Raw genomic sequence first — 144,179 nt, forward strand, 5'->3', positions numbered from 1 at the left:
GGGCTGTTTCTGACCATTTATAGCCATGTAAGCATTCTGCCCCCATTACAGTTTTGCTGGAGATAATAGTGAAGGATTTTTAAATGAGGTTAATACAGAATTTGATCAGAAAAATTCATCAGAACTGAAGAGCCAACTCAGGGAATATTTGTGCAAGACTGAGATGGAGTTAGGCCTGATTAGTCCTTGAGAGATTTGTTCAAAGATCTCCGCAAGTGGTGCAGTGGGTAGTGGCTGGAATAGAAATGATTTACCCTTGAGAGCTTCTGTGTTGTTAAATTCTGGGCATGGAATAAGAAGCTAAACTGATTTCTTCCTCTTAGGACCAAGTTAACTCAGCTCATAAAAATTCTTCAAGGACACCGTGCCCCCAACTCTTAAAGAAGGGAGGAAATAAATCTAGGCATCATTTAAATATTTTACTGAATCATATACCTTGAAACATGGCTTGAAACACTTGTCAACTAGTGCTGGGACAACACCAGTCAAAGTACTTATTCTACCTGTGGATGATGATTTGGCAACAGTCCAGCAAAACTACCACCACCATCACCATCGCCCCTGACACCATCACTACCACCACCGCCACCATCATCACCATTGCCATAAACATCACCATCACCCCTGACACCGCCATCACACCGTCACCATTATCACGGATGCCATCCATAGCACCATCCATGCCATCACCTCTGACATCACTATCACCATCATCACTGTTGCCACTGGCATTACCTTCACCATAACAACTGCCACTACCACCATCGTCATTGCTGATGAGAGCTGAGTTTTAACCTGGATTTTGGAAAAAAAAAATTAAGTCATCAAACAATGACTACAAGTATAAATTACTGAACTTGATATCAGGTTGCTTATGATCAAGAAATGTTTTGGCTGTATCCACAATAGGGTCAAGATAACAAGGGAATCTGTGCGACCTAAAAAGGAGTTATTGGTGTAAGCAAATCTAGGCTGATTTCAAAAATGATAATTACATTTATTATAATCATTTGGCTTTTAGAATTTCTTTGCCCCCATTTCTTTATTGTTTTGGTCACTGTGAGGAAAAAATAAGCTTGATGAGAGCAAAGACAGCCAAATACTGCAGATTTTGATTCAGCCTAGCAATTAGATACATTTTTATAAGTGCTACTAATTGTCCCTTAAAATAAACTGGAAGGCTATGGAAATGGATGCCGCAGTCTAAAATTACTCATCTTTTTGAAATCTAATTCATAGCTTCCACTTAAATGTTTACAGATTATAGTAAAAAAAAAAGAACTATTAAAATTATAAAATGTTTAAGTATAATTTATGAGGAATTTATCATTCATGATTTAATTAAGTAGTTCATTGCAGCTGCTCAAGTTCATTCCTGAATAAAAATATACTCAGTGATACTATTGAAAACTAAAAGTTTTACCACAACAGAGTTAGATTTTCTCTCTTCTTTCCCCTAACCATGTGAGAAAATAGAAATCTTGGAAATTGGAAAAGAATGCTTTAGAACAACATCTCTTTGTTCTCTTTTCTTTTTATGGTAGCGGGGGTGAGGGGCGGGGGTTGGAGTCATCTGAATATGCTCAGAGCTTCTAGCAAAAACCTTTACTCCCAACAAAGCTCAAGGGTGGTAGGGATTGAACCTGGGTCAGTGGCAGGTGCCTTATCTACTAACCTATATCTTCAGTCTTCTCAATCTTATTGAGACCATAGCTCTCTTCTGACCTTGTTTCCTTCCTCTGTCCCTACTATGTTTCTAGCTGGCACCCTAGTTTTGTGCCTGACCAACGTTTGTGTGATTTTTCCTCTTTGGTCCCCTTGGAATTTCCTGGGGGTCCACAGGAGCCCAGTGGCCCTCAGGTGAGCAACACTGCTTTATTTAATTTATTTATTTATTAATTTTTGTGAGCTTGTTTGAAGGTTCTAGCAGGGGAGCACAGCTACTCATATACCCAGGACTGAAGACCGGTCCATCTCTATTCCGGGAAGCCCGTCCTCTTGACCAAGCGCGCAGCTTCGGGAGGGATGCACATGGAGTGGTGAGCCAGCCAGATCAGCACAATCAACCCTGGCGATCAATGAGGTGACAGATGTCGCAGCCAGATTGCCCTCACATCCGTAGCACAATGGGTAGGGCATTTGCCTTGCACGCGGCCAACCCGGGTTTGATTCCTCTGTCCCTCTCGGAGAGCCAGGCAAGCTACCGAGAGTATCCCACCCACGCGGCAAAGCCTGACAAGCTCCCCGTAGAGTATTCGATATGCCAAAAGCAGTAACAACAGGTCTCACAATGGAGACATTACTGGTGCCCACTTGAGCAAATTGATGAATGACGGGACGACAGTGCTACGACAGTGCTACAGTGCTAATTTTTACGTGAATCATTGTGATGTACAGTTACAGACTTACGAACTTTCGTGCTTATGTTTCTAGTCATACACTGATCGAGTACCTATCCCTCCACCGGTGCTCATTCTCCAGTATCAATGACCCCAGTATCCCTCCCACCACCTCCACCCCACTCCCCCACCCCACCCCACTTCTGTGGCAGGGCATTGCCTTTTGTTCTCTCTCCTCTTGAGTGTTGTGGTTTGCAATATAGGTATTGAGTGGCCATCATGTTCAGTCTATAGTCTACTTTCAGCTCACATCTCCCATCCTGAGCATGCCCTCCAAGCACCCTTTACTTGGTGGTCCTTTCTCTATCTGAGATGCCTTTTCCCCCAGCATATGAAGCCGGCTTCCAGGCCCTGGAGCAATCCTCCTCGTACACATTTCTACTATTCTGGGGTGTGAGTCTTGCATTTGCAACACTGCTTTAAAACACCGGTGAAAAAAGAGTGGAAGCTAGTTGCCTAAACCCATGGGATTAAGCACCATCCTTTTGGATTGGGGTCAATCTGAAGTGCTAAGTCTGGCCCTCACTGATTACCAGTTTAAAGTAGTAGATATAAAAGTCATTGAGTTTCTCAAATCAAAGGTATGCACCATATCAATTGATAATAAACATTGGGCACTGGATTCCAGACCAGAGGGAGCCAGGTTGGGGGTTAGGGGAATCAGCTGACTGGAAGTTACATGGGAACAGAGAAGGAGGATCTCAAGTACATGGGTGGTGCTAAGGGAGGTATCAGTATACTCCAAATCCATAACTGTCAATCAACAAATAATGGAAGAATGGAGTAGGAGGGAAGATAGGGCCAGAGGTCACAGGGATGGGGTAGAGGGTCATAGGCACTTTGGTGCAATGACTTTGTACATCAATACTGTAAACTTATGGAGCATTGTAACCTTATAAACGAAACTAAAAAAAATTTAAATGAAAATTTTCTAGAATTAAAAAATGCTCATAAAATGATTGCGTTTCTTTGTGAAGTATGCTTGCTCTGGTGTTTAAGATTATTTAGTTCTCGGGAGCAAACTGGAAATCAGTCATCTGGAAGATAGCTCAGGTACATCTGATGCTTAGCCATCTGAGCAAAGAGGTGGCTGGTCCATTTCCCAGACGCTGGAAAAACCTGAATGGATCTACTTGCTGTTGTCCATCTAACTCATTTGGGCCAGGAAGCAGGCAGAGCCCTCCAGGCTGATTTGTTCCTTCTATTCATTGACTCTGATTCAAATGTCTGCTCCATGGTGAAGGATTTTAAGAGGGTTAGCAATGATTGATCTGGGTTCTAGCCATCTTTTTGCTTCCAACCATGGATGAACTCGATGGCATCTGCAACCTCACAGCTGCAGAAATGAAGGAGGTGAGCTAAACGGTCTCGAAGGGCTGTAAACTAGGACAGGAAAGGTCTCCAGGCCACATCCAACCTGCAGGTTGGCTTTATTTGGACTTAGGTATTGGCTGAGAAGACGTCCAAAAGTGTGAACCCTTCAAAAAATATTCCCCATCGTATTCTCTGTTTACAGTTTCTCTTGAAAAATTGGAAATTTGAGTCAACAAGGGATGTCTCATTCTTCTCTAGCAAATGCCTAAGAACTGGGTAAACACACTGTTCCTTTTTATTTTATTCATCAATTCATAGTTTGTGAGCCAGACCCAGCAGTACTTAGGGATTACTCTGGGCAGTGCTCAGGGACCCCTGTGAAACCAGAAATGAACCCGATCTCCCAGATGCAACGTATATGCTCAACCCATTGAGCTCTCTCTGTCCTGTGTATTAGTCTCCTTTAAATGGCCACTGACTCTCATATTTTTAACAGTAGCTGCTCTTTTCCCTGCTAGCCTATTCTTACATTTGTTTCTGCTTGGTGCCTAGAGCTTTTGTAGCTACTGACTCTTGCCTCAAAGATGTTGGGAACCAGATATATAAAGGAATTGGACAGGTTGGGCAATTTATGAAACCTTTCCATTCAGAATGCTGGTGCCAGAGGCAGAATGCTGCCCTGGTAGGGTCCCAAAACTGCTCTATCTCTGCTGCCTCTTCTGGAAGAACCTAGAGAAACCCCATTACAAAGATGTTTATCCCAATAAACTAACCCCCTCGGATGTGAAAAAGTCTAGCCCAGATAAAGGTAGTTAGGCATTTGCCCAAAGAATGTTCTTCTCCTGATGATTACTGATTCTAAGCAATAAATATTGTGTGTGGAGGACAGTCATGGCTCTCAGTCCAGGAGGCCATTAGCCCTCTGCTTTTTCTCTTGTGTCTGACTCTTTTCTTTCTATATTCTTTTTTTTTAAATTTCTTTTGGGTCACACCTGGCCATACACAGGGGTTACTCCTGGATTTGCACTCAGGAATTACTCCTGGCAGTGCTCAGGGGACCATGCGGTGGGAATCGAACCCGGGTTGGCCACGTGCAAGGCAAACACTCTACCCGCTGTGCTATTGCTCCAGCCCTTGTCTGACTCTTTTCTTAATCCTCATGCGTAGTACCTTTACTTCAGGCCTGTTTTGGTCCCCAGCACAAAGTCATTTTTCAGTGCTATCATCTCAGATGGCATCTTCAGGGTGAGTCTCTTAACCAGGTCTGAGCCTCAGTGGTACCTCCATATATGCTCCATCTTTCCTCAGTGTTTGTACCAGAAAAGCAATTTGTGCTTTTCCTTTCCCAGGGCAGAAGGAGCCTTAAGGGATGAATCCAGAGAATAGGAGTCTGCAGGAAGAATCCAAAGGCTAAAATTTCTATGTTCACAAATGCCCAAGCACAATATAGCCACATGCTACCTATTTAGGCTGAACGTTTGTCCCACTGGTTATGTGCCTTTGCATCAAGAATCAAGAATCTTTCTAAATTGGCAGGTTTTGGGTTTTTTGTTTGTTTGTTTGTTTTACAAATTGTAATGAGAATTGCATGACACTGGGTCTAAAATCCTTGTATCAATAGTATAGTAACTGTATACTGTATAACTGGAAGGACTGAAAGGAAACGACTTTTCTGGGAAAATAACAAGTGAAAATAATTTTTACAGAGGCATCCTCAGTCGAAAGGTGGAGGCATTCGGGGCTGGGGAGCTTCTGTTTGGGATATATTGAATCTGTCTGAATGCTGCAGATTTCACAGTTCTTAAGAGACTGGCCTTATTTTTGGTCCGTTTTGCACACCACTTCTACTAAAATGCCTTCGAAATTTGCCGAACTCAAAGAGTGGCTGGTGTAAGTACTACACTTAGCCTCCCAGGGTAATCTACTCTTAAAAACATACTCCCTCTGGTCACTGAACTCTATTCTAATCAAACACTCCTCGGCTCCCAGTTAGGGGCATGAATCTATATTACAAAAGGCGGATAAGATTTGAAGCCAGAAACCGGTGAGCGTTAGAGATCTATGCAAGTGACAGAAATACCTGTTGGAAGGTTTGTTGTCACTACTGTTTGTAGTAGTGGGCATTCCCTACAGAGCTCAGCCCTGCGTGTGTCAGTGGCACTCCTGGTGCTGCTATAGGAGGAGACTGGACTTAGGGTCTTTCGCATACTGGGCATGTGTTCTGACACTTCATCCATCTCCCAAGCCTGGCAATGGATGTTGGACAACATGGTATGGATGTGGCAGGAGGTTTCAATTGGGTCTAGAGAAATGGGTTGAATTGGGTGTAGTAATAAGGAGCATTGACATAAAGGATTCAACAATGGTAACACATGTTTGGAAATCCTAGGTGGTCTCCCATGACTGTAGCTGAAGCTTCTCAAATGATAATGATAGGAATGACAATTGTCAAGAAATAAGGCTAGAAATCTATATTATAGTCAAATCAAGAAGGGTCTTTTTAAATGCCATGCTAAGGCATTTGAACCATTATTTTCAAGGTAATATTGAAAGCTATTGAAGCTTTTAGAAATCAGCCTGAGAATTATATTTTTATTTTAGAAAACTATCCTTGCAGGTTAAAGTATGGATTAGAGGGCGTAGGCTAGACTCAGAATCATTTTGAGATTTCTATCTTAAGGGCTTATCATCTCTTGCTTTCAGTATAAAATAAAGGAGATCTATTCATTTGTATTTTGTCTGATGGCATAGTTTAATGTTAGTGTTTGAATAGAGTAGCAGTCCTTCTTAGTCAATTGAATTATTTGTTTACTAAAGCACATCGTTATTTTATTCTAACATTATTTTATTAAAAATTAGTAGAAGTGGGGGGGCTGGAGCAATAGCACAGCGGGTAGGGCGTTTGCCTTGCACGCGGCCGACCCGGGTTCGATTCCCAGCATCCCATATGGTCCCCTGAGCACCGCCAGGAGTAATTCCTGAGTGCAGAGCCAGGAGTAACCCCTGTGCATCGCCAGGTGTGACCCAAAAAGCAAAAAAAAAAAAAAAAAAAAAAAAATTAGTAGAAGTGGGGTGGAGCGATAGTATAGAGGGTAGTGCTTTTCCCTTGCCTGCGGCCGAACTGGGTTTGATTCCCAGCATCCCATATGGTCCTCCGAGCACCACCAGGAGTAATTCCTGAGTGCATGAGCCAGGAGTAACTCCTGTATATTACTGGGTGTGACCAAAAAAAAAATTAGTAGAAGTTTGACCAAAAAAATAATAACCATGGTTAAACTACATAAGGACTTTCTCTCACTATTTCTGAATTTCCTGAATCCTTTTCTTCATCCTTCCTCCAAGTCCAACAAGGTGGTAGGGGTGGCCACAAAGTTGGGACATTGAGGCAAGGGTAGTGCTGTGACAGATACTATTTGGGGGTCCCGCAACATCCTTGTTCTCTTTGCTACAATGAGCTGCGAGTATTGTTCAGACATATGATCTGGAAGGTCTCAAGACAAACATGGTAATAAGTCAATACACAAGAAATCTCATTATGACACGAAGGAGGGATGAAGCAAGCATACCCTCACAGAGAAGGGGAAAACATAATACACCGAGTAATATTTCCAGTCTGTTTCATATTGCTCCATTCTGCATGGAACTTGTTTTGACTTCATGGAAAAGGTGATTTTCAATCGAGTCTGTCAGTGACAGGCCTTTGGGGACTGGGAGAGAGGGGAAAGGAGCCCTTTTGTATAAAATAAAATTACAACCATGTGAAATAGGTTATTGCCGGGTCTGGTACTATTGCCCTGCACTGGGACAGACCTACTTAAATGCTCGATTCTCTTAAAATGTTCAATTTAAAATGGGGAGAATGAGAGCTGATAAGGAATAGAAGGCTGTTTCATGAATTTCTCATACCTTGAGACACCTCCTGCCCACTGATATGCATGGCTGACAGAAAATTCTATGGGCCGGGGAAAGGCTGCTTGTCCTCGTTGACGGCTTTGCTCATACTGTTATTATTTTGGACAACTAGTCACTCACCAACTGCTTTGTAAATATTTTTATAAAATTGTACTACGAAGAACACTACATCAATGTTATGTTAACAATCCCACTGTTTTAGCTGGGAAAGAGACAAAGAGTTGCAGAAAGAGTGCACCCGGAGTCCACAATTTTCACAAAGAGTAAAGTGGTCCCTTGCACCCCCGGGTTCCTAAAAGGTTCAGGTGCTGGACTTGAGGTCCTGACGGTAGCAATTCTCAGGCACGTAAAGATGAAACCCACATGTACTCCAGGTTTTTCTGTTCCTTTTCCACCAATACTCCAGTCAAGGATAAGACTTCCAGATTCAGAGACATGCTTGTAGCTCCGTGGTAGAGCTCTCGCCTCATGGGTGCCAGGCCCTCAGTTTGATCCCCAGCATCACATAGCAAACAAATGAAGAGATTTGGGCGCTGGGTCTTCTGCACTACATAATATCCTCAGCACCGCCAGGAGTGACTCTTGAGCATGGTGTGTCCTCCCTGTCCCCCAAATAAAGAACCAGATAGTCTTGGACTGGAAAGCTGCTCTGTAACGTTCTAGCTAAAGCCAGCAGTTAGAGCAAGCTTCCGAATCTCCCTTTGTCTGACCTGTAAACAGGGACACAATTCTTGGGTTGCTCTGATTTATAATGGTGGTGGTAGCAGTGTTTTTTGCGTAAGGTATTGGGGTTCAAACCCAGAGCCTCATATATGCAAGGCAGGTATAGGCCTTATCTCTGGTCCCTGCTTTGAGTTTTCAAAGACACAGTTTATTTAAAACAAGGCTTACATCAACCTTGGTGTTGACATGTGGGACCAGAAGAGATTTTTTTTTTTTACTGGGAAGAAGTTTATCCCTTGTGCCTGGGATAGGGGCCCTGGCCTCAGCCCCTCTTCCTTAGTTGTGACTATGAAAACTCTCTACAGGCATTGTCATTATGCCCTGGGGGGGGACCCTTTAAGGTCCTTGGCACACAGTAAGAACTTGAGAAAAATCAACTGGCCCCATTATTTTTTGCACGGCCGTGCAGGAACAGCAACTGGGTGCTTACAAAACTCCCTTTGTTTCTTTCCTTGGCCTTTGTGAGAATGTGCAGACAAACGGTCAGATGCAAAGTGGAGGAAGGAATGAACCACAAACTTATAATCAACTGACAATTTGTTCAATGTGGTGATTTTCTTTCATTCTTCTTCTTCTTAAAAATTCCACTCAGAGATGACCCAACCCTGGAAGCCTTCTGATATTTTCCAGAGTTACAAGGCTCTACAGGGACCTGAATAAAGAGAAGGCTGTCACTTGATCAAGCCCACTAGATGAGACAAGGGAGAGAAGATGGTTAAATCACGTGCACGCCATTATACCAGTTGCGCTCTGGTGAGTCAAGCCGTCTCCGATTGTAATTTCCGTGTATTTCTTCACCTCTCACCTTCCCACCAGCGCTATTACTTAACCCAGTGACCCAGAGAGCTGCTTATTAACATTTAATACATGCTGAAGAGTTAGCAAGCTTTGAACACAATGGGAAGAAGTTGGGGCTGATTTTCAGCTCTCTGCCCTTGAACTGGTTTGTGAGTGATTCTTTCAAGCTCTGCTCTGCCATCGCATGCATTTTCTTTAAGATAAAAATGAACTTTATGAAAAGAGTTTGCCTTCCCTGACTCACACCAGCTTTCATTCAGTTAACGAATGTGGATGTGCCGCAATTATGCCAGACAGTCTGTGCGTGGTTGGGGGGTCTCAGTGGGCAGACCTGGGAGGATCTTTCTGGTTGATTGGGCTGGGGGATGGTGTGAGTGTGGAGAGACATGGAAGCAGGTCAGCAGGGGACTATGGTCCAGTGTGAGAGATGTGTTACACATGTGTGTTGAAGAGTCACACTCATGACACATAGGGAGCCCCTAACTTTGTTTATAGGTGTTAGACATATTGCTTCCATTATAAAAATGCTGTCTTCATGTAAAATGAAACAAAAGTCATCCTTGCTATCATTCAGCCCCCTCCCCAAATGAATACTTAGATACCACATGCTTAGTTGTTTACATCATATGCACAAAAACATCACACTGGGAAAAAATAGTGAAATGAATCAACAGAAAACTGGGATTTGTGATATCTGAAGTGTGTAACCCTAATACATGCAAAATGCGAACATATTGGAGGCTAAGAATGTTAATTTGACATAAATATTTATTAATGCCTAAGTTCATTCCAGAAAATATTTGACAGAGCTAAATTTGGCAGCTTATTTGGTTGCTTAGCTTTTTAATTGTAAAAGTAATACATGAGCGTTGTAAAATAAAAATTCAAAGAGCACAGAAAGAAACAGAGAAAGCAGTGAACCCCCGAGTTGCCTTACCCCCCACCGGTTCCTACCCACCTTCCCCCACCCTACCCCATTCCATAAGTCAACTGTTTTCACCAGAGATGAACTCAGATGACAATTTGCTGCATGTCTTTTCCAGGATATGGACCTATGAAATCGCTGTTTTTGTTAGTCAAAATGGTCAAACCATCAGCAACTTTGTCTGATCTGGCGTAACATTAACACGATTTCAATCATCCTACACCTATTATTCTGAACTCTTTTTGTTTTTTAGTCGCCTACTTTTAAAGAGGACTGGAGCGATAGCACAACAGGTAGGGTATTTGCCTTGCATGCGGCCAACCCAGGTTTGATTCCTCCGTCCCTCTTGGAGAGCCCGGCAAGCTACGGAGAGTATCCCGCCCGCACAGCAGAGCCTGGCAAGCTACCTGTGGCGTATTCGATATGCCTCAAGTCTCACAGTAGAGACGTTACTGGTGCCTGTCGAGCAAATTGATGAAACGGGACGACAGCGCTACAGTGCTACCTTTAAAGACTGTGTGGACATGCAGTGATGCATTGTACTGCTTTCATCCATGACATCTCTGAAGATATTAGTAAAATGTAATGCAACAATAAGCCTGAGATGACAGATGAATGCTACAGAGAAGAGTTGCTGAGGAGGATGGAGGAGCATCTGCAAAAAAAATTGCAGCATCTGCCCTTTGGAAAAGAACTGGGTTGCCTGAGGTCAGCCTGCCCAGAAGGTTGGTTCTTTGCTAGGGCCCCAGCATACATGGCTCCAAGCTTCCCAGTTTGCAAACAGAAGTGGGGCCCATGCCCTTTTCTGTGTTGTGCTGGCTCTTGCTGCCTCATGTAATTTACCTTTTCCAGCCACCCCAAGCTCCCGGGCTGCACTGTGCGGGCTCCAGGCTGTCTGGGAGAAAGGCTGGCTGGCTCCAAGACTCGGAGGCCACAGTCTCCAGGCTGCTGAAGTTTTCGCGTTAACAACCAATGTTAACTTAGTTTGTGGTGACTGCCCAAGTTTGTGGATTCTACCTGGTCCCCCTCGATTATCATCTCGTATACTTTTTCATAATTGCTCTTTATCATACTAATGCTCTCCGAGGGCAATTTGAAGGGAAGTAATACTGAATTGATGGTCAGAACAATTGCCTTTAACTGCCGGCTCCATTGTTTATTAAAGCAGACGGGCTAAAGCACTTATCACTGCACTACAACTCATTTTAATAGCTATAAAACAAAGATAGTAACAGACAGCTATTTTTATGGGGTGTATACTACAAGCCAGGTTCTGTTTTTAGCTCTTGGCAGTCATGAACTCAGGTGGCTGCCATCCCTGCCCTTTGTGGGGCATTTGAGATTTTTCTCCCTCTATTTTACAGAGGAGAAAACTGAGGTGCCCAGAATAAAGAACTTGCTCAAGGTTGTCAAGATAGAATGAGAAGTAAAATACAAAAGTGTGTGCCCGAGGAAGGTTAAGAAGGAACTGTGAGTGATGTTGCTTTTTCCTCCTGGGTCTAGTACTTCTTCAAATATCTCTCCTAACTCAGAGAATACCAAAACGTTGGAGCCTAGATGGAACCTCAAGGACAAATTCTTCATTTGAAAGGAGGAAGTCACTTAGGTATCACAGTTCAACCCATGGTCTCAACCACTCCCAAGGCCTTCAGCACTTGGTCAAATGCCATAAACAAATTTTTCTGAAACTGTTGCTTGCAGAGAAAGTTAAACTTCTACAGTAGTTTTGGGGCCACACTGGCTGTGTTCAGGGTTTACTTCTGGCTCTGTGCAGGGCTCAGAGTGCCATATGCAGTGCCGAAATCAAACTGGAGTTGGCCACTTGCAAGCCTTAATCCCCGTAATCTGTGACCCTGCTCCGTTTTTCTTTTTTTAATGTTCAAGTGATCAAAATTATTGACTTGCACTCTCAGTTACAATGGACTGTGCAAATGTTTTTATTCTCATCTCTCCCTCCCTCTCCAATCTTCCATCATCCTTCACTCACCCTTTTTTTCTCTCCTATGTTCACAAGCTTATCTAAATTTAAGTCAGAAAGACAATTCCTGTATTGTCCTGTATTGTATTCCTTGGAGAACTGCATTCTCCAAGGCAATTCTTTTCCAAGGGGATCTAATTCCTAATGGAAATTGAGTAGTTGTTGCAGAGAAGTTCCTTTATTCTCTCTGATCAGGATAAAAGTTTATCCTGAATTGCCTTTAATCCTCTTTACTCCCGCAAATATTTGAATGATAAATTATATGCTCCTGCTGCCTATACCTGGATATGTTTGTGTTTTGTTTTGTTTTGTCCGGGGGGGGGGGAGGGGGAGGCAGGGCACACCTGGCTGTGCTCAGGGCTTACACCTAGGTGGTTCTGTACTCAGTAATTACTCCTGGCATGGCACAGGGGAGCCTATAGGGGGCCAGGGATAGAATTCAGTTCCACTGTGAGCAAGGCAAGTGCCTTACCCACTGTACTATCTCTCCAGCCCCTCAAATATGTTTTTAACAATAGCATCAGGCATCCGGAGCCATAGCACAGTGGGTAGGGTGTTTGCCTTCCATGCGGCCAACCCAAGTATGATCCCCAGCATCCCATATGATCCCCTGAGCACTGCCAGGAGTAATTCCTGAGTGCAGAGCAGGAGTAACCCCTGAGTACTGCCTGGTGTGACCCAAAAAGATATCCTCCCCAAAAGCAAGAAGTATCCTTTTATAAGCATCTATACTGCCACCAACTCCCTCCTCTCCCACTCTCCTTGCCCTATATGTCCACAGTCACTTGAACTGCTGGTGTTCTGTAGACTAGCTCCTCTGTCCCGTCATTGGGGGATAGTTTGTGTTACAGCGTTGGTGTAACAGGTCCATGGTTATATTGCTATTGTTTCTACTATGGAAATAATTTCTAGCAATTAAGAATAAAGACTAGGTCTCTAATCTGAAATCATCTCTTCCCATTTTCTTTTTGTCCCCCAATGCTGGGGATCAAACCCGGGGTTTCACGCACACAAGGCAAGCACTCTACTGCTAAGCAACAAGTCTGCTCCTTTATCTGCAGTCTTATTTGGGGAGAGGTTGTTGGGCCACATCTGGAGGTGCTGGGAGAATACTACTCCAAGCTCAGTGCTCAGGGGTGACTCTTGGAGATGGTCAAGGGACCATGTGGTATGAGGGATTGAACCTAGACTTCCTACATGTAAAGCATGCACACAGTCCTTGGACCTATTTCTCTTCTTGTCAGCAAAGTTTACTGATTGCATGTCCATGACACAAAATTCTGCTCCTTCCCACCTCCCCCAGTCAGAAGATTGATCTTTTTGTTTGTTTTTGTTTGGGGGCCACACCAGGAAATGCCCAGGGCTTACTCCTGGCTCTGTCACTCCTGACATTGCTTGGGGGGCCATATGGGATGCTGGCGATTGAATCAGGAATCAGGGTTGGCTGTGTAAGGCCAGCCTGTACTATCTCTGGGCCCTAATCAGGAGACTGATTTATCTGAGTTTTTTGTGTGTCTGTTAAGTACACTTTACCCTTTGTATTTACTCAATCATTTAATGCTTTTGAACTCAGGGTAAGTTTTTCTTTCTCACTTCTACAATGTGACTTCTTTGTCAGAGCTAAAAGGAATGTGTCGGAAAGTCATGACATTCGCTAGGAGATTAAAACAGATCTGTGGGGGCTGGCACCAGAGTGCAGTGGGCCGGGGGTTCAGGCTTTGTATGCAGCAGGCCCAGGTTTCATCTCTGGCACCACTTGGTCCCCGAAGCACTGCCAGGAGCAAACCCTGAGCACAGAGCCAGGAGTGGCCACAAAACAATGCAAAAGATTTGGATGATACAAATTCATGACAAGAACAAGGAAGGAAAGAAGTTGGATTTTCTTCACGAGCACCGCCAGGAGTGATTTCTGAGTGCATAGCCAGGAAAACCCCCTGAGCACCAAAGCATGTAACCCACTCCCCTCTTCCAATCCCCCAAAAGAAGTTGAGTTTCTTCAAACAAATAAATTGTGATACTATTAAAATCATAGAAAAAAAGGCAGTCAAGGGCACAATGTGTCAGTAATTCCACGTGTACCAGGCAGTGCCTACTGTGTGCAGGGCTTGATTCGGGAGAAGCCCTGCTCTGAGTTCCTTCCTCAGTGGCTCTATAGCAATCCCCTCCAAGGATGTATTATTTGGTGGTGAGACTAGGAAAAGAAAATAATTTTAAATAAAAGACCATGAAACATAGGTGACTTAAAGAGACATCTGAAACTTGTACTGGGAGGATTTTTGACACAGCCATAGGACAGACATTTATAGAAGGACTCAATTCTGGGAAGAAAGCAAGGATTTAGATAAGAGACTCGGTATGGTCCCCAGAGCCTTGCCAGGAGGGATTCCTGAGTACAGAGCCCAGAGCACTGCAGGGTGGGGCCAGAAAACAAACAAACAACAAAAAAAGAGAGAGACTTTATCACTTGTTTATTTATTTATTGAGTACAGTGCTCCGGGGCAGGAAGTTCTCAGGTATAGGGAAGTTATCTTTCTAGTGGCATATTTCAAGTACTAAAAACAAAACAAAGCTAGGTATGAAGCTAGGGTTTTAAATTTGACTTAGTTCTCTGACTTCTCACTGGACGTGTGCTAAGGATTTTCTAAGGTTCCTGTCTCTATCTTTGGGTGTATATTGTTTCCACTTCCCCTTTTCCATCATGTTCCCCCCCTCCCAAGACTCGCTGCACCTTCCAAATTTCCCCCTTTCATCTCCACAAACGGCTCAGAGCTCCTGGTCTCCCTTGATCTCCCATCCACCTTTTCCTTAGATCACTACATTTCCTGAAAACTTATCAAGGAATAATCTATTGCTTCTCTGCATGTCTAAGTATTGCTCAACCCACTTGCAGCCTGAATTCTGGCTCCCTGCCTCCTTCCCCCGCCCCCCCCCCCCCATACACACACTGTGTGTGCGTGTCTGAGTCTAGAGGTCACCGTAGGCTTGAGACTCGGATGATCTCTAGGTTAATCCAGGAAGTGAGTTATCACAAAATTGGGTGCAAACCTTGGACAAATGACTTACCTTCCTCCTCTGTGAAACAGGGAATGTACCAAGTGGATAGATTTGGTGTGACGATTAAAAGTATTCTTGTATATAAAGAATTCAGAACAGCTGGGCTTGGTTCGTCCCTACCTACTATCACAAACGGCAATTGTAAACTTTTCAGTCCTTATCTACTCTGACTTCTAAAGAGATAGGATACAGTCAAATATGCCTACTCCTTGGCCACTGCCCTACTCTTCTGGGTTGTTCCTTATTTATCAAAATCCCTCCTGGGATCTGCTTTCTAGTAGGTGTTTCCCAAAGCCCTCCAGCCAGCCCCTCGCTTTCCTTGTGCTGTCCCTCCCATCTGCCGTGATCCCATTCCCACCCCGGCTGGAGCTGGGTCTGCGGTGAACTCCAGACTGGCTGGCTAACATTTGAGAGGCTCATGAGCACCTCAATCCCGGCAGGCTCTATTCCAGATGTTCGACTTGACACCTGCCGTCCTGTCTTGCAAGGCAGCCCACTGTGGCTCAGAGCAGACGTTGGCCGGAGAGATAGTACAGGGGGTGGAGCACTTGCCTCAAACATAGACATCCCTGGTTCCATGCCTGGCACTGCAAGAGATCCTCTGAGCAATGCTGAGAGTGATCCCTGAGCACGGAGGCAGTGTAAGCCTGGAGTACTGCCAGGTGTGGCTTAAGACCCCAGGCCCCAAAAGAAGTTGGGGAATCCTCTGAGTTCCCACCCAGCTTCCAAGGCCAAATGAGTCCCCAGAACATCCCTCACACCCATCTCTTTTCACCACTCTCACCAACACGTGCTCTGTTCTCTCGGGGATGACCATGTCAGGCTCCTTATGCTTCATTTCTGGCTTCAAGTTTTGACCATTTTTTTAATTCATCCTTCAGAGCCTCCCGGTCTCCTTCCAGAATTTCCGTCTTATCACATCTAGCCCCGGCATCAAGTCCTTGAGTGACTCTTCAAGGCCCAGAGCATGAAGTTCACATTTCTTGGCCTGCCCAGTTCTTGTTTATCTCTGTGGTCTCAACTCTCCCCCTCCTCCCTGGGCCCCATTTCCCTAACTGTGAGACTACGTGTGGTTCTTCATCAGCCGTTTCCTGCCTCCAGCCCTTGGCGTGTGCCTGCGAGTGCGTGCACATTCACCTCCCCGTTTGACCTGCTTCTCTTGATCGCCTGGAATCAAAGGGCCTCCTTGTTAGGGGAACCTGGCTCGGTTATTTATAGTATGATTTAGGTGTACCGCTACCTGGTGCTCCTAATCGTCACCCTGCTCGTAACTCTATCTGGGCACCTGTTTCTGAGTTCGTTGTGAGCCTTGTGCTCTAAGGTCTAGGAAGACAGGGCAGTGTCTGTATCTTATCTAGCTTTGCATTCTTGGAACCCATTGTAGCCCAACTGGCACATGAAAGGTATCCAATAAATGTCAAATGAAGGCTTAACCCAAGGTATGCATTATCTTCTTTCACAAGCTGTGAGGTGGCTGTTGGTTTAGAATCCATGAATAACCATTCATTTCATGGAGAGAGGAATGGAGAGATACTACAGAGGGTTGAGCACTTGTCTTTTACGTGCCGACCCAGGTTCGATGCCTGGCGCCCTATATGGTACCCCGGCCCAAGCTCTCCAGGAGTGATCCCAGAGCACAGAGCCAGGAGTAGCCTCTGAGCACTTCTGGGTGAGGCCCAAAATAAACATAACAAAAACAAAAGAAAAAATGCATTTATCATGCTGGAAAGCTAGTCTGGGGATAAGTTACTTGCTTTGCGTGCTGTGGACGCCAATCCTTCCAACCCAGTACTTCTGGGAGTGAACCCCCAAGTACAGAGCCAGAAGTGGCCCCAAGCACTGCTAGGCATGGCCCATTTCTCCTGCTTTGTGGACAAAAGACTTTCAAATGGTTACTGGATAAACAGAGCTATGTAGTCGCAAACTTGAAAAGGATTATACCCTGGTGTAGTTCTGCAACCTCTAGGAATCTTCCTAAACAAATCGTTAGAAGCATGGAAGTGTTTTTCACCAAGATGCTCACCACCAGTGATTTATGTAAAGGTAGGGTGGGGAACTAATAAATAATTAAAATCCAGAGTTAAAGCACATCCATATATTATATTCTCATTATATATGTTCCCAAAGAATTTTTGATGATCTGAGATCACGATAATGTTATGATTACTGAAAAAGTGGGATAGAAAACTAGCAAGTGTGATAAAATCTGACAGAGGAAAGAAAACCTTACCATACGTAAAGGAAAAAGAGGATCATACAAAATAAACTTCGCTACGTAGAATATTTTTAAAGTTCTTTTCCTCAATGGTGTACAGTAAGTATTTTTACTTTTACAATCAGAGACAAAATGTTTAAGTTAGATTGGGTGTGCAAGAGTCTGGGAAAAACCTCTGTTCTATGTGTGCGGTATCATGATTTCTTTTGGTGAGACTCCATCAGCTTTGCTTGGGGGACACATCCCTCCCCATCTTTGGGTCTAGTAGTTTGGATGGAGGAGTGCAGGGGCAGGCATGTGACCCAGAGCTGGCCAATCACCACATGCCACTTATCTGGCTTCTCTGATTGGTTCTGGATGGGCATGTGACTTTTCCCAGTGCTGCTCTCGGCGTTAGAAAGCTCTGCTGACATTGATACTGTGGAACTATAAGCCTGGAGCTTCCTGCACACATGACAAACAGCAGACAATACAGGAATCTATTGCCAAAGACTGGATCAGGAGAGAAATGCATGTACAGAACCAAGCCATCACCAACACTGTCAAATCCTAATCATGTTGTGTCCAGAGATCTAGAAAAGTCTGGAATCCTACATCACTGCACTTCTCACTCACAAAGTCAGTAGCAGTTGAGTATCTTTGCTAAAGTTCAGACTTCTACACATTGTTATCCACAGTGGTCACCAATCCCATAATGAAAATAATAAGATATATCAATGATAACTCAGGAAAGGGTCCAGGGTTCTCAAAACACAAACTGTCCTACGTATGCTATCTGAGAGAGAAAATATTTTCATCATTATGTTTCTACTGGACATCATCTATGATATAGATCATTATCAGTATATCTTCTGCAGATGTGGCTATCATTAGGAACAGATAATGGCCTCAAAGACACAGGCTGCAGACACCAATATTCCTAGCATTAAATCTTTAATTGCTGGATTTGTGATTAGGGATCTCAAAAAGGATTTGGGAATAGGGGGCAAGTAAGTGTCAAGGGGAATGGCCTTTACCCAGTCAGTACAGGATTTTAATAGTCTATTAACCACCGGTGTGTTCTTCAGAACATAAGCCAGTTAGTAGATATCATAGATTCTGATTTGGGCATCTGTCTTCCTACCCACAGTGTGAATTTCCTCAAGCAGAAACTTGGTCTTAGTGATTTTTATAGGTCTCATCCCTACCTATGTGCTCAATAAATTTTCGCTAAATGGTGACCATGAATGAGCCTGGCTCAGCATTGTATAATTCTCCATCTTGGATTTTCTCTCCCTGATAGAAGTTTCCTGCCTTGAATTAAATTGCAATATGGTCTCTTTTCACCCTCTCTTCTGGAGACTTGTTATCCTCTCCAGTATCAGTTGATTGAAGAAGAAAATTGTAAATTTTCTCTCTGAGACATAATGTTGATATTTTAACTCATAGTGATTTCTTTTCTTACCACAAAATAGATTTTATAAATAGATCAAGATCCTAGAAACTTAGGATTGCTCTGAGTGGTATCGTTTATCTCTGAAATTCTAAGAATAAGATGTGGCCCAATAGATCAGAGCATAGAGATCTTTGAATTTCAGTTCTCCCACAATTGTGGGACTTGAAGCATTTGCAGGAGCTTTGGGATGGGCATACTCTTGCTTGACTGTAAGGATTGCAGCTGATTTGTTTAAGAACAATGTGCTTCTGGGCCTAAGAGCTCCTTTTTGCTTCATAGTAGATACTTAGATGCTGGCTGGCTGGAGTAATAAAGGTAAAGAGTGGCAATCATATATATTGATCTAGGAGTGGTAGCTGCTAAGTGATCAGCTTCAAAAGTCTTCAGACCAAGAGAAAAACCAAAGGGCTAAAATTAGAGACCTGGTTTGAGTCAAGCAAGACCTGGTTCCCCAAGCACCACCATGAGGTATGGCCCCAGTTCCTCCTCCCCCCAAGAAAACTCATTCCTTCTTTCTTTCTTTCTCTCCGTGCTGGGGATTGAACCCAGGGCCTCACACATGCTCTACTTCGGAGCTACATTCCAAATCATTGAGCTTAAACCAGCTGAAGTTCTACCAACATCCAATAGGAGAGCTTTCAAAATTCAATGAAGAGGCAAAGAACAGCTGGTCAATTACAAATGGTGGGTGATAGTATAGGAAAGAGTCTGGGCGTGTCTAAATCATCCCAGGGTGTTTACCTTGAGGTGTGGCTCATCTATTCTCGAGCCCTCTGGAAGTGTGTGTGTGTGTGTTTGTGTGGTGGGGGTGGGGGTGAGGGTGTCTGCAGATTTATTAGATGCACAGGGAAAATGCATCCTTCTTGGAGACAGTTTCAAAATAACTGGGTCTCCCAGCCATGAGCCCTGTGAACAGGGGCCACTGTGAGGACTAGACTCCCTAATCCCGCTCTACATTGCCCAGCTCACAAAGCTGGTCGTGTGAGCACGAAATTCTATCAGCACAGACAGAAACTGTAAAGCCCTCCGACTTGGGGTAAAGCACTTTCTAGGCAGTGGAGTCTGGTTTAAGAGAATCATTTTGCTATTATTTTGGCTCCTGGTCCAGACTAGGGCGGCTAATAGGAAGGCGAGGATCCCCACTAGCGTAACTGTCCTGTCGTAAGGGGGATCCTACAGGGAAAAAAGGAAAATAATAATAATAATAATAAAGCGCCCGGAGGGCTTAGCTTTAGGACTTCAGCATAAATGGGTTTCAAAACGCTGGCTCCCAGAGCAAACTTCGCAAGGCTTCCCTCCCCCCTCCCGGGCAAAACCCCAGATTGCATTAAAGTCTCGGCAGGAGCTGGTTACGCGGACCAATAGAAACCATCTGTGCGCTTCCAGGTTAAGGAGCAGGTGGAGAAACTGAGCATAAAGAATCCCGGACCCCGGGCTCAGCCTTTTCTCCGCGGTGTTCGGCGCCGCGCTTGGTCCCCCTCCACTCCTCGCAATGGAGAAGACTGTCGGGGCCCAATCCCCCCCGCACCGCCTCCCAGTCCCCGCACCACCACCACCACCACCACCACCACCACCGCCCTCCACCCCTGCCCCACACCAGCGACGTCTGGGGGTGGGGGGGCGTGCTCGAGGGGCGGGCGGCGGACCTTTATTGTCTGGGGAGCACCTGGCAGGTGGCGGGCCCGTGCCCTCACGTGCGCGCGGTGCCCGGCTTCACAAAGCGCGCGGGCAGCACCCGCCTCGTCCGGGGAACCGCCTCCGGCGGACCGACCACATCACAGGGGGGGGCGGGGAGCTGCTGGAGGTGGGGGGGACACATGCAGGGGCTCCGGGGTCGGGAGGCGGCGGCCGGAGGGGGGCGGTGGGCGAGCCCGCCCCACCCCGCCACCCCCCGACTCCCGCCGGGCTCAGCCCCTCCGGGAGTAGCACGTCGAAGGCGCCAGGGGTCAGGCGCGGCGGGCTGGGGAGGGGGGAGGCGAGGAGGGGCGCCGAGAAGGGGCGTGGCCGGCGCGCAGGGGGAGGGCGCAGGGAGGAGGGGCTGCCGCGCGCCGCTCGCGGCTCTGGGGGCTCGGCTCGGCCGCGGCTCCGTGCACTTGGGCGCGAGCTGGAACGTGGAACGGAGCTCCGGTCCCCGCGCAGCCACCGCGATGAGAGGCGCTCGCGGCGCCTGGGATCTGCTCGGCGTCCTGCTCCTGCTGCTCCGCGTCCAGACAGGTGGGAGAGCGCGGGCCGGGCGCGGCGGGCGGGACGCGCGCTCGGGGGGTCCCCGGAGGGCGCCCCCGCGCCCGGGGGGTGTCGGGCCGGCCCGCGGGGCTCTTTGGCCTCCGGTGTCCATGCGTTGCAGCCGCGGGGAAAGCTTCGAGGCGTCCCCGGGACTCTCCCGCGCCCTGCCTCCCTCGCTCACCTGTGCGAGGAGGAGTCCCCCAGCTTGCTGGTGGGGGGCGGGAAAGGGGTCCGCGCGTGGGGCCGGGGGGACGCGCGTCTCGCGGCGAGGACAGCGGACGGGGGCGCGCCGGCGTGAGAAAGGTGCAGGCGGAGGGTCGCGGGCCAGTTTGGGGTGGCTTTTGTGCCGAGGGCGCGCTGGGGCACCGGCAGGCGGGCGGTCTTGGGGGCTCGCCCCCCACCCCCGCCCCAGCGCCGATCGCAGCCGGGCGCGGTGGCGGCTTCCTTTTGTTAAAAGTTGCGCGTGTGTGTCCCGCATCCCGGAGGTTCGGTGTCGCGCCCAGGGCAAAGTTAGAGAGGCTTTTTCCTGGGCTCGGCGGCCGCTGCTTTCCGACCGCGGGCGCCCTTTGTGCCCGGAGCGGGGGACCGGTCCGCGGCGCCACCCGTGGGACCCGAGTGTCCCGACTGCGGCTCCCCGGCCGGTCCCCCCGACGCGCCCCCCCACCCCCCACCCCGTTTCTGCTCCTGTTTTTCGCCCGGAGGCCGGACGGCGTGCGACTCCGCGACCGACCCCGCGAAGCTGCGGGGAGGCTGGTGGCGGCGACGGGGGACACAACTTGGGCAGGGAGCGAGCAGAGCAGCCGCTAGGTTGCAGACTTTTTTTTTTTTTTGCTTCTGGTGAATCCGGTGCCAGAGGCTCTCGCCCCCTTCCCACCACCCCTCTGTCGTTTCTCGGCTGCCACGCGCCTCCTCGGAGCGGCTGGTGGCAGCGTTTGTCGCCTGCACCCGGGGAAGGCAAGGACCGGACCGGGCGCTGGGAAACTGATCCCGAGCCCCGGGCCACCACCATCCCGAGGGGCTCGGCAGGCTTGCCGGGGCGGTGTGCAAATCCCTCGTTTTTGGTGTCCGAGGTCTGCGACCTGTTTGCAATCGCCGGTCCTCGTGCGATTTGGTCTTTTTTTTTTTTCCCCCTTCCCTAAGCTCGCAGCCCCTCGTCCCCACGTGAAAGCATTAACGCTGGGCTGCCCGAGCTCTGGGGTGGGAGGTGGGGGTGGGGGGTGGCCTGGAACTTTGCGGCTACATCTTCCTGGCAAGGATCGTAAAGCTCCAAGATTAGGAAAATCCGCGTCTGTCTGCGCGGGAACTTGGGTTTTAGGGCGGCGGGAGGAAGATGTGCAGGCTCCCGGGCCCCTCCCTCCTTAGGATTCCTAGCCTTTTCCCCCCCTCCCTGTTGCTTTTTTTTCCCTTCTGGGAATCGCCAATGAACCCGCCAAGGGTGCGTCGTTGCATGCTTTCTCAAACCCCGGCCCCCTACCCAGGTCTTTTTTTTTTTTTTTTTTTTTAACCTTGAAGGCCACCCTGGTGATGTGAAGGACAAGAAAGTGAATCTGAATTGAAAAATCAGGGCCTGGGAAGGAAGCCTGCTGATGAACTATTGTGGGACTCTATTGACTGCTGGTCAGATTTAGCCAGTGGTCAGAAGTCGCTGCCCAGCTCTGGTCTTGTAATGAGCATTGTGAGGGCTTTCCTGTGGGGAAGAGGCCTGACACCTGGATCCCTCCCGTGGGGGGGGGGGGTGAGGCGGGAGGATCTGGACTGAGGGTCTGGCTTCCATCGGCATGTCCACCTTGGACCTTGATGGTCCCGTGCATTTTTTTTTTTTTAATTTTAGCTAAGGCCCTGGAGAGACATTACACAGAAACACAACCCCCCTCCCTTTAAAAATGAATAAATTCAGCGTTTTTTTTTTTCCCCTTAGAACGGTATTGCTGCATCCAAGAGATTTTAGGTAAAGGAAATTTTCAGGTCTGGCTCCTGCTGGGGCAGTGGGGTGCCTCCAAAAAAGCCATGCCCTGTCCTTCGGAGTGTCCTTTCTCCCAGCCATTTCGTGGCTGAGATTCTAGAACACCCCTCTTCCCCCAGAGGACAGGGAGGCCTCCCCGGCACGAGCCAACCAGGACAGTTCTCTTCCGGTGTCCTGAAGAGGCCGCAGCGTGCACAGCCTCGAATGTGTGAGGCCCGGAGTTTGGTCACTGGCACTGCCAAATAGATAACAGAACCCATGTTCTGAATGTGGGCTACAGCTCTGCTGGACTGTGGAAGGCCTTCCTCTCCTCTGTCTACGCAGGCCTCAGTTTCCCTCGGAGGGCTCGCAGGGGCTGAGTCTGCTGCAGGATGACTCCAGGCAGTGTTTACCTCTCCTGTGCCCAGCAGGACGAGCTGGTGAGAAATGGTCACTCCCAGCTTCCCTCTTGCTCCTCCTGCAGGTGCCCCAGCAGCTGGACACAGGACACTGTGGATTCTTACCCAGCTGGAAATGACACGGTGGCTCTATAAAGGGAGCCCAGATATTTCCCGGATCCCACCCATCCACACATTGTTTTTCTTCAGCTTTTATAAATCACGGATAATAAAAAAAAAATAAAATTAGTCATGTTTTGAAAAAGAAATGGCAGCCGTGGTGGTGCTGTGAAGACGTGCTTCCTACCATGTCCCAGATTTCCTGGCAAGGCTGGGATGGACCTGGTGTGGCCGGACTGGGACCTTGACCTGACATTTTTGTACCCACCATTTTGGCTGAGAGAAGAAGCTGGCTGAGCTTAAGTCCCGTCCCCAAAGCATTGGTGGTGTCGCCTGAGGTTGGCCCTTCAGGTCACTGCAGATGCACCCTGCAAGTGGCCGCACAGAATGGGTTATGGAGGGAGTGAGGGTCCGAGTCGCTCTTCCATGCTGGTCCCAGTCGGTGTAGGGAAGTGTGAGGATGTTACTTTCCCAGTTGGAGTGAAAAAGCGTCTTCGAGGTGGCCGCCTCCCTAACGGCTCCTGTTGACTTGAGTTCTTGAATTTGAAGTATCCCCCGAGTAGGGCCTTTGACCTTGTGGTGTGACTGAGTGATAGCATGAGGTATTAGCTGTCCTGTTCCTTGGCCCCTCAGAAGTGACCAGAGAGAAACTCTCTCAACAGATGCTCTCTCGAAAAATGACTGTGCGAGTTAGTTGACCTTTTAAAAATAGTTTTTTCCGTCCTCCACCAAAGAAAATAAAAAAGAAAAGGTCTCAGCATTGTTATGCTTGTAGCATTCTTGTGAAAGAGACCTCCAACCCTCCCACCCCACCCCAACAACAGCGCTGCACCCCAGGAGTGGGTATTGGCTCTGGCTGAGCCTGGATGTGGCCCCTCAGTCTTTCTGTTTCCCCAAAAAATTCTTGTCAGCAGTGTATGTTGCGGGAGTCTCGGGCTGTGCCTGTCTGGACAGATATTGTGCTGATGGCTTTCGCTGCTGTTGTTGACTGTTGTCGGCTGCTGGAAGTTGCCTGGAGGAGTTTGACTCATTTCCTCAAGGCGCTCCAGCTGATTCTCGAAGGACTCCGGGAAACAGGTTTGCAGTGTCCTGGGCTGGAATTCTTGCCTGGTCCACAGCACTGTGGGGATCCTGCAGAGGCAGGAGGCGAGGCCGCAGCCGACTGGGACGTGGGAAGTGCTTTATGGAGCTGCTTTCATGTGGGGTGACTTTCAAACAGGGGATTGAAAGGCCTTTGAAGGAATCTGAAATATGCAAAATCTCGCAGGCGCTGTCTAGAGCGTTGGGCATTTTCGTGGCTGCCTATCCACATTGGAAAGGGCCTGCGAGGGACTTAGTTAACCAGAGCTAAAGGTTTGAGTCTCGGGCAAATCCCGTGTAAATCTTTGTGGAAAGTCGAGGGGACTTGCGCCTAAGCTTGACTTAGCAGCTGTGATTGCTGACGTTTTGGGAGAGGAGACAGCTCATCTTTGGACTGAAGCTATTTTGGGGGGGGGGGTAAAGGGGAGATTAGGGGATTCCACAGTAGTGTGTGGGCCGCCAGGGCTGTACCTGGTGGTACTTGGCTACCGTGCGGTGCTGCAGATTGAACCCAAGGCCTGTGCGTGCCAGCCTGTTGAGCTTCTTCCCAGCGCTCAGATTTTAAGACTCTTAGACGAGTTGCGAGGTTGTGGTCGGGACCTTGTTTTGTTCGGTTCTCATGATGCTTTTCTGAAAATATACTTAGAGAGGCAAGGTTTAAATATTGAGAATATAGGGGCTGGAGTGATAGCACAGCGGGTAGGGCGTTTACCTTGCACATGGCCGACCCGGGTTTGATTCCCAGCGTCCCATATGGTCCCTTGAGCACCGCCAGGAGTCATTCCTGAGTGCAGAGCCAGGAGTAACCCATGTGCATCGCCGGGTGTGACCCAAAATGCCAAAAAAATAAAAAATAAACAAATATTGAGAAATCTAGAGTTCTCTGTTGTCTCAGGGAATTGGGAAGGCTTGGCCGAGTCGGGCTCTCTGGGGCTCGGGGAAACTTGCCGTCTACTGCCAGCCCTTGGGCAACGGGGTGTTTCATCTTGGGGCCCTGGTGAGCAAGGGGAAACCACAGACATGTGCCTGGTGGAGGGGCGCGAGACTAAGGGTGAAGATAGTCTGGTGTTTGCTGGCTTCGGGGCTGACAGTTTTGTATCTTTGAAGTCCGTTGCTTAACCCGTTAGAGCGTCACTTTTTTTTTTTAAAAACTTATGTATGTTTTGGCCGTTATAAGCTGTGTGACTTTATTAGTTTTTGCTTTTGGGGTCACACTCAGTGATGCTAAGGGAAGATTCCTGGCTCTGCACTCAGGAATAACTCCTGGTGGTTTTGGGGGGACCCTCTGGGATGCCAGGGATCAAACCCGGGTTGGTAGCATGCACGGCAAACACCCTACTTTGCTGTACTGTCACTCTCACCCCCGGCCCCATCGTGTGACTTTAAACAAATAACTTGACCTCTCTGTCAGTAAATATGTCTCTCCATAACTATTTTTGTTTGGTTTTTATTTTTGGATTTTACTTGGCTTACTCTTGGACTGGAGTGATAGCACAGCGGGTAGGGCGTTTGTCTTGCACGCGGCCAACCCGGGTTTGATTCCTCAGTCCTTCTCAGAGAGCCGAGCAAGCTACCGAGAGTATCCCGCCCACATGGCAGAGCCTGACAGGCTACCTGTGGCGTATTCAGCATGCCAAAACAGTAACAACATATCTCACAATGGAGACATTACTGGTGCCCCCTCGAGCAAATCGATGAACAGTGGGGCGGCAGTGCTACAGTGCAGTGCTACTCTTGACTCTGGGCTCGGATTCCTTCTGTTGAGTCTCAGGGGACCATGTAGGGTGCCAAAGATTGAGGCCAGATGGTAAATGGGCATGCAAGTTAAATGCCCTACCCACTGTACTGTCGCTCAGACTTGGAAATGAAATTTAATTCTTATCTGGATCTTTTATGGAACTTGTTATAAAGATTGAGAATCACATGTCTTAAAAATTGTGCAGTTCAGACTTTTTTACTAGTACACTCAAGATTTCTCTAGTGAAATCCTTCATACCTGCTTATTTTTCCATTTATCTAACATTCTAGCCTTCATACTTACATTTTGATCACGGCACATTTTTGTTTAATATCTTCCAATTTGTTTAATATCTTCCATAGTTGCCAGAAAGCAACTATGCTTTTAGCATATTTTTGCAGAATTTGTTTAAATTATTATTCAGATTTTATGTGGCATTAATTTATAGCAGGGCTAGGAATTTGGGTTTGAGAAAAAGTTTGGTTGTGGGGAGTTTTGCATTTGGGCCACATCTAGACGCTCAGATTCTAGTCCCTCCTCAGAGCTCGGGGTCACTCCTGGCAGATGCTCAGGGAACATGAGGTGCTTGGGGCTCCCCTATCCATGCACTCCATGCTTAGACCATCTCTCTCCCTGGCCTGGCAGTTTGGGTTTTTATCCAGTTCTGCTTCATGTCCAATATGTGATGCGGGGCACGAGACGTTGCCTCTCCTTCAGCTTCATTTTCTCACCTTACAATGGAGGTGATGGTGTAGAGCTACTGTAAGGAACCATTGAGGTTCCATGAACTACACTTAGTGTCCTTCCAAATCTCTCTACTTTCCTCTAGTAGGCTGACCTTATGACCTTATGCTCCTTTTCCAGCGTTGTCTGTCTCTCTTTTTTTTGCTTTTTGGGGTTACACCTGGCTATGCACAGGGGTTACTCCTGGCTCATGCACTCAGGAATGACTCCTGGCGGTGCTCAGGGGACCATATGGGATGCTGGGAATCGAACCCGGGTCGGCCGCGTGCAAGGCAAACGCCCTACCCGCTGTGCTATCACTCCAGCCCTCCAGCGTTGTCTCTTAAGAAAAATTATGAAAACAGTTTAAAATCATATCTAAACACACACACACACACACACACACACACGTTTTATACGAAGACTAGGTTTATACAGTTTTGCCCAATTTTCCCACAAAGTCCACAGTTAACTCATAATGAGTATTTCTCTCCTTGGACCTGTATTTCTCTCCTTAATTATTTTTCCTTAGTCCTCTTTCCTCCAAAGGGAATACCGATTTCTGGATTCAGGTTTGCAGGGTGTGGGTGAGGGGAGCAGAGAGCTAGTGTGTGAATTAAGGTCCTTGTGCCTTTGCCAGACTTGGCAGGTCCGGGAGCATCTCTGTGAGGGATGGCCCTGCACAGGGCTGGGAGTAGCTGCCTTCCTGAGCGCTGGGGCAGTATCAGGTGGTGGTGTGTGATCTTCTGGGCGAGGAGCTCTCGGGGTCTGCCTTTCCCAGAGTGAGGATGGAGTGAACTCGTCCGTGGCCTAGAAGGGTGATGGTTTTGGTCTCTAACTGTTGCTTTAAACATCTCCCCTCCGGCAGCCTCAGCTAGTCAATATTTCAGATTCAGTAAACATTTGAGATTTCAGTTTAACAGCACTTTTTTTTTTTTTTTGCAGAATTGGTTTAAATTGTTATTCAGATTTTATGTGGCATGCATTTATAGTGGGGCTACAAAATCCTTAGGGACCCGGTCCACTCGGGCACGGCGGGTATGGGCTTGGGTAGGGTGATAACACAGATAGATACCCATTCAAAGCAGAATTTGGTATCATAGAAAGTGCATATATACATTTAGTGATTGCGGGATTGCGCTTCCTGAAACCATTAAGTACTGGAAATCTATAGTAATTCATGAGAAAAAAGTCTTGATTGTAACTGGTTACCATTATTAAAACATATTTCATTTTTTTTTTTTTTTTTTTTTTGCTTTTTGGGTCACACCTGGCGATGCACAGGAGTCATTCCTGGCTCATGCACTCAGGAATTATCCCTGGCGGTGCTCAAGGGACCATATGGGATGCTGGGATTCGAACCCGGGTTGGCCACGTGCAAGGCAAATGCCCTACCTGCTGTGCTATCACTCCAGCCCCAAACATATTTCATTTTTTATAGTTTATATATTCTAGAGTGTCAAGCCATGGACAGGACTTTAAGGGAGAGGACTTTATTCTTGGTGGGCAGATAGGTGCTAGAGACCAGAAATCTCTGATTGCCCAGGGGGGGTGATATTTGAGATAAACATTTTCTTCTTCTTCTTCTTTTTTTTTTTTTGGGTTGTTTGGGTCACACCTGGGTGTTGCTCAGGAGTTGCTCCTGGCTCTGCACTCAGGAATCACTCCTGGTGTTGCTTGGGGGGACCATGTGGATGGGATGCTGGGGGATTGAACCCTGGTTGGCCACGTGCAAGACCTACCCCATGAGATGAACTTTTGCATCTTCACAGAAGGTAGTGAAGTGTCTATAGTTGGGAAAAAGTAACAGAAATAGGGAATAGGACCTGAAGATCTTATTTGAAATTGTCTTCTAGTTGGTGTGGAGGCTGGAGGTGGGGGATTGGAGGGCAGGTGCAGAAGGTAAGTGCTGATTAGACTGAGCTGTGAGAGAGGCTGAGTGCTGCTTTGGGTCTGGGTTAGAATAGCTTTGCGCTCTCAGCTGAGACCTCCTGCAGGGCTGCTAGTGACCCTTTCCATCCAGGTGGGCTCCCTCTCTGGCAACTCTGAAACATCCCACACATTCCCCTTGCTGGGAGCTATAGCTAAGGGGTGGGGTGTGTTTAGATTTTAGTAAAACACCATGTAACATAAAAGTCACCTCCATACCAGGATTAGTGGGCAGTTGGGAGTTGGGTGGTTTTAAGTGCATGCACCTTGCCGAGCACATTTCATCTTGCAGAGCAGAAACTCTGTATCCGTTCTGCAGAGAAAGCCCCTGGTCTGCCCTTTCCCGCCCAGGCAACCGCCACTCTATGCTCTGTCTCTGAATTTGACTCCTCTAGGGTTTTTTTGGGGGGTTGTTTTTTTTTTTTGGCCACCCCTGACAATGCTCCAGTGTTACTCCTGGAGGTGCTTGGGGACCATATGGGGTGCTGGGGGTCAGATCTAGGTTGGCAACATGCAAGGCAAGTGACCTATCCTCTGTACTATTGCTCCCGCCCTTCTCTATGAACTCCTTATGTAGTGGGATCCAGTACAATATTTATATATGTTTTTCTTGTCATTGACTTATCTCACTTGGTATAATGTCCTCAAGTTTCACCCAGATTGTAGCATAAACCAGAACTACTACCTTTTTTGGGGGGGTGGGTGGGCAGGGTAGCCTTGAGGTCACAATCATTTTTCCTGGCTTTGTGCTTAGGGATCATTCCTGATGGTTCTCAGGGGACTGACCATAAGCAGTGTCAGAGATAGAACCAGGGTTGGCCATGTGCAAGGCAAACGCCTTATCTCCTGTATTATCTCTCCAGCCCTCAGAACTTCTTTTTGAGACAGCCAATATGTGTGTGCGTGTGTGTTTATGTATGTACATTCTTAGCTTATTCATTCTTCTACCCACAGACACTTGGTTGGTTTTTTTTTTTTACCTATAGTGAATCATGATCTTCTTTTCTTGAAATTGTACTTTGAAAAGTTTTATTAAATTTTACTTTTTGTCAAGGACCACTTCATGATTAGTGCAGTTCTTTAGAAACTCCGCCTCCTCCCCCTCCCACCCCCCTTTTTACCAGTTATCACAGCCATGGTCTGTGACCTTTGGGGTTTAGCTTTATTTTGGAGATAGACTTGACCCTCAGAAGAATTGGTGAATGACGTTGTTTTGAATATGAGTGTGCAAACCTAGAGGAAAGCCAGGGAGGGTTTCTCTCTGGGGATGGTGAATCTCATACCGAGAGTGTATGTGGGTGGGGTGGGGGTTTATGTGTGGGTGAGCCCAGAGATGACCCACCAGGCTCTTAAGATGATCTCTGGATGAAGGGGCGAGGGCGGGTGTTAGGGTACATGTTCTGGAAAGATGGAACAGTGTTTATGAGAATCCAGGAAGCAAATGGTGGCTGATTTCATTCCCTTGGCAAATGTACTGGCGTCTCTGCTGCATCAGGCACTGATGAGATACAGTTCAGGGGGAAAGACCCGTGGGTGTGGTAACGGGAAGGACTGACAGGATTTAGGGATTAACAGAGAAATAAAAGCAGGAGGAAGAGGAGTCTATTTAAGGGGGTGGGATATGAGGTTGGACCCTCCCGCGTGTGTTGTAATTTATGGCCAGTCTGTCTTGAAGCCCATTTTTCCAGTCGTGATGCAGGCATAAAGGACATTAGGATCAGAGCTGACTCTGAAGACTAAATCCCATAGTTCTCAGAACAGGGCCCTGGGTGTAGGGTTTGCTCTGGAGATGAAGAATAGTGTATTGAATGGGACCCGTCACTGTCACTGTCATCCCATTGCTCATCGATTTGTTCGAGTGGGCACCAGTAACGTCTCTCACTGAGAGACTTATTGTTACTGTTTTTGGCATATCCAATACACCATGGGTAGCTTGCCAGGCTCTGCCATGCAGGCGCGATACTCTCGGTAGCTTGCCGGGCTCTCCGAGAGGGGCAGAGTAATCGAACACAGGTAGGCCGTGTGAAAGGCGAACGCCCTACCGCTGTGCTATCGTTCCACCCCAGACCAGTCATATGATGCAAAATAAGTTTTCATGAGAAGAAACATGTGAATGGGAAGATCATCCCACTTTGGTTTTGTGCATCTAGGGCCTTTAAAAAGTGGGTTTTCTCAGAGAATGAATTGGCTATCTGGGGTATAGAATAGGACATAGGGTTGATGAAGGCTTTAGGAAACAGGCGTTTTTGAAGGCAACTTAAGGAAATTGGATTTATTAATCCTGAAGAAGATAAGGTGAGGAAGGTTTAGTGGATGACAATCTTCAAATATTTGGAATATGTGAGTGAAGAATGGGATAGAATGAGAGTAGTTCAATTGCCCTAGAAGGAAATTGAGATTTTTTTTTTCCCCTTCTTTCCTTAGGGGAAAATTCTCTCATTTGGCGGGGTTGCAAAAGACTAGATTGCATTACTGGAACTAAGGAACCAGGTCTTTAACTGTTGGTCTGAGGCAAGTTAAATAATTCTCATTTTGAAATGGCTAAGGTGCTTTCTGGCGGAGCCTGTCTGAGACACTTGCTCTTTCAATAAAGTCATCAGCTGGCTTTCATTCCTCACTGCCTCGTGCGTAGGGCTGAGTGTTTCACATAAATGCCCTGTAGACTTGAACATGAGTTCTGCGCAGCTTGGGCTATCTTGAGAGCAACCAGTGATGAAGGCTAGAAGTGGCTTATTGATCTGTGGCAGGTGTGGGGTCCCTTCTACCCGCAGAGTGAACGGTGCCATGCCATCACTTAAGCTGAGTACCCAAATAAGACAAACAAAAGGAAGTCCGAGGTCCCGAGAAGTTCGGAATGGATAACGGATAGGCCCTCATTAACTCGGACGTGGGCAGGGCTGGCTGTGCTCGGCTATGGGATGACCCAGCTGATTGGTGTTTTGAGATACAGCTGGCCACGCTGACGGCGTGGCTGGAAGATTTGTGAGGATGGGAGCAAGTCCTGATCTCGCCTATTGTTCAGGGATGACTTTTCACCCTCTGGTTGATCGGACCCCGAATCCTTTTCCACCTGTCCTGTCCCAGGGGTCATTTCATGGTAACGACTCGCTGATGCCCCTCAGAGCCGCCAGCAGTGAGTGGTCCCAGGTGGTAGATATGGAACTGCAATTTGACTGCTTCTCGCTGCTTCTAGCTGCACCTGTCCCGTCTAACTGTGATGGTGTCTGAGGGGTGAGCCCTGCATTTAAGGGGCCTGGGGTGTGTGTGGGGAAGGTAAATGCTAGGTAGGTGTGATAGTAATATATTTGTAAAGAGATTTAAGTATCAGTCATGGTATCCCGATACGGAAACGAAGACACGCTTTGTTACCTTTGGCCTGAAGGACTGGGTAACACTTCCTGAGTGGAATGATTTCTAGCCAGGAAGGTCTGGGGCCTGGAGTAAAACCCTCAGAGGGTTGGGACAGGCGTGAACAGCAAAAACTGGCGTTAACCAAAGTCTCCCATAGAAACGCTCTGTGGAGACTAGTGAAAAGATGGGTTGGGTTAACTTAAGGCCCCTGGGTTTTTCTGCTCTTGATTCTTTGCAGTGTTTCCTACAGAACCATAGGTGATGAGTTTGTTTTTTCTTTTTCTTTCTTTCTTTCTTTCTTTCTTTCTTTCTTTCTTTCTTTCTTTCTTTCTTTCTTTCTTTCTTTCTTTCTTTCTTTCTTTCTTTCTTTCTTTCTTTCTATTTTCCTTTTCTTATTTTTTCGTTTTGGTTATACCTGTCATATGCTCAGGGCTTATTCGTGGCAGTACTTGGGGGGACACCATGGTGGTGCCAGGGATGGGCACGGACGCAGTGTCCAGTTGAGGGCTTGAGAGATGGGCCTGGGGCCTCGGGCAGGCAAATGCTCCAGCTCCTTGGCCCAGCAATTTGTGTTAATTAAGCCATAGCCAGGTGTGAACCACCCGTGGTACACACTAGCGAGCATTACATGTTAAGCTCTTCTTGGTCTTCAGTGCTGCAACATGCCCTATTTTATTTGGGATTCTCTAGGTGACCTGGAATTTTTTTCAAAGGCATTATAGAATTATGAAATTCTTCAAAAACAATGCAGCTGCCAGTAATTTATTTATTTTATATTTTTTAGCTGCCAGTTATTTATGACTTTTTTGAGGGGGAGGGAGTCACACCTGGCGATGCTCAGGGGTTACTCTTGGCTCTCAGGAATCACTCCTTGCAATGCTGGGGGGACCCTATGGGATGCTTGGGATCGAACCCGGGTAAACTGCGTGCAAAGCAAATGCCCTCCCTGCTGTACTAGTGCTCTGGCTCCAGCTGCCAGTTATTTAAATATATTAGCAGACTCACCGAGGAATTGCTTAGTAGAGTCAGAACAAAAGGTGGGCATTGTCAGAACTTTGAAAGTGATTGGGTGTCTCTTGTTCACGGAAGGGAAGTATTTGTAGAAAGGGGTCTCATGTAGATTTATCTTCTGGGCCAAACATTTATGGCGACTTTAGTTACTGTTAAAGATGACTGGCATTTGCTATTCTACTTGGCAAATACAAGTTTAGAAGGAAACAAAATGCTGTTAAAAAACAACCTACTGAGAAATAACTAAGGGTGCTTTTAAGGTAATACAATTCGTAGTCTGTTAATTATAAATGTTTTTCACCCTTCTTTCCACAGTGTACATCTCTTTTTGAATGGCTGGTATTGATTTTTTTTTTTCTTTTTGGGTCACACCTGGCGATGCACAGGGGTTACTCCTGGCTCTGCACTCAGGAATTACTCCTGGCGGTGCTCAGGGGACCATATGGGATGCTGGGATTTGAACCCGGGTCGGCCGCGTGCAAGGCAAACGCCCTACCCGCTGTGCTATCGCTCCAGCCCCATGAATGGCTGGTATTGATTGACCCTAGCAAATACTTTTCGTTGGCCAGGAAGGTAATGAACAGCCTGATCCTCAGAGTTTTGGACTTTGTAAGATTAAACTATGACTTGGTTTTATTTGTTGTTTTGTCTGTGTGGACCACACCAAGCTAAGGGGCTCCTCCTAGCTCATTGCAGAAGGGCTAAGGTCCTGGAAGTGCCGGGGCAGGCGGGTTTGGAGCCAGGTATGCATGCATTAGCCCTTGACGCTAACTCCCTGGCCTAAACCAGCATTTGTATCTGCAATATGTCATTAGGACAGTACCGTGAAAGGGGTTTGTTGGGATGTTGAACTATTTCTCCACTTAGTGGAGTCGGTATATTTACTGCAGGGAATGCAGTTCTGAGTTCAACCAACATGCATCGCTTTCCTGAAAAAGCACCCCTCCTGCTTTTTAAAATAAACTGGCATATGTGGAAGGGTTTATGAATTTTTTAGTGGCTCTGAATGTGTAGCCTCATTTACATGCCAGTATTTTCAGGGGATAGTGCTTAAAACGATCACCTTACTCTCAGAATGATTGCCTAGTAAAGAGGGCGGCTGAGGGGCGGGTGCCAGGAGTGAGTGTGGTCCGTGCCATCAACTGTGGACAATTCAGAGCAGGCTGGACTTACCTTCTCCTCCCAGCTTCTAGATGCCAGGGCAGCAGCCCTGGCCATAAAACACTCTGCTTGAGCTCATGTTTTCGTTCTGCCGGGCCTGTCTAGTCTCTCGCAGCCTTGCCCTGTACCAGGATTTCATAGATTTTGTTCTCAAATAATCACCGTAATATTTGAGGAGGTGGTGGGTTGGTTAGCAGGGAACCCACAAGATAAAAGATTTTATTCTTTTGAGTCTGACATCTTAGTGGGATCTTTGTCTCTCAGGAGTTCAGGCCCACAAAGAGGCCAGGAAGAAGAAAATGGTAGTGTCTGTCGAAGAAAGCTACGCACAGCGTAGACGCTGTCCAGTTCTGTGTTCTGATCTATTAAGGAAGTGAGGGGATAGGGAGATAACTGTAAAGGCTTCGCATTTGGTTTGCATTCATCCATCCCTAGCACCTTGTGGTCCACTGAGCACTGTTGGGAGTAGCCCCTGAGCACTGCCAGGTTTGACCCATCCCCCAAAGAGGGAAGGAATCAGAGGGGAAAAAAGGATCAGCTGATTTTCTGGGAAAGAAGCCCTGAAGCGAAGTAGGAGGGAGAGGAAGGGAGTGGGAGGGGAGGTGAGGGACTGAAATCCGCCCGTGGGGAGCACCTTTCCAGATGCTTTTTCCAAGCCCTTTCTACCGTGGGAGGACTGAGCGAGTGCCGCCACTTCCCTGCTGGTCTCAGCTCCCAGCTTGGTATCTGCAGCGCCTCTGAGCAGGGCGTCCTGTTGATGGGCTGCTCCAGGCACTGGCCAAGGGTGTGCACCCCCCTGGACACACAGACTAGTGCCTGTGTGCTCAGCACTTTGAGTGGCACAGGTACATCCTGCCTAGGTTACTGCCCTCTTTTACAGGACGCCCAGGAAGCCTTTCACGCTGAGATTGAGGACTTGCCTCTTGGGGCCTGAGTGATAATACAGTGGATAGAGTGGGTGGCTGACCAAGGTTCAATCCCCTGCAGCCCGTATGGTACCTTGAGCACCACCAGGAGTAATTTCTGAGTGAAGAGCCAGGAGTAACCCTTGAGCATCACCAGGTGTAATCCCAGAAGCCCCCCCTTAAAAAAAAAAGAGTTGTTTCAGGGCTCCAGGTACAGTGCACCTACCCATGGGTCTCCAAGAACTGGGGGCTCTGGTTCTCCTTTAATAGCTTCCGTCTTAGGGCTGGAACGATAGTACTGATGGGAGGGTATTTGCCTTGCACGCAGCCGGCCTGGGTTCAATCTTCAGCATCACTTAGGGTCCCCCAGCGTCGCAATCAGGAGCAATTCCTGAGTTCAGAGCCAGGAGTAACACCCCTGAGCATCACCCTGTGGGATGCAAAAATAAAATAAAACAATTAAAAAATAACTAAAAACTTCCATCTTTTTTCCTGCTTACATGTTGGGTGTCTGCGATAATAATTCTCTCCCATGAAACTATTTTCCACCAAGTGCTGCTTCCCAGCCTTGGTCAGTCTGATTCCAAGACTCCCCTAAGTGGTCTTTTTAAAATTTTGTTTTGGGGTCACACCTGATGGTACTCAGGGCTTATTTCTGGCTCTGAACTCAGGGGACAGACTTGGCAGGGCTCCGGGAACCACTTGGGGTCCCTGGAATTGAACCCTGCTTGACCATATGCCAGGCCCTCCTTGCTGTACTATCATTCTGGTGCCCTGAAATGTTCATTCACACCAGCCGACACTGTTGACTTTTTCCCTCTGGTGGTTGGAGAAGCTGTTTGCCTGGTACACCTTTAGTCTGAATTCCACCCATTTGTATCCTTGTGGTGGGGTAGGGTTCAGCTTGATCTCTGCTCCTTGTCACTGTCATCCCATTGCTCATCGATTTGCTTGAACGGGCACCAGTAACGTCTCCATTGTGAGGCTTGTTGTTATGTTTTTGGCATATCCAATACGCCACAGGGAGCTTGCCAGGCTCTGCCATGCGGGCAAGATACTCTCAGTAGCTTGCCAGGCCCTCTGAGAGGGGCAGAGGAGTCGAACCTGGATTGGCCGCGTGCAAGGCCAACACCCTACCCACTGTGCTATCGCTCCAGCCCCTGCTCCTTGTATTTCCTCTAGATGCACGGATATGTGGTTTGATCATACTCAAACACTTGTTTCCCCAGGGGGTGGGGTAAATCTTTGGGCACTTGCAAAGCTTTGCTTGCTTACTCCAGTGCTTACCTTCGGACTGGGGGCTGTTTTCTGTTGGCTTCCTGCTGTAACTATGGGCTGAGATGGTGCAAGGGGTAAGTGCCACATAGGCCCCTCGAGCACTGCCCGGAGTAAGGCCCTGAGCACAGCCCAACCGCATCTCTTCCTAAAATAAACAGAATGAGTGAATTCTGGCTGCTTCTTACCCCCTTTCCTTCTCCTATCTTGAAATCTAAAGAAATATTTCTTTTTATTCTCACTCTATGCTAGGCAATCACTGATCATATTCTGCTTTTCATTTTTAGACTTAGTTCCCCTAAGTCCACTGATAGTGGAACTAAAACTACTCATTAACGTAGACAACACCTGTAGACTCCTCCTTTTGTTACTCTCATTAGTCCTAGTTCCTCCACGAGTACATGATAACAGATTAATGGTCCTCTTAATTCTTGGCAATTTTCCCCCCCTGAGATTTCTTTTTCTTTTTCCCCCTGAAACTCATCCTTTTCATAGAAATCATAGTGGGAAGTATTTCCTGAATTATATGTTCAAAGCAGCTTTTCTGTAGATTTTATACTTACTGAGAAGTCAGCTTGCTGGTATAAGCTCTTTCCTTTGCTCACATCTCTATTTAATATTTTACTGTGGAGTTCTTTGCCATAAAGTGTGCCACGGTCTAATAATAATCCGATCTTCTTTCCCTCACCTTGAATCTGTCACGTTTGCCTAGATACCCAAAGGATTGTGTTTTGCTTTTCTCTTTTAAATGGAGTCATCTTTGCTGTTTTCTTTTTATAAGGTGTTTTTTAAATTAAGGTATAAACATTGATTTCAATTTTTGTGGTGGCTGGAATTTGTGTTTTTGTTTTTGGAGTCATACCCAGGGGTGCCCAGAGGTTACTCCTGGCTCTGCACTCAGGAATTACTCCTTGTGGTGCTCAGTGGACCATATAGGATGCCAGGGATCAAACCCCAGCTGGGTGCATGGAAGGCAAGTAGCTTACCTGCTATACTATCCTCTCTAGCCCCTGGTGCTGGGAATTCAGCCAGGGGCTCACATAGGCAAAACATACGTCCTCTCTCACTTTAGTCTTAACCTCTGTCAAAGTTGAGTCATTTCATAGTGTTGGATTATTTTTTTAAAAAGTACTTTTATACTGTTCTTGGTTGATTTTTTTTTTTCATCTAATCCCCTTTCCTCCCTGCACCCCTTCATATGATTGATTTGTCATATTAATTTCAGGTAACATTAGAATGATATTTTTCCTTGTGAACTTTTCTTGGCGATATTCTCATTAATGTATGTTTGATCTCTGCGTTTTTGCTATCTCCATCACTTTGTCTGCTGTTGATGTTTGTTTGAAGTTTAAAGATCTTGAAACTGCTAGTTATTTTAAGAAACTATAGATTTTATTTATTGTGTCATTATTATTATTATTATTGCTTTTTGGTTCACACCTGGCGATGCACAGGGGTTACTCCTGGCTCTGTACTCAGGAATTACCCCTGGCAGTGCTCAGGGACCATATGGGATTCTGGGAATCGACCTGGGTTGGCCTCATGCAAGGCAAACGCCCTACCCACTGTGCTATTGCACCAACCCCATCTTGTGTTATTATCTTTAAGTTCTATGTTTCTGTTTTCAAATTCTTATTTTCTACAGTCAGCTTATTTCTGAGCTTATGCTTTTTTTTTGTTATTAATTTCTTTTTTTGGGGGGTGGGCCACACCTGGCTCTGATGCTCAGGGCGGACTCCTGGTTCTGAACTCAAGGATCACTCCTGGTGTGCTTTGGGACCTTATGGGGTGCTCGAGATTGAACCTGGGTTCCACTGCAGGCAAAACAAGTGTCTCAACCTCTTATTATCTCTCTGTACTCATTTTTAAAATATTAAGGCAGAGTTTTAATTTTTAATTTTCTGACATGATTTTATTGCCAGGGATGTCAGCCTGTTCCCTTTTTTTTTTCCTGTAAACAAATTAGAATGCAACCACAATTGTTTTCTGGTGTTCACTGTGGTTTTTCCTATACTTTTAGCTGAGTACTGGCTTTCCTTCCCCAGTTACATTTCTTAAAAACTATCACTGTATCACTGTCATCCCATTGTTCGGCGATTTACTCTCGTGGGCACTAGTAACGTCTCTATTACACTCAGCCCTGAGATTTTAGCAGCCTCTCCTAAAATTTGAACTCTATTTTCTCTTCTCTCTCGACACCTCCCCACCCCTGAATCAGACTCTTTCCTTTGCTCTCTGCGCATCTTACTTTCATCCACAGCAGTTGTTCCCATGTGTAGGGCTTTGACCTGTCACTGTCACTGTCATCGTTGCTCATCGATTTGCTGAGTGGGCACCAGTAACATCTCCATCATGAGACTTGTTACTGTTTTTGGCATATCAAATAGGCCACAGGTAGCTTGTCAGGCTCTGCTGTGCGGGTGAGATACTCTCGGTAGCTTGCTGGGCTCTCCGAGAGGGACAGAGAAATCAAACCTGGGTTGGCCACATGCAAGGCAAACGCCCTACCCGCTGTGCTATCGCTCTAGCCCAGGGCTTTGACCAGTTTAGTAATTTTGAGATCTGATCTCCCCCATTCCAGAACATTCCAACACATTTGTCATGCTGGGGTGGCCATCCTCACTGGTGGAATTGGAACTTTCATAGCTTGTCCAGTTTCCATGGCTATGCTCAGCCTGGTGAGACCATGCAGTTCTTTTTTATTTGTTGGTGGTTTACCTCTCCCTCCTCACGGGGATGCCTGTGCATCTGGGTTTGTTGTGTTGTTGTTGTTGTTGTCTGTGGGTTTTGGTTCTGCTTTGCCTTGCTTTTTTATGATTGGGACAGGGGATGGTTCTAGAGTCAGAACTTATTCTGCCACCACAGTGGCCGCTATGGTCAGACTTTATATGGGTATTTAAAAGTCAAATTTGACAGACTGGAGAGTTGGTGCAGGGGTCTTAAGGTGTTAAACATTTCCCTTTAGTGCTGCCATCCCTGGTTTTATCCCAGGTACCATGTGGTTCTCTAAGCAGCCCAAGTGTGATTCCCAGCCCCTCCACCCCCACCTCTTTAAAAGTTAGTCACTTGGTTCTACCAAAATGGGATTAACATAGCAGAGGCTCGGCATTCCCACGTTCCAAATAACTAGTGACTGACTTTAAACATAAGTTTCTAATAATGGGAGTTATTAAGAAACAACTGTAGAGAGAAAGTTGTGATTGAAAACCAAGAGAAACATTTTGTGGCCTACCTCGGAGTTAGCTTTCTAAGCTGATTGTTTACGACAAATACCAGATTTGAAATCATCCGAGAACTTGATCTCAGAGGAAAAGCTTTCCATTTTTTTTTTTGCCGTTGATGCTGACCGACTCGCACCACTTTTCTTAGGCGTAGTTTTGAAAGTCCTAGCCAGAGTCAAGTAGTCAAGAAAAAGAAATAAAAGTAATTCACATTAGGAAAATAAAACTGCAATTAGTTGCCGATGATATAATATGGAAGAATTACACATAAATAGATAATACCCAGAGACTCCACTCTAAAGCTGGAAGACACAGTAGACTAATAGTAATGAAGCAGGCTACAAAAGTCAAGATAGCAGAAGTTTTTTTGTGCTTTTATCTGCAAACAATGGAATAGAAGAGAAAGAAAACCAAGAAACTAAATCAGTACAGCAGAAGTTTTTGGTGTTTCTATCTGCAAACAATGGAATACAAGAGAAAGAAAACCAAGAAACTATCTTGTAATTACTTTGGAAGAAATTTAGCAAAAGCAGTGAGTGGTACAAAGAAAGCTGTTAAGTCCTGATTAAAAGAAAGAAAAGGTGAGAGGAGATGATCTCAAGGAGCATCAGCTTTGCATGCAGGATCCCTGGTTTGAGCCCTGGCATGACTCAGTCCTCTCAGCATCTCTGGGAACAGCCCCTAAAGCACTACCAGCGGGGACCCTCCCAGAGAAAAGAATATACCACCAAGAAAAGAAGATATTCTTGCTGTATTTATGGGTTAGATGAATTATTTAGTGGTGCTGGGGATAGAACCCAAGGCTTCACACATGCTCATTCTCGAGCCTCATCTGCAGCCCAAGAATTAACATTGTTGGGTATTGATCCGAATATCCAAATTGCCTTGGATAAGGCAATTTATAGATTAAATGCAGCCAGGAGGGTGAGGCACTTACCTTATGGCCCTTTGAATACCACCAGGAGTGATCTCTGAGCATAGAGCCAGGAGGAGGCCCTGAGCACCGCTGGGATGACTCAAAAACACGGAACAGAAAAGCACAATAATCTTTATATGATGCCCGTGCCAGTCCTCAAGTAAACACTACTGAAATTTTTATTGCAACCACAGAAGATCCTGGAGAGCCAAAGCAATCCTGAGAAAAATGGTGAGGGGCGTATCATGACATCCAATTTCAGACTACTATAAAGTGATGGCAATCAAAACAATATGGAGCTGGAACAGAAATCGACACGTGTATTCATGAAATAGAACTGAAAGCCCAGAAATACACACACATATGGGACTTTATGACAAAGCACTCAAGTGGGTACAGTGGAGAAAGGAAAGTCATTTCAACATGTGATGCTGGGAAAACGAGAACTTCACTTGCAAGAGAAGGAAAGTAGACCACAATGTCACAGGATGCAATGAAATTAAATCAGAATGAACCGAAGGCTTGGATGTTGGACGTGAAAGCACCACACACACACTAAAATGAAGGGAACGTTGGCAGAATACTCCATGACATTAATTTCAGTGATATTTTGGAGGACTGGACTCCAACATCGAGGGAAACAAAAGCAAAAATAAATACCTGGGACCATATCAAACCAAAAAGCTTCAGCACAACAAAAGAAACTCAGTAAAATAAAAAAAAAATTTACTGAATGGGGGAAAATATTTACATATCATATCCTGCAAGGGACTAAGATCCAACGTATAAAAAGGACTAATTAAAAATAACCAGTTTTTAAAATGCCCCAGCACAAAATGGGCAGAAGAACAGACACATATCCAAAAAAACATATATGGCCAACTGTTACTTAAAAAACAAAAGTGCTTACTATCCCTTACCAAGAAAATACGAACCCAGACTGCAGTGAGAGATCCCCTCCCACTGGTGAGAATGGCTTCTGTTGCACAGACTGGAAGTGCTAGTAAGGTTTCAGAGAAATGTGTGGGCATAAACGTAAAATTGACCCAGCTTTTTATAAAACAGAAGTTCTCAAGATCATACAATCCAGAAATCCCACTACTAGGTGCCTAGGTGTAAATCGTTTGGAAGGCTATAGGCACTCCTGTGTTCACTACAATGCTATATGTCGTAGTCAAATACACAAAAAAGGCAGAGGGGTAAAGAAAATGCGGCATATCGACACAAAGGAATATTCTCAGCTATCAGAGAAGATGAAGTCTTGGAATTTGCTACATGATTGGGGCTGGGAGGGGGTTTATGGTGAGACAAGTGAGAGTTAGATGCATGCCAGGTGCTGTATAACTACTCATGAGGGCTATAAGCAGTGCGAGGGAACAAACAAAATCAATCCAACATAAATTCACCCGAGAAAAGTGAGGTTCCCGAGGGGAGGTTGCTGGCGGTCCAGAGGATGGAGGGATTTGATGGAAGGATTCTGACCCTATTGTAGTGCTGATGTTTTCGATTTACTTTTGAAGAGGTACTTTTGAAGCACCCTTGAAATATAGCATGATGTCAACCAATGGGACCTCAACCAAAATAAATGTAAGTTTAAAAAATTATCTGAGTCCCAGCAGCTCATCTATGAGCTATTGATTCTGAGGAAAATATAAAAAAACCAAACACATTTAGGGTTGGAAAGTGGCTGGAAGCACGGGAGTGCATGCATGCTTTGCAGGTGGGTGTCCCAGAGACACGGTCCCCTGAGCACTGGCTGATGTGACTCCCCATCCCCTCAAGTTACACTCTTTGCCACTGTTTGTTTTGATAGTCCTTGTGTTCCGAGGGTGACAATGTCATTTTATGGTTCTAAAAGCATTAAAACACATTTTTAAAAAAAAAAATACCATATAATAAAACCATCACTTAATTAGGTCTTTTTCTCCTGTTTTAGCTTCTTCCCCCCCCCAGTAAAATTTGCCTATCTCTAATTATAGTCATTTGGAGAGAAAAAAAAATGCTGCCAGGGCTTGACGTAATATTAATTTAGATTTCCAAAAATACTGTTTCCTTCCTAAAACTTGAGTTTCCTCCAGTGGACCATTGATTTAAATCATGTACTTAAAGGTTACAATTTTTCCACTCCCCCCCACCTCCCTTTTGGGGATAACTATTTTTCTAACACCATTTAGAAAGAAATAAAACTTTCTAAATGACCATACTGGCAACTTAAGAAAAATTCTGGAAAATGGAATAAGATCATTTTTGAAGATTCCCTCAAAGAGGTGGAGAAGATGAAATTTGGACCACGGGACTGGTCATTAAGAATTCTTCGCTAGAGGGGGAAGTGGGTTTAATGTATTGTGCTAAGTGAATGTTACCCAAGAAAAATTAAGGGAAAAGTGAACACTCATTAAGCAAATTGACCAGCAAGTGTTCGGAATGTTGCCACCAATTTGAATAAACAAATTTGTCCATTAGTGTGCTTTTAGAGCAGTGTGATTGTTGGCGTCGACTCATTATTTTTTGTGTTTTGCTTGTTCGCACGTGGAAAAGCTTGGAGAATTAACTGTTGCCACAGCGAAAGGATGAGCATTGGAGGAAAGAGATGAATGGTCTGAGACCACCCGCTAGGAACACAGGAGGTCGATGGAACCATGTGTGGGGGAGCCCTCTCCCCCGCTCCTGCTCTTAGCCCCTCCCCCCGAGCACGTGGCTCCGCGCCCTCAGATGTAGCGCCCCAGATTGAGGTCTGATATGCCGCAGCAGTTGTATTACCACCCAGTGTCACTCTGCTCGAGTCCTGTAGCTGTGACTCGTGAATTCTGCAGCATTTCCCACTTCTAAAGCTTGGGGAGTCGAGAAATCTGTGCCCGGGTGGCTGCCAACTCTTGTCAGGGGGACCCAGAGCGGGGCCGATTTCTAGGTGTAAAAGCCAAGCAGATTTTGCTCACTCAAGAAAATCTGTTTTTGCAGGTTGGCTTTGAGTTCCAAGAGACAGACGTTCGGCGACTTTGCCCTCTCTCTTCCTGCAGGAAAGCCAGGGGTTTGCCTGGTCCCTGCTGCCTGGTGAGGGGAGGTCAGTTCTCCCAAGTGTGACCTGAGCGCAGTGGTATCTGGGACGTGTTAAGAGATTCTTATCCCCCCACTGCAGTGCTGGATGGAAACTCGGACTCCTTTGGACAAGCACCCCAGGTGCTTTGGGTTCCTGGCTGGTCCCAGCTAAAGATCTGCTGGACCACGTTACTGCTGGACCACTTGAGCAGAAAGTTCTCAAACTTTCCTTCTCATTTGCATTACCTGGAGACAATGTAAGATTCCTAATGACTTTCTTTTACTCCCTGTGTCACAGTTGAGGGACAGCCCACAGCCATGGCATGAAATCGGAATCATCTGTGAGGGTTGGGCTGGGGTCGTTCAAAAGTCAGAGCAGGTGTGAGAGCAGGTGTCCCTGGCTCTGTTCTGCTGGAGAAATCCCCTTCCGGTGATGCAGACAGGAAAACAGCCACAGCAGGGCTGGACTTCTGGGGGGATGCAGAGATGTCCAGGAGGTGGGGTTTTTGTTCATTCTACTGTTTGTTTTGGTTTTCCAGCAACACCTCTCAGGGCTCAAGGCTCAGGGAACCAAACACAGTGCTGGGGGTTGTACCTGGGCCAGTCTCATGCTTCAGGGCTTTCCCCATTGTCACAGGCCCCAAAGTAGGTAGATTTTGATCTTTGGGAAATAGTTTTTCCAAATTAATTTTTCTTGCTTTAAAAACTGCTGCTTTTCAAGAGGAGAACTGGCTCGGCAAAGACATCTGTGATTGCAATGCCTCTCTGGTGAACTTCCTGGCTTTGCGATAAGAAAGAAACTTTGGGGGCCAGAGATACAGTACATGGGTACATAGACAGGGACTTCCCTTGCATGCAGCTGACCTGGGTTCAACACCCAGTGCCATGTGCTCTTCTCCCCCCAAAGGAAAAGTGTGGTGGTCAGGGAGATGGCTTGAGGGGCCGGAGCACGTGCTTTGTATGCTGGAGCCCTGGGTTTGATCCCCAGCATCCCACTGTTCACCCCCCAAGCACCACTAGGCACTCCCCCCTCCTCCCGCACTGCCACAGACTCCCCGAAATAATAGTGTTCATGTGGATCCCCTAAAAAGCCTCCCGTGTCTTCTTTGGATCCCCATTGTGTGCCCCCTAACCACGTGCATGGCATGCCCTCATGCTCCCTGCTTGCTTCACGCCTGCCTGGTGTCTGGTGCTTCTGCATCTCCAGCCCCACATGACCTCCATTCTCCCTGACCTCCGGGAGCACTGCAGCCCCTCCCAGCCCACATGTTTCCTTGATGATCCTCTTCCAACACTGTCGGAGCAGTGCTCGCTGGCTCGTGCCTGGCATAGTCATTGCGTTGTGGTGATGTTGTCTTCTCTGTGCTCTTGTGACACTCGGCACTTTCATCAGGGGAGGGACAAGCTCAAAGGCAACTTTCGAGGTGAAGGGTACTTGAGTGCTTGCTGGTGTGGAAGGGACAGTCGCCTCCTTATCCTGTGATCACCGAGTTCATCACTGAGTTTATCGAGCTTAACTGACGACCCACGAAACCCACCTCCCCGGACAGACGGGTGTAGTGGCAGCAGAATCTCATTTGGTGTTTGATTGTTTGTTTGTTTTGGGGGCCACGCCGGGTGGTGCTCAGGGCTTACTTACACACAGGTTTTCCCTGGTGTGCCCTGTCTAGAACCCCTGTCGGCTCATCCGGCCCCGGTACCCTCTTCTTGATTGCTGTCAGGCTCAGTAACAGGACAGCTTGCTGAGCGCCGGGTTCATAGAGGAACTGGAGAGGCTGGCAGGATCCTTGTATCTTTTGCCCTCAGTGTGTAGATGGAAAACCCGAGGCTGGCAGAGGGTAAGTCTCCTCCCCAGAGTCTCAGAGCTGGCTTGGGATCCATCTGCCCGCCTGGCGCCCACCCCACCACCGTTTCTTAGTCCTGTTCCTGGAGTTTGTTTCTCTTGCTCGCCTGAGCTGGAGGCTGCAGCGTTATCTGCCGTTGGCTGAGTTGTCTGGGCTGGTCCCTAAGCCTTTATTGCTGAATCAAGCGAGGAACCCGGATCCCTGTTCTTAAAGCTCCCAGCAAGTAACTTCAAACTTGCAGAAAAGTTGCAAAGTGAGTACAAGGAGCATCAGACACCTTTCACCTACCTTCCCCTAGGGCGGTTGCTCACATTTTGCCACAATTTAATGTGGTTGCGTCTAGGCGTTGCTCGTCTGCTGGGTTGGAGATCTTGGTTGAAGGTGTCTCTGCCTGATATGTTAAATCCATGGAGGTCCTCCCTCCCCGACCAGGACTTTTTTTTTCTCTCCACCATCCTCTCGAGTGGGACTTTTTACCCTCAACTTTAGCCCTCAGTCTTTAAAATTCAGATCACAACCCTGAGAGTCACCCTCAGCCTTTCTGGAAATGGGCTGGTGTGGCACCCGTGAATTTCAGCTAGATCTCCTCTAAGACAAGGGGACCCAAAGGCAAATTGAAAATAAATAGGAAGAGGAAGGTGTCCTCTGTTTCTGCCTTATGTGGAGGGGAGGAAGGGGATTCGCTTTAGCGTGTTACCCAAAGCCACAGCTAAACTGTTTTTCTCCTGCTAATTCAAGTCTGCAAGACAGTTATCAATGCTGCTAACCTTTTCTCTGGCAACTGCCTCAGATAAAATTCCCTTAAAAAATGTGTCTACTTTTTTTTATTTTCTTTTTAAACTTCTTTTGGTATAAACCAGCCCTCCAGCTATAGAGGACCGTTTGAAAGTGGAACAAGGAAAGCATGTTCTATCTGCTCTGTGGAGGGATAGAGGGAGAGGAGGGAAGGGGCAGTTTTTCTTATCTGACAGGTTCATTAAAAGTGGGACTTAGAGTATATCACTAACAAAATGGATTGATTTGCTCATGGTGAAAATTAGCTTAATTATCTATGCAAGCCAAATGGAATTGCTCACATTTTTCAGAGCCAACAAATCAGAGGGAAAAGTGTAGATCACATTTCAGCGAAGGCTTTTAGAACATGCCTCAGGGGAGCACCCCAAATGCCAGGCTGAATGGTTCCATGAAAACGGGGCAGCGACCTACAATGGAATATTATTCAAACCTTAAAAAGGAGGAAGTTCTGATTCATGCTACAGCATACCTGAGCCTTCGAGGCATTTCTGCCAGTTAAATAGTTAAAACACCAAAGGATAAATATTTGGAGTCCCCGGACATTCAGATTCCTAGAGACGAGTTCAAGAAACCTGGGCTGGGGTGGGGGGGTTGTGGACCAGCAGCTGCTGATGCCTGGGCTTAGAATGAAACGGTTCTGGAAGATGGGTGTGGTGATGTTCGCACAGTATTGTAAATGCATATCATGCCAGTCAACCTGACAGTGACAATGGCCCAAGTGGTCAGTTTTCTGTTATCTGTCTTGCCAGCATGGACATTAAAAAAAAACAAACTGGAGGGCTAGTGGGCTGGGCTACTAGTTGGTGGTAGTCAGAGATCATTCTTATTTTTTTTTTAATTTTTAATTTTTTAAATTTATTTATTTTTTAATTAGTGAGTCACAGTGAGGGTACAGTTACAGATTCACACATTTTCATGCTTGTTTTCCCCTCATGCAATGTTTAAGAGCCCATTCCTCCACCTGTGTCCATTTTCCACCACCCATGAACCCAATATCCCTCCCACCCCCCCAGTCCCATCCCCCCCACCCCACCCCGACTCTGTAGCGGGGCATTCCAATTTGGTATCTCTCTTTCCTTTTGGGTGCTGTGGTTCTACTTTCAGCACGCAAGTCAGAGATCATTCTTGACTGTGCTCAGGAATGATTCTCGGGGGACCGTAGTTGGTGCTGGGGATTGCATGGAGTTAGCCACATGAAATAAAATGTTTTACCCCTGGTACTAGCTCTCTGGTTCCAAACAAGTTTGTTTTTTTTTCCTTCAAATTTTAATTTTGATTTTTTGGGCTACATCTGATGGTCTTGGGGCTTACTCCTACCTCTGTGATTAGGGATCACTTTTGGCAGGGCTCGTGGGACCGAATAGGGTGCCAGGGATCAAATCCAGGTTGGCCACTTGCAAGGCAAGTGCCCTGCCCTGTGTACAATGGGTCCAACTGTAAACAAAGCGTTTTAATGCCCTGATTATGTGTATACGTGTGTATGTGTGTCTGTGCTTGCACTGTGTGTGTTTACATAGATCACCAGTCCTTCTGTGTGTACACATGTACACAGGCCATCCCAGTATTGTTTTAATTACCATCAATTCGAGCTATTATAGAATTTGAACTAGAGCTTATGGCACTTAAAAGTTTTTATTTGCCACCATCCCTATCTTGCTTCCCCTTTGGGGCCTGGGAATTGGCATTTGAGGAACCAATAATGAGGCCATTCATCTGTATTGGAGAACTGTGTGTCCCCACTAAACCATTCAAGTCAGCACCTCAGTGAAGACCGTGGCCGTCTGACTGGGCAGTCTGGTGGGGCTCTGATGCAGTCCTGTCTGGGACTGTCGCCAGGAGGGGCTCCTTCGAGGTGAGACAGCAGCCCCAGCACCTCCTTTGTGCTTGGGAGGTTTCAGGCTGCAGGTGGCTTTTGAGGTGCTGGAGAGAGTGCAGGGAGTGAGGCATAGGCCTTGCACACGGCCCGCCTGGGTTTGATTCTCAGTTGTTCTTTAAAGAAGTTCTAGTTGGAAGAAGTCTGGAGTCACTCCCTAAGTCCACACCCCCGCCCCACCTGCCCCGCTGCACAGATGCTTAGGGTCTTGTTCTGGTGTTGATTCAAACCCCGAAGTGCTTCTTATCTGATTCTTATTTCAGTAAGTGCTTTTTAGAAATCCTAACACGGAAATCTGTGTATTTACAGCAGGAGCTGTACTGGGCTATTGGGAAAAACCCACTGGAAATGAGAGAGTTCCTCTTTTCAGCTGCAGGGATGGTACTAATATATTGTACTTGTCAAGGGCAGACCTTATCTGACTCTCCAAAGACCCACAGCGCGATGGCAGGGGAGACGTTTCCTCTCCCTCCATATCTTTGTCTGAGATCGAAAGGGGAAGTTCTGCTTCCGCAAACTTGGGTTTGTGTTTTTCTTAGGATGAGTGAGTAGGAAATATCAAGTCTTCTGAAAACCTTTGTTGCTGCAAATGCCCGTGGATCTGGAAGAGAGTTTGCAAAATAGCCAACTGAAGCATGAACCTTTCTCTAGGGAGGCTGTGGGAACCTCCTTTCTGATGCGGTCACACGTGAGACCCCAGATCCGAGGTCCAGCCCGCTTTCCAGTTCCATGTTCCAGTTCCCGTTGAGACAAAGGGGGAGAAGAATGATGCATGTCTTTATTCTCATCACAGATATCTCTATAAAGGGGTACAATCTCTTTCTCTCTCTTTTTTTTTTTTTTTGCTTTTTGGGTCACAGCCAGTGATGCTCAGGGGTTTCTCCTCGCTCTGCACTCAGGAATTACTCCTGGCGGTGCTGGGGGACCGTATGGGATTCTGGGGCTCAAACCCGGATTGGCCACGTGCAAGGCAGACGCCCTACCCGCTGTACTCTCACTCTGGTCCCGGAGTCTGATGTCATTAGCCTTTAGTAGCCTGCCTTTCTGAGGACAGATCCTAGGAGTTGTGAGATGGCCTCTTCATAAATTTATAGAAGAGAAAATAGATCTGAGAACCTAAGTGACAAGATTTAGAATCCAGAGCCTATATGCACTTCTTGTCCTATCATTTCATGCCCTCCCCCATGTAAAAATAGGCAGTCAAGTACGTTTTATCCAAAAGAGAAAATATTAAGATATCTTAGACATCCAATCTGTAATCCTCTCCCCCATTTTTGGACCACATCCTCAGCCTGAGAAAAGCTTAGGCGTATTTCACATAGTTTTTGCTTTATTTTGGGGGTGGGTGCATGGGATTGGGGCCAGACCTGTTGGTACCCGGGGGCCACTTCTGGGTCTGTGCTCAGGGATCACGGCTGGCGATGCTTGGGAAGGACCATATGAGGTGTCAGGGCTGGAGTCAGGGTCAGGCCCGTGCAAGGCAAGCACTGTCTTCACCCCTGTTTTCTCTCTGGCCCCATGTGTCAAAGGTTGGAGAGACATTTGCCTACAGTTGAAATGGTTTCCGTCAGGTGTGGGTCCTCTCAGTGAGTGGTTTTCGACACATGTAGAAAGGAAACATCTCCTGGATCAACTTTTCCAAAAACTCTAGCCACCAGCCCCCCGATAGTTTGCTTGTGATGGGGGACCCAGCGCAGGGATAAGTTGCGGGGTCCCCTGCCGTCTTGGTCCCTCCTTGTACTGGCCGGAAGTATTTGAGTGGGAAATACCTTCCAGCAGGGAACAAGCTTACTGGTACCCACCCAGGGATTCCAGAAACCCAGAAAGCAGGAAGGGCAGAGAGGATGCTGAGCGCTGATGCGCACTGTGCCGGTCCACACGGTTAGGGCTGAAAATGGAGCCACTCGCTGCCTTGGGCTCCTGGAGGGAACTTCTGTCCATTTGCAGAGACAGGATTGGCTTCAGCTAAAGGGATACCCATAGCCTGGAGGCACATGGACCCTGCTTCCTGGGAGACGTGCACCCCATGCACCCCCACTGGTGGCACAACCCTTTCCGGCACCCAGGAGCCTGTCACACCTCCCTGTCCATGGTGACACAGGGTCCATGGCCAGTACTCTGTGCATCAATTATCTCCATAGTCCATGGCCAGTTATCTCTGTGTATCAAGATACTTCTGCAAGGAGACTGTCTATAGCATAGAAAAACTCAAACGTTGTGTTTTGTCCTAAGCTCTGGTGCATGTGCTTGTCATGTCCTTTGGCATTTGACCTTGAAGCCTCAGGTCTGTATAGGTTTCCTGCTCCTGCTCCCACTCCCCCCTGTTCCCCCCAACCCCCCCACCCCCCATTGCTTGCTTTCAGCTCAGGAGCGGGTGGGGTGAGGGTGTGGACTTAGGGAGTGACTCCAGACTTCTTCCAACACAGCTGCTCAGGGCTTAGTCCTGGCCCTCTGCTCAGGGGTCACTCCTGGCAGGACTTGAGGATCAAACCTGGGGTCACTGGCAAGGCAAATGCCATCCTATCTCTCCGGCCCAGTCGTTGTCATGCTGCCCCTGCGCAGCTGCCTGTGACTCTTTGCCCCGACTGTCCACTGAGCCCTCTGGGAACACCCATGTCTTCTTTCTGCCAGCAACCTCTGTCCTCCCTCTCTGTCCTCTCTGAGTCTCTCCCACCCCCCACCAAGCCCCCTTCCCACTGGCCCTGTCTGACAAGGCATCTCTTGCTCAGTGACCCACAGCGTCATACCCTGGCCCTCGCCCCGTGCAGAGAGGTACTAGCGGGATGGGCGTGTGACCATCTGGGGTGTGGGTGATGCTAACTTTGAGGGAGGCAGAGGCGCCTCCCCTTGGAAAGGAGGGTTCCCTGGGCTGCCCCCAAATTGGATTGCAAGTCACCCGCCTCCTGGTTCTCATGCCCAAGAGGTGCCGCTGACTTGGGTGGGGTGTGAGGGAGGAAGCCTTGAGACTAGTGCTGGGGTGCTGGGCCACCTCACCCCCCTGGGAAAGACCTGGGGAGGGCCAGGACTGGTAAAGACTGCGCCGAGCACCTGAGCACCTACGCGGCATGAGTGCTCGCACCCCCCTACTGTCCCCTCCCCTCCTCCCCCCCAAACTGGGCAGATGAAGCTGCCCAGTGTGCCTGAAGCTCACAGTTCTGCAGGGCGCCGGAGCCAGGCGCAGACTCGGGTGAGGTCTGGCTCCTTGCACTCAGGGAAGGTCGGTCCTCACCCTGGCACAGGCATTCCAGGAAACATCCCCTTCCCTTCCAGGAAAGTATTTCATGAGGAGCTGGGAAGGTGAAATAAAAAGAGGTTTTTGTTTTGTTTTGTTTTGGGTCACACCCGGCGTTGCTCAGGGGTTAAGTCCTGGCTCTGCACTCAGAAATTACTCCTGGCGGTGCTCAGGGGACCATATGGGATGCTGGGAATCAAACTTGGGTCAGCCGGGTGCAAGGCAAACGCCCTCCCCGCTGCGCTATCACTCCAGCCCCTAAAAGAATTTGATTGAAAGAAATTTAGAGGAGTGTGAGGGGAGAAAGACGTGTCTGAGAGAGAATGGGGGTTGTTTCAGGGGGCAACCATGGCAGGAGAGGACATCTCTGAGGGCCGAGGTCGAAGAAGTGCCTTCACCAAGTTCTCCGGAACTGCGTGGGTCTGGAGTTCGCTCCATATGGAGAAGCTCATGGGGGCATTGTCACGGGGGAAAAATCCCTTAGATTCTTTCATACTCTTATCTCGGTTGCTTTTCCTGTTTTGTGATGGCTTCTCGCTTCTCTGGGGGGTGCCTTAAGTTTCTCCTTCTCCAAGGAACTTAGTACTCAAAAGAGGTGCTGTCCTCAAGCCTTCGGGCTGTCCTAAGACTGGGAGATTTTCTAGTTTTGTTAACTCCCGAAAGACTCTTTCCTTCAGCCCTTCTCATCACTCGCCCTTCTCAAAGTGTCTGCAATGCTAGTGCGTCGCCAAGGTTTGGAATAAGGGCGGGGGGAGTGGCAGTTTGGGGGCCGCCGCTTCATCTGTTTCTGCTCCTTGAACTGCTTCCTGCCAAGCTTCCTTCTCGAAGGCCCCTGGGCACCATCTGCGGTGGAATTTCTGCATCTCCTTGACCTGCCTCGGCCACCTGGACTTGTTCTTCCCGGCCCCTCCTCTCCCTCCCCGCGTGATTCCACGGGTCCCCCCGAAGGTCCCCTCTGTAAGCTGCTGAGAGCCCAGTTCGTGTCTGCTGCAGGACTCGGGGGGTTCTGTGTGGCCTGGTCTGACCCACTGGGCTTGAGTCTGCCTTCCTCTTGTTCCTTCAGGACCCGGAGCAGCCTGTCTCCAGCGCCCCCACAACCCTCCCCCCCTCATCTCTGTAAACACCATCTCAGTCTTTCATTGTGCCACGGCCGCTGGACCTCCCCATCGGGGCTCTGGCCCGTACGGTCTTGTCTCCCGGCCGTGCTGGTCAGCCTGTCCTGCTGCTCCCAAGTGACCCCACCCAAACCAGGGCAGGCTCAGCAGGACTCGGGCCCCCCTGGGCAGTCCTGCCCTGCAGCCCCCGGGGGTCTCCTCCTTGTGCTGTCACTGATTCTGTGACTGCATTTGTGTCTGGGTCTGTGACCTTTGCTTCTGCCCCCTTCCTGCCTCGCCCAGAAGCCTGTCCTCAGGCCTCCCGCAGCTGGCCCGGGTCGCACATTGTCCAGCTGGAGCTCTCAGAGTCCCTCCCTTTGTCTGGCCCACCCCTCCGTCGCCCTTTTGTCCCCCTTTGGCCTTTGCTGACTTGTGTTGTATTGTGGGTGGGAGTGCTCCTTCTCCACTGTGCTATGAGCCCCGGCTTTGTGTTCTGGGTCCCCGGGTCCCTCCCAGGCTACCTGTTTAGGAACTCAGTTACCATCTCCTCTGTGAAGGCACCTTTCAAAAGTACCAGCTTTGTTAGGGATCCCTCTCACTCCGCTAATTACTAAAGCTCCTGCTTTTATTGCTGTCCTTGGGCTTCCTTCTGTCAATTAGTTCATAATCTTTCCTCCAACTACCAAGAGCTGCCTTTTTTTTTTTTTCTTTTTTGAAAGTGGGCTGCGGTGGTGAAGTCTTTCTTAGTGATTTAAAACCGACTTCCAAATGGCTGATCATTTTTATAATGGCATATCCTTATTTCTTGGAACAGTAAACTGTCACAATATTGAAACAGATTTTTGTATTGTCAATATCCTGTACTGAACATAGCACTGAGACCTGGAGTGCAGAGAGAAGATTTCTTGCTTTTGCTTTTTAAAAGGGAAATGCACATTTGCATTGCACCAGGGAGTTAAGTTTTTTTTTTCCCCCCCTGGTCTCAGACACAGGAGAATTGCAGGCAAGACTTCAAAAAGTCAGTGAAGGAGATCATGTCAGGTAGTTATTATTTACCTGTGTCTATACCTGAGTAGATTTTAATGATGAGCTCTACCCAGATAGGTGCTTTAATCCGTATTATGAGGTTAAAGATAGACCTGAACTCCCTCTTGCCCAGAAAGCCTTCGGAAATAGAATTGTGAATCTGGGAACTTGTCATGCATTTAAATTTAAGATTGTTCTCAAACTTCTTGCCATGGAGAGGCTTTTGGAGGTTGGAGTTAGTAGAGATTTAGTGGTGTGTGTTTGGAAGTAGGTGATTGACTCTTTGGAAAAACTCATGGTTTTATGCCCCCTGAAAAACCCACTGAGTGCATCATGGACTGAAAACACCTGGCATGTGGAAGGTCATGCACTGTCTCCTGATGGGAACAACCCCCTTGATGCAGAACCAGGAGTAGCCCCCCCAGCATGCCAGGTGTGGCTCCGACCCCTCCTCCAGTCCCCACATTCATTGACTCTTTTTAAAATTTTTTAATTTTTTATTTTTGCATCACACCCAACAATGTGCAGGGGTTACTCTTGGCTTATGCACTCAAGAGTTACTCCTGGCAGTGCTCAGGGGACCACATGGGATGCTGGGAGTTGAACCCGGGTCAGCCGCGTGTAAGGCAAACGCCATACCCGCTGTACTATCGCTCCAACCCTGACTCTTATTTTTTAGATGTGATCTAGAACATGGGTGGAGCGATAGCACAGTGGGTAGGGTGTCTGCCTTGCACGTGGCCAACCCGGGTTCGATTCCTTTGTCCCTCGCGGAGAACCTGGCAAGCTACCTAGAGTATCCTGCCCACATAGCAGAGCCTGGCAAGCTACCGGTGGCATATTTGATATGCCAAAAACAGTAACAAGTCTCACAATGAAGACATTACTGGTGCCCGCTCGAGTAAATCGATGAACAACGGGATGACAGTTCTATAGTGACAGTGCTACAGATCTAGAACATACATAAGATAGCAGAATGTGGCAGAAGCCTTGGGTGAAGTGGGGAGCGAGGGAGGCAGCCTGGAGCAAGCAGTGCTCCCGCCTCTCTGCTCAGCCCACCGACGCCTGGAGTGGGTCCCGGTGGACTCTTCGAGCACCCACATTTGAATGCTCCCTTCACACCAGCCCCAGGGGGCAGCCACCAAGCTGCCAGTGAAGCCCATTTATCTTGCTCGGTGCGGGATTGACCTCCCCCCACCCTAGTTCTTTGGGAGATGTGAACTCAGGCTGGGGCGAGGAGGAGCTGCTCTTTGCAGGGAAGCAGAAAGGCAGGGTCAGTCTGCCTGGGCACAGGTTTTCCAGAAACACTGCCTTTCTTCGCAGAGAAGAATTTTAGAAGAAGGTGGAATGGGGGGAAAGTGAGAGAGAGGCTTTGGGAAAGAAGGCTACATGTAATCTCTCCATATTGTCTCGGCCGGAGTTCATCCCCGTCTTGGCACTGGGAAAGCCATGGACTCCCTAGTCGGCCCTTTCGTATTCTTGCCAGGACCTTAGGAGTCTCCTATAGCCTCTGACGGGGTCCACCCTTCTCTGGGTGGTGCCTCAGTTTCTCCATTGCCACAGGAGCTCCGGATTTGCATCTCAAAGGGATGGGGGGGGTGTCTTATGCCTCTGGGCTACTTCCGGGCTAAGCAAGTTTGTTAGTTCCCCAGTCCTTGCTATGAGGAGCCCTCTGTCTGCCTGCAACAAGAGTGTTTGCAGTTGTTGGACACTGAGAAGATTGGCACCCTGACGCCCGGGGGGACACTCTCTGTTCCACATGGTCTTCCCTCTATGCTTCTCCTCTATCCCTGTTAAGAGTCATCCCTCCCAGTGCTCCCTCCGTGCCTCTGGCCCTCCGAGACACTGAAGCTGGAGGTGGATGTGGACCCTGATTTGAATTCTGAGAGCACACACTTGGGGGCCGGTGTGGGGGTCCCATTAGGATGAGCGTCTCAATCACTTCGCGCCTTTGGAAACTTTGCAATTGCCAGGCCCTTCCTTGTGCCCCTTTGTTTTTATTGTTGTTGCTTTTTGGGCCACACCGGGCAACACTGGGGGTTACTCCTGGCTCTGCCCTCAGGAATGACCCCAGGCAGCGTTTAGGGGGCCATATGGGGTGCCGGGCATTTGCCCTACTCGCTGTGCTATTGCTCCGGTGCCTCGAGTGCACCTATAAAGACAAGCTGTGCAGACAGATTCTTTCTGGCTGTGTGTCCCCACGCACACCCCCCACCCCAGCCTCTCCCCGACTCTGCCCCCCATTCTCCCTCTTGCATTTAGGCAGAGGGAAAAATGCTCCTTTGACTCCTGGGCTATGCTTCTTCCTTCTTAGTACCCCCTTTTTTTTTTTTTTTAAATGGGTGGGTGTGCATACCTGATAGTGCTCAGGGATTACTCCTGCCTCTGTGCTCAGGGGGCCACTCCAGGCAGGGCTTAGGGGGGGAACCACATGGGATGCTGGGGATTGAACCTTGGTCAGCCACGTGCGGGGCAGGTGCCCTGCCCGCTGTACTATCTCAGTATTTTATTCCACTTGCAGTGGGTTTGTTTCCTGCACTGGACCGGGCTTCCCATCCCTGTCTAGTCATGATTCTGCACATGGAGATGAAAGGTTCTCTGTGGCCGGGGTGGCGTGGCCTCCCCTGCCCGGCGGGGACCTCCCTGGATCTCCCGTGGTGCAGACGGTCACAACGGATGTGCACACTCTCCCCTGTCAGACAAGAGCGTTTTTGAGCACGTGGGGTGGGGGTGGTTTTCCAGACCTCCCGCCCCTCTCTGCCCCCAGCGTGCTTCTATTTCCAGAATCATCTATTTGTTTGAAAGCCTCCTGGGTGCTGTGGGCAACTCAGGATCCTTCCATCTTGGTTTTTATCCCGTTTGCTCCTAGGGGGCTGGGAAAGTACGTCAGGAACAGTGTGATAGGCAGAGGATCAGCTTTTGTCTTCTGGATTGTGGTTCGACAGCATGGGAGCCGTTGGCAGACTGAGCTGCCCGGGGGGAGGCTGGGCCCCTGCCACAGCCCATCCTGCTCCACTTCCCCCAGGGAGCAGAGGCCTCTCGGGGGGTCCCGGGGAGGGGCTCTTCCTCCCCATGGCGTCACCCAGTTCCTTTTATGTGTTCAGGGGAGAGAAGGCGACTTCCTCACTTTCAACCCCGGCTATAAATCCCACCATGGAGCTTCAGATGTGTGCGAGCAGGTGAAGTCCGGGGGGCGGGGAGGTGGGGGTGGGTGGAAAGTGTCTGTGGTGACTGACTTGGTCCCATCACTCGGGGCGGCTGGGGGAGAGTCCCGAGCCCGGCAGGATGTTCCGTGTGGATAGCTCCCAGGAACCTCGCGCGGTGTAAGCCCAGTGTGGAGTCTCAGTTACCAGGCGATGCTCGGAGGTCACTCTGGGCTCTGTGCTCAGGAATTACTCCTGGTGGCACTGGGGGGCATAGGGGATGCCAGGGACCGAACCCCGGTGGGCCGTGTACAAGACAGGCACCTTACCCATTGTACTACCTCTTTGGCCCCCTTCGTTTGTCTTTTATTTAACTGATAGGTGACGGAGCGTGCAGGTATGCTTTGAGTGTTTTATTTATTTCGTTTCAAAGGTGGGGCTGGGAGATAGTTCAGTGACTGGGTTGCGTGTCTAGCGTGCGCCTGACCTGGGTTCCGTCCCTGGCACCACATGGGTCTCTCCACCCCCATCCCCCCACCAGTATCGAAACACGGTCCTGGGTCCAGTTGGCTGAGACTCACAGGTGGGGACCCCTGAGTACAACCGGGAGCCCCTCCCGAGCCTCCCCAGTGATAAACAGCTGCTCTGTCCTTAGTGCCTTGGGGTTTGCGTCAGCTCAGTGTGAGTTCTCAGGGGCGCCGTCGGCCCCACCCCTCCCAGGGTGCGGGTCTGCCTTGTCTCACTTCTATTTCCAAATCCTACTGCTTGTGAAACAGTTGGGGGGCAGAATCCCCACCCCTCCCCCAGGTGTGAATTGAAGGCCCCTGTGTGTTTCTCTCATGCAACGTTGGCAAGTCTCAAGCCTCATCTGGTGAGGTGTGTGTGTAGTCAGAATTTCACTTTTTTCCTTCCCCCCCGCTTTTTTTTTTTAGGGGGTCACACCTGGCGATGCACAGGGGTTACTCCTGGCTTTGTGCTCAGGAATTACTCCTGGCGGTGCTCAGGGATAAGGGATGGTGTGAATTAAACTCAGGTAGTCTGTGTGCAAGGCAAAGGCCCTACCCGCGGTGCTATTGCTCCAGCCCCAGAATTTCACTTCTTACTGGCTGAGTGTTGTTCTGTTGTATAGGCAGTGACAGGAACATGGTCTCAGAGACACATGCAGCCGTGACGTCATCTCGGACATTGAGGCCAATACCTCAGTGGGCGATGGATGTCACAGCCTTGGGGGCAGGGCCTCTCTGAGAGGCATGAGGCTGGATGACTGAAACGGTCTGCAGTGCACTCGTGCAGGGCGGTTGCTCATCATTTTTCTGGCTCCTCCTGCCCCTACTTTGCTTCCTTCCTGTGTGCCCCTTGTCCTGTGCATCCCTTGTCTGTCCCTTCTTTTCCCCATCAACTGATGCAGTGTCCCCCATCAACTGATGCAGTGTCCCCCATCAACTGATGCAGTGTCTTGTCTCCTCCTGGATTATCCTAGGGGTCCTGCTGTTGCAGATGCTGCTCTGAACCACCTCTTATTATTATTATTATCTTTTGTTTGAGAGCCACACCTAGTTTTGCTCAGGGATTTACTCCTGGCTCTGAACTCAGAATCCTCGTGGGATTCGGGAGACCATATGGGGTGCTGGGGATTGAACCCAGGTTGGCTGCATGCAAGGACAGTGACAGTCCTCCCACTGTACTGTAGCATCAGTCCCAAGGAATACCTTTTATTTATGCTCCTCTGTCTGTGCCCCCTGGCTGATTGCGACCTTTTGGTACCTAAACTTGCTCTTTAGAGCAGGGTCTTAACGCTTTCACGACTTTTTGAGTCATAAAAATGATCCGAGGGAGTGTTCGTATTGACCCCGTGCCTGCATGCATGCCCCTCACATGCAAAGGCTGCCTCCTTCTCCCTTCAGCACCGCGGGCAGGTGCCCAGGGCTACGGACTTGCTGACCAGCCCCAGGCAGCCCCAGCCTGTAGTGTGAGGAGCTGCTGTCCCACAGGAGGGTTTTTTTTTTTTTTTTGACACCTTCATTTAGCATGTGCTCAGAGAACAGAAAGGACCCACTCAATCTTATCCCGAGCCCAGGATTATTTAGGAAGTACATTTTTGCTAATGCAAAAAAGTCCTGATGTAGCTGAAACCTGTTTCCACGAACATTTGTTGGGCACGTGCCGTGTGGGGACGCCTTCCCAAATGTGTAATTTCCGAGCGTTCAACTCACTTGGAATACCTTATTGGTTCTGAATTATATATTACACACAAACATACACACATGCACACTCTCTCTCTTACATACCGCATACATATATCTTTTAACATGAGTCTCTAGTCTTATTATGAGAACATTATAATGACATTCAAGGTAGTTTTGGGGGGGAAAAAAGAATCAACATTACCCATAATCCCACCATAATATCAGCTCTATTTTCCTTTTGTACTATGGTTCTGGGAATTGAGTATATAAATAATTTATTTTGGAATCCAAACCCGGAATGCACCTGGCGGTAATTACTTTTTTTTTATTTTAAAAGAATGTTCGTAAACGGTAGAAGCGAAGCATGAGTGGAGGCCCTGCCTCTTGGAGGCCCGTCTCCCGTCTCCGGAAGGTCTGGGGCCATTTTCCTGGAGGAATTTGATGCCATTTTCCTGGACGAGTTAGACTGTGTCTTTCCCTGAAAAAAGAGACCAGGCCCGAATCCTCTCTGGAGGGGGGTTCAGTCGGTGGACTATACTGACTGGGGTTCCAGAGGGTTGGTGTCGTCTGGGGACCTGTCCTGTCCCATCTTGGGTGTGTTCTGGGCTCCAGGGGACTTTGTTACTGCTGTGCTCGGCAGAAGAGTGCAGATGACTGGGGAAGGGAGCTAAGAGCTGACCCAGTCTCGGTGACCATCTGAACAAGCTCACGAAGGCGGCCTGACTGCGTCCTGGGATGTAGTGAAGACATTCTACAGTGGTGTGAACAGCACCCACGACGCCAGAACCTTTAGAGTCAGTGGGGGTATATCTTCGGGGGCCTCGGTGGATGGAAGGGCATAAAGAAGGGCTTCACAAGGAATGGAGACCCTCAACGGGACTCTGAACCCGTCAGCCAGAGGCTATGTCTCATTGGAGGGGGAGGATGATTGGGGCCAGGTAAACAGGTAGGAATCAGGCTCCTTAAGATGATTTGTCAAAGAGGGATCCATGCTGAAGTCCCTCTTTGGGGATTTGAGTCTGGTAGTTAGGTTGTGTGGGATGCAGCAATAGCACAGCGGTTGGGCGTTCGCCTTGCACTCGACCAACCCGGGTTTGATTCCTCCGCCCCTCTCGGAGAACCCAGCAAGCTACCGAGAGTATCCCGCTAGCACGGCAGAGCCTGGCAAGCTACCCGTGGCGTATTCAACATGCCCAAAACAGTAACAAATAAGTCTCACAATGGAGACGTTACTGGTGCCTGCTCGAGCAAATCGATGAGCAACGGGATGACAGGATGACAGTGACAGTGACAGGTTGTGTGAAAGGCAGGTCACAGCCTGGGGACGACAGGGCGGTAAGTCGGGGAGCAGGGTACATGGGAGCAGAGACTGGTGGCATGGAGATCTTGGTGGAGGGAGACCAGGGTGTGTCTCTGAAAGGGGACAAGTGTTCAGTCTGGGGTAGGGCTGCAGGAGAGCAAGGGGTGCCGGGATGTGCAGGTGCCGGGAAAAAGGGAGTTGGGATTTGTTGCTTGGCGTGGAAGCATGAGGAGGAGCCCCTGGAGAAGGTGGTGGGACTGTTCACCACAGGACCTGAAAGTCAGGACTGATGAGAGGAGGGCTGGAGCCACACACAGGGGTGCCCAGGCCTTTCTCTGGGCTCTGTGCTCAGGGATCACTCCTGGGGTGCTTAGGGCACCATACGTGGCATTGAACCCGGCTTGGCTGTGTGTCAGGCAAGTGCCTTTACTCCTTGTGCTCCCTCTGGCCCCTGCAGTAGAATTTTTGCATGAAAATTTTCATGCAAGTTACTCACATTCACTTTGAACTGCTCTTTTGCTTTTTGCTCCGCATGCTGTGGCAGTCCTGGGGCATGGCTGTGTGCAGCTGACAGTTCAGTGCTGGGGCCAGTGTGTCTGGGGCCACCCGGGCCATATCCCCTGTGCTTAGAGGGCTCTGTAGGGCTGTGGGCGGGACTTGGGGGCTAGTGTGTACCAGCCATAGGCTCCATCCTTGGAACTGTTTTCCCAGCCCCAAACTTCCCTCCCCCCCTCCCTCAGTCCCTCTCTCCACCTCTCCATCCCTTTCTTCTTTAAACGGGAGGGAGATAAGATTATAGTGTTTCCATTTGTTACTGTGTCCATTCCCACTCAGGAATGTTCTGGAGTGTTCTGGGTGACTCGGAATAATCCCGGCTGCTTGGCTTCCGTATACTTTCCCGTGGTGGTTCCATTCAGAGACTGAGTTCAGTGGACCTGGGAGCCTCGCCCAGCAGCTCGTCTCCTGTGGGTGCTAAGTGATGTTGGTGATTATAATGACCTGACGGCTGCCTTCTGGGATCCCAGCCTGCTGATGGCCCCATCCGGCTGAAAGAGCTTCTTGTGACAACCGCAGACAAAGGCTGATGCCAGGGTAGCCCTGAGGATCTCGTCTGAGTAATGCACTGGGGTTCAGGCAGCTCCTATTCCAGTTATCCTGGGGGACAGTTTCACCCCATCTTTGAACCCCTTCACAGTATCCCTCTCTCCGTGCCAGTTTGGCCTCTGGGTTACATCACTTCGAACCATGGGGGACTAGAGCTCTCTTTCTCTGCCTCCTGCCACCCCCAACCCACTCGTGGAAATGTCTATGGTTGTTTTTGCCTTCAACTGAGAAGCAAACAGAATTTCCTAGATAGCAGAAATTGTTACTCCCGGGTCCCTTTTATCATTTTCTTTCACTGTTCTCAGCACTTGCCATCCAGTGCCCAGCCGTGTTACCTTTGAAGCCCCGTGCATTACCTTCTTTGCCTTTTTGATCTCTTCCCTTCCTGTCTTGGACGAGTTTGTGTGCTTTGTTGGTCCATGTGTGTGCTTGTGTGCACACTTTTGTAGGGGTGTGTGTGTGTGTGTGTGTGTGTGTGTGTGTGTGTGTGTGTGTGTGTGTGCTTATCCATGCACTTTTGCAGGTCCCTTCGTAGGCATGTTTGTGCTTGTCTGCTTGGGCATGTGTGTGCCTGGGTGTGCACTCATGCAGACGTGTGTGCTTGCGCATATGTGTGTTTGTGCTTGTGTGTGTTTGTGTGTGTGCACTTGTGCGTGTGTGTGCATGTATGCATCCACTTTTGTGATTTTCCCTCTGTGCTCTTCTACACCCCTTTGGCCAGCAGAGCCCTCTAAGAGCCACCCTTGGTCTGTTCTCTTTTCCCACAGTCCTGTCCCTTGGTCACCTGCGCCCATACCTTATATCCGCTGGCACCTGCCTTTCTGCCTCCACCATCTGACCATCTGGGAGTAAGGTGAGCAATCACCACTGCCCAGGTGGCAGCTGGGAGCAGCCCTGGCCTCTTCTGGCCCATTCGCCTGATACTGCTCCTCTCCCCACACGGCACCCGAGCCTCTGCAGAGTTCCCTGGCCGCCTCTGCTCTCCTTCTCGGCCCCCTTCCCCACCTGTTTGGTGGTGCTCACTCCTGCTGCCGACAGGCAGTGCCGGTCTCCAGCCTTGTGTGTGTTGGGGGGACCCACATCCCATTCCCGGGAGTCCACAGCGCGTGTTTCTGCAGAACTGACCGAGAGCTTTCCAGGACATTCTGTATCCTGTTGGTCCAGCCCGCCCCCTGCTCTCCGACCTTTTCTTCTTCCCCACACCCCTTTTCCTTTGCTCTGCTGCTGCTGTTGGGGTGTCTGGCCTCCACCCATCCACACAGTTGTGTTGCTCTCTGGGGTGGCCTCTTCGGTTGCGATGCTCTCATTCTCGCCCACAGTGCTCCCCAGGCACCACCGGGCAGAGCCGCTGGCCTGAGTGGCAGAGCTCCCAGGATCATGCTTAGTGCATATGGGCATCCCCGGGGATGGAACTCCTAATCTCACACTTAGAAGGCAGGTGCTTTAGCCACGGAGCCATCTCCTGGGCCCCTGGACCTGGTTTTCAAGTATTGCCGGAGATGGGTCTCCCGTGGCTGTGCTGGGGTCCGAGGCAGCAGGGCTTCCATTTCTGTGTCTCATTGTATACCTATTTGGGAGGCTCTATGGAGCAAACACACGGCTCACGCTTGCAAGGCCAGCACGGAGAGCCACCTAGCCCTTTCCCAGCGGGAAACTTGCTTCCATTTCCTGCACCCCGCTTGGGTGAGTCCACCTTGGGTTTCTTTTCACATTGCTTTCTAACCATTATTAGGGTTTTCCTCTGACAGTCTTTCCCAGAGTGAGTGACGGGCCTCCTAGGAGGTACTGGGACAGCAGTGACCACAGGTGCAATTCCCTTTCAGTGTGTTGCCTTCTGATTTCCCGGGGAAGTTGTGATGTGATTCTCTCCACTCGCCCCTCTTTTTTTTTTCTTTCAAACTTATAGGCCAAATAAGTTTGGAACCTCTGCTCTAATAATAGCATGGTGCCTAACTTCTTAAACTACGGGTCATAACCTCACATAAATTTATGTAACTGAGTATATGCGGGGGAGGAGAGAGAGGTGGGTCTCGAAAAATTTGGCAACAATCTGAAAATGAATTAAAAATTAACCTCTTAGTGAGTCTGAGGTGTAACGTGATCACAAAGGGGAAAATCCTGCAGATTTTCACAGCTGTCCGACAGTCTGTTTCACGTGGGCTTACTGCTGAAAGAGTTTGTGTTTCTGCAGTCTATTTGGTACCAGTGGTGCATGTCTGTTTTTTCTAGACTCTTCTATTACTGCGAACATCCTGCTCACCCCCCAGTTTAAAGTACAATCTTGTAGCTGTGTCTCATTTATTTGTTTGGACATTTGAGTGTAATATTCTTGTATCTCCGAAGTGTAAGGATCATATGTCACACATAAATGAACTTTCCCCAGCACCTTGTTTCTGCGTATCATAATTAATGAACGGATATCATTTGCATTCATGCATGAATGAAAAGGTTCATGTTTTATATTCACAGTCGAGAGCAGTTTGGGAAACCATTTTCCTACCAAGAGATATTTGGATATTTGTAATATTTGGGGGTCATACAGTACAGAAAATTGGTCCTAGGCAGCCAGGGAGAAGCATACATACTTATCAGTGGCCAAGCCCTAAGATTTCCAACTGGAGCTGGACCTTTCCCATATCTGGGCTAAATTTTGCATCTTCTTACTAATTTTCCTCTCTGGGAAACCTGTCTAGCCATTTGGTCAGTCAGCCTGCAACCCAACATCTACCTTGAAATAGTTCATGGTCTGCTCTTGGGGCCAGACAGGTAGTATTTGGTTAAGCCACTTGCCTTGTCCAACATTAACCCTGCTTTGATCCTGCCACCAATCATGTCCCCTCGGCACAGAGCCAGGAGTAAGTAAGCCCCGAGAACTCGGTGTTCACACCACCCTCTCCCACAAAGAAATATAATTCTGAGATGGTGTCATATCTGCTCAGTGTTTGAAATTGACAGTTCTTTTGGTGAAGATTTTCATACAGGCCAATACCTTGGAGATCACTAATCAACAGAACTGTAAGAAAAAACTAGGCTGTATCATGGTTGTGTACAATTTAACAAACGGGATAGAACTATAATTTTTTTTTCATTTGTTTTTCATTGTGAGATTTTGTTGCTGTTGTTGTTGGTTCGAAGCTGGTTGTCCTCAGACCATTGCTAGTGGTCCATATTCAGAATGGAAACTCGGTCTAGTTGTACATTTAACCCCGAGAAGCCACAGCATCCACCAAGCCCTGGTTTGCATACCAAGGATGGCCTTAAGGATTAATGAAAAGTTTTTTTAGATGAACTCAAGACTCTCTTCTTCCTCACCATAAATAGCAGGGCTGCTTTGTCCTATTTTTACTGTAGGGTGCACAGAAAATGGAAAGGAATATTGTAGAAACGGCTTTATTTTACCAAGTGGAAAGATCATACTCAACGCAATTCTTGTGTTTCTCGGCAGGCTCTTCACAACCGTCTGTGAGTCCACAAGAACCATCTCCTCCATCCATCCATCCAGCAGAATCAGACTTAATAGTTGATGTTGGTGACGAGATTCGACTGCTCTGCACCGATCCTGAATTTGTCAAGTGGACTTTTGCATCCCTGGATGTACTGAATGAGAATCATCACCATGAATGGCTCATAGACAGCGCCGAGGCCCCCAACACGGGCAATTACACGTGCATCAATAAAGCTGGCCTCAGCAGCTCTATTTATGTGTTTGTGAAAGGTAAAGGCTTGATTTCCCTCCCCCCCCCTCCCCCAGTAATTATGCTTTCTAGCAGTGTCTTACACGCTTCTTCTGACCTGGCCCCCTTCTGACCTTATTTCCTTCCTGTGGCCGGCCATCCCCCCATCCTTGTGCCCCCCAATCCTGCCTGTTGTCCTCCAGTTGCTTGTATCTCCCTCCCCCATTATTGCTGCAGGTTTTGCCAGTAAACTTTTCAGAATAGTCTAGTGCCCCAATCTTAGGGATTCCAATTTTGAGAAATACTGCTTTTGCGGATCATTTTTTTAAATTTAATTTGATATTTTAGAACTTTTTTTATTGAATCATTGTGAGATACACAGTTACAAAGTATTTCAGAATTGGGTTCCAACACCCTTCCTCCACCAGTGTACATTTCCCACTTCCAGTGTCCCGTTTTTTTTCTATTTTCCCCTCATTTTTCTTCTCTCTCTCTCTCCTCTCTCTCTCTCTCTCTCTCTCTCTCTCTCTCTCTCTCTCTCTCTCTCTCTCTTTCCTTTTGGGCATTATGGCTTGCAACATAGGTACTGAAAGGCTATCATGTTTATCCCTTTACCTACTTTTAGCACTCCGTTCCTTTGTCCAGAATGATCATTTCCAGCTATTATTGTTATAGTGGTCCCTTCTCTGTTCTAACAGTTTGAGGATCATTCTTAATTACGGGTGATATATAGAGCCGTGATCTTTCGCCTTTTCACACTGTCCTGCATACCAGATCCAAATCTGGCAGTTTATAACCAAGGTGGTTTTCAGCTTTTCTACACCGATGGTTTTGGCACTGGCCCGGCATTTGACGAACACAAATAGAGATGACGGAGCCATAGATAAAACAGAACCAGCTGGGTTTAGAAAGCCTAGACGTTTTGTTTGTTTGTGTGTCAGTCTTCCCCATCTCTTGATGAATTGTAGCTTTAACACCAACTGAAGGTTGTCAGGCTGTGCCCCGCTACCTAATGAGATTACAATACGTAGGTCCATTTGTCTGGAGGCTTGTGGTCAACCCTGAGACTTAATTAGGCCCTTTGGGAAATCTCCTTTTTAATACCTTGAGATCCCAGACACCCCCATCTAGTAAAGACACTTCAGGGAACAAAGGGCCTCTACAGGCCCCCACAGACTGACACTTCAAAAGAATTGACCCACTTTCAGGGAGTAAATCCCAAAAAATGTTTTCAGTGAGCTAATTGTCCCTTACTCCTCTTTGGTCCTTAATAAATGTTAGTTGGGCCATTGTAAAACATTGCGATGGCTTAGAAACAAGATAAAAATGGTAGCTGGAGTCTGACACCATGTTCTCTGGGACGAATCCAGTGATTCAGCTGTTTTTGTGCAGTGAATACCATGCCAAGAGGAGGTTTGCTGGGGAGGGGTGAGGGAGGAGTGTCTTTTTGCTTAGGGGAGAGAAAGAAGTCCCCAAATTTCGGCATCTAAAACTTAGATTATAACCTGGCTTGTAGCTTCTGTTGTTCGTCCTGGATTGGTGCCTGGATGGCGCTATCACTGAAACAGGCGGAGTAAGAGCCTCACCCAGAGTTCTGGGAGAAGGGACAGGAATACATTTATTCCCAATTGCAGAGCTGACCCGTCACCCCCGGAGTCTCTGTCTCCTGCTTTGCTTGCCTTCTGTGACTGTTAGGGAGACAGAATGGCCAGAGTTTAGCTCTGTTGGGGTAAATAAAGTTGGCTCATGTGTTCCATTTAAAGAAGGTGGCTGTGACATTGTCTATGCCCCAGAGTCCATCTGCTGTCCCTTTTGAGGTTGAGTCCAGAGAAGAAGTCTACACTGATAGGCCACACAGCTTGGCCTCTGGCTCCGTCTCTGTCAGTGTGCCACTCTGTATGCTGTTCTTGACATTCAGTAAGAAATGACTGTTGTGACTGGAGTGATAGGACAGAGGTTAGGGCGTTTACCTTGCACATGACTGACCCAGATTTGATCCCCAGCCTCCCATCTGCACCACCCTCCCACCCCCTACCAGCCCCCCAACTAAGAGTTAGTCCTGGGTGCAGAGCCAGGAGTCAGCCCTGAGCATTGCTGGGTGTGGCCAGAATCAAATCAAATAAAAAGAAATGACTGTCATATCCAGATTGTGCTAAAAGCATCGTTCTGTGGATTAATAGAATGGAGAGACAACTGGGGAAAACAAATGGGGAAAAACTGCTGAAGTCGCCAAATCAGTGTCATAAAATCCATGGATTTCCTTTACAGGGGAAGTCTTTGTCAGTAACTTAGAATTAAATTATCACCTATTTAAGATGATTGGATACTTAACCTACATTATAGCCTTCAGGAAATGGAGAGAATCGCAGTAGCAAAATTCAAAGGACAGGGAAAAAAAAAAAGTAGATGGAAGAACCAAGCCATGGTAGTCAATCTCCATGAGGTAAATTCATTTGCGGAGTAAATGCACAGACTGAGAGGTGCACAATTCATTCTGATAAATTTTTTTCAAAATAGGTCAAACTTAAATGATGGATGGCATGTTTCAGTCATGTCAAAATTCATGTTATGTGGAGCATCTGATTCCAGGTGGAAAGGACTATTTGGAAACAGATTTTAGGGGGATGTATGAGGCAGACAGGGGTCGGGGTCTCGGGTGCATTGTGCTGTGTGTGTCTATATCCAAACCACAGGGCAAACAACACTGCAAGTTTGAGATAGAAACTATGACAACCCAGCTTAATAGTGTGCCAATCAGAGAGGCAGGCTGGGAGGCTGGGAAGGAACCTGGGGACACGGTTGGAGGGAAGGTGACACTGGTGGTGGAATTTGGTGCTGGGACATTGTGTGCCTGAAACTTAACTATAAATAGCACTGTAGCACTGTCGTCCTGTTGTTTATCAATTTGCTTCAGTGAGCACCAGTAACGTCTCCACTGTGAGATTTGTTGTTACTGTTTTTGGCATACCGAATACGCCATAGGTAGCTTGCCAGGCTCTGCCGTGTGGGTGGGATACTCTCGGTAGCTTGCCGGGTTCTCTGAGAGGGACGGAGGAATTGAACCCAGGTCAGCCACATGCAAGGCAAATGCCCTACCTGCTGTGCTATCGCTCCAGTCCTATAAATAACTTTGCAAATTGTAGGCCCTTAATAAGAATGAAAATAGCAGTTAGCTGGAACTATAGCACAGCAGATAAGATGTTTGCCTTGCTTGCGACCAACCTGGGCTCTATCCTTGGCATCCTATATGATTCCCCTGAGCCTGCCAGGAGTGTTCCCTGAGTGCAGAGCCAAGAGTTAGCCCTGAGCACCGCCGAGTGTGGCCCCAACGCAAACAAAAACTTAAATGTAAGTTGTTAGCTCAACCATATAGCATCTAGTCTCTGTAGACTTGAGGTTGCTCTTTGCTTACATGGCAGCCTAATTGGTCTGACGCTCTGTGGTCCATGTCTAAAGTCTTACTTTAAAATGATTGGTAGCACCCTTTTCTCTTAAAGGGGTTTAGATAGCTGTGAAGTTTCCACAGGCCTGCTGACACTCCTGAGACCCCATGTGCATTTGAACTTAGTCCATTTCCAGGATTGCACATGTCATTCAAGGAATATAAAGAATAGGATCAGGCCCACATATCATTTGCACTGGGTTTTCTGTGGAGGGGGGTTTTTAGATTATTTTTAGAAGCTACATATGGATTGGGCACAGGGGCAGGGAGGGGCTTTGAACAGGGGGTCTGTGCCCAAGGGCTAGAGGAGGGACCTCTGAGATCTAGATTCTCTAGGTTCGTGTAGTTCAGTAACAGTGGGTATTCGTTTAAGCTCTTAAGCCAATGTTTTCTAGGCTTTTGGAAAAGGATGCGCATTGACATGAAGACAAGTCTGATGATTTAAAATCAGGAAGTTTCGAGAAATAGGCATGGTATTTGTCTATTGCACTGGAGAGCAGCCCACTAGATTAAAAGGGTGTCACTGGCTGTGCGTCACATCCCTCTGACAATAATAGGCATGATCAGACTGACGTGTTCATGAGCAGCACTCTTTGAAGCATGGTTGAGAAAGAGTAGCTGTTACTTCCAGAGTTTTAAGAGCTCACCTTATGGTACAGTAGAAATGGCCCTGGGGTTGGGGTTCTGTGCCCACTGCCCCAAATTTGGGACTCTCTTGCTTTGGGCAAGACTCCACTTGTGTGTGAGACTTCCTTGACTTCTTCTCTGAGGCTGACCGATTGGGATGGTGCCCTTCCTATAGGATGTTTTGAGGATTAGATGAGAGAAAGTGCAGTCAGAGGAGTGGGGGAGGGAGAGAGAAAGAGAAGAGAGAGAACCATAAGCTAAGGCTCTGTCCTTGCAGGTGGCCAACTAAAGTTCCCTCCTGGCCACTGTGTCCAGTCCCTGTAGCCCCACCAGAGTGATCCCCGAGCACAGCCACATGTGGCCCAGAACAATACAGTAAACGGAGACAAAGTGGGTGACCGCCCTGCAGAGTGCCTGTCACAAGGGAAATGCGGATGGACTGTGAACTCTGCTGAATTGTATCTAATCCTTCTACTTTGGTTGTTTGCAAAGGAAAGGCCAGCAGGTAGCCGAGACCCCTGGGCCTGTTCAGTAGAAGATGCAGCATGTTTTAGGAATCTTTCGGGTCAGTACCTTGCCATGGGGACAACCTTTTTTCTTTTAATCCCTTCTAGATCCTGACAAGCTTTTCATCAAGTCTGACCGTCCATTGTTTGGCAAAGAAGATGAGGACACGCTGGTCCCTTGTCTGCTGACCAACCCAGCGGTGACTGGCTTCTCGCTCAGAGGCTGCTCGGGGCAGCCGCTTCCTGAGGACTTGACGTTTGTGGCCAACCCCAAGGCGGGCATCACCATTCACAACGTGAAGCGGGAGTACGATAGGCTCTGCCTGCACTGCGCTGCCGTCCAGGAGGGCGCACGGGTGCTCTCCCCAAAGTTCACCCTGAAAGTGAGGGCAGGTATGGCTCTTCCCCAGGCCTGGGTGGGGACACACACACCAGCCATCCGCCTCTTCTCACGGGTCCTTTGTCTCACTTTGTCTCATCCCTCTGACAGCTGACAGTTCATCCATTTCTTGAGCTTCAAATTCATGTCAGAGATGCTGGGGTCCTGGCTTCCTCAGACCCCACTCTCTGGGGACTCCTCCATGACTGCCTATAGCCTGTCTGTCATGGGTTCCCATGGAGACCACCGGGGGGGTTGGTCCTTTTAAGCCTCATGACTTTACCAAAGCACTTCATGCTTGCACAAAGGGGCGCCCGGAATGCGGCATGGGACCCCAACTGTGGTCGTGTGGTAGCCTGGCCTGGGTGAGATCCTGGGGTCCATCCCTGACACTCTAAAACAACTCAAACTGCCCTCCTCCCCCCTCCAAAAAAAAAACCAAAGCCATTTTATTGCACAAAGTGGTCCTTCCGAGAGAAACTGGGAAGGCCAGCAGTCTCTGATTCACATCTGGATTATTCATTCCTTGAGATCCTTATACATCAGCTTTCTTTTCAGCTATTTCATTATAATGAGTTCTCAGAACTTCCTATTCTGAGGAGGAGGGTCCTGACTACTCTGGGGATCCTGCAGTTCTGGGGGTGTTCTCTAGAGCGGGAAGAGATCTAGAGAACTCTAGATTCTCTCGGTTTGTGTAGTTCAGTAACAGTGGGCGTCCATTTAGCTGTTAGCCAATGTTTTCTAGGCTTTTGGAAAAGGATGCTCATTGAAATGAAGTCTGATGATTTAAAATCAGGGATTTTCAAGAAATAAGCAGGGTATTTGTAGATTGCACCGGAGAGCAGCCCACGAAGTTAAAAGGGTATCCCTGGCTCTGGGTCATATCCCCATGAATCCTGGAAGGTTCCACTCTGCCCTCTCAAGATACTTACCTGTTTCAGAATAGCATTGTCCTCTCAGAGAAGGCATTCCTCACCTACCCCTTCAGCAGTGCTTCAAGTAAATTCAATGGATTTACTTAAAAGAAGGAAGCTGATTAGATTGTTGGTATCGTTGGTGGTGCAAACAATGCCGAATTGTTAGTACCATACTTGGTATTTTATTTAAAGGACACCAAGGGGCCGGAGCGATAGCACAGCGGGTAGGGCGTTTGCCTTGCAAGCGGCCGACCCGGGTTCAATCCCCGGCATCCCATATGGTCCCCCAAGCACCGCCAGGAGTAATTCCTGAGTGCAAAGCCAGGAGTAACCCCTGAGCATCGCTGGGTGTGACCCAAAAAGCAAAAAAAAAGGACACCAAAATAAGCTGTGCAGGTATGAGGTATAACGGTAAATTTCAAGCTTCAGATTCTACTAAAGCAAATTGTCTGAAAGCCAAATTTCATTTTTCTAGCCATCAAAGCTGTGCCCATTGTGACTGTCTCCAAACCAAGCCAACTTCTTCGGGAAGGGGAAGAATTCACAGTGACTTGCTCGATACAGGATGTGTCTAGTTTCGTGGAATCAATGTGGATAAAGAACAGTCAGGTGAGGGGACTCTTGTCTTCATTCACCGAGAGTGTTGCTGTCCATGGGAGTGGGTCACGAGAAGGTTTTCCGTAGCTTCTGTTGAGTGCGCTGGGGCTGTCGTGGCTGCCGTGCCTCTCCCAGGGAGTGTGCTGGGTACTTCATTTTCCTTTCAGCACACCTTCTGTGGATCACGTCTATGTGTATTTTCACTATGAATACCAAATGGCATTTTGTCAGTTACTTGAATCACAACCCTTCAAACTCATCTTACCTCATGCTATTTCTTTGAATGCCTAAATAGGGAAGTTAAGAAAAATGAGTGCTTAACTATATTCTTCCATTTTACAAGTGACCAGCATCTTTAGAACACATTATTCAAAAAAATTGGCAAGAGTTGCCCTTTCCTTCCATATATATATATATATATATATATATATATATATATACACACATATATATACATACACACACATATATATGTATAACTTGAACATCTGTATAACTTGAAAATTAGTCTTTTTTTGAGATGTGTGTGTATATATATAATATATATATATATAATATATATACACACACACACAGAGATCTCAACTGTGTCCCTGGAAGTTCTTCCCCTCCCCCACAAAGTGACCTCTCCATTTGAGGAGCTGAGTTTCTGCTTGGATGGTCTGATTTCCTCCTGGGGCTGATTACCTGGGATCAAGTTACTAATGGTTTTCTATTTGTTTTAGGCCCTATTAATAAAATGGTTATCTTCCATCTGAAACATTTGCACATGGTTAGGTTTTCATTCACTTAACAAATGCCTATTGAATGGCTACTTTCTGTCAGATACCAGATTCATCATATTTTAAAATGAAAATAAATTTTAGCCACTTACATTTGAAGGGAATGTTCCTTCTCAATATTAACCACTATGTCTTGGAAATGTCTTATTTTTTGAATAATTTGCATTGAGACTTCCATTGATTTGAGATTTCAGTCAACATTGTTTAGGCTTGGCTAGCTAAGCTTGCTATCATAATGGTTTTTCTCAGTATGTTTTGTATTACATTGGGAAATAGAAACATAATTTCTTTCTCTTCCTCCTCCTCTTCCTCAGGTCTCATATATAGTCAACATTGGCAATTTCATGCCTGTTAAAGAATTCTTTGTTAAATAAGTAACCATGGCGATTAGCATAATACAAGAGCATTATAATGGTAGCTGTGTGGACTGGTGATGGATGATACCTTGCTAAATGAAACCAGCCATTGACTATGAGAACGGATTATACTATGGATTTGTTGTTAATGATTCAGATAAACAAGTCTTAAAACCATAATTTAATAAAAGCAATAGTTTATGGATGGATTCTTTACCCTACAGAACACAGTCCCATATTTATGGACTTTACATAATCCTTGATTTCAGATGAGAGAATAGTTCAGACTCTGTGTGTGTGTGTGTGTCTGTGTGTGTGTGAACATCTGTATAACTTGAAAATTAGTCTTTTTTTGAGATGAGAAATTAAATTGCCCCAGGCAGTTTTGTTCTGCACGGTTTTCCCAGGGGCCTTGCGTGCCATTCCCAATTAATCCACTGGCACTGGAGGATGAGCCTGCAGTGCTGGGGACCCAGGGGAAATCCTAGCATGCCCCTCTAAGGGTTAAGGAAAACCAAATCAGGTGCAAACAATATGTAATGTGTGACTTGCAGATGGGTTCTTGGCTCCCTGCCAAGGCGCATCCATGAATCTTTTATTGATATCCTTTGGCTTAATTTGAGATGGTTGGCACTATTAGCACTATCAAATTATTTAAAAAATCCATAGTATTTGATTCTGGCCATTTAGGATAACTGTAACTCATAATGACATTGAGGGTAAACTGAGAGGGTGTTTTTAGTTTTTTGCCTTTGTTGGATAACATAAGGGCGTCTTGGTCAGCTCTTCTAATGCTTCTCAACCCGTGTAGTTGTACTCGCTTTAACATGTGATCTTTGACGAAGTCCTAATTATGTCTTCGGACTGGGTTGTTAATATCACACTACCATGACCAAGCTCTTCCTTCCTGTGATGACATTCTCCATGTTCCAGTTTAGATCCCTCATGTAGAAGCTACTTAGGCTTTTGCGAGTAGCACTGTAGCACTGTCGTCCTGTTGTTCATAGATTTAGTACCAAAGAAAAATGCCCAAATCTAGAAGCATGATCCCTTGTGGGTCTTCCTTTGCAGAGGAGAAGTCTGTGATGTGAAGAACTGGGAAAAGCTCTATTAAAGGTTGTTCATGTTACTACTGCAGCTTATTCAATAAAGTCTATCTTATGCAGCTAAATGGCAGGTTGCTGCCAATTATCAGAAGAGTCTTCGAGGTGGGTAGTCCGGGTCCTAGTGCCTGTATTGTGTTGGCCCCCCGACCACCTGCTGGGTTAGCTCTGCAACAACAGATAATAGGGGGTAGCTTCAGATCTCTATTGTGTGTCAAACTGCAGAGGTCTTCAGAGAGCTTTGTTCCGTCACTCCATTTTAGAAGCAGACCAGTGGGGTCCTTAACTTGCCTGAGATTTCTGCTAGTTAACAACAAAAACAACTTTCTCTTATTTTGAAGCATTCCACTTTGGCAGTCAGCTTTTATGTGCACTTATTTTAATGTAAAAAAAAAATTCCCAAAATGGAATATGAGATAAAAATAGTTTACCATCCCATGGTTCTCTGTAGTCTTACTAGCAGTAAGAATATAATGCAAACCTCCTATGTCATTAAGCATTTCCTAGTAGGCACAGGACAGAGGATTGAAAATGTAAAATTGATTTTAATAATGTGTCTTCTTTGGCCTAATATATTGAAAATATTTTATAATGCCCTCTTGGCAGAGCCTGACAAGCTACCCGTGCGTATTGGATATGCCAAAAACAGTAACAATAAGTCTCTCAATGAGAGACGTTACTGGTGCCCGCTTGAACAAATCGATGAGCAACGGGATGACAGTGACAGTAATCAGCATAACTTAATGGGATATTTTGTTTTCTTTTTTCGTATTGTGACTTCAAACTCTAGCACATAATTTAGTTCCAGCACTGAATTTGGATTACTGATTTTCAGGTGCTCAGTAGCAACATGTGACCAGTTCGTATACCTGCATCTTAAAAAAAAATCATTATCCGGGGCTGGAGCAATAGCACAGCGGGTAGGGTGTTTGCCTTGCACGCAGCCAACCTGGGTTTGAATCCCAGCATTCCATATGGTCCTCCAAGCACCACCAGGAGTAATTCCTGAGTGCATGAGCCAGGAGTAACCCCTGTGCATCGCCGGGTGGGACCCAAAAACAAAAGAAAAATCCTTATCACATGGTTTATAGTTTTAATGTACACCTAAGCTTTTTACATAATAGAAACATTTTTTTCTTATTTTAGCATAGTCACAGATTTGATACCTGATTATATATATACCTGAGTTTTCATGGCATGAACATTTTGGAGTTTTTGCTTTTATTACTTCCTAGGGTAGAAAGGTACTGCCAAATTGCTTTCTAGAATAACTGTTCTGATTTGCTGCATTGTCAGAATCTTCTAGTGCTATAGAGGTTCACCCATAGTCTGCCTGACAAATCACTGGATCTCATTCTATATCAATATCAGCTCCTATTTACTTTCTTTCTGGGGGGGAATGTGTGCATCTACAGAAAAATACAAAAAATTGAAAGATGCAGAAAACAATATACTATTCCCTTTAATCATTTCATAGGGCAGCAGTATTACGGGTCCCCCCCTCAGCCCCTCCGCCACCTGCCACCCCTCCCCCCACACCCAGCCTATGAAGAAATCTTTTCATATCTTATCTACAAATAAATACTAAGTAAGATAAGGGAAAATTTATGCCTTTTCTATTCAACCAATGCTTGAGTAATTTGGGCCTTGATCTTACGTCTCATGTATCTTGGAACTGCTGTGATAGTTGGCAAAATTTTGAGAGTAACCATAGGATGTCCAAATTAGTTATTGACCGTATAACTATTTTTAAACTGAAAATGGCATAGTTGTTAATAAGATAGAACAAGATTGTTATTTAACAATGTGTTTTCTTTTCACTCACTGGCATATAAAATACAAATGAATTATAGGAAATACTGGTGAGACACAAGTATGTTGACTCATAAGATATCTAATTTGTGATATTACATAACTTTAAAACTCATAATGAAAAATGTAGCACTGTGGAGTTCAGAAGGGACTATGACTGCTGTGGTTATTATTAAGAAATGAAATTATATATTTTTCCAATCATATTAATGACTATCTTTCAATATAACCCTATAATATGAACTGTTCCAATGACAGACTTGTCATGATGCTTTATTCTTATTTAAGTGTATAATAAATGCTAATATGAAGTTAATTGCTGCTATTTTTAGTTTATCCAGGAAAGATCATGAATATAAATTTTATGGTAATCTTTGATTTTCTTTTTTAACCCCGTCCCCTTCTGAAACAGCAGACGAAAGCACAGGTACAGAGTAATAGCTGGCACCAGGATAACTTCAAATTTGTACGTCAGGAAAAGTTGATTATCAGCTCAGCAAGAGTTAATGATTCTGGAGTGTTCATGTGTTATGCCAATAATACTTTTGGATCTGCAAATGTCACAACAACCTTGGAAGTCGTAGGTAAATATCTCTATTGGAATGTATAAATTACTGGCAGTTGTGAAAGAAGAAATTACTAGATAGTTTCCTTTTTATGTAAATGGAATGTTGAACAGATTCTTAGAAATTTTATTATCACTGAATGAACGAGTGGCTGGCTGGCTGGAAATGTCCTTGTAGCCTCTTCCAGCGAGGTGACAAAAGTCAAATTTATCAACTAGAAGGAGGGAAGTGGAGGCTGTAATTGGCATTGTTGAAACTTGTCGTTTTTTGTGCAACCCTCCCCTCCACCCAAACAAATAAAGCATACATTGTTGGGCTTTTTTTTAAAAAGTCTGAGTCCTCTCTGAATAACTTGAATTTGGAGATGGATGTAAGGAGAATTCTGTGAATGTTGCGTAAGATATTGCCGGGGGTCGCTGAGAACTGAGGCTGGGATGGGGTGAGACGGGCTTAGGGGTAGGCGGGGAGAAAGAATCCAGGAACCCTGGTGGAGGGATATTTGCAGTCTGGAGTGGGTGTGGTGTGGTAGTTTTTTAAGCAGAGAGCAATGATATTAATACTCTTATAAACCATGATAGCTCAATTAAAAGCCACAAATGTTCTGAGACTTATTTCTCTGACTCTTGGCAGGGTTCCTCAGCCATTTAGCTTATTGTTTTACCTGTTGTGGGTTCTTGGGCATTAGAGGCAGGAAAGGCTGAATTGCTGAATTGCACAGCTCCCTGAGACCCCCTTCCTGCTCCATCTCAGACTCTTTCTCTTTCCTTTCCATGCTGATGACTGCATGTACCACTGGTGGCTCACACTTGAACGTGTCTTAACACAAAGTATGGCACCATGTTATTTGAAATTTGTTAACTTTACAGAGTAGCAAGTGGAACCTGGCAACCTGGGCCCCTAACCCCATCATACCTAGACAATTAGTTTCCCCTTTCTTCCCTATGCCACATAGCTACCTCAGTACTGCAAGTACCTCCTTTCCAAGGACTTGTATTTAAAGAGAACAGAGTACAGTAAAATATGCTGTGTTTAGATTCACTGAGAATAATTTTAAAGTACTTCATACTTTTTTTTTTTTTGGTCACACCCTGCGATGCACAGGGGTTATTCCTGGCTCTGCACTCAGGAATTACTCCTGGTGGTGCTCAGGGGACCATCAGGGGACCAGATGGGATGCTGGGATTCGAACCCGGGTTGGCCATGTGCAAGGCAAATGCCCTACCCACTGTGCTATCGCTCCAGCCCCTAAAGTACTTCATACTTTAAAAAAAAAAATTATTTGAGTATTATTTGAATTTAGCTTTTGTCCCTTTCAGGCAGCCTTTTATTTTTTTTGCTTTTTGAGTCACACCCAGCGATACTCCTGGCTTTGCACTCAGGAATTACTCCTGGCGGTGCTCGGGGGACCATATGGGATGCTGGGAATCGAACCTGGGTTGGCCGCGTGCAAGGCAAACACCCTACCCACTGTGCTACTGCTCCAGCTCCAGGCAGCCATATTCTTAGTGCATGATTTTTGCTTAAGCACTTGCATAATGATGAAATTTTTCATCATGTGCCATTATAAAATGTTGTGATATTGGTTTTTCTCCCCCCACCCATTTCTTCAATAATTGATGTAGCAGTGCTTGAGCCCTGTGATTTATCCCACCCTACTCTCATTGAATTTTGGTATCCCTGCCCAAGCTGTAATGGGAAATAATGTCACCAGACCCAACGTGGAGGAGATACTTTACTTGCAATTACAGTCAGGCCAGAGAAAGAACACTACTGTCCCTAAACATGATTGTGAGATTGTGAGCCATTTATTAATTGGAATGGGAGGCTATGCTTTTAAAATATTAAACTCCATAAGTGCTAATTTGCTAAGTTGATTAGGGAGCATGTTGATATATCAGCTTCAGCTCCAGAAAGCAATTAGTAAGGATGTTTTGAGCATATTGTTGTATGTAATCAGATTTTTTAAATGCATTCATCAATTTCCAAGAATATTACTGTATAACTGGAAAGACCTTCAGTGGTGAAACCCGAATCTGGTTTTGCGTTGTTTCAGTAGTGGGTTGGAGAGATCACAAACAGGAGATAAAGTGGATTTGAATATAGCCCAGATACTGGTGAAGGCTTTGGAGTGGTCCTGATCCGGTATTGAATTGGCACTCTTGTCTTTTAAATGCACCCCAGTTTAACTCTGCTGCATTTTTATCTTCTGAGAAACACATGTGATAACTTCCAGGGAGTTAGAAAGGAAAAAAGACAATTAATAGATAGTCTAAGCACTGCCTCACATCTTTTTTGCACTTGGTCAAACCACCAACTTGTTCATTATAATTCAGATAGAATTCTTTGGTTCCAATAATTTCTAAATTAAAGAATTTGGAGCTCTATCCCACCCTAAACTTACTTAAGGAAACTCCAAAGGAGCCTGAGATGAGTTGTATATACGTGTTGACTGCCAGAGACATAATTCAGTGTATTGTAAGCTATAGTGTCTCAGTGTTCTGTGTTATGTGATATCCTTGGATTTGTGTTCTTGAGAACTTGAAAGTTTCTTGCAGCATTCTGAGAAAACATGGATTCTCTCCAAAGTAGCCAGATTTTGCTTTAGGAAATGTGAGGACTACCATTTTCAACTCAGGTGATGATATCTGTCCCTGATTCTCATTTAATTTTCCACTCTTAACCTGAGTTCATACATAGAATAGTTGGATTTCATTTTTTTTTCTTCTGAATCTTTCAAAAACCAAAGTGGGTTCAAGAGTCTGGTAGGACAACTTCCCCTAGGACTTCAGTAATTTTAACCAAAGAGTGCCAAAGATAGTGAAATCCTTTTTTAAGTCTTGAAAAGTAAACAAGAGAATAAAATGAACTCTCTTATAATCTTACTTGATAGAAATATTGAGTTTTTATATTTTTGTGCAGCAGGGGTTTCAATTTTGTATGCTATGTACACTGAAACTCTGTGGGACCTCTGAGTTCTTCCATAGTAAGAGGAGATCAGCATTGGCTTCTCCGAGATCTGTGTTCAAATCTAGGACTTGCCATAGGGTAGCTAGCTATAGGTTTTCCAATATTTTATTTTATGTGTAAATTAGAAGTTATTAAGCTTTCTCTTTCAATATATTATAAGATTAAACATGTATTATACGTAAAATGTATTGTAAAATCCTTAGGGCAGTTTGGTGTACACAGTAAACATTCTATAAATGGTGACTATGAAAATTCATATTGGGAATGATTTTATTCTCTTCTATAGGGCTGGAGCAATAGCACAACGGTAGGGCATTTGCCTTGTATGCAGCCGACCCGGGTTTGATTCCTCCGCCCCTCTCAGAGAGCCCGGCAAGCTACTGAGAGTATCTCGCCCACACAGCAGAGCCTGGCAAGCTACCCGTGGCGTATTCAATATGCCCAAAACAGTAACAACAAGTCTCACAATGGAGATGTTACTGGTGCCCGCTCGAGCAAATCGATGAGCAACGGGATGACAGTGATACAGTGATAGGGGTCACTCTGAGTCACTCTGAGAGCAACTTCCAAGATAGCCTGAGTGATTGGGTGATACCCACTAGTGCTGGGGGTTGGGTGCATAGGGTGCCAGGGATCACACTCAAGGCCTTACACACACTAGGCATGTGCTTTATCGCTTGAGCTCTCTCTCCAGCCCTCACTCATGCTTCAGTTCTGTTTTATTGTATAACCAGTTTTTGCTTTGATTGAAGCAAAATAGTTTTTATTTCAGGGAATTTAATTAGGGAATTGTGAGAGGAGAGAAAGAGAAGAATATGTGTTCAGTAGAGAACACAGGCTGGGGTGGGGGGGGGAGCCAGTATAAACATTTCTTAAGATACTTTATCAAGTCTTTTCTTCATTTCCTCATTTTTAAATTACTGTAGTAATGTGAGTAGTACTTCCTTTCACAACTTCATGCCTCAATAAGGAGCATTCCCAAGGGCAAATTATGGGGATAAATTAAGACTGGAGAAATGAATTGGGGGGTTATCTTGGCGCACACCTGGGCCTGTGGTGTTGAGGGGCTACTTGCAGGGTTAATCCCTTGGTACTGGGGAGGGGAGGGCCTGGGCTCCCTGCATGCACAGCACGTGCTCCACCTCCAAAGCCACCTTTCTGGTCCCGAGGAATAGATCTTTATGGAAAAACGATCTATATTGATAAATGCTTTCTGAAAGAGTTGTGCCAATTCAGTCATTCATTATGCTTCTTCCACACTTCCGAACTGGTTCAAACTGGTTTTGTTATACTTTCTTAACAGCTTTATCAAGCTTTTGCTGTTTTTAATAAGTGATCAGTGATGCCTTATTTCAGTTACTAGTGTAAATATTTTTTTCCTTCTACATTTTCATGACTTTTTTTCCCTGTCCCCTTCATTAATTTTACATTTCTAAATTACATGCATTTTAAAATATTTATGTATTCAGATTTTTTTCTTTTTATCATTTGTTTCCGTTGCTTCAAAAGCCTAGAAAATTACTCCGCTATGGAACTTTGATAGAAATTGATTATGTTATTTAATTGAAAATATCTGGAGGGAGCCTTGGGCCTGGGAGATAACCGAATGGCGTGGGGCACCTACTTTGTATGCAGGACTCCTGGGTTTGATCCCTGGTATTGCATGATCCCTCTGAGCAATCAAGTTAGCAATAGCCACTGAGCATCACTGGGTATGACCCAAAATATGCCCCCTCCAAGGGGGCTGGTGTGATTAGGAAAATGCCATCTGTGGTTCAACTGTGGTGATGGAGTGAAGAGATCTAAGCTTACTCCTCTTTAAATGCTATCTGGTATTCAACATTTTGTTTTCTTTTGGCGTCACGCCCAACAGTGCTCAGGACTTACTCCTGGCTCAGTGCTCAGGGTTCACTCCTTGTGGTGCTTGGGGGATCATAGGCAAATGCCAGAGATTGAACCTGGGTTAGCCATATGCAAGGCGAGCATCTTACCTGATTACTACCTCTCCTCCGACGCATTTCAGCATTTTCATTAAACACTAGGATCCCTTTTCCTTTTTGATTTATGACACCTCTTTGCCACATACCCAATTATAGTGGATCTGGGTATAGGCTAAATTGAATTCAAGTGACTTCTTAAAGGGCCAGGAGATGGTACCAGGATTAGGGCTCATGCCATGAGTGTGATCCCCAGCAACAACACGCGGCCCCCTGAGGATAGCCGTGTGGGGCTGGGATTCCGACCACTGAGTCCAAGAGTCACCCTAGAGCTGTAGAGTGTGACTCAGGTGAACTGAGACCCCCATTCAGCAGGACCCACCTGATACATGATTCTGACCCTTTGCATTGGATGGTTGGGATGGCCCTCAGCCTCTTTCCTCTTCCCAGGGCTGCTTGGACACCCCCCCCCCCCACCCACTGTCATTTTACCCTAAGAGCCATTACGGCAAATCATTTTAAAAGACTTAGAAGATGGTGATGGGTTGTTTAGAGACCAGGATGGGCCAGGGGCATAGTACCTGCTTTTCATGTGGACGCCCAGGTTTGATTCCTGGCACCTCGTGGTTCCCCAAAGCCCCTCTCAGTAACATTGAACATGAAACCAGTAGTAGTCCCTGAGCACTCCCGGAAGTGGCCCTACAAGCAAACTAAAACCCCAAAAGAGGACAAAGTGAGGGGCCAGGGAGATGGCTGGAAGGACTCGAAGCGCCTGCTTTGTATGCCTTGGGTTCCATTTCACTCTATGAGAACAATTCCATGGGAGCAAGCTGTAATGAAAAATACTCATTCGTATTTGCCAATTAATCCTGCAAGTCAGTCAGATACCAAGTCCAAAGTTGAGGTTGTGTTCGTACCATTTGGGGATTGGAGGGGGCGTTGTGGGGTGCAGTCTGATCTTGTGGGTAACCATCCCTTTTTTTAAAATTCTGTCATTATTAGATAAAGGATTCATTAATATCTTCCCCATGGTGAACACCACGGTGTTTGTGAACAATGGTGAAAATATCGATCTGATTGTTGAATACGAATCCTACCCCAAACCCGAGAATCAGCAGTGGCTGTACATGAACAGTACCTTTGCCGACAAGTCGGATGACTACCCCAAGTCAGAGAATGACAGTAATATCCGGTAAGGAAGGGGGCAGCCGAGGGTAGGGAGGCCAGCATCCTGGACGGTGGACAAGGACCAGGGGCTGAGCAGGCCAGGGCTGGAGGGAAGGGCCACAAGGTGGCCTCTAGGCTCAGAAAAAAGCCACTGGCCGCTCCCTGTTCTCTTCCTCTCCCTCTCCCCTGCTCCCCTCTTTCTCTCCCTCTCCCCCTCTTCCCCTTTCCCCTTTTTCCTTTCTTGCCCCCTCCCCCTCTCCCTGTCTCCTTCTTCCTCTGTCTTCCCCTCCCTCTTCACGCAGTGACATGACTGGTCAGTACTGAGTTAAGTGAAGCCTCTTCCTGCCCCCAGCTGGCACCTGTCCCCGCTGCGTGCTGAGGTGGGCCGGCCTCCGTGACTGATGTGTTTGTCCTTTCTTTGTAGATACGTCAGTGAACTTCACCTAACCAGATTAAAAGCCACCGAAGGAGGCACGTACACGTTTCTCGCGTCCAATGCCGAAGTTGTTTCTTCCATGACATTTAACGTCTATGTGAACAGTGAGTGAAACAAATGACTCCTTATCGTTTCTGTTTCTGGTTTTGTTTTGTTTTGTCTCCCTATTTTCACTTTGCGACTCGTGTTGGTAACAGCTGCGGCCCCGTGCTCACTGTGTGCTATGTAAATAATGTTTCATGATAATTTTGACCTTAACAAAGACCCCATGGTCTGGTGGTTGGAAGAATGTCTGAAAGAAAGCCCAGGCCTTGACCTACATTGCGCCGACCACATGACCTTGCAGACACAGTCCCGCTTGTGGGTGCTGACACACACAGAGAAGCCATTGAAGTTTACCCACGGTTGGAGAGGGAACTCTATTATTATTGATCGCTGACCTGGGGAGTCGGAGCTGGCTTAGACCGTGACGCCGGAAAAATACGCTCAAGTGCCCTCATGTGATTGCCATGTGACGATGCTTGCTTTCTTGGGGCTGTGATACGGTTTGTGTGAGATGTATTGATCCAGAATTGATCCAGCTCCTCCTGCATGTACCTGTAGGTTCTGTAAGAGAAGGGAGTGGCGGGGAGCCTGGTGGTGCATGTGGGGGCCTGAGCCCCCCTGACTTCTGCCCAGCTGTGGGACACACACACTTCCCCCCGGTCTCCGAGCTGTGTGTCCACACAGGGGCTGCAGCCTCAGCAGCAGGCCTGGGTCCAGGCGCAGGGCTGCCGCCTGCCAACTCTCCTTTGGGGCCCGTCCGCCTTTCCAGGGAGCGATGCTGGGTACCCACCCTCCCAGAGCAACCAGAGATGAGGGGCCCCTCAGGGAGTGCCTCCACTCTGACCCCCAAATAACTTTTTTTTTTCTTCTTTTTGGGTCACACCTGGCGATGCATAGGGGTGTCTTCTGGCTTTGCATTCAGGAATTATTCCTGGCGGTGCTCAGGGGACCATCTGGGATGCTGGGAATCGAGTCTGGGTTGGCCACGTGCAAGACAAATGCCCTACCCGCTGTTCTATCACTCCAGCCCCTCTTTTGCTTTCTTTTTGTGGGAGGGGGGTCACACCCAGAAATCCTCAGGAGCTACTTCTGCCTCTGCACTCAGGAATTACTCCTGGTGGTGCTTGGGGGACGATGTGCGATGCCGAGGATCGAACCTGGGTCGGCTGCTTGCAAGGCAAACACCCTACCCACTGTTCTGTGGCTCCAGTGCGCCGCGGCCCCCCCCCCCCCCCAACTTTTTTAATGCATTTGCCAGCCTGGGTGTGTGAGGGATACCGGGACATCTTGGAACATTCCCTGGAACGATTCACTGTGTGAGCGCTGGGTGTTTGCTGGGCTGTCAAGCGCAAAGGCGGGAACGAGGGCTGAGGGCGGAATCCTTCACTTCCTACTGCCCCTTCCTGCCGGAGAAGTGATTTTACATCCTTGTCTCATCTGTGCTGCCACTCAGGGCTGCGCTGAGGTGGGTAATGAGGTTCACTTACCGACGAAGACAAGAAGCAGCTTGTAAGTGATACTCAGGGCAGGTTTTTGATTGCTAATCTGGAGTCTTGACTATTAGAGCATCTCCAAAATTGTGTTTTCCCCGAGCAGGGTTGTTAACATGTGTTTGGAGAAAGAGCGCATCTGTGCATTTGAACATTTTTTTTAACTACAGGCCTTCTAAGGATCCTTAATGTGTGAATGTGCATGGTGCCTCTCCAGGAGGGGGTCCCGGGGTAGAGCTTGTACCCGACACTTGTTGGACCACAGAACTCTCCCTTTCTCAATGAAATCACGTTAATGAAGAGTCTCAGTTCTTCCAAACAGTGTTGATTGTATGGTATCTCATTGACCCACAATTCAAATAGATCTAGATTAATTCAGATGTTAATCAGAGGAACTTAGTGTATTTGTATTACACATGGGCAAAATTATCTGCTTTGGAAAAAATCTTAATATTCAGGTAATTTAAGAGACGTTTGCTTGTAAATCAGTATCTTTGCAAGCATAATGTGTGTATTATTCGTACAGAATTTTTATTTGGGTGCTCTGCATCATATGTCTCAAACAGGGCAGAGGACCTTCTTGGTTTTTATATTTCCAATTTATTCTGGATCAATGCTTCTTATAAAATCCAGTAATAACCAATTACCAGGAAAGTGAAATGAAAGAGAATCGAGACATATAAAATTCAGGCTTGGACTATTCATTTATTTTTTGACGGTCAGATTCAACACTGCTGCATTGCTCCTTGTAAATGCTCGTTCTCTGTGCCTGTAGTTACCTGCTGGGGACCATTAGTGGCAGACCACAGCCCTGACCTCTGAACACCTCCCTTTGTGAAGCCCAGCTTCTCTCTGGAAGTTGTCTCAAATGAAATGTCATTTTACTGTGTCTTTGTCTGGCCTTAGGCCCAAGAGGGCTTGGAGATCTGTCTCTTTGCTCCTTTTCTATGCTTTCCTTGACAGTCTGTGGTCCACCAGTTGGTCATGAGCCATTGGCATTAGGAAGGCAAGTCTGAGGTTCCTATTTCACTCTGGGTGTCGAGTTGCTACTGTTAGAGTTAGAGGGCCACACCTGGCCGTGCTCAGGGCTTACTCCTGGCTCTGTGTCAGGGGTCACTACTACCATACATGGTGCCGAGGATTGAACCGGGTCGGCCATATGCAAGGCAAGTGCCCTATTCAGGCCTCCAAATTGTTACCATTTTTACTTGTCAGATAATTTGCAATCTCCCAAACATGAGTATTATCTCAAACATAACCCCCTCTTCTTGGCAAATTTCATGCTTGTTTGAAAACAACTGAAGGAGCATTATCCTTCCCAGTGGTCTTTCTATTTGCTAGGGGTCTTGGATCCCCACCCGGGACTGACTGTTCTCAAGCTTCAGGGCACTGGACCAGCAGATGGGATGGCAGAGTCGCTGTCCTTTTCAGTTAAGCGCTTCAGGAAGTCTTTGCATTGATGTCAATTTGTTACAAACTCTACACCGACTAACAGATTGATCTCACTTATCTCACACATTGGGTTTCTTGTTCTCCAAATGGTTTGACAGAGGTAGCTTTTTTTGTGTGCGACTTAAAACATCTGTTTCATGCAAAATCTGTCCCAGTCGCTCTTCACAGATGTAGTTAGCTAATTTCTTTGTTGATTTTGTTTTTGATTGAACACAAATTCAAGTTAGCATATATTTATGGGGCAAGCTTTTTTTTTAATGTTCAAATGAGAAGCTAAAAATAGTTTTGAAATCCAAAGTGGGTACAGTTCTGCCCGTTTTTACATGGTACTTAACTGAACCAAAGGCATATGTAGATCTACTATAATGTTTATTCTGTAAATAAGCTTAGCCTCAAGGGTGAAAGAGAATGTGCTCTGCAAAAAATAGTTAATAAAAATCAGAATAATAAGTGCATACTATTAATGCAGAAAAGCAGGCAGTTTTAACTCCATGGCATTGATGCGCAATTACTTAATAGATTCAGCTCTAAGAAATGCTCATGAAAATTCTGTTTTGGATGGTTAAATGTTCAGCAGTTGAAAAATCCTTGCTTTGGAAATTTTACATGTAGATTTGAGTGTAGATGTTTGTGTGTGTGGTATATATGTATATACAGAGAGCAGTATTTATATGTAGTGTATATGTTGTAATTGCCTATGTAGTAGGCTGTAGGGAATCATGTTCTTTTGGTTTAGTAGAGAAATATTAAGCTTAATTAAAAAACCAAGCTTAGAATTGTTAAGCTTGGGGCCAGAGCAAAAGGGGTAAGGTCGCTTGCTTTGTATGCAGACAACCCCGGTTCGATCCCCAGAACCCCAGATGGCTCCATCAGCCCGTCAGGAGTGATCTCTGAGCCCTGCTATCTGTGGATCCAACCCCTTCCCGTCCCCAATATGTTAAGCTTAAAAATGTTTTAAAATTTAAAAAAAATCCTTTTAACCAAATTATTGTTCAGTAGATCAAATGGATCTATTACGCTGGCTCATCGATATGAAAGGTGACTTATTATGGCCAAGAGCAGTGTTGGCCATTAGTTTTGAGCAGAAATTCTAAAGAAACTGCTGGGAATTTTTAGTACAAAACAAAATGTGTCATACAACTTTGGTTTCTTTGCATTGAACTTGCATTATTATGTTTGCTTTTGAATTGCTTATCAAAAACATATACAGATATCAGATTCTTAGTTTTGAAAACAGGAAGCTTAAAAACAAGGAAACTGTTCCAATTTCTTACGAGATACCATATCTTTCCAAAATTTCTGGAGATGTTAGCAAAAGTGACACCTCTGTCATTCTGGAAGTATGTGTCAACTTAGTCTTACGTCACAGCAGATGTCACACAATGAGGTGTTTTTCTTTACATTTTTTACTGAATCACAGTGGTATACACAGTGACAAGGATGCTCATGATTTTGTTTTAGTTACATAATGTTCCAAACCCATCCCTTCTCCATCCAGTGTACATTTCCCACTACTGATGTCCCCAGTTTCCCTCTTGCACCCCCCACCCCACCGCCTTTCCCTTTACCACTCCCACCCCCCTACCCTGCGGCTCTCGGCTCTCCCTTCTCTCCCCTCCTCCCTCCCCCTCCCTTCCTGTCCCCTCCCCTCCCAGACATCCTAACAGACACACCAGTTGGAGAAGTCTCAGTGGTGGAGCACTTGCCTAGCACATGACTGGTCCCTGTGCCTAGTCCCCGCACTGCAAAATCAAGTGCAGCACTGTGATTTGATGTCTGTGTACATTGTGAAAGGATCCCCCATCAGTCTAATTAGCGCATTTATAACCTCACTTTTACTCTCCCTTTTTTTGGTGTGTGAGTCCCACTCCTTAGCAAATTTGAACGATTTGCTACAGTGCTATCGCTCGCTCTTCCCCGTGCTGAAACTTACTGGGTAGCTGCACCCGATTCATCTGAGCCCCTGAAAGAGGACACCCTTTAATAGCCACTCCTCTCACACACTACCCGAGCTTGGCGCAGTTCCCTCCCTCCACTCCCCCACAAAGGTTCCTAGTATACCACAAAGGTTCCTAGTACAATAAGTGATGCCAGCGGTGTTGTCTTCTGTCTGTCTGACCTATTTCACTTTGTATAATGTTTTCAAGGTCTCTGTCGCATGGGACAGGATTTCCTTTCTGAAGGAAAGGAAATTTCTGTGTGTGTGTGTGTGTGTGTGTGTGTGTGTGTGTGTGTGTATTTATATATATATATCACATTTTCTTGGTCTACTCATTCATTGACCGTTGCTTTAATGGTTTTCCTTTCTTTGCTTTTGCTTTTGTGATCATTGCCGCCTTGAACTTAGGTAAATATCATGCTTGGGGATAATGGTTTGATTTCCTTTGTATATGTATCCAGAAGTGGTCCTGCTGGGTTGCATGACTGAACTGTTTTGAATTTCTTGAGGAACCTCGGTAGTGTTTTTCAGCGTCTGTACCAGTTTACATTCTCACAACAATGCCCCAAGGCCCTCTCCATCCATGCCAACAAGTGTTCTCTCGAAACTGTTTCTTAACAGACATCCTAATAGAGGATGGATGGTACCTCATAGCTTTGATTTGCTAGGGACCGTAAAAGGACACTTCTAAGCCCATTATCTGAAAGCATTTTCTGGATGAGTATTGTGAGTTTAAGAAGCCCACTCTCTTTCCTTTACTGACCAGCATGCAGGCCAGGGCAGATAGGGGAGAGAGAGCTCACAGCCTGCCTGATGAAACGAACATGCAGATGTTCACCAAGACTGGTTCCCCCCGCCTCCCACCCCCGTGACAGCCGAGCCACACCGGTTCACTCTGAGAAGTCTCTGGTCCTACTGTTGTGCTAGAGCTTTTTTTTTTTTTTTTTTTGGTCACACCTGTCGATGCACAGGGTTACTCCTGGCTCTGCACTCAGGAATTACTCCTGGCAGTGCTCAGGGGACCATATGGGATGCTGGGAATCGAACCCGGGTCGGCCGCATGCAAGGCAAACACCCTACCCGCTGTGCTATCGCTCCAGCCCCGGTTTGTGCTAGAGCTTTAAGAAGCGGTTGAGACAACGTAAGGAAATGCTAAAGAATGTATCAATTCTAAATACATACACCGCCTCACAGACTGAGCATTCTGTTTGGCGTGCAGGATCATTAAGAGATCAGAGAGTCTTCCCAGGGAGAAATCAGCCAGATTGAGGTCTCTTGAGACAGTTTCCCATTGGCCCCATTTGCTAACTCTGCACAGCCCTTTCTCTGTCTCTGTGCCACCCAGGTCCCCTTCTCCTTTAGGGGAAGGGCACAGGAGGGGCACCGGCTGGCCAATACGGCACCTGGCCAGCCCACCCCTCACTCCAGGTTGGTGAGGGCAGTCCTGTCCAGACGCCGTGGAGATGGATGGTCTTGGCACACCTGCCGGCCAGCTTGTTGGGCCTCCTGCCCGGCTGGGCGCCTCTGACCCCTTAGCCCAGGGTGCGATAGCAGTGGGGGCTCGCCTTCAGCCACCTCTCAGTTTGTGGGGGCTTGGGGTCTACGCCTTTCAATAGCCCCCTGAAGCGAGAAAATAAAGTAACTCAGACTCTGCTACTCGGGAAGGTGAAAATGTTCCCTAGCTCTTAACGAACCTGGTTGGGGTTAACCTTCCCGTGTCCTTCACTGGTGCGCTTGGTTTGGTTTTATATATCCTGTCCCTGCCTGTGATCACTCTCAGAGTGCTCGGAGGACCCTCTGCAGTATGAAGGAGCCATCTGGGTCTGCTGGTGCCAGGCAAGTGCCTGACCCTCTGTACTATTTCTCCAGCCCCTCGCTTTCCATTCCATTTTGTAAAGATAAAAAGTTTCCAAGAATTTGGGGCGTGGTGGGGGGGGGCTGTAGGCAAGCCATATTTGTGTTTAAAGTTTTAGTACGCTGATCCATTGAGTTTTGCTGAAAAACCTTTGCATTTTCATGCTTTTCTCTCTACCCAATTAGCTGGATTCTGTTAGACTCACTCTTTGTTAAATTACTGGTGTTCTTAAACATAAATAAAGTTACTGCTGAATAGAACTTCTTTCTGATTTTATTTGCTTTCGAGCATTTGCTCGAAGACTACCGTAGTAACTAGACTATAACTCCGTGTGTGCAAATATTTGTTTGTATGTACTGTTAAAATAATTTTTTTTAACTAAAACTGGCTGCATGAAGAATAGGAAGTATGAATATGCAAATGAAGAACCAAGTGAGTATTGTGTCTTTAATTCTATTTGCATTTTATCAATTGCTATGGCTAATATCCTACCTACTTTTCTAGACCATTGAAAACTGAAGTGCACTTAACTTTTTAATTAATAAACTTTAATTAAAATTAAGATGAGGATTTATTGTGCTGTAACCTTAGGGTGGTGTGTGGCTGCGTGCTGGAGCGCTGGGCGGCCCTTAAGCTACTCTTCTCCGTCAGCACCGGGGGTCTCTGGCACAGAGAGCCCATCACTTGAATCCTGCGACATTGTGGAGTGTGTGATGGGATTCCGAGGTGATGTGGCTGAATTCCAAAGGAAGGCCATCACGCAGAGGGAACTGGACGGGACCCTGCAGAGGCACAAACACAGAATGATCTCTCTCATTGGCAGGATATAAAAATCCCATAGCGGGGCCAGAGACTAGTACAGTGAGGGGGTCAAACACTTGCCTTGCACGAGCCATTCTGGGCTTGGCACCCCATGTGGTGCCCTGAACCCTGCCAGGGGTGTTCCTTGAGCACGGAATCGTGAGCAAATCCTGTGCACCGCCAGGTATGGTCCCCAAACACACAAAAGCAAATAAACAGCTGGTAGTAAGGGAACAACAAATGGCTAAAAGCAGCGGAATCTAAGAAATCTAAGAATTGGTCTGCAAAACAGCTTACTGGGACAGTGAGGTGGATGTGTGTGTTGAGGGTGGGGGCTGGGGGTGTTGGGAGTGCAGGACTGAGAGAAATGTAGAAGGGAAGGGGCATTTTGTTGTGGTGTTGTTGTTTTTTTTAATCACTGTGAGATAGACTCTTACAAAGCTGTTCATGATTACGTTACAGCCATACAGTATTCTAACACCCATCCCTCCACCAGTGCACATTTCCCAGCACCAGTGTCCCCAGTTTCCCTCCTATCACCCCCCACCCCACTACCTGCCTGCCTCTACTGCCTCTATGTCTCTCTCTCCCCCTCCCTCTCTCCCTCTCTTCCTCTGTCCCTCTGTCCCTCCCTCCTTCCTTGCTTTTTGGGCATTGTGGTTTGCAGTACAGATACTGAAAAGTTATCAGGAATATCCCTTTACCTACTTTTAACCCTCAGATCTTGTCCAGCATGATCATTCCCAGCTATTATTGTCATACTGGTCTCTTCTCTATCTTACCTACCCTCAGTCCCCCATACACACACTTGTGGTTCGATCCAGCCATTGGCCAGTCCTCCTAGTCCCTGTTTTCCCTGATCAGGGATATTAGTCTTCTACTCTATATTTTTTTCCATACCACACATGAATGCAGCCATTCTATATCTGTCCCTCTCGGAAGGAGCACTTTGGGGGAGAGTCTGGGGTAGGGACATTGTATGCATGAAACCCACTATTCAGAGTATTTAAAATTGGAAATCATGGTAACGTAAAAACAAAAAACACCCCATCAGATGATCCAAGTTTGTGCTTCTCTTCTCAATTCCTGCCACCCCAAGGCCCCCTGAGCATTGCTAGGTACAGCCCTAGAGGCCCCTAGCACCACATCCTGGGTTCTTTTTTGGGGGGGGGTCACACTTGGTGGTGCACAGGGGTTGTTACTCCTGGCTCTGCATTCAGGAATCACTCCTGGAGGTGCTTGGCAGACCATATGGGATGCCGGGGATTGAATCTGGGTCGGCCACGTGCAAGGCAAATGCCCTACCCGCTGTGCTATCGCTCTGGCCCAGAATTAGCTCCTTTCATTTACAAACATATACAGGGTCAGCTCTGGTTTACTGGAGATTTCAGTCAGTCCAGGAATAGGTACCTCATTTCCGAGTGCCATAACCCTCTCCTCTCCTGGGCCATGTGATACAGTGGATTCACTCCTTTGACCGAGCAGGAAGAGGGCCTTGGGTCATGGACCTTCACATGAAGGCAGCGGGCTTAGGGGTGGACACACCTGTTTGCACTGTCCGGGTGGGGCTCCAAGTTCTGGGTGCTCCACGCTGCTGCTGGCTGGGTTCTCTCCAGAGAGAAGGTTCTCTCCAGGCAGCCCGGGGTGGTTTTGGAAACTGCATCTTGGCCTCGAGTGAACTTTTTTTTTTCCTTCTCTGGTGTCTGCACTAACTGGGGGAGGAGCACACTTGGTTGCTGAGCTTGGACATCACTAACCCTCTCAGCATAGTTCACTGTGTAATTGACACAGGCTTTATGCCCTTTTATTTTTATTTTTATTTTTTTGGCCCCAGGATTGGGGTGCTGCCTTGATGTGAAGCTTTTTTTGTTTATTTATTTTGTGTTGTTGTTGTTTTCTTTTTGGGTCACACCCAGTGGTGCTCAGGAGTTACTCCTGGCTCTGTACTCAGGAATTACTCCTGGTGGTGCTTGGGGGACCATATGGGACTCTGGGGACCAACCCCGGTCGGCCGTGTACAAGGCAAATGCCCTAACCACTGTACTATCACTCCAGCCCCTGTGTGAAGCTTTTTAAAATGTTATTTCCTCTTAAGCTGTTAATAACTCTAATTTAAGTGGCCTAAGTGCCTTTATTTCCCAGTTTTTAAAGCTACTTAAACCTGTCGCAGTATGGGACTAGAGGAGGCACAGTGGGTAAGGCACTTGCTTTGCATGCAGCTGACCCAGCTTTGCTCTCTGGGCCTGTCGTATGATTTCCCCAATCCCACCAGGAGTGATCCCCGAGGCCTGAGTGCAGAGCAGGACGAATCCCTGAGCATCACCATTGTGGCCCCAAAACAAAAAAAAGAAAATGCAGTCACAGTGGATTCTATAGGCGAGTGTATCATGGGGCTGGGGCAGGTGGTCCTGAGGACACGAGGCCGGTGCTTTACCTCGTGAGTTGCCTCCCTGCCCCCGTTCCTGTGGTTCTGTAACAGGAGCGTGGTGGCCGTGGCCCACACCAGCCAGGACGTGACCCATTGCTGCCACGAGACAAGAGCAGAGCCCGAGTCGCCACCTTCCCTCCTGGGGCTCCCTCTGCATTTAGGTTTTTCCTAGGTGGAGCACTGACGGAGGCATGTGGAGTTGGAGAGCGTGGTGTGCCGGGGAAGCGCCTCCCTTCCCCAGAAGGAGTCCTTGCGTCTCCCCCACCTCTTCACACCCGCTCTGTCCCGCACCCCATCTTGTTGTTTCCCACAAGTGTTTGTTTTGGTCTTGCTTTCCATATGGACCTGATCGTGGCTAAGGAAGAACGTTTCTCATGATCACGTTTCTGCGGGTTAGTCGGTGAGTGGTTAGGGTTTTTAATTGCATAAGTCATGAATTCTCACTAATGCCAAAGTGCTCCAAAACCTGCCTGCCAGTGGATCAGCGGTGTTGGGGACCTCAGGATGACACAGACCCACGCTGCTTTGAATGGAGAAAAGGCTCTTTATTCCCCCTCACCCCCCCGAAAACATAACATGGCCACCACCTCTTTGGCTTATCTAAAGCTACCAACTGGGGTGGAATTAGGGAATTAGGGAACGTGTCACTTGGTCTGCTGCTGCTGGCCGAGTGTCTGAGAAACCACAGCTCAGATTTAGGCGGAAGAATGGCAGAGAGTTAAGATACCTCTGAAAGCAAAATGTTTATGTAATGCCTTCCTCCATGCATTGAGGCACTTGGAAAATGCAGATGAGCCCAGATTTTCATCTTTAGGGATCGGATTTATACCTGGCTCAATCTTTTTTTTTTTTTTTTTCCTTTTTGGGTCACACCTGGCAATGCACAGGAGTCATTCCTGGCTCGTGCTCGTGCACTCAGGAATTATCCCTGGCGGTGCTCAAGGGACCATATGGGATGCTGGGATTCGAACCCGGGTTAGCCGAGTGCAATGCAAATGCCCTGCCCGCTGTGCTATCACTCCAGTCCCTACGTGGCTCATTCTTGATGCATTCAATCTTTTCATTGCAGGGTGCCACGTTGTTGCCCACACTGTTCTTATGTAGCTTTAGCCTTTTCCAAAAGTGATCCTTCTTTACCAGCATTAGGGACAGGGCTGGGGTTAGGCCGGAGAAGTGCATAGGGTGCAAAATATATGGAAGTTGCCCCTTCGTGCTGCCAGTCTGAATGTGCAAGATTTAGAGGGTGAGGGTGAGGCCCGTCAAAATTCCACACTCGAGTTATTTTCCTTGCCTTACTCTAGACTTGGATGCTAGATCTGGCTGCCTGAAAGTACTTTTCAGCACGTTGCTGGGGGTGGAGAGATGGGTTCGGGCACTTGTCTGGCATGCAGCCGGCCTTGGTTTGATCCACAACACTTGTCTGTGGTTCCCCAAAGCACCACCAGGAGAAACCCTTGAGCACTGTCAGGAGCGACTCCTGAGCTGAGCACCAGAGGGTGTGGCTCCCTCCTTCACCCCCTCCCAACTATCACTGGGCTGGGGCTTAGGTGGTAGAGCGCATGCCTGGCATGTGCGAGGCTCTGGGTTTGATCCCCAGCACTGCTGGGAGTAGCGCAGGTGGTTGCTGAGTACTGTGTAGGGTGACCCTTAGGTTGCTTGTCACCTTCCCCCGAATCCCACTAGAAGAGCCACCGTCACACACGACCAAGCCCTTTGCTGGCCTTAGCTTCGGTCTACAAGTCTTTAGGTGTGGGGCCAGGAACCCGCAGTGCTTGGGATGCACCTTGACATTGGAGGACCAGACCTTGCGAACTTGGTTGGCCAGTCTGAGGTCCAGCAAAACAGAATCCACTCCGCCAGGCTCGGGTGCCCTCTGCTTGGGAGAGGAATCTAGGAAATCTGCACTATGAAGCGGCACTCGGGAGCAAGTAGGCCAGCCGGCCGCGCCACTTGGCAGCCCAGGCAGTTGTCTGACTGCGACCAGGTGTCAGGCTGGGAGGCTTGGCCCTCAGAGCACTCGCAGCCGACGCGAAATAACTAAGTAGAACGGATTCTGCCATTTTGAGCTATTTCCACTTTTTTAATTAAAAAGTGTTTTATGGGTTCATTATTAGCTACATGTTTGTTGCAAAAATAAAAGAGAATAAGTCAAAGAATAAAATGGAAACTGTAAAGTAGAAACTACTCCTTTGGTAAAAAATTTTTTTTTTAAAATTTTATTAGGTAGTTCACAATATTTGATTACATTTAATATTCAGACACCAATCCCACACCCATTACACTTTCCCATCACCATATTTGGGATGTTTCCATCTCACGTTCCAATCTCTGTCCCAAAGCACAACCAAAATAATATATTTTGTATTGTCTGTTATGAAAAACCACTGAAAATGCTACAAAAAAGTATCCATAGAGGAAACAGTGTGAAGATTGTTCTATTTTGGCAGGGACCATTAAGACATTCTTTAGGATATCACTAACATGTTGTTAAAGGTTGAGTGATGTGAGCTTTCATATACATACATGTATATATGTATATATATTATATATAGCACTGTTGTCCTGTTGTTCATAGATTTGCTTGAGCGGGCACCAGTAATGTCTCCATTGTGAGACTTGTTACTGCTTTTGGCATATCGAATATGTCACGGGTAGCTTACCAGGCTCTGCCGTTTGGGTGGGATACTCTCGGTAGCTTGCCGGGCTCTCCGAAAGGGAGGGAGGGAGAAAGGGAGGGAACCCAGGTCTGCCACATGCCTACCCACTGTGCTATCACTTTAGTCCTTCATATATATATATGAAAATATGTATATATGCATATATATATATTTCCCTCTATGATTGGTTGCCTACTATTTGAACCCCATAAAAAGCGGTGTGGCACTCTTGGATAATGGGTAGGGAGTGTCTTATGGTGTGTTGCACAGCTGCAAATGCGCCCTCGCGGTCCAGGAATATGTTTACTTATGCCCCGGAGCGTGTGGGCAACGGCCTTGAGCATGGTGGTGGTTGGGTTCTGGAGACTTTCAGCTGCCGGGGCTGGGTCCTTTGGGGCGGGGAGGGCTCTTACCCGCCCCACTCTGGGGCACCCTGAGTGAAACAGCCGGGCGTGGGGTCCAGTGGCATGGCTATGGCGGGTGTCATGTTGCTTCCTTTCGGGAGAAAAGGCCGTTCGATCTGGATGGTGGCCGATGATGAGATTATCTGGCGCTGGCAGGAGGTGGCTTATGGGCATGACCCCTGGGTCACCAGAGACAGAGGGAGATGGAGAAAGAGGGAGCTGGGCAGAGGAACTCTGCTCCAGGTCCCGAGAAACTACTCTTTGAGAGAGAACCATTGTTCACATGTTCAGGAGTTTTTTCTGCTTTTCTTATTTCTGATTTTTGCCTTTGTTTCCATTGGACTTAATATTTAATTCCATTACATATCCATCATGGAGCAATACCAACTGGAGAGAGAGAGAGAGAGATCAAAAGGGAATACCCTGCCACAGAGGCAGGGTGGGGTGGAGGGGAGATGGGATTGGGATGGGGGTGGGGATACTGGGTTTATTGGTGGTGGAGAATGGGCACTGGTGGAGGGATGTGTTTGTGAACATTGTATGAGGGAAAAACAAGTTCTAAAATGTGTGAATCTGTATCTGTACCCTCATGGTGATTCACTAATTAAAGAATAAATTAAAAAAATAAAAAATCCATCGTGAAGGGTCAGAGTGATAGTACCACGCCGTAGGGTGCTTGCCTTGCACACGACCAGCCTGGGTTGCGTCTCTGGCACCCCATCTGACCTCCCAGCCCGTATCCCTAAGCTCAGAGCCAAGAGTAAGCCGTGAGTACCACCAGTGTGACCCTCCAAACTCCTTCGTGGCAGGAGGGCTGGAGAGAGAACTCATGCTTTCCACATAGAAGGCCCAGGGGCCACCCCCAGGACTGCAGTTCCTTTGGCACAGTGTGGGGGGCCGACCTCGGAGCACAGAGCTGGGAGTATCTCAAACCACTCCTTCCCCGCAGACCAAGTTCCACTGTGCAGCCTCCGGAAGAAGCCTGTGGGGGTGCAAGCATCTGCCTCTGCGCCATCCAGTCAGCTTTGCTTTGCTGCCTGTGTGTCCCCGGCGGTCATGGATTCGTGTGGGGGTCTCCAATGGTTCCCGATACCAGAGAGCCCCCCACCGGGCTTCCTGCTGGCTCCAGGCGAATTCCTTTGGAATCAGAGCAGCCCGTTCCGTTGACTAGGGTGTAGGCCTGCCCATGGGTATGATGGAGGAGCCGACCCCAGGATGTTGTGTAAGCATGTCAGGTTCTGAAGTGCTGGCGGAACAGGGAGGATGAGACCTTGGCCTCGAGAGTTGGGGACGGCTTGGGAAAAGAAGTGACACTTGACTGAAGTCCAGAGACTTGCCTTATGGCGCCTGCCGTCTCCAGCCAATCGCATTCTCCTCAAGTTCCACTGTTTTTTTTTTTTTTTTTTCTGTGTTATGTCCTACTTTTCCAGCCCTATCCCACAGTTGCCCATGGTAATTAAATGAAACTTGCCAGATGGATGCCTTCGCGAGATGATGCTCGTCTTCTTGCTCTATTTGTGAAAACTGGCATTGGAGCCCAGCTCTCAAGGATGCCCCTGCCTTGAGATCGCTCCGGAGTGTCACTCTTGTGTATGTCTTGGCCAAATGGCCGCCCGTCCTCAGGGCCAGGTTGAGTGACAGGTGGGTGTGCCACGCGTATGGACCCTCTGATCCCTGCCAAGCCCCTTGGCCTGCAAGCGGCCAAGGTGCTGGAGAGGGGGTTGAGGGGGTTCTGTAAAGATTTCATTTCTCAGCCTGAACCTTCCTTCAAGGAAACACACCTTCCCAAGTTTCCGATCTGGCTGTGTCTCCTCACCCTGACAATTTTCCTACCGGTTGCAACACAAGCGTGTCAGATTCTCCACGTGGTGGATGAGCCACCATATAGACAGCATCAGACTGTTTTGAAGAAGCAAATGCTTAGGTCATTTGAAAGAATGTTTAGAGTAGCCAACGTACTGAACACTATCGGTTAGCGAACGTTAAGTAAGCAGGGTAGGGATTTGGATAGAAGACAACTATAAATAATAATATATTTATTGATCACTGAGAATTTTTTTTCTTATTTGGAGGATCACCCAAAATGGTGATCAGAGACTATTTCCACCTCAGTGCTTTGGGGTCACTCCCAAAAGTTCTTGGGGGACCAGGCAGTGGGGTGGATCAAACCAGGGCTCCCCCATGCTAAATCATGTGGTAGAACCTTTTGAACCATTTCTCTGGCTCTAAGAATCATTGATAACTTTGTTCTTTTGTTTTTTTTTTTTTTTTGGTTTGGGGGGTCACACCCCAGTGCTCTCAGGGCTTACTCCTGGCCTGATGCTCAGGGGAATCATTTGGGGTGTTTGGATTGAACCTGGGTCTGACGTGAGCAGCTACACAAGTGCCGTATCTACTGTATTATTTCTGCAGCTCCTCATCTTAGTTCTTGGTGTGTTTCCTCTCCCTTCATTCTCTCACAGCGCCCTTAAGAAGGATGGAGACTACCCTTATTCCCACATTTCCCCAGGGGGTGCAATCAAGGGCAGAGAGCCAGTGGGCGTGGGCACCAAGGTGTGGGCCCGAACGCACCTCCTGAGTTCAGTACTCCGGCTCAGGCCAGAAATACCATGCAGACACGCACACCTCTGCCCCTCCCCCGCCCTCAACTCCCACCCCACCAGCAGAGGCTGCCAGTCTAGCTTCTTCACCCTCCCAGGGTCAGGATCCTCCGAGTCTCTTCCCGATAGAAAAACTGAGCACAAGTTCATTTGGCTTGCGCTTTAGAAATAATCTCAGGAAGCTGCAGTGCTTCGGGGCACTCTTGATTGAATATCAGCTGATTTTTGTAGTTACACAGAAATGTCAAATTAGAGCATTCCTGCGGATACAATTTACTTCCTCGGTGATTGTGCTCAGGTTCAGAGACATGTAATGAATAACGCTCTTGGGGGGGTTTTTCTCTTATAATTTTCTTTCCACGTATTTCATTGGAAATAAAAATTGGGTGTTAAAAGCCCGTGTTGCCTTTGAGCCTTACGCAGATAAGATGTTTCAGTTCTTTATCAGTGTCACCCCTTGCACCTTCCTCACAAAGTCCTAAAGGAGACTTTTCTCCGCATCTCACCTAGTTTTGTCCGTCACAGGACATGCAATGACTTGATATTTCTACAGCAGGTATCGTCACTATAATTCACTGCAGAAACTCTTTGCACAGACCTTCCACCTGTGGCACAGGCCCTTGCAGTCCAGAAGAGCGGTCAGTCAGCAGTCTTTCTGATGGCCTCCCTGGAGACAGGAGCCCCGCTGGCTGGTCCTGTGGCCTTCACTTCAGAGAGCCCCATCTCACGGTGGACCATCCATGCTGCTGGGCTCAGAAAATTTCCTGCCCCCTCCTCCTCCGGTTCATATTCTCCTTTATCAATGAACGTGTTTTTTTTTTTTGGGGGGGGTGCACCTGATGATTCTCAGGGATTACTCCTAAAAACTGTGCTCAGGGATCACTCCTGGTGGTGCTCAGGGGACCATATGGGTTGCCGAGGATCCAACCCAGGTCAGCCATGTACAAGGCAAGTGCCTTACCTTCATAAAGGCCCCATCTCCTTGATGAATGTGTTCTTGCAGGCAAGCCTCTAAAGCTTCCAGAAAGTTCTAAGGACTGGAGACAGAGGATGGGGGTGATGGGCGGAAGGTGTTGACTCTCGGTGAGGTTTCTCTGCAGGCTGACACATGCCCCTTCTTTCCCCCTACAGCCAAACCAAGCATCGTGAAGCACGAGCAGCTGAACAGCGTGTTCCAGTGCACGGCGGAAGGCTTCCCAGAGCCCACCATCGATTGGTACTTTTGTCCCGTATCTGAGCAGAGGTGAGACGGGTACTTGGGGCATAACTGATGATGTGTATGGGCAGGAGTTCAGTTTATTTCTATTGTGTTTTCACATTTGTTCCTTCTGAGAGACTGGGTTTTGATTCCCTCTTCCCCTACCCCACCCCCTATCTGCGTGGGCTTTTTTTTTCTTTCCTTTTTGGATAACACCTGGCTCTGCACTCAGGAATTACTTCTGGTGGTACTCAGGGGACCATATGGGATGCTGGGAATTGAACCCGGGTTGGCTGCATGCAAGGCAAACGCCCTACCCGCTGTACTATTGCTCCAGCCCCTGTGTGGCTTTTTAAGGCCATAATTGAACTCTTTTTCTGGGTAGACATTAATTAGGCTTACTGGGCAGCGAGGGGGTTGTGGGGGGCGGTATTATCCTTTTAGATTTCTCATGCAATTTCTAGCTCACAGGTAGGTAAAGCAATTTTCCAGAATGGAGTAATTAGGTTCCCACTCTATACGCGGGAGGTAATGGGTATGGGAAATGTGGCTGGAGTTATCATGGAAAAATTACTTCAGAAGTTAATTGCCAAGTTACCAAAAAGTAATGATGGTGCAATTACAGCCTCCATATGGTGTTGGGAAGCAGTGCAGTTCAGGGAGCTTTGCTTGTTGGTGAGGTGTCCAATCCCCGAGAAACCCACATTTTGGGGGTGGGGGTTTCCTTGCCCTCTGACCCACACATAAACAAACCTCCCATTGTTTCTTGTATGTCATCCGACTGTACACAAATGGGATCAGCACTGCCTGTTTTTTTGGTTTTTTTTAGAAGTCTGCTGTATACATCACAATGAAAGAGGGGGGATAGTAATAGAAATTTTTATTTTTCACACATGAGAGACCCTTTTATCATCGTAAGTTGCAAGAGGTTCCCTAGGATGGCAGTTTGCAGCTGGGTTTCAGTGGAATGGCCTCTTTGGTGAATAAACCAGTGAGGAGGGCTTCAGTCACCTGGAAATCTCACAGAGATCCTTCCCCCCCCCCCGTGACTACAGCCTCTTCCTCCTCATTGAACAGGCATTTGCAGAGCTATTGAGCCCAGTGGGCATCTGAGCCCTCACTGGATGTTGTGGGCGCTAGAGGACGAGACGCCCCATCATCTTGGCCTCCTGAGCTAACACAGGGCGGGCCTGAACTAAGCCAGCCCCAGAGTGCCAGTGCTGGTGCCAGAGTACGTGAACTAGGGCACAGGAAGGGAACTGAACTGCACCAGGCGCAGGGAACCTGGTACAGGAACTGAATCAGGTTCTGGCTCCCCAGGAATTTTGCCACCTGGATCTGAAAGTGCATAGTCCTTGCTCTTGGTCTTGGGGTTACTTTTCTTCACATTCTCGCTGGCGTCAATGCTTTCCTTCTGAAACACATCCTTTCATGATTAGCGCGTGTACAAAGGCGTACTTCGTGCCAGGAGTATGTACCAGCCATCTGACCGGACTCAATTTCTGTTCTCTCGGGGCCTCTGGGAAGAGAAGGATTGCCACTCCCATTTCCAAAATGCATTTTGGAGAATCTAACTTGCCTGCCAGAAGTCGATAGAAGAGGCACGCTTGGGTCTGAATTCAAACCCACATCTCACTCCCAGCCGCCTTCTTTCGCTCCCACGTGGCATCTTTCTCACACATGGCACTTCTCCATCATCAGACACTCTCAGTTGTAAAGGGAAATGTCTGATCGCAGATCTCCGAATTCGCTTGTTTTCAAGGAGGCCAGAAGCAAAGCATCTCCAGTCTTGGTCGACCGCGAGCACATCTGGGTTGTTTTCTTCCGCACAGGTGCTCTGCTCCCACGGGGCCCGTGGACGTGCAGATCCAGAACTCGTCCACGTCGCCGTTCGGAATGCTTGTGGTTCAGAGTTCCATCGACTTCAGCGCCTTCAAGCACAATGGCACAGTGGAGTGTAGGGCTCACAACGATGTGGGGAAGAGCTCTATCTATTTTAACTTTGCACTTAAAGGTAACAACAAAGGTATATTTCTTTTTAATCCAATTTAAGGGGATGTTTAGTCTCTTGCCTGCCATGTCAGTCATGACTTTTAAGTCCATCCCATCACGGGCCATGCCATTTCTGGTAATACCCCTACATTGCGTTTTCCAGTCATCAAACTAAGTTTCATTCTCATACTAGTCAATGTATCTTATGCAGTACCTTTAGTCTTGCTCTTTATATATATATTGTGTGTGCACACATGTATGTTGGCATAGGCAGGCGTGTGTGTGTCTCTGAGATGAATGCATGTGTCTAGTTTTTGTTGTTTTTTTTTCCATGAAAGGCGAGAAGAAGTTAGAGTGGGATGCATTTCCTATAGAAATAGAAACCCAACAAAAGCAATTTCAATTGTGTTTTTTTTTTTTTAACCTTTTGTATTTTAGCACGCTGGTTCAAAAAATTAGTACTGCTTTTTTTTGGAAGCCGTAACATTGTGCTAATTCTTTAACATCTTTAAATATTTGATTCATGAATGACTAGTTCTCATGAATTCAATGATCCTTCAGACAGATTGATGAATTGCTATGAAGTTAGAAGACCAGGAAAAAAAAAAAAGGGAGAAAAGAGAAAAACTGTTACTTACAATCTCAGGGGCTCAGTTTCTATTTTCTTGGCTTGCCAAAGAGAAGTGCCAAAAAAGCAGTGTTTTTTTCAGTATTGAGTAATGAGAGGGGAAACATTACATTGTTCTTCGTTGTAGCTTTTTTTTCAGGCAGAGCAATGAAGAACACTTTAGATTACTTTCTTGGTTGTGACAGAAATTCCTGCTCAATGTAGAACATGTAGGACACTCAGGAAAACATAAAGAAGAAAACATAAACCATCCACAAAGGGAAGTTCTTAAAGTCCAAGATGGGATTTCGAAGGTCAGCGTTTATGCGGCAGTTGTTTTTTTCCTTAACAAGCAGCCTGTGTTAATGCTTGGGCTATAGGAATCTCCACTCCTTATTGAGAGCCACCTGGTTTCAGTTTGCTGTTGTCCAAGATTTGTTTCTGAATGGCAAAACTGAGAGATTATCACCAAGAGACTAACATGGCTTTGAATTCTAGCCTGGGCTTGGAAGAAGAGGGGGAGGTGGGTGAGTTTGGGGTTGGGTAAGTTATGGTCTAGTTCCCGTCGTCTTAGAGCTGTGACTCTACCTTCCTCTTTCATTTTAGAAGAAATCCATCCCCACACCCTGTTCACGCCTCTGCTGATTGGTTTTGTGGTTGCGGCCGGAATCATGTGCATCGTCGTGATGATTCTTACCTACAAATATTTGCAGGTGACCATTTAAGTGTTTTCCGCCCTGAGTCCTGTCCAGTCAGAAGCCCCGGGCATTGAAAGATGATCTGCCTCTGCCTTTTCCCCCTCCTAGAAACCGATGTATGAAGTCCAGTGGAAGGTTGTGGAGGAGATCAACGGCAACAATTATGTTTACATAGACCCAACGCAGCTTCCTTATGATCACAAATGGGAGTTCCCCAGAAACAGGCTGAGTTTTGGTCAGTATGAAACTGTGGCTTTCCAAAATAACCCTTTTGTGTTTGTGTAACAGTGACTTTGGGAACCCTAATGGCTTGCGCTGTCTGGTTGTCCCCGATACGATACACTGTTTGCTGTGAAACTTGACTGCCTCTCGTGGAGTTGCCACCTGGCACATTTCCAGGAAGGGTCCCTAAGCTGTTTTGTCATTCCTTGGTTGAGTCTTGGCATTGTATGAGGGATCCTGCCACACTATCTCTGCCATGTAACTTCCTTTGCTTCTTCCTTTCTGCAGGGAAAACCTTGGGTGCCGGTGCCTTTGGGAAGGTGGTCGAGGCCACTGCATACGGCCTGATTAAGTCAGACGCCGCCATGACGGTCGCTGTGAAGATGCTCAAACGTAAGTTCCTGTGGACCTCTGCCTGCATGTCACATCCATTTGCCAGACTTGTTCTTGATGAGAATAAGCCGTTTCTGATGTTTTCCCCTCCTTTCATTTCCCTTTTTTTCTTTTTTCAGCAAGTGCCCACCTAACAGAACGAGAAGCCCTCATGTCAGAACTCAAAGTCTTGAGCTACCTGGGAAACCACATGAATATCGTCAATCTCCTTGGCGCATGCACCATCGGAGGTAAAGCCACAGCAGATTTTACTTCCTTCCTATTATCTGTCAGAATAGCAGATGAGTCTTTTTCGTGTTAATAATGCTTGATGACAATCTCTTTTTTTAAATTTTTTTTTTTTTTACAAAGCTGTTCGTGATTGGAGTTCAGTCATATAGTATTCCAACACTCATCCCTGAACCAGTGCACATTTCCCAGCACCAGTGTCCCCAGGTTCCCTCCCATCACCCCCCACCCCCACCCCCCGCCTGCCTCTATGGCAGGCGCCTTTCTTCTCTCTTTGAGACAATCCCTTTGCAAGAACACTTATCCAGGGTGCTGTTAATCCAGATTCCACCCCCTCTACTGCCTCACTCCCAAAGTGACTGTTCTCAAAAGTCCATGTTTCAGTTTAATCAGCATGGGTGGGATAACCCAAGACACCCCTGATTACTCTCCATTAAGCCACATCCACCACATTGACTTCTTTCTGGAATAGTTCGTTGTCTCTGCAGAATTTTCCTTTATCTAGCAGACTTCGTGTTTTGCTGGATTATAATCTGTCATCAGAGGGTTGGTGTTTAATTTCAGTGTCACAATTTAAGACAAGCCCCTAGGCCTAGACCAGTCCTGAAATATACAGAAGACAGGCAAACATTGCTATGCTATAAATGTCCAGGGGCTAAGCAGGGGCTCATGGGTAGGGCACTTACTTACCTTGCTTGGGGCTGACCTAGATTCAGTCTCCTGGCAACCCATATAGTCCCTTGAACACTGCCAGGAGTGATTCCTGAGCATAGAGCTGAGTATCTCTGGGTGTCACTTCAAAACAAAACAACAAACTAAGTGACAATCCCTAAGGGTTCATTGGGACCATCCATTCTCATTCATTCTCATCCTAAGACTTATAGACTGTTTCCAGAAAGAATTTTGTTGTACAGTAGCCTTTCTCAACCTGGACCCTCTGTATGTTCCCAACGGGGCCACAGGCGAAAAATCTCATCATTGTGTGGGTGGGTGCGTGGGGGGTATAGGCAGGTGGGCATGGGACAGGGGAGGGGCAGGAGGGCAGGCAGGTGATGGCATGGGACTAGGAAGCTAATCATTAACTAGGACAGGGGGCTATAGGAAGGATAAAAAGGTCAGAAGGGGCCACAGTTGGAAAAAGGTTGAGAAACATTCAGGAGGAACAAAGAGATAAAGTGAGCAGTTCCTCGAGATCTGGAGGGACACTTTGTGTTGCTTTATAAAATTTCCTGAAATATTTCCTACCGCTGCTTCGCCACGTCATGAATTAATTGTTCACGAGAGATTTCTGCTCATGTTCATCAGTGGCCTAATAATTTCTGGGCTGCAGCTTAAGAGTTTCTGAGCATCCCTTTTAAAAATTTTCCAGCCTGTGTTCTCTGAACGCAGGTGATGCGATGCCCTGTTAGTTTCAGCTTCTCAGCCCCTCTCTGGTCTTGTCTCAGCTGGCTGTTCCATGTGATTGGTTTTCTTATTATGTCGCAGTTTGTATTCTTCGTCATTTCCATAATAACGTTACTGGGAGGGTGTGAAGGCCTGCTGTACACAGAAATGAATCAAAGGATTTGTGTAGGGAGCTTGCTAAATTGTACACCGTTTGCAACTCCTCATTCTATGCATGTGAAACAAGCAGTCAAACCTGGCCCCAAACACTCCGTCATCACTTAGGGGGAAGGAGAGATTCTTGTTTAACTCCACATGCCTCTCCGAAGCACTGGTCCTACGTCCAGCCCTCAGAGGTGGGCATTGGACCTAAGTAGGCATCTCCTTGGAACCTGAATGCTAACGGCCATGATCACCGGGGGATTTTAATGAGCAGGCAGGATCCTCTCTGTAGCTTACCTCTGTGTCACCTTTCCCTGTATGCTTGTAGGTCCCACCTTGGTCATTACGGAATACTGTTGCTATGGTGATCTTTTGAATTTTCTGAGAAGAAAACGCGATTCATTTATTTGCTCGAAGCAGGAAGATCACGCAGACGCCGCACTTTATAAGAACCTTCTGCATTCAAAGGAGCCTTCCTGGTAAGACTGATTTACATGAACAGTCAGCCCTTGACAGGCAGTTCATGGGGTCAGAAGGGTTTGCAATCAAGGCTGATTCTTTCAAAAAGCGAACTGAGGTCCTTTGAGGGGTAGGATCAGAATTATTAAATCATTTAAATGTGATTAACAGTTTAGCAAGCTCAAAAGGCGTTTTTAAAGATTCAGATAATGTTAAACTTCAGTGTTTGTTGACCTTTTTTTTTTTTTTTTAACCCCCTGCCCCTGCAAGGTTTAGTTAGTTCTCCACTGAATGAATGCTGGACCCATTCTCTATTCTTTTCATGGTTCTCTTCTTCCATGTCTGTGGCATTTACACAGTTGAGCCAATGCTGGATGCTTCTTTCTTTGAGATGCTCTTTAGAGAGAAAGTGCAGAAACCTTCCTTTGGAACCTTTAATAGGGAGTAGCAAAGAGTTGTTGCCATCCGCCTCTGAATTATTTCTCTGTATCGTGCCCTGTTTTTATAAACTCCCTCCCATAAAAAAGGCACAATTGCTCTAGACATCTTTAAAAATTCTGTCCTGGGCCAGCAAGATATTATGAAGATTGAGACACTTGCGTCGCTTGTGTTGAGACCTGACCCAGTGTTTTGTTTGGGTTTTTGTCTTTTTGGGTCACACCCAGTGATATTCAGGGGTTACTCCTCTGCACTCAGGAATTTCTCCTGGTGGTGCTCCGGGGACCATATGGGATGCCAGGGATTGAACCCAGGTCAGCCTCGTGCAAGGCAAACGCTCTCCCTGCAGTACTATCACTCTATTTCCCCCCAACCCTTTGTTGAATCCAGCCTCCACGTAGTCAGGTGGGGCTCAGGAACCAAACAAACACAGAGCCTGCACCTTAAGTTTCTCTCTTCCGTTGTGGATAACATTCTGTATTTAATGCGTGAAGAGCCTCAAGTCTCTTGAAGATGCCATTTGTCTAGTTATCAACTAGATTAGAATGTTCTCTCTGCCATCCTTGCCAGTTCTTTCCGAACGTGAAAATTTACCACTTAAAAAAATTGGGGACAAGTCGCACATTCGCCGTGCCCTGTGCCTCATGAGTCACACTTCTGCGACTGGGTGGTAGATTTCTCTCCTCTTCACTCACTTTATTCCCAACATTTTGGGATGTCCAGACTTTGTCTCTTAAACCTATCTTCAGGTTACCCTAGGATTTTTTTCCATGCCTACTGTTGATAGGTGGTCACTTCTTAGAGCCCTTTTGTGTTCCTGTCTCAAGTTTTCATCCCCAAGTGATGCTTACTAATTTTTCAAAAAATTCTATAGACTTAAGTGAGTAGGTCAGAGTGTCCAGTGATAGTCAAAAGCATTATAAACCCCCTTTTGTTAGCCTTCCCTGTGCATAAGCTCTGGATATAAATATCTGAGTCGCTTTGCCTTGCTCCTGAAAACTTGGCCCCACGTATATATTTTTTAATATTCAGAAAATAGTGGCCTAAATTGTTCAGTCCTGGGAGGTGTTCTTTGTGCTTTGGGGGTCCCAGATGGGATTGGAACCACCAGCATGCTCGGAAGGAGGTTGTTGTCATGGTGTTTCTATGCTAATCAGAAGCAGGAAGTACTAGAAATCTTGAAGACTCTTCCAGCCAAATGTTGAAATGATGCAGATTCAAGAGGTCCAGATGGTTCAGAAAATCATCCAAATTATTGGTGTTTATCTAAACCAACTTGATTTTTTTTAAAAAAAAAACCTTCTATCAGTCGCTATATGTTCATGATCACTGCCTTCCCCCTGACACATCTCAGAAGCTCTTATTCTTTTGTCTCTTTTCTCTTTCATCTTGTCTCTTGGGGCTAATTTAGAGAGTTTGAAGTAATGTGGGATAATGTTTCTGGCTCTCTGATTCCCACTAAATCCCTGGTGTCAAAAGATGGTAAATTTCTAACCGGACTCCCATCAATGATTGAACACAGAAAAAGAAAGAACCTCTAATTCCCGGTGATTGGACTCTAATGTTGAATATTAACTACTGTAACTGTACTAAATATGATTCTCTTCAATCCAATTTTGCCAAACTTTCTTCAGATACAATCAGCCTATTGTTTACAAAGCTGCCCCCAGCATGTGCCACCCAGACCCCATGTCCCATTTTATCCCGTCATCACCTAATGCCTGTTTCTCTCCCAGCAATGACAGTACCAATGAGTATATGGACATGAAACCTGGAGTTTCTTATGTTGTCCCAACTAAGACTGACAAAAGGAGATCTGCACGAATAGGTTGGTACCTATGAAGTAATAAAAACAGGAGTAACAAATGGGGTTTGCTCATGCCACTGTGAAATACATAACATTATTTGTGGTTGTGGCTAAGCTTACTTATTTAGTAAACTTGTGGGCATTGGAGCAAGGGCAAGTATTACTGAATCCACCATCCTCCAACAGATAGGAAAAGATTGGCATATCCCTTATGTTTTGTCTGTCAAAATATATCAAGGATGTATTTTTCAGGCCCAAAATAAAAGATTTGGTATATCCTCCTCCCCCAAATATGATCATTAGCCCAAGATGCGCGGCAACAATGAACTTTGTGATGGCACACAGAGGGATCAGTGTTGGGGAGGTGACCTGCCAGAGTCCCGTCAGGTCATTCCATAGCAGCCGTAGGTGTGGTGTACGTTGCCCTGTTTTCCCTTCCTCACCATGAAGTTTTTAATTGCTAAGAAAATCCTCCTCCTCCCCCCCCCCCCAACAGGCTCCTACATCGAAAGAGAGGTGGGGCCTGCAGTCTTGGAAGACGACGAGCTGGCCCTTGACCTGGAAGACTTGCTAAGCTTTTCTTACCAAGTGGCAAAGGGCATGGCATTCCTCGCCTCAAAGAATGTGAGTGGGAGCGGTTCTCAGGGGACGTCTTTACCACGGGCTCCGAATGGAGCCTCGGAGAGCCGCAGCTCGAACGCAGCATGTCATGTTGAAGTGGGGGTAACGAAAAGCAGAGGCAATTTCGTTTCTTCGGGTTCCCACGGCTGTCTCTTGAAATTCTGGTCGTCTTTATAAGTTTCTCTAAAGCACAAGCCTGTCAAAATGAGCGCTCTGTGAATTTTTTTTTCCCTTATATGTAATGAGTGCATTTGAAATATTTAGATTCGGGGACCTAGGAGCTGCTCTCAGAGAAGAGATCATTATTTTATCGTTAAAACAGTGGGGTGGGCACCTCATGGAGTTGCTGTGCCTGGGGAAACATATACTTGAGTTTGATTGAAGTTAGAGCCCAAATATTGTAGGAAGATTTATGAAGTGAGAGACTAAGGAACAGAGTAAGCATTTGGGGAAAGGATGGGGATGGGAAAGGAATGATGGAACCTAACCAAGGAACATGGTTTTTTACAAGAGTGAGAGGAATTCCCTGCAAAGTGGGTTATAGCTCCTACCCTGAAGTGTCATTGGTGACATTTCCAAGTAATTAACAAACTATATGAGATCTAGTGACTGGGGAAGAAAAAAAAAAAAGGAGCCTCTTCACTGTGTCCTTGGCAGATGTCAAATGGAAGTTGCAAAGACATTTGAGAAACTATAAAAGGACATTCGAAGACAAGCATGCGAAATGAGTTTAAAAAATATGATACGACTATTTATAATGTATTTTGCTATGAATGAAAGCAGTCCTACAAAGAAAGAAAGCGTTTATTCAAGTTGGTTTGGAAAATGATTATAGTAATTACAGTCCTAACGATATGAAACACAGAATTTGAGCATCATTCAAGGCGTAATTTAAATATTTATTTTTGGTGTACCGAATAGTTTAAATGTGAAGCAGAAGTATTGGATTTTTATAACATAAGGAGCACCCTAGTATTAAACACAGTTTTCACTCTTTTAAAAAGTTTAAAATAAATTTAAATGGTTTTCTTTTCTTCTACATTTTTTTTCTAATAGTGTATTCACAGAGATTTGGCAGCCAGAAATATCCTTCTTACTCACGGTCGAATCACGAAGATTTGTGATTTTGGTCTAGCTAGAGACATCAAGAATGATTCTAATTATGTGGTCAAAGGAAACGTGAGTATCCCATCTCTGGTTGACAAGCCAGTGAAAGGTTTTCGTTTCCAGTTTTTACAGGGATTGTTTTTTATGATTTTCCTAATGCAAATCCTACCTTTGTGATATCATGCATTTGAGCAGTCAAATTAAGTGTACTTCAGCAGAATTTGCATGGTATGCTGAACATTACTACAACTAACATTCTGATAATAGAATTTCTAATTCTAATTGTGTAATTATGGGGCACACGAAGGAAACAGAAATAGCCTTAATTTTCATTATAGCCTGAGAATAGCAATGATCTCGATTTTGTTCAAGTGAAACAATGCGGACCTGAAGGTCACTGCAGGGGGATTTTCTTTGGAGAGTGACATGCTATGTGAAAAAGATGAAAATCCCAGATAATGCTCAGAATTAGGTCTTTAGAATGTTGGAGCGTATAATCAATAGTGGACTTATTAAATAATTAAGCTTATTATTAAGCTTATTAAATAGGTTCACGAGCAATAACTGGTTTGTAGAACTTAGTAGTTTTATTTCAGAATGCTTTATTTACATTGCCAGTTTTCATTATGTCACTGGAACAAACCCTTGGCATCGGAAGGCAGCGTTTTTGTATTTTGAATGTTAGGGAAAGTTAAAAGCACACTAGGGCTTTTTTCCCTGCCCTGAGATGACAGAGGTTAATAGAGGTGAAAACAGGCCCATGTTTCCCCAGCTCTAGTCCATTGATGAGGGGAGCCACATAGTCCTGTATAGATATTCTTATCTGTCTATTTTTCCAGGTCTGTTTTTGCAGTTCAGATATATTTCTGGAGGTAACTGTTTGTGTCCCTCGTGATAATGTCATATTTTCTCTTTCATCACTATGGCCTTTGGGGTAGACTGGACTTAGTTTGGTTTTTCAGAATTGTTCATGGATTTTCCTCTTAATTAAAATGTGTACTTTTGGAGGGGGAGGAAGGCACTCTCATCAGTGCTCAGGGCTTATTCCTGGCTCTTTGCTCACACGTCACTCCCGGTGGGGCTTGGGCAACCATGTATGTGGTGCTGGGGATCAAGCCCTGTTTGGCAGCGTGCAAGGCAAGCACTCCACCTGCTATACTATCCGCTCCTGTGCCCCCAAACATGAAGTTCTAATAAAACTCTCTTGAGGCTTAAGATTTCACCACAAGGGGTGTCAGTGAAACCAAGTCTCCTTCTTGGAGAGTATCCCAAGTTTAAAGGAAAAATGAAAGGTGACTCTTCACTCTGGGCTCTGAATAACAACAAAAAGACCTCATGGCTTCCCGACCCAGATGAACTTTGTTCAGATTGGCTCCATCACTTAGTACCTATGTTATCTTTCACAAGACTTCCTGTGCTTTTGAATCTCCTTTCTCTTGGCAACAAGAGAAAGAATCTCCTTTCTCTTGTCACCTATCTCATGTAAGTTACAGTGTGATGATTCATGAGCTGATAGTGAGCAGAACCATACCAGGTCTGCTAACTGCAGCTAGTACTCTGACAGCAAGCGTTATTCTGATCTCGAGAGATGTCCTATTTGAAACAAAATAATCATGGTTGTGGTCCTGTTGTAGCTACTGACTCACTCAACATTAGTTGGTGGCTTTTGTTGGAATTGCTGGGATGCATTAGGTTCACCAATTTTGCAAATGGTGAACTTCTTTTGAAGTCTTTTGAAATAACTGGTTATAGATGATGCTTTAACGAGGCTATGGAGAGTATATGGGACACATTCAACCAAGAGAGGGTAGGGCCAGAGAGAGTGCTTTATGGAACGAGAACATACTTCATATGAAAAGAACACTCATTTGATTCCCAGCATTGCTTGGCCTCTAGCACTGCTGAGTGTGCCCCCCGCCCCCAAATTAAAGCAAGTAGGCAATTCTCAGAGCACAGTGTTGCCCCCAGATTTAGATCATAGTCATCTGATATCTCCTCGTGTTGCCACTGGGTTCCTCATCATTTGTATCTTACAGTCTGGCGAAGCCTGTGATTTCTTTGCCAGAACAGTTTTACAAATGCATAAAATAAAAATACATAGGTTTTCCAAGAAAAGCAGTTAGATTGAAATACACGTATCAAAATATTAAAATGTAAATCGGTGATATATTTATGCATACACGTCTTCGTGGCACACACAAAAAAAAATCTTCACATTCTAGCTATTTATATATGTTCCAACTCTTTGTCCAAAAACCACTATCATTTCAAAGTGTTGATAAATTCGAATGCTAATCAAAGGAAACTAGCTGTCTGATTCTGGCTGGCGACCAGATCGAGTGATTGCTCCGACCACTCTTGCTTTCCGGCCTTCGTTCATAATGTTAAAGAAGTGCTGAACTTCATTTAGAAGTTAGTGAACAAGGAAATGTGATTACCTCCTCCCCCCTCCCCCTCCCCAGGTTCCCCAGCACCTTGATTGGAAGCTGGGAAAGATGCCCAAGGAAGAGCTCCTATAGGAACTCGAGGAAGAAACTATCGGAAGGCTTCTTTCTCCCACCAAGCCCCCCAACTAAAAGAACATTTAATACTAAAAAAAAAAAAATTGTCCTCTCAGTTTTCAGTCCTAACTGGATTAAAAGAAGGAATGATTTTCCTTTTTTTATGGTAGATTAAGAAGCAGGAATCCAGAATGTCCTTAAGAGCAATAGTCACGGAAAGTTTACCTCGATTTGAGCGGAAAGTGTTCAGGATGTGAAGTTGGAGCTGTTGAATTTAAGCCCCGAATCTGCTACTTACCACCTTGAAATAGTCAAAACCACCAGAAGCTCCCGAAGACATTTTTGGGTACTTACTATGCTGGATAATTTTTCAGGTCTTTGCGAGTCAGGCAGTTTCGTGCTAAGCACTTTTGCCCACATTATGTCATGGAACCCATGAAACAACTCAGCGGCTTTTGAAGTATTTTTGTTTGCCAGAAGATGCTAACTCATTGATAATGATGGCCATTTGAATGATTTTTTTTTTCCCAATGCATTAGTAGAGGATAGCTGAGTTGCTATCCCTCCGAAGGAAAACCTAAAATAGTGTGAAAGAAGAATAGGAGTTAGCCGGCCAGGCTAGTTCAGAAGAAGCACCCGAGGTACTCAGCAACCAGTGCTGGGGTGAATTGCCCTTTTTTTAAATGATCATCACTGAAGAGCTAACCAATGCATCTAGAAGGCAGAGTGGACAGGACAACGAGGAAGAAGACAAAAGGCATAGGGCAGAACAGCATTTAAAAATTTTTCCTAAAGTTGCTGCACAGCACATAACTTGAGAGCAAAACCAAGTCCCCATGTCTCCACCTCATTACTCAGGCACTGGGCAGTAGGTTCTCACTGCGGGCAGCCATGTGCCTAATGCAGTGGGAAGGAGAAAACAAACTCGGTGATGAACAATTCTCTGCCACTCAAGGCCAGAGGTGCAGCCAGCAATCAAAACCCACATTTGTCTGTGACATCTGTGCCCTGCTCTTAATCACCTTAACCATGACTGATCACATGTCCCTATCTTTAAGATGGCGTTTAGTATACTTGTAAAACCGTAGGTCAGAGGTCACTAGGGTCAGAGGGGAAATGCTCAGGGGTTACTTCTGGCTTTGCACTCAGGAATTACTCCTGGCAGTGCTTGAGGGACCATATGGGATGCTGGGAATCAAACCTGGGTCAGCCACGTGCAAGGCAAACACCCTACCTGCTCTACTATCCCTCTAGCCCCTAAGGAATATTTTCTACTCAGTGCTGTCGGTGTACTATTTTGGTGTTTTGGATTTTTTTTTTCTTTCTTTTTTTTTTTTTTTTTTTTTTTTTTTTTGTCTTTGAGCTTTCTAAGTTTTGAGCCGTATGTGTTTGTGATTCCATTGCAGGCTCGGCTGCCTGTGAAGTGGATGGCACCCGAAAGCATTTTCAACTGTGTGTACACGTTTGAAAGTGATGTCTGGTCCTATGGGATTTTTCTGTGGGAGCTGTTCTCTTTAGGTAAGATGATCCCTGCCATACGCACCTTGATGCTACTTAAAGCAGAGGCTTCAGGTTAATCAGTGTCCTGCTTGCTTCCGATGAACATTGATTTGCAAACTTTCTGTGCCTCAGGGAGCAGCCCCTACCCAGGAATGCCTGTGGATTCTAAGTTCTACAAGATGATCAAGGAAGGTTTCCGAATGCTGAGCCCCGAGCATGCACCTGCTGAAATGTAAGGGCCCGAATCATTTCCCATCCCAGGATGTTTCCCCTTTTTCTTCTTTTTTTTTTTTTTTTTTAAGCCAGAAACCCAGATGTTGAGGGTTTCTGAAATGTCATTTGGTTCCTTTTTTATGACGAATACCCACGTTCCCAGCCGCCCTCCCCCTTCAGATAGTAGTTCTGTCTCCTATTTTCATAGTCTACCTCACCCAAAACAAAACTTTGGGCAGCATTTCCTAAACCAGTGTTTGATTATATGCACACACCATTAGCGAGGTCCACAGGGTCCTGGGAGGAGTCCTGAGCTCTGGTGGCCATTGAGGAGCAGGGCTCTGAGTCATGGCCATCCACGGGCCGCCTCTTGTAGGTACGACATAATGAAGACTTGCTGGGATGCCGACCCCCTCAAGAGGCCCACCTTCAAGCAGATCGTTCAGCTCATTGAGAAGCAGATTTCGGACAGCACCAACCACGTGAGTGCAGCCTTCCTTCTCTTGCTTTGGGGTAGCTCTTTCCTCTCAAGTTCTGGACTTGTTTTGGGGCGATGGTGGAGGGGGAAGGGGCCCTAACCCAGTGGTGCGAAAGGGATCATGTGATACATATGGTGCCAGGGATTGAACCCAGGACTTCTGCATGCAGAACATGGTTTCCAGTCTGCTGAGCCACCTCCCTGTCCTATCTGTAGCGCTGAGAGTCAAGACTCAGCACCTGGCTCCTCTTGTCCAAGGCTTTGGGTAGAAAGGAGGAACCGTGGCAGGGCCCCCCCCTCACCCTCCCCATCCTAAACCAAAGTATGTGGGGGATGAGGGTGTGGCACTCGGAAGCCTGGAAATAGGCTTGATAAGCATTTGCTTGATTTCCTCCCCAGCCCCAAATGCTGGTCATGGGGTCACTGTATCATCTCTCGTGTGTCAGATTATGTAGCCTTTGGAGGGTGGGCTAATGTGCACAAGAGAAAACGCCAATATAGAAGAAACTGCTTGTTGTCCACAGTAACGTTGGCCTCCCGCTCCGAGCACAACCAGAAATGGTGGAGCGTCAGCCCACAAGTCAGAGAAAGAAGGACTTGTTTGAAGTGGAGAGATCCCATGATTTGGGGAGCAGATTGGAGCATTCCAAATTCAGATCCATTCTTCTCTCTCCTGCCTTTAAGGAATTAGTGATCCTTACTCTGACTTAGATTTTAGCTTTTAATTGCTTTTCTTTTGAATTGTGTGCTGAGAGTGATCTTTTCTAAGTGCATATACTGCTGACAGGGGTCAGGTGACACTCTGTGGGCATCAGGCGCTAGGCCTGCCTTAGGAGTGACCCTTGGAGGTGCCCTAGGGGCCACATGTAGTTCTGGGGATTGAGCTGAGGTCAGCAAGATGCAGGACACTTCACCATTTTTTCATATAGCTACAATCAAAATGAAGATACGACTTTACATCATAAAAATCTCACTTAATCATAAATGTATACATTAAGCAGCACTTCCTGACTAAGTGCTTGATTCTTGGCAGAACACTAAAAGGATCATTGATTCTTGAGCAAAGGACACTAATCCAGTTTGTGGTTGGCTAGAGTTGTAGAGAAACTGATAAACCTTCAGAGGTTTCCAAACTAAATGGGACTACCATCTTTTTTTTTAGAAGAAAAAAAATCAGTATCCTCACCCCTTTGGGACATGTGTCTTCTTTCAAAACACAAACAGAAAATGCCCCTTCACTGTGTCAGAGGTTACAGCTCCCCACTTAGATTTCCCTAGGACACCCACCCACTCAGGGGCAGGGTGGCACTGCCCCCTTGGGGGAAATAATGGGTTAACTACAGTTTGCTCCTAGATACGTGGCATAAGGAAAGCAGTTCATGAGATATAGCATCACTTTCTCTGCCTTCAGATCCTGGGCAAAATGGGGGTATCAAGCAAAAGTTGTCTGTTCTTGGGCCAATGATTGGGGTTAGGGCACTGAAGCCCTTTTAAACCTTCGCTCCAGAAGAGTCTTGGCCAAGTTGTCTGAGCTTCCACCACCACACACTACCCCATGGTCACCAGACGCATTGACTGTGAACTTGTTTTCCTCAGATCTACTCCAACCTGTCGAGCTGCACGCCCAACCCCGAGAGGGCAGTGGTGGACCATTCGGTGCGGATCAATTCCGTGGGCAGCAGCGCCTCTTCCACCCAGCCTCTGCTTGTGCACGAAGACGTGTGAAAGGAGCGAGCACCGGGGGGCCAGGGGGCATCTCTGCACACCAGGAAGTGCCCCGAGCCCCTTCTTTTGCATTCTGTAATGATTGTTATGTTTTCCTTCAACTTGCATCCTGCTCCCAGGTAGTGGACACCCATGGTCCTCAGTCTTAGACAAGCACCTTTGAGTGACCTTTTTTATTTCCACTTCTTCTGTGTTTTGTCAGCAGTGGCCCTCTTGTTGCAAGAGCCGAACTGCCCACATTCCCGCCAGCCAAGTAGCCCTGCTGAAGGCACCAGTAGATGACTTGGAGAAAGGGAGAGGGCAGGGGTGGTCCGTACCCCAAGTCCTTGCCAAGCCTTCTCCAATTTCTATTTGGAAAAAAAAAATGGTTGCTAGTCCGTTTGACTCACTGATGGGAGTTGCCTCCCGCCTCCGTAGCCATTCCTAGTATTAGGATGATGCCGAGAGACGAGATGCTGAAATGTGCGCCCTAGATGAGGGGACATGGCACATTGTTAGAACCACGGGCATACGTCTGGTAACTCTTTGGGCTTAAGGAATCTAGTGTTTCGTGGTGGGAAGGAGACACAGGCCATGGGGAAACGCTCCCTGAGCAAGAGTCAAGTGTTGCTGCTATGCCGGGGCCTTTGTACTACTGACCTGGTTGCTAAATAGAGTTCGCTGTTTCAGAGCCGCCTTGGAGAGATGATCTCCCTGGCCAGCCTTTGTATATATATATACTCGTCTCTTATGTTACGCGTGTTCCTACATTGGAGAGGGGCTGGACGAAACCCTCAAGGTATAGTGTCTGGCTCCTGCTGTGGCTTAAGTCAGCTATACATTAGAAGAAATTCAGAGTGGGCCAAGTTGGAAGGAAACAGTTCATGCTTTTTTTTTCCTCCCCTCCTTTAAGGGAAAAATATAACTGCCAAGCACAATGTTTAAAAAAAAAAACAAAAACACAAAAATAAAACCAAAAAAAACAACTCCTTTTGTAGCCAATTAACTTGTTCTGTCGATGACCCAGAACGAGCCTACCAGCTTCCGAACAGTGTCACGTGCAGTGGATTGACGCTCCTTGAAATGTTTTTGGTTTTTGCTGCATGACTCTGGCAAGACTGAGGAAGCTGTGGCATGTTGTCCTCGGTCAGATTCTTCTGGAGTAGGAAATATGAGTTAGATTTTTGCTACCTTTGCAGACGACGTGTCCTGGACACCAGGCCAGTATCTATAGCTGTGTGTGCGTGTGTGTCTGTGTGTGTGTGTGCACATGCTCACACATGCATGTGTGGATGCTTGCAAATCACTACTGGGTGGGAGCTTGCTCTTGCCCTGAGCCAATGAGGGTATTTTAGTGCCCAATAACTAGCTTGGCCTATTTTATTATTATTATTATTTTTTAATCCATACTGCTTTCAACTCTCTTCCCTCACTGTCTAGGAAGCAAACCAGAAAATCACCCAGAGTGTAGAGGAAGCAGAGTGATTATGTACCTGTTTATCTGCAGCTAGGCTCTCTGCTGTTCCCACTCGACATACTGTACCTGTTTATCAATGCTACTCTCCCAACTGAAACATACTGAACCGTTACCTTTTAAGCTGTAGTCTGGGTTTTAGAATTTATCTCCTCCTTCTCCTTTTTTTGGGGTTACTTTCCAACTCTAAGGGATCCATGATGTGTCCACATGGTTTGTGTGTTACCTTACAAGGTTCAGTCTGTGGTTCTCATGGTTCCCCCCGCTTTGGTCACTTAGGTTACATGTAGACAATTGGCCACCCCTCCAGAAGTCACTTTTGCACTGGAGTTCTATGCTCTCGCACCTTCCAAAGGTAACAGGTTTTGGGTTTTGTTGTCACATAAGAGATTGTCACTGTTTGCCATACTTTGTCTAAAAAAAATTCCTTTGCGTTTCTATTGACTTTGATGATAGTAAGAAAAGTGGTTGTTAATTGTAGACGTCTTAGGTACTTCAGGGGCACTCCACTGAGAGTTTTGTCTTGGATATTCTTGAAAGTTTATATTTTTATAATTTTTTTTTACATCAGGTGTTCCTTTGCAGTGGCTTAATGTTTGAAATTCTTTTGTCTTTTTTTTTGTAAATATTGAAATGTAGCAATAATGTCTTTTGAATATTCCCAAGCCCATGGGTCCTTGAAAATATTTTTTATATATACGGTAAGTTTATGTGTAAATATATGTAAGCGGTGCAAGTTTAAAGGATGTTAGTGTTCCATGTTTGTTTGGTTTTTTTCCAGATATGTTGTTCAGTTGTTGACAGTTATGGAGAATTCTAATAAAAATGTAAATATATAAATCAAATGGAGTTTTGATTATTTCAGGCTTACTGAAATTAAAATTTCACAGTGTTAAACGGCAATGACCCAGCCAAGAAAGTTTGTCCTTATGTAAGACAGACAAAAGACTTTCAAGATCACTAGAATTCTCACACTTGAAGGTTCAACAGACATTTATTGAGAATACGATAGGTGCTGTATTTTGTCAGTTTATTCCTCATCTCCATTTAAGTTGAAAACTGAGTGTAGAAAACCATATTGAGAATTCTAGACCTCCCTATGATTACTCCTAGATTCATTCAGGGGAAGTGACTATTTTCATGAACAAAGTAGTTACCCAAAGCAGCAATTTCTTGGACTTCAATCTTGTATAACTGGCCTGTTTCTTCCTAAGAGAGAGTGTATAAAAATGTGGGGCTCCGCACCAAGCTGTTTTCACTCCGGGCACCCCAGAGGGATGGGTGAGAACCCTCCCCACCCCAAGGGACACAGCCCTGGCAGCCGACTTCCACTACCCAATCGCCGCCAGGCTCCAGATCTCTTTCTGACTGTGCCTCTCTCTGCTTCTCGGCCACACGACACATTATAAGACACTTCCTACCCATTTTCCTTAATTACCACACCATATTTAATGGAGTTCAGACATACGTCTTGGAGAGCCCAGCAAGCTACTGAGAATATCCCACCCGAAAGGGCAGAACCTGGCAAGCTACCTGTGGTGTATTTGATATGCCAAAAACAGTAACAATAGGTCTCATTCCCCTGACCCTGAGAGAGCCTCCAATCGGGAAAGATGAGTAAGGAGAGGCTGCTAAAATCTCAGGGCTTACACCTAGTAGAGAATGTTGGGAGGACCCACTCGGGTTGAAAGCTGCGTACCAAAAGTAGACTATAGACCGAACCTGATGGCCACTCAATACCTCTGTTGCAAACTACAACACCCAACAGGAGAGAGAACAAAAGGGAATGCCCTGCCGCAGAGGCAGGGTGGGGTGGTGGGAGGGATACTGGGAACATTGGTGGAGGAGAATGGGCACTGGTGGAGGGATGTAAACGAAATGCAAACATGAAAGTTCATAAGTTTGTAACTACCTCACGGTGATTCACTAATAAAAATTAAAAAAAAAAATTCAGGGCTGGGAGGAATAGAGACGTTATTGGTGCCCACTTGAGTAAATCTACAAACAATGGGATGACAGTGATACAGTGATAAAAATGTACGCGGACACTGAAGTAGTTCTCTAGGTGGCCCGGGGCACCCTGAGGTGGGATTTGAAGAGATGCTTTCGTGAGATGTTCAGGCCCCACCCCAGACTCCTGTCCTCACTCGCTCAGGGACAGAGGTAGGTGCTGCCCCGCTCCCGGAAGAAGGGTGCTGGTGCCTGTGTGCTGGGACTGCCAGTTGCCAGGGCAGCGCTGGCGGTCATGCGGCACAGTCCAGACCCGTGGAATTGAGGAACCACAGGGAGCCAGGGAATTTTGTGAAGAGTGTTAGGCCCACAGAACACTGTCGGTTTTGATTTCCTTTATTATCATGGCATTTGCAGGCACCGTGGTAACCTCTGAAAGAAGAGGGAAGGGATAAAAGAACTGGGCCCTAGAATGAAGAGTTTTTTGGGGGGTTTTGGGTCATACCTGGCTGTGCTCGGAGATTGCTCCTGGCCATGCTCAGAATCATTTAGGGTCCCGGGATGGAATGTGGGTCTGCTGCATACAAGGCAAGTGTCCTACCCTCTCTTTCTCCAGTACCAAGAAGAGTCCTTTTATGAGCAGGTGGGACCCACGTGGCCAGGAAAGCACGCCTCAGCAATGGGGGAGAAACCCACCTTTCAGTCAGGTGATTACCTTATTATAAACACTGATAATTAAAAGACCGAATTCTTTTATTTTATTTTATTTATTTATTTATTTATTTATTTATTTATTGCTTTTTGGGTCACACCCGACGATGCTCAGGGGTTACTCCTGGCTCTGCACTCAGAAATCACCCCTGGCGGTGCTTGGGGGACCATATGGGATGCTGGGAATCGAACCCGGGTCGGCCGCGTGCAAGGCAAACGCCCTACCCGCTGTTCTATTGCTCCAGCCCCAAAAGACCAAATTCTTTTTGAAGGTTTTCAGTGCCATTTTGCTTTTACATGAGTGTGAGACCTTGAGTTCGATGCACTCTGTGGGGCCGATGGTTTTTTATAGAAATATAGCTATTTCCCTCAGAGGCAATGGCAATTACAAGGTAGTATCAGGTGCTTGTGTTCAGGCTTAAGTAGGGTTGGAATTCTGGTGCAGCTCTGTCCCTACTATTTACAGCTGTGTGAGTGGAGGCTGATTAGCTCTTGAAACCTGTCTCTTTAATAGCAGTATCTACGTCAATGTACTAATAGAGGCCGTCCACTTTGATTATTCACCTAATAAAGGAATCGTGCTCAATTTGGTCATGACTAAACAGGATCATCAGCAAGGAAAAAGGTTCTTCCCGTACCTCACAACCCCACCATTGCCCCAGATAAAAACGTGCATTGTGTTCTTTATTTAATGCAAACACCATATTGCTAGTTCGTACTGAAACGTTGCTATAAAAGATTTTTCAGTGCTGTAGGGGCTGCACTGAGGAGTTTTCAGGGGGGGCGGGGCTGTCCTGGCTCTGTGCTCAGAAGTAACCCCTGGTGGTGCTCGGGACCTTATGCGATGCCAGGAATTGAACCAGAGACAACTGAAGCACTTGCATGCAAGGCAGGTCCCTGCCTCCTGTACCATCTCTCCAGCCACTCTCCGAGGCAGGAATGTAGCCTGTTCTTCATTCCAACCTGTTTTCTCTCTCATAACTATGAAGACCTATGAAGATTCAGTTCCTCTTTCTGCTTCCAATTCAGACTTCCTCCTTCCTATTCTCTCCCAGCCAGTGCCCACCTTTCAGGAACAGGGAAAGAATTTCCGTTGCAAGTTGCCTTTGAGGTTCCTTCACACCTTGTTTTTATTTACCATTCTGAGAAACTATTTTGCCTTGTACCGTAATTATTGATTGTGGTCATATCTCCTCCCTCTCCTTCCCATACCCAGACTTGAACTCACTGGTGTAAAGTAACCTCTCTCTGCTGGTGGGGGACTCACTGGTTTTACTGGCTATTGTTGACTTACTAGGCTGATAACAAAACACCCTCTTAAAGGTTAAAATTCCAGAGTCTGGTCCTTCCTAGTAGTCAGCTTCTCTTTGACATGCTTCACCCCAGGCCCCTCCAGATCTACTCTGTTTCATGTGAGTCCTGGGAAATTGCTACCAATTTCCAGTGGCATCTCTTCCCTCTGTAGAAAGGTGGTCTGGTTGGAATTGCAGACTAGTAATTTCCTAATGTAAGTATGAAACATTCTCTTGTTGTGTAATGTCCCATGCTATTATACTGAGGGCCTATAGATAATAAATACTTGTTTATCTGAAATTCTACTTGGTATCTTCTGTTTGTTCGTAATTCTAATAACCCTGGTGTGGGTTTTAGGCCTGAAGTTAAGGGATTGCACCTCATTAATCACTGAGTATTCAAGATTCAGCACTGGAAGAGATGTAGAATTACAGTGGGTATAAAAAATCAAAGTGGGATTTATTTTAGTGAAACACTCTGGGTGGCAAATCTGCATTTTTGCTATCTCCATTTCTGTACCTTCATTCTTGAAAAATATTTTTATTGGATATAGAGCTTAAGGGCAGCTCCAAGAATTCCAAAAATTTGAATGGAGTGATACAATTGGAGTTAAATTTTTAACTGGATGGTGACTTTGGGATCCCCAGACTGCTCAGCCTGGTGCAGGGTCAGGAAGCATCTTTGCAACTTGTTGATCTCTTTCGAGACTCACAGACATTACTGCCAAGGCTTCCAGAAGTACAGGGAGGTGGGGGTAGGTAGCCTGTCCCCATCGCCATAAACTCTGGATATTTCAGTCAGAAAACCTGAATAACTGAGTGTTCAACAGATCAGTTTCTGGATGAGGCTCTTCCCAAGCACTGGAGTCCACCTGTGAGCATGTCTTAGCTCTTTTTCAATGGCCTTTGCCTGTCCAGCTCCTGAACTCCAGCACATCTTAGAGCCTCTCACTTCTTCATCCTATCCCTTCATCCTATTATCTTTCTATGCTATTTTCAAAGGAATTTATATCCTTCCTACTGCCTGAATTCCCCCTTCAGAGCCTGTCTGTAGAGAAAGATTTTTAACATATTTATTGAGGTAAAAATGACATGCTTTTTCAATGTAATTCAATTTAGTGTAATTCAATGGTTGTATATGTATAACATCGTGCAGCCCCTCCCTATCCCAAATATTTCCCTCCTGTTTGTTTGAAGTTATAGGTATTCAAGTGAGTAGAATGAGTTAATTTTCAGTTTTTCCTGCTTTGTAAGGTGCCATGCATTTAACTCTTCCTTAGCATATACACTCATTAGCTCACTGTCTCTGCAATGTTATAGATAATATAGTCATAAATATTTGATAAGTTGCCTTGTTTGAACAGCCATCAGTAAATATGGTGTTGATGGTCATAGTTACCATTTATGTACCATGTTCCTGGATCTGTATGAGACTTTTTGTTTGTTTTGTGGGTTTTTTTGTTTTCTTCTTTGTTTGGCAGTGCCAGCAATCATACCTAAGGAGTCATATCCACGATAAGTGCTTTACCACTGAGTTACAATCCTAGTCCTTATATTGGATACTTTATACATACTATGTTATTCAAACCTCACAATAACACCAAGATGCCCATTGATGGATGAATGGACAATGAACTTAAGACATGTGCACACATGATGGAATAATACTCAACTATAAAAATTAGTTGCCATTTGCACAACAAAAATAAAGATTGAAGGCATTATCCTAAGTGCATATAAGACAGACGAAGGTCAGTATCGTATTATTTTACTGCTGCCTAAGGCCGCTCGCCTTACACGCGGCCAACCCAACTTCTATTCCTCTGCCTCTCTGGAGAGCAAGCTACCGAAAGTATCTCGTCCGCAGCGGCAGAACCTGGCAAGATACCCATGGCATATTCAACATGCCAAAAACAGTAACAAGTCTCACAATGGAGACGTTACTGGTGCCCGCTCGAGCATATCGATGAGCAACGGGATGACAGTGACAGTGGAATGTAAAAAATAAATTGAGCAAAGCAAAATGACAGCAAATTCTTAGATATACAGTGCACGTTGGAGGACCTCGTGGGGAAGAGGAGCAGGGGCGGAGGGCAGTGTATGAAACAAGTAGAAGGGGCCCATTGTATGGTGGAAAATGAAAACTAGACTTGGGGTGGTGATCACAATGTGTGTATATAGAAGTCAAAATACGGGGATTATAAGGTTTTGTTTGCGCTAATGCTATACTTATTTTTTTAAGTCTTACTTAAAGAAAGATTTGCTGGAGGCATTCTTGATCTCCTTTTATTTATTTATTTATTTATTTATTGCTCTTTGGGTCATACCTGGCGATGCACAGGGGCTACTCCTGGCTTTGCACTCAGGAATCACCCCTGGCGGTGCTCAGGGGACCATATGGGATGCTGGGAATCGAACCCGGGTTGGCCGCGTGCAAGGCAAACGCCCTACCTGCTGTGCTATTGCTCCAGCCCGCTCTTGATCTCCTTTTAAATATGCACACGCCGCCCTGAGAGCACGCCGCTGGAGCTCATGCTGGTGAACAGTGAAGTTAAGCTGCGCACGCTCGTTCGTTTGACTCCTGAATCTATGGTTTTCTTTTTACTGATTTTGGTTTTGGGGCCACACTGACTGGGGCTCCTGGACACCACCTGGCTCTGTGTTCAGCGGCTGCTGCTCCTGGCGGGGCTCAGGGAAGAATGCCATGCCTGCTTCCAACTCAGTTCTGCCAGCGAAGTCTGCTGAGCTCCAGCTGAATGTATGATCTGCAACAGCAGCTTTACCAGTGAAGTTGGTCTAGGAATAAAGCCCCTCTTGTTCTGTTCAGGTTCGGAATATTTCATCCATGTTATGTTGCCTTCCAAGAGCACAATCCACTTTTCTCATTATTAACTCCTATAAATGCTGGTGAAAATGGTCGTTGAAGTCAACATTCATCAAGGCTCCCAAATTACCTGATTTTACAGGCTCATGACCTGCTCACCTACCCCCCTCACCACGGAAACTTCCCCATATTCTAAAAGAACATTTTCCCCTTTGAGTTTCAAAGAATACCTACTGTGAGTCTCATAAGAAAACAAAAGAATGACGTTGTTCAGGAAATTGGGGTCTGAGATGGAGAGAAGGCATATCAAGAATGTCAGATGAGTCTCTGTGTGTGGGGGGGTGGGGAGTGGGGTGCTTTTCTTTGCCTCCACACTTGTTATTTTTGGTTATAAATTAACAACTGCTACCCATGTGTCTCCACGGTCTTGCCGGTTCCACTTGTGTGGGGTAAATGGAGCTTTTGTGATGTGGGTTCTTAGATGCAGGGTTTAGCCTCACAAGGACTGGGTCCTAGGGGTAAATGCTCCTCACAGAAATAAATGCTTTCAAATGTTTCATCCTTGCCTGACTTTGAAGTGTGCGTGCATTTTCAAGTACAGTAGCAGGGCCAGCGTACATTTCATGAAATTGACCTTTTTCTTTGTGGTCTGTGGCTTACCAGCCGCTCTTGATCTATAGCAAATGAGGACAGGCAAGAGGACATTTTCATGGTGACTGGTCACAGGAAGTGAATGGCGGGAAACATTCCGTGAATATATAATGGGCTACTGGGTTCTACTGGGCATGAACACCAAACCTCCCTTTCTTAGTTTTACCTGTAATCAGGAAACGTTTTATTCTTGGGGGTATCTGGTATGGAAAACCAGAAAACTGACTCTCCAGATAGTCCAACTGATGTCATACTCTGATTCAGAAAGAATATTTGTTGTGTGATTCAACTAGAACTTTGTGGAGTAGTTGAGAAGAACAGAAGTCACAAAGAGGTTCAATGAAAACAAATGCTGTAGTTAATTAGTATGTCTGTCTGGACATGGGTCTGGGCGATAACAGCATGTGCTGACCCATATAGCTCTTGTTCTTTTTAATCACTCATCCACTCAATATCTATGTGAAATGGTGCTTAATTTATATATGAGCAAAGTGAACCATGGAGAGCTCAAATGACTTAATCAAGACACGTAACTAGTAAAATAGGCTGCTTAACTAAGATTTGAATCCAGGAGTCTAGCTCCAGAGTCTGCTTCTGAGCCTCTGTGTCAGACTCCCTCTCCTGATGTAGGATCCCATTTCAATCAAGATGATGGACTAGCTGGGGTAGCATGGCTCAGTGCTGGCTTCTCCTTTTTTTTCCTGACCTTGGATATAAGTCCGGGCTTTTCCACCGAATGGTACTTAGTACAAGTAGCATCATTGCCTTCTTTCCTCCCAGAATGACAAGAACTTAGATTCTTGACCTTGCAAGATAAGTCTTTTTCAAACAGAGAAAGAACACATCCTCAGAATGAACAGGCACTCAAAGCGTATGAGGATAGAGGTTCAATGAACACAATTTTACCTTGAGATTCCCATCTTGTATAAACCACTGCAGCTCAGAGGCAAAAGTCTCATCCTACTTCTTGGTTCGAGGTGACCGCCATCTCTCATTGGTGGAAGATTGCCTGTTCTGGGCACTTTGGCTCAGTCCCCGGCCTCTTCCAGCCAGGCTCCCCTTTTGAGTCAACAGAAAACTGTGGAGGGAAGGACACTTTTCCTGGTCTGAGTTTTCCAGACTTCTCCCACACTGTGACTATTTTCAGATTTCTTTTTGATTTGCATGTAAAGTACCATAAATTGTCAAAGGTACATTGGTTGAGGGTTTTACATTGAGGGTTTCCATCACTTTGCAGATTCAGACATGAGGTAACTGCATATCAAAATTATAAATGGTAACACTATTATGAACATGGGATCTAAACTATAATAATTTAAAATTTTATGGTGGGAGAGATTGGGGCCATATGAAGCTGTACTCAGGGTTTACTCCTGGATCTGTGCTCAGGAATTGCTCTTGGCTGTTTTGTGCTTGTGATACCATATGCAGTGCTGGGAATTAAATATGGGTCAGCTACATACCTGACAAACACCTTAATCCCTGTACTATCTCACCAACCCTTGTGACTTACTTCTTTAACTTCTGCTGTTCCATGATTATCACTGTTGAACACCACAAAGAAATTGAACACAATTTTCTCATACTATCAACATTAAAAATATAACAAATTCAGCTAAGAAATTGTCATATTAGTTACTGGAAGTCTAAGGCTTTATAATTTGACCTACTTGTCACAAAGGTGAGGAAGTCATGCATTTGTTTGCTGGTTTGGCTTTACAACTAAGGGGGAAGTAAACACAATGGATTTTTGGTCAGTTTATTAAATACAGATGCTTCATAGGAGAGAAGGGCCTAGCACTGTGCCTCTGAGGAAGATGCACTGGGCTCAAGAGGTTAATGAAGTCACAAGTCTGATATTACCCTTTAGTGTGTCAAAAGGGGCTGTGAAAATAGAAGGAATATTAGTGTGCCTGGATTGATTTTTATTCAGTATACTTTAAAGTAAGATTATTCTTTTCTTGGATGTCTCAAGGAAATTGGAAGAAAAGGAGTTATTTTCCAATCACATACTTGCTTTAACAGTTCAGTTGCTTATGATTTAAATAAAGCCAAACCACACCAGGGTTGCATTAGATATTCACTGTTCAGATAACAATAGGTTATCACTTTCTCTTTGAACTGCTTTCCAGTGATTGCAACTCCCTACCTCCAAGAATGTCAATCCTTATCCCTCTTTGGGCTGATTAGTAAAGCATTAGCTTGCTCTTAACCGACAATGAGAATAGCTGCACTCCAGGTACTTGTCAGGCTGTATAACCTCCAGCTCCCTGGCATTCAGAATCCATCAAAAGCCTGGTTGATGGAAACAATACTTGTGCGCAACTGTCTAAAGAATAATCAGTTCATTCCCCTCTACTTTGAAATTCAAGTTTTATCCATGATCCCAAGAAAACTGTGTGCATAGGGTAGGTTATATTGTACCATAGGCCAGAAATGATTTCCCTGAATTATACTTTGGGATATTTGCATTCCTTACAATCAGAGAAATTATAAAAACAAAAATGTAAGTCATTGTGGTAAATATCTGGTGTTTAATATTGAGAATAGCTGAATTTTAATCCCACTTCTGGCACCTATTAGTTATGAGACTTCAGGAAAGTTACATAATTTCTCCAACCCTCATTGCCTCTTCTAGTAATAGAAGTTAAACATTGATTCTCAGTTCGCAGACTTCATAGAACTGAATAAGACAACCCTTGCTAAGTATGTGTTTTAAGCTCTAGTGACAGTTGAGCAGTTATTACTTTAACCTGCATGCTCCCAGCCCCTCTGTGAATCATAAAGACCAATTCAGCCCACTGACAGAGAGGTTATCCTCTAGTTTGTCCACCTTATTATTTTTTTTTTTTTTGCTTTTTGGGTCACACCTGGAGATGCACAGGAGTCACTCCTGGCTCTGTAATCAGGAATTACCCCTGGTAGTGCTCAGGGGACCATATGAGATGCTGGGAATCGAACCCGGGTCGGCTGCATGCAAAGCAAATGCCCTACCCACTGTGCTATCACTCCAGCCCTGTTTGTCCACCTTCTTGGGCTCATACCATCCTGTGTGTGTGCTTTTCAGTGTCAATGTGTTGTCAAACTTGGTTATGCCAGTAGGTTTTTTTTTTTTATCTTAATGTATTTTAATACTTACATAGTTCTAATATATAATGGGTTATTTCAATAAAGAATGTTTGAAAACATTTGAAAAGGCTTCATAAAAGTGGATCACTCTATCACTGTTACTGTCATCCTGTGGCTCATTGATTTGCTCCAGCGGGCACCAGTACCGTCTCCATTGTGCAACTTCTTGTCACTGTTTTTGGCATACCGAATATGCCATGGGTAGCTTGCCAGGCTCTACCATGCGGGCAAGATACTCTGGGTAGCTTGCTGGGCTCTCCGAGAAGGGCAGAGGAATCAAACCAGGGCCGAGTGCAAGACAAACGTCCTACTCGCTGTGCTATCACTCCAGCCTATAAAAGTGGATAGTCAATAAAAATCACTGTCAGAGTGTATGTGAAGATAACAATAACTTTAAAAAATGAGAGGCTAGAGAGACAGTACAGCACAGGTAAGGCATTTGCCTTGCACACAGCAGTCCCAGGTTCTATCCCCTGCACCCCAGATGGTTCTCCAAACTCAACCAGTGGTGATCCCTGAGTGCAGAACCAGGAGTAATCCTGAGCGCTGCCAAGCCTGAGCACCCCCAGAAAAGGATAGTTTTTAAAAACCTAAAATAATATGCATTCAAATGTTTAACAAATTGTCTAATTTCTCATCCTAAATAAACTGAAACTCCTAATCCTGGGTGATAAATATTGTGACTTATATGAAAGAAAAATGACATCCAACTCAAGGCAGAGGACTCAGAATCAAAGAAACCTGATAAGTTTTGACCCAAGTTGGTCAAATTGTGAGTGTCATTGCCATACACTGAAACATTAGAAAATAAATATGTATTTATGGCCTTAATTTAGATTAAGTGGATACAGAATTCCTATGTCATACTGTTTTTAATAAATCGCTTATTTTAACTGGCATTTTCTATTTGTTTTAAAACAAAGGGATCTGAGTTACTTCACTCAAGTCACTCTTCTATTATCAAGAATAGCATTTTTAAGACCCATGAGAGAAATAGCTTTCTGGCCTCCAGACATTGTTTTTCCTTGAAAAGGGGATATTTTGGCTTCATGTTTTTTTTTTTTTAATATTTTTTCTTTTTTTGGTCACACGCAGCAGTGCTTAGGGGTTACTCCTGGCTCTGCACTCAGGAATCACTCCTTGTGGTGCTCAGGGGACATATGAAATGCTGGGGATTGAACCCAGGTTGGTTGTGTGCAAGGCAAATGTCCTACCCACTATACCATCGCTCCGGCCCCGCTTGATGGGTTTTATGAATCAAGTAATGAATTTTATAATGGGAAGTTTGTGCTCTTCTCTTAGCCAGGACCCTTATCACCTCCTCTTTTCAGCTTATGTATTTTTAAATATTTTCTCTATTTCATGTAAGTTCATGTATCAAAGATATAGATGCAAAACCAGAACTTTCTATTTCAAGCACATTAGGATTTATTGCAGAGGGTTGATTTTGTGGATAGATAGCATGGTTTGAAGAGTAGGAAAGGTCAGCTCTAGTCCTCTCCTTCTTGGGAAATATCACTGAACTGACCTGCCAAAGGAGTCATTGCCCCTGGCCCAACCAGGAAATGAAAATCAGTGCAGCAATGGATTTGTTGTCTTCAAAAGTTCACTCAAAGCTACAACACAGGAATCAGAAAATGACCGAGGCTATTACCACTGAAAATGCCATTCACTCCCATGGAGAGACAGGCTAGACAAGGGAACACCATTGCAGACCACGTGTCCCCAGGTCAAACTTCTGAAACAGGAGGGGTTGAAGACTTCACCTTGCTTCCACTTCCTTCATTCTTTACAAGCACCTCTAACAGGTGGAGTGGAATATGATCCACAGTCCAACCCCTAGTTCAGAAATCTTTCATCGAGTGCTATAAATCAAACTTGAAGGGCCATGAGTACTAAGTTACAGTTCAGTAAGGAATTACTTTTATGAGTCATCATTTATTCTGGTATAAGATTGGGGAGAACTAATTACAATGTATACTCCCATCCTTTTCATTCCTTAAAACAAATTATTAAGCTTTCCTATTATATCCTTCTGGGCAGTAGCCGGGCTGTCACACCCAGAAACTGCCCCTGGCGCTATGTAATCCAATCAATGGCCAACATCCAGAGACCATAAAACCAAGCTCCCAGAAGTGCATCTAATAGCCTAGTTCTTCCTCTTGGAGAACCTGACAAGCTACCAAGAGTCTATTGCCCACACGGGAGAGCCTGGCAAGCTCCCCGGAGCGTATTCATATCCCAAATACAGTAAAAGATATATACATACATACCTCTCGGAAAGCCCGGCAAACTACCAAGAGTATCCTGCCTGCACAGCAGAGCCTGGCAAGCTACCCGTGGTGTATTCAATATGCCAAAAACAGTAACAATAGGTCTCATTCCCCTGACCCTAAAAAAGCCTCCAATCATTGGGAAAGATGCATAAGGAGAGGCTGCTAAAATCTCAGGGCTGAGTGTAATAGAGACGTTACTGGTGCCAGCTCGAGTAAATCGACGAACAACAGAATGACAGTGATACAGTGATTATACCCTCTTATCCAATGTAACTTTCCATACTGAGAAATCTTGGTCCGATCTGTCCTTCAGTAAAAGAGAAGCCTTGAAGTAGTCTTCCATCTCTAACTGGCTATGGGACCCTAAATCACTCTGAGACCAACTTTTAAAAATTTATGATATGAAAACAATAATACCTACTCTATTACTATACACTAACTGCCCCAACCCTTATTGAAAAGATTATAGTACACTTCACTTTATCAAATTATAAAGCTCTTAACATTAAAAAAAAATTTTTATTAGTGAATCACCATGAGGTACAGTTACAGGCTTACAAACTTTCTTGCTTGCATTTCAATCATTCAATGATTGAGTGCTCATCCCTCCACCAGTGCCCATTTTCCACCACCACCAATGGTCCCAGCATCCCTCCCACCACCCCCACCCCATTCTCCCCTTGCCCCAACCTGCCTCTGTGGCATGACATTCCCTTTTGCTCTCTCCTTTTGGGAAGATCTCAACATTTTGGCTTTAAAAGAGTTGTTACTGGGGCTGGATCGATAGCACAGGGGGTGGGCGTTTGCCTTGCACGCGGCCGACCCAGGTTCTAATCACAGCATCCCATATGGTCCCCTGAGCACCGCCAGGAGTAATTCCTGAGTGAAGAGCCAGGAGTAACCCCTGTGCATCGCCGGGTGTGACCCAAAAACCAAAATAAAATAAAATAAAATAAATAAAAGAGTTGTTACTATTTTTTGCAGTATATCTGGCTGTGTTCAGGGCTCACTTCTGTCTCTGCACCCAAGGATCAAACCTGTGTCAACTATGTGCAAGACAATTGCCCTACCCACTGTATTACCTCTCCAGCTCCTCTCTCTCTCTCTCTCTCTCTCTCTCTCTCTCTCTCTCTCTCTCTCTTTCTCTCTTTGACCTTTGGTTTTTGGGCCACACCCAGTGATGCTCAGGGCTTACTCCTGGCTCTGCACTCAGGAATTAATTACTCCTGGCGGGCGCACAGGGAACCATATGGGATGCCAGGACTTGAACCTGACTCAGCCACATGCAAGGCTATCCACTTACTACTTCTCTAGCCTCTACATTTATTTAGGTCTATCTGTTCTTCACCCCATGCTACCAAAGTGGCAAGAGATTTCATGTTCTTTCAAGACACACAAAATAAGCAAATATGGGTTCAGGGAGAACGTACAGGAGTTAGAGCACATTCCTTGCTTGTGATCAACCCTGGTTCGATGCGTGGCATCTCATGATTTTACAGCACCTCTGGACGTGGTCCAGGAGGCCCCCAAGCACCATTAGGGTGGTACAAGAAAGCCTGATGACTGCTGAACCCAAGCTTCACTGGCATCCCCCTGCTCCTGCATTGCATTGCTTGCCCAGTTGGCTGAGAATCTCTGAGAAGGCCCCTGGGTCTTCTGAACATCACGTGGGAGACCCTAAAAACAAAAAAGCAAATATGTGAGTCGATGAATGTGTTCATTGACTCTCTTGTGGGAATATTTGCAGAGCATAGAGTCCTGGTTGAAGGTCATGGATAAGTTCTTGGGAATTTCTACTTCAAGCACAAGAGCAGGTTCATGAATAACGTACCCTGCAGTGTTGGGTGGGTTGTTCTTCTCTCATAACTTTATAACAACATGATGTTGATTGGATTCACATTACTCAAGGGCCAGCTGTATCAATGTGCCAGATATGCCAAGTCTTCATGTAAGAACCCCTTAAATATAACATGATTTATTTGTTAGGCATAGCCCTTGAAAACTGGAAAAAAAATTGTATAAAAATGCCTTTTCTCTCGAAGCCTGACATTTCATCCATTTCCACACCACTTGGGGGAATTTAGCCTTGGTTTTGGCTGAGAGACTGGATATCCCAGGTCCCAGATGCCTATTTCTTGGAGGGTCTCTCTCCAGAGAGGAGAGGGTGGTGGTAGTCTTGGTTCCAAGATATACCCCAAATCTCATGCCCTGTGAGTTCCAAAGAGCCTCCCCTGAGTGTCGCCTACAGCCTGCCTGACTAGCTTCCTCACGCTGCTATGTGCAAACTGAGCATCACGCTTTCCATGGACCAAGACTTGAGTACAAGAAGACAACAAAAAGGCAATTTCTGCCAGTCACACAAATTCACTGTGCAACACATTATACTGCCACTTCTGAAAAAGACTCCCCCACCCCACACCTCGTCAAATGTCATCTAAGCACACGGAACATAACTCAGGAATGCACAATTTGTCTAACCGGGCAGGGGAAGGCAGTCCTACTTAGTATTTCAGCTATAGGCTTCCAGAATTCCTTGAAAACAGCACCACTTTCATTGTTGTTTCTAGGGGCCTGAAATGCATGATGAAAGGAAGAGCAGATCATGCTGGAGCTGTTCTTCAGATCCCTCTGATCCTGCTCTCCCACTCAGCAGTGAGGAAACCTCATGCAGGTCCTTTTAACCTTTGTCAGGGTTGTCTCCATTGAGAAGTGAAAGAGTCAAACTCTTGCAGTGGTTTTCAAAAGACTCAATGAGCGTGAGGCTGAAGTGGGTGGGACATGGCATCCCAACCCTCCCTTTAACTGGAGCTGCCTGACATTTATCTGGTCTTTGTAACTGGCGAGAAGAGTTCTGTTACTCAGAGCAAGAAAATTTTTGAAAAATCACCTGGCAGGGTTGATTTTCTCTAGGGTCTGTGAGTGCAGCTGATTCTGTGAGAGCAGGCAATGATGTTTCCCTGGCTTGCTGTTCTAATGAGACCCTCTTCTGGTCATGTGCTAATGCTAGCAGTATCTAGGCATTGAGTCGGGACCCAAAGATGCTCCTTTGGGTCAGGACCCAAAGATGGAGCCCCCGTGGGATATGCATGACTCCTTGAGTAGCAGGAGCTGATACAATGCCTCCCAACCTACCTTTGACAATCAAATGTTCTCCTACCCTCTGTTTCTCCCCCAGTCTTGCTTTGAGTCCCACAAGCTTGAGGAGATGGATCAGTGTACAGACAAGCAATATGGTTCCTCCTCTTTCGGCTGCCTCAACTGTGGCATTTTGTACATACACTAAGTGAAGCCTACAGTTCTAGAATCTAGGGCACTCTCTTCAAAGGAACAGCAGGTAGTATTAATTAATCAATCAATCATTTAATCCCTAGGCTTCCATCCCCCAAACTGTTTTCTGAGTACCTCCTCACTAAGAGGCACAGGACTGGGTGCCAAGTACGCAGTGAGGAAGGTGGCGTAGACAGTGCCTTCCAGAAATGCATGGGCTCCAGGGGGGACAGATGGCATATGTATCATTTATTACTGTGGGATCAAGAGTATATGCAATGCCTCAAAGCACAAAGAACAGAATAGTTACCTTGGCCTGGGGAGTTGGAAGAAACTTAATGGGATATAATAGTTACTCAATAAATATTGATCAAATCAAGTAGATATTTGGGAAGATGGACTCCAGAGCTCAGTTCTTTGGCATCAAATGCCAACTTTATCTCTTAATCAGATACTTGGTTTTATTCCAGTGATTTCACATCTCTGTGTCTCACTATTAGCCCCACTTAAGGTAAATTTCAGGCCAGAGCAATAGTACAGAGGATAAAGCAATATGCCTTGTACATGGACTACTTGGGTTTGATCCCAGGAATGGCATATGGTCTCCTAAGAACCACCAGCAGTTTCCTCTGAGCATTGTGCTGGGAATAAGCACAGAGCACAGCTGGGTATGGCCCAAAGACAAAACAAATAATAACAAAAACGAAACCAGGAAAAATAGGTCTCAGAGTACTGACCTCACCTCATAGGGTAGTTTAGAGGATTACATAATACAGGCAAGGCCCTGAAACCAGTGCCTGGAATATGGCCAACACACCAGGCGTGGAACAGGAGTTTGCAGAATAGAGAAAGGTGAGCAAGGTAAGTGAGTGGGATTTGAAAGCAAAACACAGAAGTTGCTTTCAGGAACTCACTGAACAAGGGAACATGTTCATACTAAAACTCAAAGCAAACCAGAGTAGTGAGCACAGTACATTTATCTTCCCTCCCCTTGGTCTCAGCATCCCTCTTCCTCTCATTTCCTTTTCCCTTCCTCAGCCTTTTGGTCCTGCATCTAACTGTTTCCTTTCTGCTCCAGCCTCTCCTTTCCCCAGACTTCCCTTCTGCCCCACCACTGCCCCCTCAACTCCCAATCAACTTAGTCCTAGAAAGATTTCTGCCACACCTGCAAAAACAGCCCTCCTGTCTCTGCACCCTCATCCTTTCCTGAGCAAAAGCCCAGCACAGGAGCAGGATTCTGACAGATCAGAACAATGACATCAATCTTTTATTTTTTAAATTGTTGCTTCTTGGGGTAAAGAACCAGTGGGTATCCATCGCTGCCAACCCAGCCAGAGCTCATCTGCTGACATTTGCAGCTTGGGGTGATTGCGGCTTTTGGCCTTTTCACTCTTCGCTGTCAGGCCCTCTCCTGTTTTCAGGGTTTGAGTAATGGACATGGACAGAGCCACCCCGCTGACACCCTGAGGGGGAGAAAGCCTGTTTCCTCGTAAGGCAAAATTGGTGCATTGACTACACTTGGAAATGGATGCACAGGCATGAGGCGGGAGCCCACGAGGGAGGGCAGATGGTTCAGGAAAGCCTGGGCCGGCTTCTCCACTCCTTCCTTTTTCTCCATCCTGCACATAATTCCTACTCATCAGTGTTTTACCAGAGAGCACGGAGAGTTCTGGGGAAGTGGTGTCGAGAAGACACAGAAGAGTTTTCCTCACCTGGGCTAACTTCTATAGGGAGAGGAAGACCATACATGAGTTACAGCATGAAGGAAGAGTGAGTGACAGTACGGCAGTTAAGGCAATGCCCTGCATGCTGCCATCCCCAGTTAGATCACTGGTGCCACATAGTACCCTGAGTATTTCTAGAACTGGCCCTGGACGCTTCCCTGAGCTCTGCCAGGGTGGTCTGGGTAATCCCTGGCACCACAGGCCCGGAGCAGAACTGCATCCTGCTGCCCTGATTGGGTAAAGAAAATAAAGTAAATATTGGTTTATGGTGGATGAGGAGCTGCTTTAAATCTGGAGTCAGGGGCCAGAAAGATAATACAATGGCTTAGGTGCTTGCTTGCAAGCTCCCAACCAACCGGGGTTTCATCCCTGGCACCAAACATCTTCCAAACCCTGCCAGGAGTGATCCTTAAGCATAATGCTAGGAGTCAGCTCTGAGGACTCCCAGGGGGGACTCCCAAAAGAAATAATTATATAAATAAATCTCTGTCAGGAAAGCCCTCCCTAAGAGGGAGGTTTTAGCTGACAAAGGCACTTCCACTTAGAGTACTGGAGAGGGCTGTGTGCTCAGGATGGAAAGGTTAGCGAAAAAGGCCTCTGATGGAGGACAAGGCCCAGGCAAGGAGGCTGATAGATGATGAAAATGGAAGGGGCAGCACCCCAGGATGGGTGAGGCTTCTATGCCATGTTTATTTGGTCCTATGTAAGCTCCAGTGCTGGAATGTTGACATCAGAGAAAGAATCTGCTGAAAGGCATGCAGGGATTCCACAGGATGGTCATTGAGAGAAGCGGACAAGTGACAAGAACAAGACATAACAGCTGGACATAGGCAATACCAGTGCTTGTGCTTCCATTTTTGCCAGAACTGGCCAATAGTGAATGTGCCTCTCGTCCCTAGCTGGTCATTGAGACAGATTGTTGTCCACCCACACTCATAGGAAGTCTATCCACATGGTGGATATATGAGAAATAAAATCAACCAAACGAATCAACAGAACCAGGGTGTAGATGTCTCTCTAGCTATTTATCTATCATCTACATTTTTCTATTTATCCTGCCCTGGTTCCTTCCATTTCATTTCATTCTCTCAATACGAGAAATCGAGTGACATGATTATGGAGGCTTAACACGATCATGAGAAGTTTCCAGATCTGTTGCTGGCAAGTTAAAGATCCAGGACATTCAATGATGTACATTCCGGTCCAAGACTGAAGGTGGGAGAAGACCACTGTCCCAGCTGGAGGACGACCAAACAGAAAATGGGGCTTCTCACTCAGCCATATTTTTATTTCTAGAAAAGCTTTCTATGATGGGATGATACTTACCCACAGTGGGAAGGCTGATCACATATGCAGTGTGCTTATCCAAATTCTAATCTCAGCCAGAAAATTCCCATGGATACATGAAGAATAACATTTCATCAAAAATTGGGGCACCCCATGGCCTTGAAATGATGGATACATAAAACCATTGATTACAATTAAATAAGGGGAGCCAACTGAGTGACTGGTCACTTGCCCACTTCTCGGGGACCAAAAGCAGAAATCAAAACCTGGAAAGTGACTGCCTGGCATAGTCATGATAGGAGAGCAGGGAGAGGATTGATTCTACTTCACACAGGAACCCAAAAGGCAGGAATTTCCCAAACTGACACAGTCGATTAGAATTCTACTTATCAAAAAATAAAAAAGTTTCTATTCTACAAGGCAGATTTTTTTTTGTATGTGCAGTGACAGTTACAGGAGTACTTTAAAGAGGAAGTTATATGATGCAATTTATATTTCTTAAAGTAAGCTTACTGCTAGATGAGTGATGGATGAGAAGGAAAAAATAAAGTAGGAAGCTACTCCGAGAATAATGTTGACAATTGTGTTGGCTGGCATGGTTGCCTTGAAGGTTGTACAAGAGGGTTAGATACAGGATTCATCATGGAGGTGAAATAAACAGAACTTGCTGATGGATTTAATGTAGGGAATTGGGGGTAATAATCATCAGTACACTAGCTATTTGTGGAAACAGTCCATGGTTGGTGATACAAGTTCTTGAGATGGGGCACTTGGAGGTGGGGGAAGAAAGAAAGGAAAAATCCAGTTAATTTCTGACATGTTCATTTTGATAAGAGAGAGGTGCTGATTGGTCCTCCAAATGACAGTATAATGTAGACATTTGGATATTAGTTTACTTTAGGAGAGGGGTCAAGGTGGGAATTGAAGTCGGCAGATACGCTTTGGAGTCACAGAGCTTTGTGACTTTTTTTTTCTGCTAATGACTAGTTGTGTGAACTTGAGCAAGTTGCCTAATGGGTGTTTTTATTTCCAGGCATGCAGCAACAAAGTACTGCAAAGTGGGAGACTTCAAACAAACATTCTTTTTTTCCCCTCTCATAGTTCTGGAGTCTAGAAGTTCAAAACCATGGTATGGACAAGATCAAGTTCTCCTTCAAGGCTCCAGGGAAGACTTTTTACTCACTACTGGTGATTGTGGGCAATTCTTGCCACTTTTCTTTTTCTTTTTACCCAAGCTTTTCTGTGCTCAGGAAAATCACAGCTTTGACTGTGATTAGGAAGCACTCCTGACAGGGCCTGGGAACCATATGTAGTGCTGGAGATTGAACCCAGGTTGCCCCAGCCCCATGCAAGGCAAACACGCATCTTACCTGCTATACTATTTCTCTGGACCCCTTGCAGAACACTTTGTTCTGCAGCTCTATTGCTTGCATCTCCGACTTAGATCATTCTCTTCTCTTTGTTTGCCCCAGGCCCATGAGTCTCTGTGTTTAATAGATAGTTGGAAATGATAACTCTAGATAGGAACAGCGTGCTGAAAGCAGGTAAAGAAACACACACGATAACCTCTCAGTATCTGTATTGCAAACTATAATGCCTAAAAGGAGAGAGAGAGAGAAGAGACAGAGAGAGACAGAGAGAGATAGAGTGAGACAGAGACAGAGAGATAGGGAGACAGAGAGACAGAGGACAGAGAGACACAGAGAGAGAGAGAGAGACAGAGAGGAGGAAAATGCCTGTCAGAGACAGGCTGGGGTGGCGGTGGGGTGGCACCAGGGAAATGTTGGGAAATGTGAATTGGTGGAGGGATGGGTGTTGAAACGTTGTATGACTGAAACTCCACTATCAATACCTTTGTAACTATATATCCCTCGGTGATTCAATTAAAAAAAAAGAAAGAAAGAAAAATGATAAGTTAAGGGCCTCGCTAAATCTATATGATCTCATCTTAACTTGTTTACATCTGCAAAACCCCCCTTTTCCAAGTAAGTCACATTTATAGGCATTAGGATTTCAAATTATCTTCTGAAGGGACTCAATTCAACCTACCACAAGGATATTGTAAGTGGCTGCTACATCCATCTGCTTGTGCAACAGGGTGGCAGTGAAGGAATCTATACCAAAACAGAAGAGCTACTATGGTGGGGTCGTTCTGAATATCTCGGTAGAAAAGAAACTGCATATCTACTTCCTTATAATTCAGAATATTATAATTCAGAATCCTTAGGCCTCAGGAAAAGAGGTCTTTAGTTCTATTGTCTTTACATTTTACTGTCATTTAGAAGTTTTTGCATTATTGGAGTTCAGCCAATAACCATTTGTAAAATAATTGGTGGAGTCAGATTGTTCGTTGCTTGCATTTGGAGTTCAGGTAGAATATAAGTCCTTTGTTTTTAAATACTGACTTCAGTGCCTATACAGGACTTGGAACATTGTGTGACACCCAGTGATGCTCAAGGCTTACTTCTGGCTCTGTGCTCAGGGATCACTCTTGGAGGCATTTTAGGGACCATATGTAGTGCCAGGGATGGCCACATGCAAAGCAAGTGTCTTACCCCCAAATTATCTCTCTGGCCCTCAGGTTTGAGCAGATAAGTAGTGAGACAAGCCATGCTACTGTCACAGAGACCACAGTTTCCCAGACTTAAGAGCTATTTAAAATAACATATTGCCTTCTACCACAAAAATGACATGGAAGTCACCATTAATTCTACTTGTAGGAGTCTGACAGGGTTTCGGGGGACACTTTTCTCATTAGAGCTGTGTAGCTGGGATGGGAGCACTTTTCAGTAAGTTAGCATTGATTAATCTATGTAGGCTAGTCATTTATTCACTTATTTGTAATTTTTGTAATCTTGCAAGTCATATCAACTAGTGCCCATGTTGAGAAGTTGCCCAAGAGCCTACGCGATTTAAAAAACCTTTTTTAATTGGAAAAAACTTGAAGCTTAAAGAAATATACAGAAAGAGCAGATAAAACATAACCAGAATTAGGGCCAGAGAAATACTAGAGTTGGAAAGGCACCTGCCTTGCACATAACCTCGTTGGGTTCAATCTCTTGCACCTCAGATGGCACCCCCCGCAAGCTCTACCAGAAGTGATCCCTGAGTGTAGTCAGGAGTAAGCCTTGAGTACTGCTGGTCTGGCCCCCAAATCAAATCAAACAACAACAACAAAACATAACCAACACCCTTTTCTCAGATTCTCTTTAGTCAGCATCTGCAGTTTTGCCTCCTCTTTCTTCTCTTCTCTCCCTTCTCTTTCTGTAATAGAAAGATTCTAATCTAAACGAATCTAAGTACATTTTAGGATATAAGCCTTTGTATTTGAATTGCCTTGTCAAATTTTCACAAAATTATCTGCTAGAATTTGGCATGGCATTTCATTAACTGTATAGCTCCACGGGAAGAGCCTGACATTCTTATCATATTGATCTTCTGGTTCATGAAAATTGACATACTCTTTGATTTATTTAGAGTTCTTCAATTTAACACGGTTACATTTTATGATCTTTGATATGTAGACCTTTAATTAGATTTAGTCCTAGGCATTTGTTTGTTTAGATGCTGTCATAAGTGACATTTAGAAAAAATTTTATGCTAATAGTGACTGAAATATAAAAAATTAAAATAATCTTTCATGCCAACTTATATTTAGCAGATTTGCTAAATTAACTTATAATTTAAATGTGGATTTTTTGGTATGAATTGAAAATAATATCATCTGTAAATATTGACAGTTTTACTTTTAAAATATGGGAGCCACACACAGCTATGTTTGTGGGCTACTCCTTACAGAGCCTTGGGGTTACTCCCAGTGGTCCTGGGGTTAGGAATCAAACCAGGGACTCCCTCATACAAAGCTTACACTAAGTCTATTGAGCTAGCTCTCTGGCACAATTAATGGTCTTATCTTGGTTTCTAATCCTTTCATATTTTATTACATTCTTGCATTTATTACAATATATTATCTAGGACCTTCATCTTTTTTTGCAAGAGTTTTTATTATGCATGGCTGTAAAATCTTGTGCTTTCTCTTCTTCTATTCATGGCATTATCTTTTGTTCTCTAATTGTGGGGGATCACAAGTGTTGATTTTTAAATATTAAATCAACTTTGCATTTTTGGAATCATTTCAACTTGGTTCTGAGTTCATGGGGAGCACTCTCAAGCAATGCTTAGGGAGCCCCAAACCATTTCCAGCAATATTTGGCCATGCTGGCCAGATGGCTCAACGCTAGGGCCTAAGAGACGCTAAAAGATGCTGTTTGGGCCCTGTGATACTGAAGGTTTCCCCCTGCTATTCCCGGTAGTACTTGAGTCTCAGTTCATGTAGGTATGAACTGAAATGAGCGATCTCCTGGCTTCTGGATTTTCATTCTTGCTAATAATTTTTTTTATTAGTGAATCACCGTGAGATAAAGTTACAGACTTACAAGTTTTCATGCTTACATTTCAGTCATGCAATGATCGAGTACCTATTCCTCCACTAGTGCCCATTTTCCACCACCAATGGTCCCAGCATCCCTCCCATCACCCCCACCCTGTCCCCTTCACCCCAACCCGCCTCTGTGGCAGGACATTCCATTTTGCTCTCTCTCTCTCTTTGGGTATTGTGGTTTGCTATAGAGGTATTAAGTAGGCATCATGTTCAATCTACAGTATTTTCAGCCTGTATCTCCTATCCCTAGTGGGCCTGCCTAGCACCCTTTGCTTGGTGATCCCTTCTCTATCAGAGCTGCTTCTTCACCTAGCATGTGAGGTCAGCTTCAAAGCTGTGGAGTAATCCTTCTGGTACTTATCTCAACTATTCTTGCGTGTTAGTCTCCCATTCTGTTACTTTATATTCCACAAATGAGTGCATCTTTCTATGTCTATCCCTCTTTTTCTGACTAATTTCCTTAACATGATACTTTCTATGTTGATCCACCTATATGCAAATTTCATGATTTCATCTTTTCTAACAGCTGCATAGATGTAGATGTGTAGATGTACCAAAGTTTCTTTAACCAGTCATCTTTTCTTAGGCAATCGGGTTTTTTCCAGATTTTGGCTATTGTGAACAGTGCTGCAATGAACATATAGGTGCAGATGTCACTTTTACTATACTTTTTTGCCTCTCTGGGATATGTTGCCAGAAGTGGTATTGCTGGGTCAAATGGAAGCTCAATATCTAATTTTTTGAGAATCGTTCATACTGTTTTCCAAAAGAGCCAAACCAGTCAGGATTCCCACCAGCAGTGAAGGAGAGTCCCTTTCTCCCCACATCCAAGACAACACTGATCGCTTTTGTTCTTTTGGATGTGGGCCAGTCTCTGTGGTGTGAGATGGTATCTCATTGTTGTTTTAATCTGCATCTCCCTGATGATTAGTGATGAGGAGCATTTTTTCATGTGCCTTTTAGCCATTCATATTTCTTCCTTGAGAAAGTTTCTGTTCATTTCATCGCCCCATTTTCTGATGGGTTTGGATGTTTTCTTCTTGTGGAGTTCAACCAGTGCCTTGTAAATCCTTGATATCATTCTTGCTAATAATTTTCTTGAAATTTCCCATCTATATTTATGAGTTTCTCAGACCTGTTTTGTAAGAAAAAATTTTAAGAACTACTGTAATTTTTTTCATCTAATGAAATAGATTGGAAAGTGTTGGTTTTTTCTTTTTCAACTTGAAAGAATTTGTATAAGATTGATATTATTTTTCCCTTAACTATTTGCAAGAATTTGGGGCCTGAGAGATAGCACAGTGGATAAGGCAAACTTTCCTTGCATAAGATTAAATAGGGTTTAATCCTCAGCATTGCCTATGATCCCTTGAACACCAAAACCAGCAGTAATCTCTGAGCATTGCCAGGTGTGGACCCCCTACCCCCACCCCACCCCAAAAAGAAAAAAAAAACCCAAAAAACAAAAAACAACCTTCTGGTATTTCTGAACTCCTGGTAGTCCCACATTTAGACACCTTAAAAGTTCCATAGGCATTTGAAAAGTGCATGTGTCCTGTGGTTGTTGGGTCTAATGTACATTTACTATATGACTGTGAATGTAAATTCATTATTAATTTATTAATTAGCTCAATTATACTAATGTTCAAATATTTTCTATATTAATCTTTTTGTCTGCTTACTTTATTGATAACTAAGAGAGATGTATTAAAATCTCCCACTATGAACTATTTTGTTTCCTCGTTTTATGAATCAAAAGTTGATGCATAATTTTTGAAGGCTTGCCTTTGCTTTACCGGAAGCTTGAGCAAATATGGCTCACCTTAATCCAATAAGCTGGTTTGCAGCTCATTTATTATTCATAAAATTGATAAAATTATTTTAAATTGCTCATACATTAATTTAGTTAATAAATATTTCTTGAATGTCTGTTACATATTGCACACTAAAACCTATGGCCTGAGTAAGTATTAGAATGAATCTACTCTTTGAGGAGAAAGTGAGTGTTTGTCTGGTATCCCTATTTCTGAGAACTTTCCATCTTACTTCTATTTCCAAATAATTTTCTCCAAAATATCTCTTCTCTTCACTTCCATACTCACAACCTTGACTTCCTCCCACACCCCCTCATTTTCTGAAGAATATTTTTTCTTTTCTTTTTATTTGTCCAACTTTCAGGATCTATTATGTACTACCTTTTACCTCCCACAGAATCTTAACAAAAAATTGTACCACATATTTTCTCTGAATTGACTCTGAGGCAATTTTTGAATGGCAGTACCTTGGGTTTAGCCTTTATTCTTGAACACCTAAAGGCTTTTCACTTAATCATTTCTAGGCTAGAAAAGAAATGTTTGGGGAGGGGAGTCATATTATTTTCTCTAAATTCTCCAAGAAAATGGGACATGTCTTTTTTTTTTTTTTTGCTTTTTGGGTCATACCTGGTGATGCACAGGAGTTACTCCTGGCTCATGCACTCAGGAATTACTCCTGGTGGTGCTCAGGGGACCATATGGGATGCTGGGAATCAAACCCGGGTTGGCCATATACAAGGCAAACGCCCTACCCGCTATGTTATTGCTCCAGCCCCTGGGACATGTCTTTCTTTAGTGAAACTTTCTCTGTTTACAGGCAGCTTGGTGAAGCCAGTTGACACTTTCAAGACTTCTGCCTGGAAATTTCCTAAGTCACAAATACTGAGTAATTCAATACCATTTCTGTCTTCCCAGTGATAACAGCTGGCAGTCTGGCGAAACTTTCTCCAGCTACATAACACAGGTTTCCCTTGCTCTAGGCTCCACTCCAGTGAAAACATTACATCCGTGCTTTCATTTGTGCCCGTTTAAAATTATTTTTCAAGCCATCCCTCTCCTCGAACACTTCTAGAGTTTTATCCTTCACTTAGAACGAAATACGAACTTCTTACCAGGATAAATCCCCAGAGGAGCTGCTTCCTGCCTGCCTCTCCAATACTGCCCCATAGTGCATTGCTCCGCCCACTACACTCCAGCCACACTGCCCGTATGCTTATGTCTTATACATGCTAAGCCACTCATGACTGATCTTTAGGTGATCAAATCCCTTGCATACTAGTTGACTTATCTAGCTACAAATCACACTTGCA

The 144,179-nt window shown here is 46.1% G+C and overlaps 1 protein-coding gene across 4 annotated transcripts; it reads left to right on the forward strand.

The window, feature by feature from the left end:
- The first annotated feature begins 20,807 nt into the window (after positions 1-20,807).
- KIT (KIT proto-oncogene, receptor tyrosine kinase) lies at positions 20,808-118,342 on the forward strand. 4 transcript variants are annotated; one of them, XM_004607981.2, is made up of 21 exons: positions 20,808-20,967; positions 64,825-65,094; positions 69,737-70,021; positions 71,400-71,533; positions 75,987-76,158; positions 82,047-82,236; positions 82,636-82,751; positions 99,450-99,561; positions 101,349-101,542; positions 102,722-102,828; positions 102,922-103,048; positions 103,324-103,428; positions 103,548-103,658; positions 105,530-105,680; positions 107,835-107,926; positions 108,402-108,529; positions 109,583-109,705; positions 113,541-113,652; positions 113,767-113,866; positions 114,224-114,329; positions 115,922-118,342. In XM_004607981.2, the coding sequence occupies exons 1-21, from the start codon at positions 20,901-20,903 to the stop codon at positions 116,048-116,050; spliced, it is 2,931 nt and encodes a 976-aa protein (XP_004608038.2). In that variant the 5' UTR covers positions 20,808-20,900; the 3' UTR covers positions 116,051-118,342. The 4 variants fall into 4 exon arrangements, with proteins under 4 accessions (XP_004608038.2, XP_004608037.2, XP_054996119.1 ...); XM_004607980.2 differs by having other exon boundaries at positions 101,349-101,530; XM_055140144.1 differs by lacking the exon at positions 20,808-20,967 and adding an exon at positions 24,371-24,513.
- The last annotated feature ends 25,837 nt before the right edge of the window (positions 118,343-144,179 follow it).

The sequence above is a fragment of the Sorex araneus genome, chromosome 5 (genome assembly GCF_027595985.1).
Source record: "Sorex araneus isolate mSorAra2 chromosome 5, mSorAra2.pri, whole genome shotgun sequence".
NCBI classification, from domain to species: domain Eukaryota; kingdom Metazoa; phylum Chordata; class Mammalia; order Eulipotyphla; family Soricidae; genus Sorex; species Sorex araneus.

Coding starts and splice junctions, on each gene's coding strand:
- KIT (XM_055140144.1), top strand. CDS start 24,402: ATGGCTTTCGCTGCTGTTGTTGACTGTTGTCGGCTGCTGGAAGTTGCC. Junction 82,237..82,635: donor GAGAATGACAGTAATATCCG/GTAAGGAAGGGG, acceptor CTTTCTTTGTAG/ATACGTCAGTGAACTTCACC. Junction 113,653..113,766: donor GTGGGAGCTGTTCTCTTTAG/GTAAGATGATCC, acceptor TCTGTGCCTCAG/GGAGCAGCCCCTACCCAGGA.